Source organism: Sturnus vulgaris, chromosome 3 (assembly GCF_052056855.1).
Source record: "Sturnus vulgaris isolate bStuVul1 chromosome 3, bStuVul1.hap1, whole genome shotgun sequence".
Taxonomy (NCBI): domain Eukaryota; kingdom Metazoa; phylum Chordata; class Aves; order Passeriformes; family Sturnidae; genus Sturnus; species Sturnus vulgaris.
In genome coordinates this window covers 40,211,356-40,355,534 of record NC_142245.1, presented here as the reverse complement: position 1 = coordinate 40,355,534, position 144,179 = coordinate 40,211,356, and the positions used below count along the sequence as shown (strand labels likewise).

General features: G+C 37.8%; 1 long non-coding RNA gene across 1 annotated transcript; it reads left to right on the top strand.

Annotated features, from left to right (window-relative positions):
- The first annotated feature begins 78,344 nt into the window (after positions 1-78,344).
- Positions 78,345-116,420, top strand: LOC148224297 (uncharacterized). The gene is made up of 3 exons (XR_015802305.1): positions 78,345-78,521; positions 82,215-82,291; positions 116,298-116,420. It is a non-coding gene; the product is annotated as an uncharacterized LOC148224297 (long non-coding RNA).
- The last annotated feature ends 27,759 nt before the right edge of the window (positions 116,421-144,179 follow it).

Below are 144,179 nucleotides of genomic sequence, written 5' to 3'. Positions count from 1 at the left end.
ACACATTGGTTCAATGTTTTCCTACTATTAGCATATTTTAAAAAGCCTTTCTTATTATCTGATACAATACTCTCCAGCTTCAATTCTAGCTAAGCTTCAGCCTTTTGCACCTTGTCCCTGCATAAGTAAACTACAGGTCTGTACTCTTTCTGTGAAGCCTGACCTTGTTTCTGGAGATGATTGTTTCTTTTCCTCCAGCGATGTGAGGAGCACCCTGTTCAGCCAATCTGGCATTGTCTCCTACTTGCTTGACTTTTAAAGGGGAATTGCCTGCTCCTGATGTCTTGAAATTTGAAATAATCTCTAGGAACAAGAGCGACAGATCAGAAATTTCTCTTAATTGCCTCTAGAATGACTCATTCTCCAAGATGTAGCCTTCTTCATGACTATTCACTAGACTTGTTCAGTATGTACAGATGTCTCTTGTACTGGGGACCCCAGAATCAGACTCAATGCTCCAAACTTGCCTCAGCAGTGCCAAGTAGAGAGGAAGAGCTACTTTGACCTGGTAATGTTCCCCTAATGCAGCTCAGGGTACTGTTAGCCTTCTTTTCTGCAGGGACACATTGTTGTTATGCGTTCTACTTGTCCTTCCTTACACCTAGGTCCTGCCTGTAAAGCTGGGTTTTGGCCAGTCAGAATCCAGCATGTGCTTGTGAATGGGTTTGCTCCTCCATAGGTTTGGGATTTTGGATTTTCATTTGTCGAACTGCATGAGGTTCCTGCCACCTCCCTTCTCCAGTCTGTTCACATCCTTCTGCATAACAGCAAAACAGCCTGATGTATCAACCACTCCTCCTAATTGAATGTAATTTGAAAACTTGCTAAAGTTGCACTCTTTCCCATTATTAATGGGACTTGTCATGAGGAAGTTCAATTGTATTGATCTCAGAACACATCTCTTGGGAACACCAAGCACTCTGTCCAACTGGACTTCGGTGCCACTGATGATGATCTTGTGAGTCCAGCAGTTCAGTCCGCTTTCAGTCTACTTCTATGTCTGTTTACCTACCCCATAATTCATCACCTGTCTATGATGTCATGGGAGGTAGTGTTAAAGCCTTACTAAATTTGTTACAAGCAGCACCCATTGCATCCCATTCTTCCTGCTTCCTTAATCCACCAAGCCAGTCCCATGACCTTGAAAAGCTAATCGGAGTTCATCTTACAGTGATGTTGGCCTACTCCTTCAGCACCCTTGAGTACTTCCCATCAAGCCAATATGTGTTCAGCTTGTGTAGGCATTCCCAAACTTGATCCTTGCACATCAAAAAGATGTCTTCTCTATCCTCATAAATTTGTCAGTAATACTGGAATTTCAGAGAAATTGCTGTGCTTTGCTTTTTCTCTGATATCCAGTTCTAATGTTCATTAAGGTGATGAGATTCCTGCCATTTGGATCAAGCAGTGTTCATCAGAATGCTCTGAAATTTCAGAAATCTATTTCAATGAGGGAAATAATGGATGCATTTATATTTATTCCTCACCCTCCTCTGCAGAAAACTCTCCAGAGAAATCATTTTTAGGTCTGCTTCGTTCAATTTGAGTTAGGTTTTTTGGGCAAGTGTGACAGTGGTGAGTTGATGCTTGAATTGAAGGCTGAAGAAGTTTAAATAAAGCTAAACTAAGGCACTAGAGGAGCAGAATTTGGAGGAAAAAACTTAAATGGGGGGATATGTGAAATCTGCCAGTTACAAAGGTAGCGAAAATGCTCAAACGATATGATGGAAAAGAAATTCCCTGCTAATTACCTCAGGCTGGACTGGAAGGGCATCTATGTCTTACAAGATTCTTTTGCTTATTTTTTTCTTTGCCATTACTGTTCAATTGGTGAGCAAAGAGTTAAATGTATGCACTGGGAAGTCCAATAAAGCTCTGTCTGCAGAATTAGCAGTGTAATTCTGTTAAATCCACAGTTTACTGTGAAAGGTGGCACTTCTGCATGCTAAACTCTAAATCCAGATTAGAAGGTGTTCATGAATAGTGAATAAATCCTGCTAGAATCATCCTACCCCGTTTTACTTTTATGGAATTGAGTGGGTAAATTCATCTCAAAATCTTACATCAAAATCTTACATAACTTTGCTTCTGTGAATGATAGGCAGCTTGAACAATGGTAAAATGTTGCAATTGATTTTTTAGTGTGTTATATTGCTACTGGTTGTACCTTTATTCATCTACTATGATCTTGAGTTTGTTGCTGTCAGTACTTGTTTGGTTCTGAGGGTAGCAGTGCACTTCTATTGGGTTTGAGTGCTTTTGTGTTTTATCCATCAGGGTATTATCATGGTCTTTTGGGGCTTTGGTTTAGGGTTTTGGTCACAGTAATAATAATAATATTAATATACTTCCTACTAATGATGTTATTAGCAAATTTCATTTACCAACTGGTCTATTTGATGATAAATATTTATCTACATTTGTTAACTCTGCTATGTTTTTTCTGGGTATGGCAAACCTGTTTGAGCTGCTATTAAATTATTGAAAAACCTGAAAGTAATGCAGTAGCAATAACAAGCTCTATGGTGAACTAGCAAGTGACAGGCTATCTGTCCTGTATATAGTTAGTTTCTTCCCTCCTTTTTATTTTATTCTTTGGTCTATTTGTCTGTGTCAGAAATAGTTTAGACTGCTGGCTGTAGCATGGAGATGGAAGAACTGTATATGGAATTCTGACATTATGATCTTGCTGGTGTGGCCTTGAGGCTGTTTGTCTTAATTTTTAATTTTTTTTTCTTTCAAAAAATAATTCCTTTTTAATTTTAAATGTTTATTTAGCATATGATGACTAGTGTATCTCTTGTTCAATTTTTTCTCTTAGCTTAGAGTAAAATAGTCTCAGAGGCAACCTTATTGATCGCTATAACTATGTGAAAGGAGGTTGGAGTCCTGTGGGGATTCAGTCTCATCTACCAGGTAACAGGTGACAAGACCACAAGAAATGGCCTCACGTTGCAGCTGGGGAACTTTAGATAGGATATTAAGAAAAAATTGTTCACTGGAAGTATTTTCAGGTAGTGGGACAGAATGCTTAGGAAAGTGATGGAATCGCCACCTCTGGAATTGTTTGAAAGGCATCTGCAATGTGACACTTGGGGAGAGATTTAATGATGAACACCATGATCCTGGGTTTAATGGTTGGACCTGATGATCTTAGAGACATTTTTCAGCCTTAATGATTCTATGATTCTTCTACGGGCGTTATTCTTAAAAACACGGCCCACATTCAAATCTTGCTAGGACAAAATTCATTTAAAAAGAGGGATGGTTAGTGGTCTGTTCTTCAGGCAGACTTATGTAGAGTAGAGATACGCTTCTCCTTGTCTCCTTCAGGAGGCCAGTGAGGTGAGAGTGACTGTGTGTCATTCAGCTAAAGGCTGCTGTGCTGGAATCTGTCAGTCACAGCTTCACATGAGGAACTGAGTGTCCACTGGTACCTCCAGACAAAGACAATAATTTTTTTCTTCCCTACTAGGTGCTAAACTTATCTTCATCTCTCACCTGAGCTAGCTGATACTGTTTTTCTTCTCCCCTGCTGCTTTTCAAAGTTCTTCCCAGACTCTTATTTTTAACCAGTTCAAGAGTGTTGTTCAGGCTTCACAAACAGCTTTTTACCTAAAATGATCATTTTTGAGACAACCAAGGGTAAGAGCACTTTGATTTATAATTTACAGGAAGTGTGTATTTGTAGGTGTGCTGATGAATAGCTCTTTGGAGAGAATAGAAAAGTATTAACTTTCAAACAGAGTGCTGCCTTTGCTAATATAAGTACAAATACACGGCTTCAGAAAGTATGCCTTTGTATTGTTTCCTTAATTAAAAGTGGAAAAAAATTCCCTTGGGGAGAGAGAAACATTGGTAGATTCAACTAAGAGTGTTTCTTTACTTAGAGAACATCTAAATTATTCCTAGGTACCAAGGTGATGTCTGAATTTTGCTTCACCTCATATATATGACTTTATAATAATTACAGTAGCTGTGAGTATGGAAAATGCACCATGTATTGTAAAGCAGCAGATGTAAAAACAATAAAATCTTCTTAAAATTAAAATATGCCATTCTCATGGGCCACACAAAATACTGTATTCAGCTGTGGTATTCCTCCATCTCAAAGTCTGCGGGAGGAAACAGATGAATAATAATTATTCAAAAATTCTTGGTGCTTAAGTTGAGATAAACTGAATGCAGGTATATAGAGATATGGGGCAAAGCATGCAGCTATGATAGGAGAAGAATGAAATCTCTTCCTCAGCCATTTGACTCAAATGAGGGCCACCTCACTTTGCTGGTGTCTGTCTGGGATGCTGCCACCCCCCTATTTAGGTCTGTTCTATTCCTTTTTTCCTGGTAACCTGCAATGATGTTGGGCTGGGGGAAAAGGGCAGTCTCAAATTTCTGTCTCATTGTTTTGTGTCTCAATGAGACAATCCTTTTTCCATGGCTGACAATGAAAATAAGCAGCAGTTTAAGTGGTGTGGCTTTGCTGTGCGACTGTCTTAGTTTTTCTGCAAAGTAGTTGTTATTTGTAACAGAATTGCAGTAAATGTAAAGTGCTCTGAATAGTGAACAATTAAAAGCACATTATATCTGAGCCACAATCTCTGACCATGAAATTGTCCATGACAGGTTGCAATGGGCATGCCTCTTGTGCTATAGTAACTGTGCCTACTTTTTTTTCTTTCCATGGTAAATGGAATGGGATTATCTGAAAGTCAGATGCTGCTGTGCAGTGCTCCACTTTACTCTCATAATCCACATCATCCTCTAATAAGATAGCTTCAAAACTAATGAGAACCCTTGACTTCAAGTCTCATTAACCCACTCTCTGCCTCAGGTGCTTATTAAGCATTTCCTCTTGATGGTTTGACTCTTGAGATACAGAAGTGAGGAGGGAAAGATGGTGTAAAAATGCTGTAATGAACTTTTTTTTAAACGTCCTGACTGGGGGAAAAATAACAGATGTCTTATTTCATTGCATCTTTCAAAACCGACGAGCTGTCAGTGCCCTGATTTATTTTAAAAAGGAGGAAATTACCTGAGCTACAAAAATGTGCTGCTGACACAAGCTACACTCAGACTAGACTGCCATGGGATGAATTAATGAAAATAATGCTGTTGGGCAATTTACAGTACCGCCCTTGATCTGAAAAACAAAATTAGACAAGGAAGAACTAGTGCAGGATGGAACAGGAATACAAGCAAATTTGTAGCTGGAGAAAAGAACAACTCCAAATATCAATGTCCCCTACTAAGACAGGGAGGTGTGGGAGTGGTGGGACAGAGTAGTACAAAAACTCATGATCCCTGGGAAAGCAGGATATCAGTATTCTCCATGCTTGATGTGTTTCCAGTATCTGCCATGCTTGTATTCTTACTTTTTTCAGCTTTACTCAAGACACTGTGCAGTGATGATGGATCATTCACAGCCTCACACATTGTGTCTGGCTCTACTAAACAATTAGTTGGGATATTAAGTGATAGTACAAACATTTGAGCCCTGGAATTTCATATGCTACAGAGTATTTAATCAGTTTTCTTTGGCTACCAAAGGCATTATCCATTATCTGCTGTATATGTCTCTTTCATAATTCTCCACGTATTTTTTGCATTAGCCACACCTTATTTACATATTATGAGAGAAAATAAAATTTTAATTCTGTCAAATCTGTGCGGGACGGATATTTGAACTCTGAGGATAAAAGGCAAAATCCCTCTAGGAACAGAGTTAAAAAGTAAAGTGTCCCCTGATTTTATAATGCGATCCTTTCTGTTGAATATTGATTTTTTTTTTTTCCCACATGTCTCATTGAAACCTATGGTTTCCTGTATTATTGATATGGCTGTTGGAACCTATGTTATATTAGGGTCTGTGTCTTCTCTGGCTTGTGAGGAGAAAGACTGGTCCTGTGTCAAGAGTTTTTGTTTCCAGATGTGGTGCAGATAGATCACTCACACAGAAGTCTTAAATATGTGTTTTCTCGCCTGTGAAAATGGGTGCAACACTTAGCAAGAACACTTTGGAAGTAAATGACTACCACATAGTACACTAATAAGAGGAGTGAAACACTGAGCCCTGAGTGTTATGGCAGTTCTTTCAAAAATATTTTTTTTTAGTTTTGTAGCTGTCCTTAACTGTTCCACAAGTTTTCTTTGATCAGCCTCGATCTTTTTTGGATTTTGTCCTTTTTCATTTATTTATAAGCATTTCTTTATGCTCATCACCATTAATTAGCCAAGAATCAATTTATCTAGCAGCAATTTATCCTGACTAAAGCAGAAAAAAAATTAGAAGTGGAAGTTGTATTTTTAAGCACCAGATGATTTAGTTTCAGAGGTCTTGATCAAATTAAATGGAGGATCAAATTAAGTGCCAACTGGTGACTAAATTATACTGTAGACACTGTACTTCGCAACAACTAGTTTTCCCATGCAAATGCTTATGAGGTGAAAAGGGGTAGTTATTTAGAGCTGTAGCAGCTGTGTCCCATATTTCTGACTCTCTTTCATTCATCTGTCTCTCAGTCACTTCAGAGGAAACATTGCTTCTCCAGGAAACACATTCAAACTGCCCCAATGCAGCAGTTTGATCTCTTTCCAAGAAATGCCATGCAAGTAATGCAGTCACTGATCTCTAGCTGAGGCAGTAACTAAGGAAAGCAAGCACATCAGAACTGCTGGTACAGGAGCTATACAACTGGCAGGAATACAAAACACAGACAGCTCAGCAGAAGCATCGTATAGCTTTTCCTATCAAATACAGCAAGAATCTCTTTTCACAGTCTTAATGTACATCCTTTTAAAGCAATGCAAATTTTGTCAACTAGCTCAACATTCTTCATTCCAAAGTGTGATTGATTTAAGTGCAGTATGGAGTTCTGTGCCTTTGCTGGGAGAGGGAACAAGCAGAAGAAAATGAAGTATGGTCTTGTAATGTGAGATATTAAAACCAAAACTGCAAATGAAGAATAGAATGTTTCATTGAGCAATACATTAATGTTCGCAGGGCTCTTTTTCTGCTCTAGTTGCACATGAGGTACCTCAGGCCAAATGCCATCCATGGTATGCCTGCCTCTCCTTTATGCAGTCATATGGGGTCAGGCAGAGTCAGTAATTAGCAGTTGGTACAATGAAGTCTAATCAGTAGGTCCTGACAGCCATTTTGCACCAATCACTTTAGACAACTCTATGCTCTATAAAACCCTACTGAAGAGAACAACTGAGTGCTTGTCTCTGCGTCCAGTGGCAGATTTGTGTCCATAGATACAAGGAGTGTGCAAGCTTCCTTCTAGTCTCCCATGCCTTCTCATTTTTTTGTGCAAGAGGCAAATCCTGTGAATCAGCTGAGTCAGTGTTTTCAATCTCCAAATATGTCTTTTGTGTTCTACTCTGCTGATTACTTAGGAGGAGTATCTATTTTGTCAATTGGCTAAGAAGGAAATTCCAATGTCATGTTGGTGTGACTCTTGCTTTTAGCTGTCTGTTAGAAAATCAAAGATAACATATTTTTAGAGAAGAGAACATGACATACCTTAAAAGAAACTTAGAATAAATCAATCTTGGCATGAGGACTAAACATAACATACTAGATCGAGATTGACCCAGAAGTTTGCCTACAAGATGGGAGTCCAATGGCCATTGACTCTTTCTCCTAATCCTGTGCAATCTGAGATTTGGGTTGAGCATTATTTGGGGCTCATTATCTACACAGATGGTCCATCCAGTGATCATTAAGTTCTCTTCCCCTTCTCCCACTCTTTCTTGATGTCCTGGACTGCAGACTGTGGTGTTAGAACAAGCAGGCAGCACACATGAGGTTGTCTGTGTCTGATCAAGGAGGTTTCAGACAGGAGCCACTGTTCCTTTCTGACATAATGCATGCGTAGTTTGGACCCTATACATGGTGTTTAAAAAGCACTCGGGAGAGAATGGCAATTAGGATAAATAGAGAGCAAGGCTGAATCACTGTGGATTTGCAGCTGATGCTGTACTGATTTAGGGAAAAGAATGTTGAATTTATTGCAAGAGGTGACAGTATGAAATCAGGGTTGCAAATTTAGTGAAACTAATGGTATGTGTAATGGCTTAGGAAAGAAAATGGTGGGAAGAGAGAGGTGTGATGATCTTTCAGGTACAGAGTAACTTGGTAATATTCCTCTCAGTTTACTGAGATAGTTTATCATAGTTTAGAATGTTCTTGGCTTATTTGTGATGAACCTTACAGTAATCAGTCATGAAATTGTAAAATATAAAAGGGGTAACATGTAAAAAAAATATGGCAACTTACCTGTTGTTACACCCTTCTGATTTTGGATTCTAGCATTTGTCCTAGTTATTAGGAGGACATGTATGGTAATCTAGTAGACTTATCTAATGGACACATTTTTATTTACTAAGTTGTTTGCTTTTCTTAGCTCTGTAATGGAAGTTATTGCATACAGTGCTGATACCTACAGTGTGTTGCAGAAATTTACTTTATCTAGTGATAGAAAAAAGGGGACAACATCTTTCACATGTGGAGAGCTGCTGTTTTGCAGTAGCTTTCACTGATCTGTGTAGTACAGCTGTGAAAACGTTTTGGTAGTTTTCCTAGGAAGAGAGATCAAGTACTTGTGGGTTTTCAGTCCGTCACCAAAATCTCTCTGCAGCCATGAAAGGGCAGTCAAATTTCACTCTTGTGCTATGTCACTGTGTTACTGACTTAATGAACACTGTCACTCTCTCCAGACACCTGGGATAGCCAGAGGGTTAAATCCTAGCAAAGACATTTATCCCCTAATTTCTTAGATTTTTGGCATCGCTTCTGAAATGTTGGCAATAGACAGCCTATGGTTTTTCAAATTGCCCACTCTCAGCAGACATCCTGATTTAAGGTGGCCAGCTGTGCATCATTACTCAGGGCCCTCATTAAAGCCCAAATCTGCTGGACTCATCATTACACTCAAGTTGTGGAGTAATGTTATTAGTAATGCAAATTGGAGTTGAATCCAAATACTTAAACTTTTGTTCAGGGTCTTAAATTTTAATCGGGTTTCTCCTCAGCTGAAATATCATTTTCATAGTGTTAAGGTTTATGCAAAGTAACCTATTATTTATTGGGATTTTTCTGAAGATTGACATCAAATTAACTCTTAGTTAACAGTAAGTTGTTTTAACATAGTTATTCAATTGCAGTGACTTGAGAGATAATAGTGAAATGACGGCGTATGGTGCTGCTTATATTACTGATTATAGATATTTTTATAGTAAGAAATCAGCAAAATCATAGCCTATAGATCAATACCACTATATTAGCACAGTTATTATGGAAGCTCTGCTGGTATGTCTGTGATGTTACTGTTGAAGCTAAGAGCTGCGATTATTTGTCATGCAATTAGTAAAAGTACAAACTGTCTAGCTAAGATTGCAGTAGTGGGACAAGGCAGTCAGCAACTTCTTGGTGCTCTGGGAACATCAGGGTATTTTGATAAATGCCGGACTGCACAGAGAACAGTGGCTATGAATTAATCTCAATTCACTGTTTTATTGCAGCAATATCAGGATGGTACTAATGTATAAGGATGGTGTTAGTTTGGCCCGAATCTGCTACTTTTTCTCGATTTTGTGAGGTGCATCAAAAACTTATACTAGAAAAGTATTTCAGTGACATGTTGCATTAAAACAAAAAAGCCCAAACAAACAAAAAAACTAGAAAATGGGGGTTTTTTGTGTTCCAAACCCACACACTAGAAGTATAACACATGCCCAGAAGCGGAAGGGCCTCAGCAGGATCAAAGGTACAATTTGGCTAGGTTTGTTTGATGTGGTGGTTTTGGTTTGCTTTTTCAATGTTCATGCTGCATAAACGGTCAGAAGGAAAGAAATGGCATTAGAAGCAGTATAAAATTGGATCTTTTGGTTTCCATGCTGTTTAAACTAACTCTTCACTTATCTTCATTGTTCCCTAAATACATTTCTAATTCAAGTCTGAACATAGCCAGACAAACTTTTAAGGTGCTGTGAATTTCATTTTTTGTCTACTAAATTGAAATGCCTTCTGTCAAATTTCTCTTCCGTGTGTATGTTGATATAAAGTTGAAACAAACTTTAATATTCTCTCTGACAGCTAAATACCCTGAGCTTTTTTGACTGTTCATCATACAGCACGTTTTCCAAGTCTTCAGTTATTCTTGAGGCTATTTTTTTTTTATACAATATATTGCCACATTCTTTTTTGGTGAACGCACACCATATTGGAGTTCTTATATAATTTTTATTACATGGGCACATAGGGTTTGGGTCTTTCCCCTGTATCTCAGAATTGACCCTGTAAAGCATTTTCTTTCACAGCACGTTTCATGAAAACATTTCCTGGATACTTAGATGTCTACAACTCTACAGCAAAGGACTTTGGATGATAAACCTGGAAATAGAGGTTGTGTGGTTGTGTCTAATATCTGACCCAGAGTCTGTATTTTTTGAAGATTAATGATTTTATGCTTGAGGAGAGAGGAATGTTTAAAAACTGTTTAGGATGATCCAAATGTGTTGCTGTCCACCCTCTGTTTATCTGTAAATTTATTGCCTGGAATCTGGGATGCTTCTCCCCTCCCTTGAGCAGTGGATTTAATATCAAGGAAGTATGTTAAGTCTCAGAACACATGTCTAGAAATTCTGCTGTTCAACCATGGCTCCACATTTAAAACAACATTTTAAGGTCTATTAGTCTGGGAGGTTTGAATTTGTGCAATGCATGCCATGCCAATCTTGCATAATTATAATTCATTAATTAAGGTCAAATCTAATCCTTTACAGAAATCTATTACGTTAACAAGTTTACCCACCTATCAGCAAAAGCTCATTTGAAAACAAGATTTAGAACTCATAAGCCCATGTTCATTGTCTTTGATTACATTGCATTCCTTTTAATACCTAACAGTGCCATAAATTAGTCATTTCATTATTTTATTGGGATTTGTGCCAGGTCTACTGATTGCTGATGTTAAACTAGTCAGCCCATTTGCCTTTGTGAAGTATAGTTCCATCACTGCTTTATTTTCTTGTACTGTTAAACATTTTAGGCCTTCAGAAGCTACCAAAAATCTGCTTCTGTGGTTCAGGTTACTTCTCAGCCAGCTCTTTTTTTATGACTGTATACATTTTGTGGCTTCTTTTGTTTTGCTTTCCTGACAGCTTTATATTTGAAATGTTAAACTGGCATTTACATTTCAACAATAACTGAAGATGATGCAGGAGTATTTTGTAATCTTTAAGGGATTACTTTTCACTATTCCTTCACAATATTCAGGAGAAAAATATTTAATATTTATGCCCTTTTTAATATTTTCATTCATAACTTGTAATCCATAGGCACTATTACTGAGATCATTTGTGTTCTTGTTGTGCTTAAAAAATCTGAGTGCTAGTCAGAGAGGTACTTTTATGTCTATTATTTGCTGCATAAAATTTCTGCTCTTTCTAATTTTTGATTCATGTTCAAAGTTATAATACTGTCATCTTTGTGTGTGTGTATTGACAGCTTTTTCTTGTCTCCCAAAAAGAGACTTCTCAGTCCAAGTAATTTTCATTCAGAACAGATGGATTGTGACTTTAAGGAACATCTAGTTGTTTTAGATTGTCTTCAGCTATCTTAACTATAATTTGCATTTTTTTGCTTCTCTAGTAGACTAATGTTTTTAGACTTGACAAAAGGACATATTTACAAAAATTAAGCTTAGGTTACTAAGTTTCACTTTTACAGATGTATGCAGCAGTATAGTGACATCTGACTCTAGGAAATGGTTAATTCTCTTGTTTTGAGAGTTTTTCATCTGCCCAGGTGATGGCTGATGTAGAATGACCATGTGTTGGATGTGGAATATTTACGAGTCAGACTTTTTTTTTCATGTAAAACAGGTAAAAATTGCAGAAAGTTTTAGTTCTAATATTCTAAGGCCTCTAATATTGGAGGTTTAGTTTATTTTTCTCTGCAACAGACAACTTACAAGAGAAGTTTATGCTGTACTCCAGCATGCAGTGGTGGTCTGTAGAGGTGCTGCTTACTATCTTAGATGCTGACCATTTGTCTGTAAATGTTTGGGAGCTCTTGTTTCAGATGTGAAATGGACTTGGAGAGGAGCGGTATTCCCCACTTTCCTTTAGCAGCTGATTCCTATTGGTTGCCTTTAAATAATTGTATTTTTAAAACATTCCACTTTTAATTCACAGATTTTTAATGCTAACTAGTCTGGGTTGATGTATGCGAGGATCTCTTATTCCTGTAAATGGGTCCTCACTGGTAGTGTAGTCATAATTTCCTCATTTTCAGGCTGCATCATTGGTAAAGTTTCCTACTGTGGGCAATTTCTGAAACATCTTATGGCACTTATTTTTCTTCCAAGAAGTTCCCTTAAGAGCATATCAGTATTTCTTGAGTACACATGGGCTCAGAGAGGAAAGAAAGTTAATCCAGAGGGCAAAAAGCCCCACTGATGTACTGGAGAGAGTGGATTTATAAGTTATCAGTATGCTCTTGTCCTTGCAAGTTTTCTGTGTGTAAATAAGAAGAGGAAATTCAGGAGATTATATTTGTTCAAGTAGATGCTGATTCAGACGAGAACTTAAGTGTATGTCTCATCCTCAGAATGCAAGAAGGCTCATCTCTATTCAACAAAGCTTTTATGTCACCACTTAGAGATAGGCACATGCTCAAGTGCTTCCCCAAAATAGAAACGTAATTATTTTCTGTACATTGACTTAAAACACTTTGCTTAGGCTGGCACTTGTCATGTCTTCAGTAATCTATTCTCAATTACTAAGCAAACTCCTCTGTCCTTTCCAGTGAAGGGTTTAAGGCTGAGTTTGACAATACACATCCTTGTCTGTGCCTCTGTGTTTGCAGTAGTGAACTTCAATGACAGATGGATAGCTCAGGTAGGGAATTGCAAGCTGTGGTTAGCAAAAACCCCTGCTTGCTTTTCTTTTACCTGTTTAATCAAATAAAATATCAGACCTGATGTATTTTTTTTTAATATCAGTGGTAAAAAATGGCTTTTTTCGGAATTAAAAGTGCTGCATTTGGATTTTTTTTGGATCTGTTGTTTAGTTGTTTTTTTCTTTTGTTCGTTCAATTTTTTATAGTGTTTGGGTTTTATTGTTTTGTTTGGGATTTTTGTTTGTTTGCTTGGTTTTTATTCTAGTTGGGTTTGATATAATGTTTATGTTGTTGTCCTCAGCTGGATTATTCTGGAAGAAAGGAACTGTACCAACACAGTAGGGAGCCTTTGCTGAGGCTTGTATGGACCAAGGCAGTGTTTCTGTTCATTCCCACAGCAGATTAAAAAAAAAAAAAAAAAAAAAAAGTGGTATTTTTCAAAGCCATCTAAGATGATCTGCATAGCTTTTCCCTCAAAAGTGTACAAAATAATTGGTTTCTAGAAACAGTCCTTGTAGGGTTTTTTGTATTTTTTTTTCTTGTTGTTGTTGTTCTGTTGTTTTTGTTTTTTTTATTTGAGGTACCAATCTGTCAAAAGTCATGTCAACATCAAAAATTTTCTGGGCTGCAAGAGGGGTAGAGTCTGCCTGGACAAGGTTCTGCTCTTGGGGAAAAAAAATCTATACACAGCAACTTATTTTAATGTAGACATAGAGAAATAATGTGAAAGAGAGTTTTTGCTCCTACAAGACTTTTTTTAAAAAAAATAATGTCTTATGAGATGTTGTCCCCTAAGACAATGGCATTGCTGCAGTTCATACGTTATACTACAGAGTTGTAGTATATGAATGTTATTTGGGAAATTAGAGATTCATTGAGTTTTGTTGTTTTTCAGCATCTGATGCTTATTGAGTGTATAGCTCCCATTATTTTTAGGATGAGTTCATGTGCCTAATTCCTTGTGCTCTGCATGTTTTTCTGCTCCTTACAATTTTAAACAGATAGGTTGACTGGTTCTTTATATGCTGCTCTGTGCCCCTGTGAATCCTGTGTACTTCTGTGGCTCCTCACAGACCAGACATAGTACTCCTAGTACTCTCATGATTGGGTGGTAACACACTTGTAACCTTTAACTTGTAAGGCTCACCTAAAGGCAAGTCCATCAACTGTTTGATGTGAGCTGGTGTATGTCTGTATTATCTCAGGCAGCTCCACAAAAATATCAGTGTTTTGTTGAATTCCTGCTAATATTTGCACATGTTCTGGCAATAGATGAGTTTGTCTGTACTAACACTAGCACTTTGTGCAGGCAGCATAAGCATCCAAATTTGAGGAACTAAGCCACGGGGCTGGCCTGGAAGAAAGGAGATGACAGCAGTAAAGCCATGAAATAGTGTTGGGGATCTGAGATGAATTGTCTCTTACCTTTGCCTTCCCCTGTGTTGATCTTTATTTAAATAATCTATTTAGGAAAGGTGAGTGGAACTATGATGCTTGCTGTGCAATGACACTATTGAAGATATCCTAACCCAATTTTCCATGGATAGGTCACTGTCAGAGCTTGGAGGCCCCAAAAAATACTGGGGGGTGCATGTCAGGCTGATCCACCTGACAGCAAACACCTTAGTTTGGATTATCTCATTATTCCTGGACTATATAATTTCCAGCCTGCTTGTCAGTGTGTGACAATGCTTTAGAAGGCATTTTGGGTGGGTAAAAGTGGGGTGAAGGAGACAGAGAGCAAATAAGATCTCCAGTTCTTTTACTGGGAAGGAGCTAGATTGCCGAGAATATTTTTTTCTTTTAATTCTGGTTACCATGCTGCTTAGAGACTGCAGGTGCTCCTTAGCCTTTATGGTCTCATCTCAGCATCCCACCAACAGTGCAGAATGAAGAAAAATTCCCTTATTTCTCCTGGCCACATTTCCTCTGAAAGGACTTGAGTTTTAGGTTATTGTTTTGGTGATGTGTTGCTGTTTGTTTGATTTTTGGTTTCTTTTTGCTCTTTGTTTTGTTTACCTGTTTTGGGGGTTGTGATACTAAGCTCTAAGAAAATCCAACTTTTATTTAGGCTTCTATGCCTAGGGCCCAAAACACGTTCTTGTTTATACCTGCAGAAGTGCACACACAAGGAGTGGAGTACTTAGCTCATTAGTCAGGTATTCTGTTCCTATCACAGCAGGTGAGACTTGGACCAAGACTTTTGTTTTTGTTTAAAGCATTACTTTTGCCAGGCAAACCTTCCTCCTGCTTCAGTCAGCAAGAAAAAGGGTTTGAATTTGCTTAGGAAATTCTTAGCATATCTTCTGATCAAATAATGGGAAACCCACCAATTTTCACTGAATTTGGTTATAGAAAAATTATAATTTGACCATGGACATTAAAAATAATTTCTCAAGCATTAAAGGCTTGGAAACAGAATATGTTACACAGTGCTCTCTCTTTAGCTCCATATAATAAAGTTGTAGCTCTTTTTTCCTGTGCAGAACTTCTCTCCTGAGATCTCTGATATACGGGAAGATTGAAAAGAAGATATTCAACTATTTCCTTGTGAAATGTCATTATTGCAGCAGGTTCCAACTCAGATTATTAGACTGGAGAGATGATCAGTATGTGGATCCTTATTTCATAGTCATCTCAGACTTAAAATACTGTGTAGATTATGAATTAGTTGGAAGGGTGAATGGAATGTCTACCCATGCCAAATCCAGACTTCTGTGATCATGCTAACACAGCACTTCACAAATTACACAGTGCAGGACACAAGGCTGGATGGGCCATAAACTTCAAAGACCCTCAGTGGGATATGCTTGTTTTAGACTCTTAATTATGGCAAATGTTTTCCTGATGATAGAATGAGTTTAGAAATACAGACAGTTATGTGTGCTTGGTGTCCTGGATGGGATCACACTCTGTAGCTAGCTAAAATGAGAGATAGTTTGATGTTGGAATTGGAAAATAACAGATATTGCAGGCATCAGAGATGTTCCAAATGAGAATCGATGATTCTCAACTAAGCACTGGCTCACAGGCATGGTTAGGACAATAAACATCTACAAAAATCTGGAAGGTGTCCACATCAAGCAGAACCAAAGTGTTGTCTGGGGTGGTCCACGAAATATAATGAAATAAAATTTGGCAAAGTAAACAAGGCAAACTGAAAATTGCAGAAGATAGGGGGATAAAAATCCCCAAAACAGCAATATTCTCTTAAAGAAACTAGCATCAGTTTTCACTTATTTTAAGGTATTTGTCTACTGGGCTTTCTAGTTTGTCAGAAAGAATCTAACACTTCTGAACAGGTGTATGTTTAGCATCCCTTCCTCTCAGACACAGAACTTCTAAGTGTGGAATATATTCTTTCCTTTAATGTGAGACAGCTTGGGTGAGTTGGGGAACCTTTTGATTGTGGAGGTTTTGCACCCAGGTTCTGAAAGCTTTCACGGTTTCTCTGTTTTTGGTAGGCTTGTAGTTAGCAGATAACTACATAGTCGCAGAAAATAAACCCTGCTAATGAGAGAATGAGAGGATGCTGACAGCTCTTTATTGTTCCTTAAGCACTCTGCAAGGTCCAGTGTGGTCTGAAGAGCATTTTTTAAATTTAAAATGTCAAGCCCTGCTCCTTTTCTTTCTGGTTCTCAGCCCGTTGCCCAGGTCTCCTGCCACACATCTGAAGGCTGAGAACAGGTGCTATGCTCAGACAAAATGCTGCTGCTTCCCACTCTGCCTCTTGTAGCCCTCAGTTCTCAGAGGGAGTTTGCATGCAAGTGATGCATAAATAAAACCATTGAAGCTTGGGCTGCAGGTTACCTGCTTGTTTTTCATGTCCTGCTGAAATTCTGGAGCTCCTCCTTTTCATCTGTGTTCTCTTGGGATGAGAATATTAAGTCTTGAAGACATGAGGCTGCTGTTGCTAGTTGTTGCTAGAACAAAAAGTGAGAAAATTGTTTCTGCCTTCCATACTTATCAGGCACCAGACCCTTAATTGGTAGACCCAAACACATAGACTTTGTCTGCTTGGATTCAAAGGATTCTCTGTGAAAGTTGCAACAGATTTGAATTTTTTTCTGTGCATGGAGTAAAACCAAGGTGTACACAATAAGTTGTACTTTATATCTCAGCTTGTCAGAAAAAGATAAGGTGGTTCTGGCTGATGTTAAAGGTCAAGCAATGTAATGTGGGTAAGTATAAAATGTTTAGTGTGACTTCAGTCAGGGACAAAGAAATGCAACAACAGGTTCTCTTTGGTGAAGAATTAAACACTGGAATACATATTCTGTAAACTGATGTTTACAGAGTTGGCAACACATATAGAGGGGAAATTTCTTTTTTCTAAGAGACCTAAAGAGAATGCATGAGAGCTGGACTTGCCAGGCAACAGCAGACTTACAAAAACAAATTTATGAAATTTGACAGCTATTGCTAAGAGTGGGGAATAGTGGGAGATAAGTTGAGTGACTTGGTACCAGGTGGCAAATTATATAGGGCCTTAGAAGTGCAGTTATATGTGACTTGTGAACTGGTAAACTGACAGATACCAAAATCCCCAGCAAGGGGGACCATTACTGAGCAGATGTTTTTTGAATGAAGCTGTGAAAATGCCAGTACTCAGTCCAGAGCTGCCTGTTCAGCACTTTTATTGGCGGTCTAGAAAGTAAACACAAAACTGCTACTGAACTGAAGAGCAGTCAGAAATGCACAATGGGAGAGAGAGATGAAAGACTTTGGTTTATCAGAAAACTGTCTAGGGAGCACATGCAGTGTAGTATATAAACACAGAGGGGGAAATGGATTCTGAAATGTATTTAGTGCAGTGAGGGAAAAGGTAAAGATAGAGCTAGTGGGTGAGAGATAAAGGCCAACAAATTTAAAAAGGGAAAATCAGTGTGGACACAAAAATTCTAGCAAGGGATTGACCACTGGAACAAATTACCATGAGTAAAAAGAGCTTTCTGTCTATTCACATCAAAACTGTCTGGAAGATATCTTCTTAACCAAACAGAATTCATTGGTCCTAGGGGTATGTGGGCAGACTGTATTGTTATTAGATAGAAAGGTGGACAGGGTACATAATTCTAAAACCTCTTTGAAACTATAACTCTGAAACAATAAACCATTGCCTGCAGTGGTTTAAATTCAGTATAAGTCTTTGCTATTTGCTTTGTGCCTTCCCACAGGAGGCTGAAGTGGTTATGCATTGCAGTAGAATCCTATCAATTTAAACAGCACAGCAGTACTGTGTAAGAAGGAGGAGTAACACATAATAAGGAGCTTTCTTACCTTTGCTCTTGTCTGCATTAATATCTGCCATTATGGAGTTTGGTTTCAAGTCAACAGTTAGTTCACAGTTTCTGGGGTCAGATTTTCTAGCTCTAAGGACTCTGATGTGTCTTTGGGAGTCTGAAGCAGACTCTTGCAGAGTGTTAGTTTTTCTATGGGAAGAACTGGAGCTGCAGTGATGTAGCATTAGTGTAAGACACTCTGTTATTCTTTTTCCTTTCTGTTGTCATTACAGAAAAATCAGTGTGCTAAAAGGCAACGAAGCTTTAATCACTCTGTAATTACAATGATGCATCAGAAACTTGTTGAATACCATCACATAATGTTTCATTAGAATGAGGATTAGCTGTTCCTCAAACAACAAGGATCTACAATATCCTTTTCTACAGGAACCTTTGGCTTAAGGAGGGATGTTGTAATAAGTAGAATATATTTTGTCTGAAATAATGTTTTTCCAATTAATAATAAATGTCTCCTTTTCTTAATCTTTTTTAGGGCATGGTTGTATTTGACAAATAATTCCGTTTACAGTGTGTTGTTGCTTTTAAAATATAGTAGTCTCTCTCTCAATGTCTAGAAAACAGACAAACCAGTCAAGTCTCTGGAAACTTGTCTTTTGCAAATCAGAGAGCTTATCTGGTGAGCTCAAAATGGGCTGCTTTAAGAGATTCAAAAAACACAGAGGTCCAGGGATGATGGGAAGGAGAGTCCTGTTTTTGCCAATTAAAGCCTTCTCACAGCCTTGGGAAACAGAGAAAAAAGTGCATAGGAACATACGCACTTGCATGTCTGTCTCTCTGCCGCCATAAAGGCTTTGACAGAATCAAGTGAACCATAGTGAATGTATACCATGGAAGCATCTGGTCTGTGGTTTCAGCTGAATGCCCTTCATTTCATTGTCTGTTTGCTTGTGTGTTATGAATTTCATGGACTGGCTCAGGTTGTTCACACTGCCTTGCAGGCAAAGGATGTTTCCCTCAGCACAGCACTCCACGTCCTTCACAACAGATTGACTTCCCTGGAGAAACACAAGTGTCATTCAAGCACAGATGATACAATGGAAATCTCATTCTCATGGTTTCCTGAATGGAAACAAATTGCCCCATTTCTAGTACAAGTGAGCATTCCAAATAAAAATATGACGTGGAGAGACCCAGTCAAGAATAGATTATGTTCTTGAATTATGGAACTTGTAAGCAAATGAAAGGAAGCTGGCTAGAAATGTTGCTATATAATCCTTGCAAGAATGAAAGTGAAACTTTGTTCTCTAAGTAGTGTACTAGCTTTAATATCTGAATGTCAAGAAGAGGGAATAAAAACACCATGAAACTTAATGGAAAGGAAGAATGAAAAAAATAGAAAAAATTAAGATAAAATCCTGACTTTTCAAAAAATCTCAAGTGTGAGTAACACTAAATTTTCAGTGTTTCTCTCTGTGTGGTCAGTCCTCAAATTATATTCAATTAAAACCCTCTGTGAAGCTCTTGTTATTTTAAAAATGTTTTTGCTAACATCTTCTGTGAAAAAGAAGGATCACGCGCAGAACAAACATGAACCTAGAGGAAATAGAGCTATACCATTATGGCTCTGTTAAGAAATGGGTTTGTTGACAGCTCTCCTAAGTTTCTCTGGTCATTTCTCTTTCTATCAACTAAGGAGAAAATGCATTAGTCTTGGCAAGGGAAACATTTTGCTCCTTCTATATTGTGAAAGTAATATGGATAGTAAAAACTTTTGAGGGAAATGGAGCAGCAGTTGGAAAGCTGTCATTAGACCCTGGCAAAGCTATTTGTACCTTGGTGGGCCACTTCTCAAGGTCCCCCAGTCTACTGTAGGAAAGACAGTGTGGGAGTTGCAAACAAAGGGCGGTGAATTTGTTCATGCAAGGGAATTCAGTCAAAGCAATTAGACAGAATGACTCTGTGACTGGGACAGGAAAGTAAAAACATTCAAACATTTGAAGATAAAGAAACTGTGAGCTTTTGTGTCTGTTGTTTTGTGTAATTTAGCAAACAGACTTTATCTGTTGACTCTATGTGTGTAAAGCATATTCAGTGAAGGGTTTTTATTCTTCATATTTGTCTGTTCTTTATAGGCTAAAGCAATTTCCAGTTTCCCTTCCTTAAAAGAAAAAACAAAATATTAATAAGCTCTGGTACAATGTGTGGATCAAAGAAACACAAGTGCTTTTAACCTCAAGAGAACTAACAAGTTTTAAAAGAGTTTCCATGTTGTGGTTCATTTTAACTCACCACAACTCTTGAGACATTGTTATTGACCATATTGTTGAGGACACATCTCAAGACAGCCATACAGATTTTGGGTGTAGAGTACTTGAAATATCAAGGAGAAGACAGCAGCTTAAAGGAAGTGATGGTGGTGAATTTAAAAAAAAAAAAAAAAAAAAAAAGTCAAGGAAACACAATATATGTTAAGGTAATCCCAGATTCACTTTTTTCCCTGGTGAAGACCAAGTAAAAAAATGCAGAACAACAAAACTCACAAAAACAAACAAAAACGCCATGAGAAACAAAACAAAACCCATAAAGAAGAAGAAAAAAAACCCAAATAAGAATGAAATCCAGCAAACAAACTCCAAAAAAATCCTTTGTATTGCATAGTCATTTTGGCCCCTTGACAACTAGAGTATTTGTAGGATGAAGAGCATAACCATTTAGCAACCAATATTCTTGGTATGCTCTGGTAGCAGGATGTTCAGTCTGGCGTTTGTTGCATTGGTATTTTTAATAGTTGTGATATCCAGTAAATCTTAGACTTCACTGAATCAACATTTTATGGTAGAAACTTGTCATTAGAGAGTCTGAGCTAGGGATAATTGTTTGTTCCTATGACCCAGACAGATCCATTGTAGAATATAAGTAGATATCCATCCATGCCTGAATATGCTGCAAATGCTATTGCTGAATAATTATCCTTGTGGCTTCTATACACACTAAATATAGAAGAATGGAGTGTAATACAAATTATTTAAAAAGCTACTCCATTTCTGTTCAGGAGATTCTTTCCTGCTAATTAGTAGAAGCAAGGGGAAAGGTAATTCTTGTTGAATCGAAGACAAAATGTAAGACCAGTCAATTCGGTGCTTTGGGTTTGAAGTGGTTGGAATATGATTATTTATAGGGAATTCCATCGGTGAAATCTTGAACACCTGTTCAGTGTGTGCAGGTATGTGTGTTCATGAACACAAGTATGATAATGCCCAGTTTAGATTATATTTCCCTAATTTTTAGGGTTTTAAGAATCCATCCAGATCCTTTCTTCACCTTCAAAAAATCAATTTGATTTTGATGGTGACAAGACACATCTTCTTCTCCATGGAGATTTTCCATTTTGAAATCTGGGATGTGTCCTTTCTTGATATGTGAAATCTTACTTTAAGGTTTAGACTAAATCTTTGTTGAAAGATTCCCAATACTCAAGTAATCAGTTATCTTTCCCCTACTCGCCTCATAATTTTTTCTTTTTTTATAATTTTCAGGCAGGAGATATACAACTTGCTACTATTCCAAACTGTATTTCCTTTACCTGGAAATATGGAGGATTCTGTAAAGAAAATTTCATTTGAGAGAATTGCTTGCACTTGAATTTACAAAGATATAGTAAATAAACTTTTAAAATAAGTCTACATATACCAAAATTATTAATGAACTTTCATTTGCAGAGGTTTATGGTAAAACAATTGCATATAAACACAAAAAGGTCTTATTTTGTTGAATAAGCATACACATAAGCAGATGAGGTTTCTTGTAGAGTAGTGGTAGTGAATGAGAGATGAATTATCTTTACTCGATGTACTTTAAAACTACACAAGGGAACCTGCTTTATAAACTAGTTCACTGTAATCGTGAAAGTTCATAAACAGTAAAGACATTTACTTTTCTTGGAATGAAATGCCCATTTTCAAAGACTTTATTTTTTCCTGATTTGAAATCCCAATGAACTCATGAGAATGTTGTTTCTGAAATTCTAATTCTGCAAGAAGAGAAACGAGAGTACACATTCAGGTAAGATTTATGTGATCTAAAAACACATACACTTTTTTTTCTTCACACTTTGAAATGGAAGTTATTTTTAATCTACAGATAATAAGAATGTTAGAAACAACCTCCAGAAAATGGAGACAGAACAATATCTTAGTTTCTTCTGTAAAAAATGGTTTAGAAACAACTTGTTCACAGTTAAGTCTGTACACTGAAAACAACTTTTTTTTTCCCTCTGAATGGAAAGATGCCATCAGTGTATGGCTTAGAATGGGACCTTTTCTGTAGTCTTTATAATGGAATTGTTATCAAGGACCTCTATTATGAAGTTGGATATTTTCACAGCTAAAATGTCTGCTTTCATGATTCTATTTCAGGCCTTAATGTGAGGTACTTAACAATATTTTGAGCATGTCGGTATTTCAATACAAGAAGACTTTCAACTTACACTTTGAATTCAATGCTTACAAAGAGTTAGGCTACTTTTTTCTTCTTGAGTCCTTGTGTCAAATAAAGACTTGTCCTTAACAGAAGAGGGGCAGATTAGAGAGATATTCTCTCGTTGGCATTTTTGGGCTTGTATTGCTGTTCTCTGTTCTGTCCCCCTCCTCCCCTGCACTCTTCAGGAGACTCCATGGTACCTTTCCTTGTGGCTGGCTAAGTGTGGATAGGCTCTGGTCAGTGTTCTGTGCTGGACTTGCAAGGCTTAAATATCTTGTGAGAAGAAATTATGAGTGGCAAGTGTATTTTACTATCATAATCTCTAATCTTTAGGCACTTAAGCAATCATTACCCCTTATAATTGAGGCTTTAAGAATTACAGTGTTTAACAAAGAAACAGAACACTCAGTTCAGAATGTATGCTCTTCTGAACAACTCACATGACAGACTTGATTAGAAACACTCAGGAGCACTGCATATCCAACCTATGGCTATAGAATTTGCTGCTTCTTAATAAGAATAATGGGTTCTCTAATTTAAAATATGGCTATAAATGCAATTACTATAATTTATTTTAAAATATTTTTATTGCAAATTCTCGTCTTTCAAAATTTTATTGTGTTTTTTACAAATGTTTTCATTTCAGACTAAAATATATGCACAACCTGTAATGATGCCAATGCGTTAAAACTATGAGTAGCCTCAGTAATAATTATCATAGTATCATACAAAGGTTTGGGCTGGAAGGGACCTCTTAATATCTTATGAACACACCTTCCTCCCCTCCTCTCCACCATGGACAGGGATATCTTTCATTAGGTAAGGTTGCTCAAAGGCCCAGTCCTTCCTGTTTTGGTAATTTCTCTGGGTAATGCAATCCACTGTCTCAGCACACTCAAATTAAAAACAAAACAAAACAAAACAAAAAACCCCAACAACAACAGCAAAAAAACTAAAAAAAGAACCTAAACAAAACAAACAAAAAAACAACACCAAAAAAAAAGCAAAACAAGCACTAAAAAACTCTCCTTTGTTTTATCCAAATCTAGCACCTTACAGTTTGAAACCATTTCCCCTTGTCCTGTCACTACCAGATTTGGTAAAAAGCCTATGACTTAAAAGCCCTCTTTTTATAGGTTCAATGTGAAACAATTTTTCTAAAGTTAGGAAAAAATGAAAAGCAACAAATTCAAGCTGCCGAATTTGCAGAAGATAAGAAATATTTAGCAAGTCTGATTTGTAAAATGTAAAGTCTATCTACACTAATACTTTTGACGTTTTTTCTGAGAAACATGGAATTTTTTGGCTGCTGGAGATGATATGCCAACAGATTTTTGCTATCACCAAATATCTTAAGTTCTTGACCAGGGTTTTCAGTAGTCCATACATTCATTTATTTAATTATGTCTAGTGTTTCCAATTGTCTTTAGTTATGTATACCTAAATAAAGAGGGGAAAAAAATCAAGAAAACTTCTAAAAAGTATGCTGCTTCTAGCAATGTCACCTGGATGCTCTTTTTACTTAATCTTATTCTGTTTCTGTCTAATAATATTGTCAGGGTTCTAAAAAAATGTCCTACTGTGACATTACCAGTGGTTTGCATTTCTAGCTGTGTTCCTATTTTCATCATTCCTTCACCTTCATCTTTCTGAGGACTTCAAGGAATAAAAGAAAATCTAAAATTGGTGCTGTATCCATTAGCATAATTATACAGACCAAACTGTGTAGTTGTCTTAATATGCTGTCCATACTGCCACAACTGCATTTCAACTATAAAATGACTACTCTGGTCTTTTAAACCTCTGATAAGAGGGAGCACAATTACTGAAGTATACCTCTGTGATCTTTTCTCTCAGCTGTCTCTGTTCTGTTCTCCAGGAGACAAGGTTAGGTTTTTTGTATTAGAAGATGGCCATAGTTCTTTTCTAGTAGCCCCTCAAATGAAGACTCACGTTTTTAGTAGTTTTTCAGTTGTTCTTCCCTAAATATTTCACTTTTTTCCCCCCAAATGTATTCTATCCAGCATTTTGACCTCAGGTATTGTATTAGACCAAATTCTTACTTGCTGCCAATTGTGTGGAGAATAGTCCAACTGTCTCATTTTCTATTCATTGCATTGAGAGAGTCAAGATTGCAGATTTCAAAGTAAAAGGAGGAACTAAAGTGTTGTGACAAGCAGCTGATGTGTCCTTCGCTGTGGATATGGCAGCTCATGTCCTGCTTGCTGGATAGGCAGGACCCAGGCTGGGTAGAAAAGAAACAAGCTGTGCTCAGGGGGATTCAGCTTCTCAACTGGCCTGCAGTTTGGTGGGATATTACTTGATTCCTTCAGAAAATTTTGCCTAGATATGTTGATATTGCTTTGTCTTTTGTTTGTCAGGTTTCATTGGGTTTTGCTGTGCTCCCCTGGCCCTCCTGTGCACTCCAGTTTGCCTCTACAAATTGTAGGTCTTTAAAATGACAGTGAAGCAGTGAGGGCTTTGGCTGCTGCAGTCTGCTCTGTATTTTTATATAAATGCACATCACCATTCCTTGTTAAATTTTTTTTTTCATTTAGAACTGCAGTAAATGACACCACCATATACATTATCATAACCTCGTAACTCTTGCAAAATGTAATTGTGGAGTACTTTCACTGCACTGCCAGAACTCCCTGCGAAGTTGGCTCAATTATGTTTTTGTCATATTTCCTATAAACTCCATACCTAGTGCATTTCAAAAATTCCAAAATGAACTATAAGAAAATGGTACTTGGTGCAGCTAAATTAATGATTTCCTCCATTACTGTGTCAAGTTTCTAGTTCACCATATCTAAACACAGATTGAAACTAATATGTGAAAAACATTTTTTTCAGAACTGGGTTGCTTGGGAAGCAAGACAAAGGAAATAAACTGCTAATTTGAGATCAGTTAGCTGATCAAAAGTCCTTTTACCAGCTGAAATTGTCTCCACTTCTTATCTTAGGTGGGGAGAGTTTCAACTGCACTGTAAAACCAGCTATAAAGAATGGCTTCATCCGAGCACCAGTCATCTGTGGTACTTTGGTGATAACGGCAGTGTCTGCATGATATATGATCTTTATGAACTTTGTGCCTTTTCTAACATTAAGCTATGTTCTGAATAGTTGTTCCATGCCATTAATATCATCACTATCACCAGCAGATCTTTATTTTTGAATGAACTGAAATTGAAGCAAATGCTTTTATAATTCCATATTTTTCCTATTTGCAGGTCATTTAGGGTTTGGGTTTTTTTCAATCAGTAGATATTATGCCTTATTTGGGTCAAATTTCATATTATTCCAAATCTCTTGTTGACTGCTTCCTTTCAGGCAATGAATCTCATTCTGCAGGGGTGGGATCTGGTCTTGTATGAAGCTATTTGAGCTTTGCAGGTTGCAGTAGTTCCTAGGTGAAGCAAAAAATATGTGCCTTTTCTGTGTTGGCTTTTAGGATTCTGGTAAACTGGAGCTCTAGGACTGATTCCCTACATGACTTCTGTCTTGTAGGAAACTCTTGCTTTCTACATAGATTTGATGGATCCCTTTATTTTGATAACTCTTGTTTCAGTAGCTGGAACACTGAATTAATTAAGTATATTGGTGTTAATTCTCAAAAATATCTCATTACTGGCTGAGAAAAGATGTTTTAATTCAGACTCAGTACAGGTAAATAAATGAGAAAGATAGGCAGCTCTTATTCAATGGTGTTGCAGTGTTGACTCAATTATTCTATTTTTCTCTTAAATCTGTTATTCATCACTACTGACATGCTGAAAAATGAGAGAATTATGGCATAAATAATGCTGCCTCAATGAGTACTCCCTTACCTATACAGTTAATAAACAATATTTTTAAAATATTAAGCTTATACATTAAATGCTTTATATTATCTTCTACATAAAGTATCAAAGAAGGAAGGAGATAAAATTATTTTTTCATTATAGAATAAAACAAGGACAAAATTAACAATCGGAAAATATAGTGAGTGATGGAGTATTATTTAGTATTGGAGGATCAGAATAGCTTTCAAAAAAACTAATTTGCTGATTTTTTGTGTAAAAGAGTTGTTTTGAAAAGTAGCTCTTTGCAAAAATGGAGTAATTTCTTCCTAACGTTACTGATAATTGGAAAAAGATGAGCAATTGAGTTGACTGTCTGTTTACTGGATTACTTGTTATATACTGGCTAGAAATGCAAACTGTATACCCAAACTCAATTCTTCATCTATAAGTGGGGGTTTTTTATGTGTTTCAGAATAGGCATTACCTGTATTAACATTTTCATGGGAGTTTTCACTGGGATGCAAAATTACTTTTACTACATGTTTCATGAAGCTTTTAATTTTTGTGCATGTTAATGATGCATTTTGTTAGAGTTCTTTGGTTATTTTCTATATTGTACAGAGAGAAGGAACGTTTTTGTTCCATGATGATGTTCCCAGCTAAAACGTGAAGACTCCTAACATGCTACTGTTTATCATGTCGCTTAGTGTCACTTTCAATGTGACAGAAGAGTACAGTCCCTGAAGGACCTTCCCACACTTCATTAACATCCACTAAAAACCATTAAAAATATTAATGAGAATTGATTTCTTCAATAAAAAGAGTGATAAAGATTAAATGTGGACCATCAGATAAATGCCATGAACAACCAGCAGTATCAGGGATGGATCTGTGCAAACTATCACCTTTGAACATTAGCGTTAAGTAGGAAGGCTTTGAGCTAGCCATAAATTTCAATCCAGATGAAAGCTTACACTTACAAACTGACTCAAACAAATGTGTAGTTTAGGAAAGATTCAGACATTATATTTCCAGTTGCAAAATTCCAGCTTTAACTTTTTTCTGCTTTTTCTTGGATTTATTGGTTTGGTTTGGTTTGGTTTGTTTGTTCAAAGTATGATCATTTTATGACTTTTTGTGTTAAAAATCCTGACTTTTCTGTAATGAAAGGAGTCGTCTTACCCCTCGTTCTTGCAGAGCCACCAGGACACAGTCCTGGGCTCCTTACCGAGTATTTTCTGTCTCTCTTGTGTCTATGACAAAAGATGGTTGTGACACGAACTGGACTTGATGCTCCTGAATGAAAATAGAAGTTGGGTAGCACCAGATGGCTGTTTTGTTCACTTGTTTTTGCTGTTGCTGTTCTTTAACCATCTGACTCAACACATTGCTCCATTGGACATACTGGATCTTGACTCTCAGAAATCTTCAACAGTGTTATTTTGTAAATTGTTAAGAGGTTTGTTCATGTGCTAAACTTGTGTTCTCTTTCACTCTCTGTGGAGTACCTGGAAAAGCACATTCTCTCTTCTGTCATCAAGGTGTCACTTTCATGCAAAGTAGTCAGAGATAGAAAGACGTGGTGGGATTGGCTGTACCATTCTTTTAGTTTGCTGAACACTGGCCAGAAACCACTGGCTAATAGCCACAGATCCTAATGTCTTCCCTTTGTGTTCAGTAACTGGGACAGAGTCAACTACTTCTGTTGCCTTGAGTACCGCAGTCCCACATGAAACAGAAAAGCATACTGACCTGAGAGGGGCAGATCCCATGATTCAGAAGGTATGCTGATTCCTTAATTTTCCCGAAAAGTAGGAAATTCAGTAGTGTACAGCCCTCTCCTGAAACAAAACAAACAGCCCAGATACGCTTTCTATCTTGAGGCTGTGAACATTGTTTCTGAAACACTCGTGTCCTCTGCTGTCCTGAATAACTCTTTGCTTCAGATTGCTTCTAAACTCGTATATGCTGCTAAATGAAAAACAAGAAACACCTAGTAAATTGTTGGCACTCCATGATCAATTAATAATCGTTACTTCTTTTCAAAGTGGCTGCAGACTGTACACCAGGGATCTGCATCAATAGCAAAGAAATCCGTCAGTGCTACTTACAGTTTGAAGGCTTTATCCTGTTCATTTGTTGAGCTCCCAGAGTGCTTGTTCCTTTGCATTCCTCAGGTTTGTAAGATTCTTTTAGAAAAACAGAACAGTCTGGCTTAGTTCTGTGTGGTGCTTGTAATGATGTGTCCTATGCCTGATTTATACATATAGCATTCCTGGAGGGGTTTATTATCTTATGACTATTAATGATCTTACTATTTTTTGGCTATTAATGATATTATTATCTTATGTACAAGCTTCTCCAAGATTAGAAAATGCAGACCTAGGTGACTCCCAGTGCAAATAATTTTTAACATCTGTCGGCCCTGAACCTTCAACAGCCATGGTTGAGGTAGGACATGAGCTAGCCCAAGGGAACTGGGACCAGTGGCAGGAGTTTTAACAATGCAGTCTTGCCTGGGTTTTGAACAGCTTGCTGCAAACTATGGATGGTGTTGATGTGGTACCAGCCTTAGCAAATTAATTGCTGCATTACAGCTGTTTATACTCATTATATGTCCATGTGTTTTGTATTTAGAAGGTGGCAACCTTAAAAAGACCTTGAAAAATTTCCTAGTCCATGTTTCTGTCCCTGAGGCAGATCAGCTATGCCTCAATCTCCTCTAATGATGTTTGTATGTCAGGCCTATTGTCAAAACCCCCTCCAGTGGTGGCTCTGCCAATGAACCCAGGCAACCTTTTCAGTGTTTTTCTCTCCCTAATGCTGGAAAGATTGTCCTGAATATGACAGCAAGAGAGATTCATGTTGAGCATAACTATTGCTGTTTATTGGCATCAGACATTGGAAAATAATTTATTTTCTTGTTATTTGCAGCAATATGTAATCTACCTGGAAGATGCTACCTTTCAGCTTTCCCTTCCTTATACTGGGCAGCACCGAGTCCTGTAGGCTTTCTTTGGAGGGCAGGTTTTACAGCTGGCTGGGTATTTTTTGCCTTTCATACAAACTGTCTCCACCCTCTTTGAAAGATGGTAGCCAAACACAGAAGATGCCTTCTTCATCCTGTGCAGAAGGATAGTTTTCTGGTTTTCAGGGTCTGCTTCTGTTTTCAAGTCTAGCTGAAAGCATTCTTTTTTCAGGAACAGAATGAATTTTATACTCATGGCATGCTGTAATCAGATCCCTTTCCAGATAATGGCTGCACTGAGACATTTTCCATCCTATATAATCCTTGGAGTTACAGTTGTTTTGGCTGAATGGCAGTCTCCGTTTCCCGATCAATTTATGCACCTTGCTCTCTAATGCTGGCTTTTAAGGCTTCTCCACCCTTGGTGCTATTTCCTAAACTAAATTCTGCAACAGATTTTAAAGTAGATAACATGAGATTCAAAGCACATGCAACAAAGTAGCAAAATGATCTCATTGCAAATAATTCCAAATATTTCCAGTAGAGTCTGGTACAATCTAGAAGCCCAAATGTAGCAAACCAAAAATCTTAACTTAATGTATTTTAGTTCTGTGATACAACAGGACCCAAGAGAACTCATTTCAACACTTTGCTAAGCTCTTGATGATAAGTTGTGGGAAGCAAAGATGTTCTTTTTTCCGGCATGAGAATTCCCCCATGTACACTCTGTGACAGTAATGGGCTCCCCATGTGTGATGTATAAACTTTCTCCTTTTAGGTGGATGGTTTATAAATATATATCCATACAGGGATTGATTTTCTTTAGTTTCCTGGTTAAACTCCTTGCTACACTTAGCTGTGCTTCTCACTACCTCTTCCAAGAGGATAAGCTGTAAATACAGGATTTACTTGAAAAAGAAAGGGTGCAAAGTGAAAAAAAAACTTATGTCTGATACATGGAGAAAGATATGCTTCCTTTTGAAACTAGGATGTGTGAAAGACACACATCTAGTAGAATATCTGAAGACTAAGGTTGACCAACTCTTTGATTTTAATCGAATTGCAATTTTCAGTCATCACAGGAAGAACTTTCATACTGATCTTGATTCTTGCTGCAATAAAAAAATCATGGCTCAGAGCTGAGCTCTAGACATTTACTATTGTCTTGCTGCACTAAAGAGTCTTTTAAGCTTGCAATGGGATATCATTCTTTAGTTGAACAATGATAGATATCTCAAAAGAATGATGGATTTAAACTGCTAGAGAGTGGCTGGCTTCCATGAGTTTCACATTCAGTGACAGTCATTTAGATGACCAAAGAATTACAATTTAGCTGGATGGTCTCTACTCTAAACAAGGAGTAAGGAAGTAGAGTAATCCACTCGATAGAGTAATCCATATAATTAAGATTGGGTATTTCTACTGGGGGGATAACTGTCTTGATATCTGAAGGTACCTGGGGTTTTCCTTTGGCAAAAAATGTCCCTGTGTAACTCACATGGAGTTACAACATCCTAATGGCTTAGTGTCTGAAGAGCTAAAAGAACAGAAAATCAAAAATCATCAGAAGAGTTAGAGTACCTCTTCAACATACAGCAAGTTGCAAAGTACTTTTTTTTAACTCTTCAAGTTTAACAGTCTCTTAGTGTAATATGCACTACACCTTTTTTATCTGGACACTGACAGACAAACACAATCATTCGTTTATTTGCTTCTTGGAGATTTATGATGGCATGAGAATGGCTAGTTGACAGAATATAACAACAGAGTTCTGTGTGTCCAAGCCTTTGAATCTCTTTATTTCTGCTCAGTATTAAAATTATAACCCATGGTAACTACCTTCTGCCTCTTTATGTGGGCAATAGGTAGGCTGAGGTAGTATGGAATAAATCTCTGAAAATGGTGGTAGGCAAGAGACAAAAGAGCTCGCTTGGAGTAGGCATGTACTATGACTCATTGTAGCTGTCACTGGTGGGAAGAAAAATAAGAGTGTATTCCCTCTGCAGAATTCACTAAGTTGAAAAAATACACAGAAGACTAGAAAGAAAGTTTTAAAACTGCTTCTCTCCTCCCCCTTTTCTTGCTTCACTGAAGCAGTCTGATACAGGTGCCTTCCATTTCTTGGTATTCAAGCTTACCTTAGAGAATTGAAAGAAATAAGCAAACCTTGTGTTTAATAGAACTCTCCTGAATTCTACCACATAATGTAGACTAATAGTACTTTAAAATAGTCATTTGGAATGTTAATTATCTTAATAACCCATTAAAGGAAAAAGTGCTAAACTACCTCCTGAGAAAGCTGAGTTTTACTATAGGTACACAAAAATATCAGTCTTCTGAAGAATTTTACTTTTAAATTAAGGTCCTAGATAGGTGGGTGCAATTTCAGATATCTAGCTATACTGATTAAAAAAAACCCAAAAACCAACCAAGCAAAACCTTTCTAGTGTAAACAATGTAGTCAGTATCTCAGGAAGGAATATACCCTCTAGTGTTCAAAATTTTTAAATGGACAAGAGTTTTTACACTGTCTACTTCCTTTCAGTACCGGCGCTGTGAAGTCATTTATTACTGCTAGAAGCTATCACTGGGCAGGGTTCTCTGCCTGTGATCAAAGACACAGCTGGGCCCAGGATTAGTAGGGTTTGACTTAGCAGATGAGATTAATACCCAATATCCTCACTATGGTAGATGCCACTCTTCAAGCCCATAAGGACTTGGGGGTCCCTAAGTGTTAATAGTTTTTTCTTGGTTTTGGTGCTTTTTCTTCCAGTCTCAGTTTTCTATTTTGGATCCCATAAGGAGGTCACCAGGAGCTTTGACTTAGCAAGACTTGTGTCTTCCCTTGACAAGTCTGCATTGTAGATGGGAGCAGTGACTTGCATCTGCAGTGTTCAATGGGCTGATAACTCAGAGGTGCTTCGTGGCTTAGGAGTTTAACAGCTGCTGCAGATCAACTGCTGGACTATTTGTTTTAGTAAATTGCCCTTCTGTCTTCCATGTCATCCAGTATCACAGAGAAATGCCATGTTATTATAAACTGGCAGAAGAGTGTAAAGCAAAGAGTGAAAATGTATGTGTATGTGGTTTCTTTGGTTTTGCACAATAATTTTAAATGAGTGTGAAGAGAGCACAGAGAGGTTAGAGGTTGAAAGCCTATAGTGGAGAAAATATACAGGATGTGCTTGTGACTCTGGACATAGCTTTGTTCTGCTGGCTCAATTCTTGGAGAAAACAACCACTCTTTATTGCTGTATTAACAGCATTAGCTGTTACCCTGAGTAAATCTTTATTCCTGACACACTTGGCCAGTGGTCTAAGCAATATTTTTATACTTAGTCACAAAGAATTATGTGTTTATCCGCCCCCCCCCCCCAAAAAAAAAATCCCTCCTGTGGTGATTTAGTGTTTGTTGTTTTGGTTTTGCTGTCATTTTTTTCTTTTCTTGTACTCTTGGGTAAATAGTAAGGTTCTAAAAAAACCACAAACCACCACAACCAATAAAATATTTTCTTTTATTCAGGGAAAATGTTAGATTTTAAATTCTTATGTATCTGACCCTTTATTTTAGGGGTAAAATACAGAGGAGTAAAGTGAAAAAAAGTCTCTCTAAACCTTGAACACATGAATGCATTTTGCAAATGAGAAACAAAACATAGTGAAATCCACAAACCTTTGAAAAACACATTATTTAAAACTTAGACAACATAGATATTTCACCGAATTATACCAGCAAACAGAACAAAGATTGATTTTTTTCTTTTATAGGAAAGGAGGCGTGTCCAGCAGGTTGAGTGAGATGATTTTCTCCCTCTACTCTGCTCTCATAAACCCAGGCTGGGGTGTACTGGATGTAATTCTGGGGCTACCAGCATAAGAAAGATGTGGACCTGTTGGAGGGAGTCCAGAGGAGGACTAGGAGGATGATCAAGAGCTGGAGATCCTCTATTATGAAGAAGACAGCCTAAGAGTGATGAGGTGGTTCAGTCTGGAGAAGAGTAGGCCCTGGGAAAACCTTGTAGCAGCTTTCCAGTATCTGAAGGAGCCTAGAGGAAGGCTGGAGAGGGACTTGTCACAAGGGTGTGTAGTGGTAGACTATTCTGGTTACACCTGGAGGAGGGCTGAGTCAGAGAGGTTTTTCTCTATGAGAACTTCCTCTGTGAGTTGACGGTACCAATTGGAGGCTGGTTTGGTTAACAGCCTGAGAAACCAATCGGAGAAAGTTAGTTAGCTCCATGAAAATATGTTTTGAAGGAGGTAACCCAGAAAAAAAGCTCTTTTTTTCTTTTCTAGCAGCAGTGCAGGTAACAGGGCCCACCTGGCCCCGCTGCAGGCCTGCGGGCCTGGCAGGGGGACAGGGCCGGGCCCTCTGTCTGGGGAGCTGGCACGGCCCGGCAGGGACAGGAGTGGCCATGGACAGGGCCGGGCCCTCTGTCTGGGGAGCTGGCACGGCCCGGCAGGGACAGGAGTGGCCATGGACAGGGCCGGGCCCTCTGTCTGGGGAGCTGGCACGGCCCGGCAGGGACAGGAGTGGCCATGGACAGGGCCGGGCCCTCTGTCTGGGGAGCTGGCATGGCCCGGCAGGGAGGAGGGGTAGCCACCAACAGTGGGTGCTGTAGCCCAGGGAGGCTGAGTGAGATCCCAGATGTTCCCCCTCCTCTCCCTTTCCACCACGGCCGCTGCCGTTTCTAGCTTGGGCCAGCCCCTTCCAGCGTGGCCTGAGTTTCTGAGAGCCTGGCACAGCTCCCACATTACAGCCTTACATTCCCCGTGTGAAATCTTAACTCTTTCAATGCTCAAATAAGACTTAGACTTTCAATTCTCCCTTGAGTGAGAAGGGAAAAATAGAAGAGCTAATTTTCTTTAGATGGAAGTAGAATGAAAAGGTGCTATGAAGGTTGGCTTAAAATCCTTTTGCAAGCTGTAGGGATAAACTGGAAATTTCTATAAACCATGAAGAAACACATGGTGGGGGGGAGTGTTCGATTTGATAGATTGTTGACCGAAAGCACCTGTGTTAAAGATCCTTCGCCCTGAGGAGAAAAAGGGATCTCTATTTCTGGAGATGATATATGAACAGAGAGAAAGAGAGATTAAGAGAATTTTTGTTTTGGAGCAGTTCATTCTAAAAAGTAAATACCACCTGAGTTTAACATGGCCCATAAGCACAGCTTTGGGAAAGCTGTGAAGATGGGAGGAGCTTCACGACTTGCAGTTTTTCCTGGGTGGATGCGAATCATGAAAGTGAAGCCATGAGAAAACTGTTTTTTTCCCTCCTTGTGGAGAAGTCCCTATGGCCTGACAAGAGGAAACTTCTCTTTCTGAAGTGAACTGAAAAGGACTATTTAAGTCGGGAACTGACTGAAGTAGTTTTTTGTGTGTTTGTCTTGTTGTTATGAAGGTTGGGAGAGGGGAGGAGGGAGTGGTCTGAAAATCTTATTCTAAGTTTTTTTGGTTTTTAGATTTTTTTTCTCCTCTTTCTTTGTATAGTTAATAAAGTTTTTTTTATACTCTTTTTAAGTTTTAGACCTGCCTTGCTCTTGCTCCTGGTTCTGTCTCACAACAGAAAATTAGTATATTTAATTTAGCAAATCAAAACTATCACATAGACAAAGAGAAATGGCTTTAAACTGAGAGTTCAATTAGATTTTAGGAAGAGATTTCTTACTGTGAGGGTGGTGAGGCACTGGATCAGGTTGCCCAGAGATGCTGTGAATGCCAAGTGTTCAAGACCAGACTGGAAGCAGCTTTGAGCCATCTGATTTAGTAAAAGCTGTCCCTGTCCATGGCAAGGGTGTTGGAATGAGATGAACTTCAAGGTCTCTTCCAACTCAAACCATTCTGCCATTTTAATTTACTGCCTCTGGCTATGCTACTGACTAAAGGTGTTCTCATTGTCTATTTCTGCCCCTATCTCATTCCATACTGATCCATTGGTTCTGTCATCTGTCACAAAGCCACTATTTTGTGCCTTTCTTTTATTGAAAAATTTGTGAATTTACCACTGCCTCTGATGCTGTTGTCTGATGAGATTTCTGGCCCAAAGTATTTCAACATAAAGGATCATTGCCCAGAAGTAACTGCCTCCTTGTCTTCAGCTCTGCTCTTCAGTGATGGTGTGGTAGAAAGCCATTAGACCTTTCATGATGTTGTATTACAGAATCGCATATTTGCCTTTCAATATTTTTGTGTCTTTTTTGCCTTTGACTTTGTGAGTTCTTGCACAGAGTGACAGGAGCACTTTCTGCTAAGATAAGGGCCTTTTCCAATACAAGCTTGTGTTATTGTAAGAGATTGAAGAGTGCAACCGCACAAGGACTTTGAAGGTGCTAGAAGAAGAAAGGGATGTGAATTCTGTTTTGTTAAATGCTTGAGACTGATGATGTTGCCTGATTATGGACTGCCTCCTGAATCAGTATATAAAATTTTGTGATAAGGGTCCATTTGAAAGTTGAAGCCTTACAAGGAAAACTGACACTGGAGATGTGGGCTGTTTTTTGCTCTTCCTATGCAAGAAGGTAAAGATAGTGGGTATCAAGGTAATTTTACATGGCAATCAAGGAAAAGCAAAATAAAAAAAAAGGTGCTCATCAGTTTTGTTTTCAAAGGAACCTATTTCAAGTTGAATTGTCTTTGAGTTATGCAATGCAAAGAGGGTGAGCTGGGGACATGCATGAAAGGAAGAATCAACTGCTGTATGATACAGTTGGCTGTTTCTTAATGTTTCTTAATGAACAAGAGAATGAGACTGGGCCTTAAAATAGATTTTGGGGGAGGGAGGAGAGAATAAAGTTCCCTAAAGCATAATTAACTAGAGAGACACTTTTCTATACTCATTTATATTAATCTTCAAAAGTGAGAATAAAAGTAGGAGAAAAATACAAAGGAACTAGGGTGAAGTAATTTTCTCTACTTTCTTAACACTTACAAATTAAGTCTTGCTTAAAAAATAAGAAAAGAAAAGGTTGACTTCAAGGAAGGACCTTCAGGGCAACAATATAAAATTATATGGATATTTAACTGCTCTGTATCATGGTGCCATAATTAAGACAAAGTACCTTACAATTATTCTTTCAACCAGGTTAATGCATACAGTGAGTTGGAATTCAAAATTAATATATATTAATTTTAAAGAAGATTAAAAAGAACCCCAAACCACAAAAAAACCCTGAAAGGCATATATTATAAATAGATTAACAATATCAGTTTAAAGATGAAGAGCCTTGTTAAACACTGTCTCTACACTATAGACAGTGTGATGGTTTGTTTGCATGTTTCTTTCTGTGAAGACAGTTAGCTCTATTTGTCATCATAGACCTTTAATCAAAGAATTTAAATGCTTGCAAAACAGTGAGTTCTCTTTATGTTTTTGCACAAATTTTTGAAATGAGGATGCCGAGTGGGGTAACATAGAGCTTGCCATGAAATGAGAATTTGGTTATAGTTGTCTAACTCCAGTATACATGAAACATTAAGAATCCAAAGCATTAGGTTTTGTGATGAACCATGCACCTCTGCTCGTGTGTCCTCACTATGTGATCCTGTGTTTCAGAGTGGTTACACCACTGGATGTGAGCACACTGTTCAGTCAGGTGTCTCTGCCCTGGGTTGTCTCTGATTTCTGTGTGATCCCAGAGCTCTTACACAGGTGAGCTCTCCTCCTCAGTCTGCCAGTCTTACTTGAAGGACTTTGGGACTAAAACTTCAGTCTGCCTGATGCTCTTATCTACTGCTAGCAGGGTACAACACCATCAAATCAGTTCTGGCAAAGCTAAAAGGGATCATGTAGGCTGTTGCCCTGCTATCAGTTCATGTCTGTTATTGGACATCCTACACAGGAAGAATGTGTGTGCCTGTTTTGAAAGATTTAGTGCTAAGTATCTTCACTTAAATCCTCCTCCACTGGCAATAACTTCCTTCACTTGGGAGCTGGCTGGCATCACTGTGCCAGTTCTTTGTAATTTTTTCACTAACTCATGCCTATGAATTGGGGGCTGCTGGAACTAGACAAACTGGGGTGTTAGACAGCTGGTAAATGATGATTTCTGAGTGTGTTGGAAGAACCTAAACGGTGGAATTATATCTTTAAAAAATATAGAAGTGTGAAAACTTTGGAGAATTTGGGCCAAGTTTCTACTAAATCAAAACCTTGGCATTGATTTAAAATTGTGTCCCCTAAGTTTTTAGTCAAGGATTATGCCCTCCTTCCCCAGCTTGATATCTTTCTAAACTTAAAAATTGTTTTTAATGATCTGATGTATGCTTAACTGGGCAAAATTAAAGTTCAGGTTGTAACTGGAGTGTCTACTCTCATATATCTCAGTTCAGTCTGTTGTACTTAAATTTAAAACATTTAGAATAAGGCCCCCGAAAGTATTTCTGTGCTAAAAGTTTGTCACTTCTAGACATCCTGGTGACACTATCTTATAGTGAATATCACCCAGATAATACTATGAAGATAGATGAAATGTAGAAAGGAATAAAAGAATGCAGAATTCTTCCACTTGTTGTGCTGGAAAGATAAGTGCTTGCCTCTGTGTGGGTGAGCAGAGAACTTCATGGAAGTTTCTGTCACTTCTGTCTTCAGTGATGAATGACAATCACTGAAAGTGTGCTCTCTGAACTAACCGAAGAGAATCAGCCCTACCATGAAAAGGCTTCTTAACAAGGAGCTACAATTATAGTGAATATAGGATAAATTTTTACTTGGGTGTAGCTAGTTGAGGTCAATGCTGTCACCTTCACCTCTGAGGCATTTGATGCAGCAAGGGAAGTTAAACTCTGGGGTGAGAGACATGGGGTGTAACATTTTGGTCTTGTTAATGGCACAAAAATGGGAAATTGGGGTATGCCTTAAGTGCATCTTGATTTAGAGACTCCAGCTTAAAGAAGTCAAATGCTAAAAATAGTATGACTCTGGATTTGGTTCGTATATCCATTTCTTTAAAATACAGCTTGCCTCAGTTGGTGGGGAAGAAGAGCTGCCTCTTCTCTCCCTGCTCAGTAGGTTGCTCTAGAAGCTGTGAAACTGTTCAGTGCTGCCCTGGGGGAGTGCTATCTTGCTATGGAAATGAATTCATAAATTTGACATTTTGCTGGCAGCGACAGGTGGTGTCTGTGAGAGCCTGACTGGCTGCCATCAGTTTGCCTGATGGATTGACTCCCATCACTGCTCAGCCAAAATTCATTGATTTTGCTCTTGCCCTTCCTTGGGATGACCTTCTCAAGAGGGAGACTGTACTGATTTTATACTCCCCCGATACCTTTCAACTCACCCGTGATCCCTTTTGTTTATTTCCTTTTGCAATAAGTGAGCTTCCTTAATCTCTTCTAATTATAGATTGAAGATAAGAAAGGTAAGTCAATGGGCTGAATAGAAGAGCAAAGTGTACAAGCAGCAGCTCTTAGATAGAAGAATCAGAGGTTGTTTCAGCTTCCCATAGTTGGGAACTGATGCATTGTCAGAACAATTGTACCATTGTCCCCCTAAAAATCCTTGCCATGAAGGGGAGAAGGTGGGGTGGGCAGGAACAGGGCAGACTGTAGGGCAGAGGGTAGAAGCAAAAACCTTTAGAGTGAATTCAAGATTGAGTCAACTCAAAGGTTGGTGTGTGGTGCTAGGGGGCTGTTACTTCTGTTAAAAACAAGAGGAAAAAGAATCAGCTTAGAAAAAGGGTCATGCCAGAAAGACAGCTCACAGTGTTTCATCAAGGCTTTTGCCTTTCAGGATCACCTTATGGGGATGGTGCAAGAGGACTTTGCTACCCTCTATAGTAGAGAACCTATTACCTTGAACAATTTTAGTCTAGTAAGCTGACTTTAACCTAAAGCAAGGTAAGGAGAGGGTCTGAAAGCAAGGAGCATCTTGGTCTCTGGGTGCTGATTTGGCAGGAGTACATACAGTGGGAACTGCAACTCTTTCTTAGGTTTTTCTGGTAGTACAATGTCTGCTGCTATGACAGAATCCACATCTTACCTAGAGACAAATGGGCGCTTATAAGAAGGGAAGGTAAAACACATATTAATTCAAAAAAGAAACCTGTTTTGTCCCTTTTTTTTCCCCTGTTTCTTTAAAAACCACTCGAATTCAGGCAAGTTGTAGCTTAAGTTTTGCCATCTGTTAAGTGAAAGTAGTGGTGCTTGCCAAATCAAGGCTTTACATCCCATCTCTGCCGGGGATCTGAGAGCTGACAACGTGTAACTACTATAGTTGTTGTAACTACACTACAAATAATTTTTAACATATTCTTAAGCACTGTATAAAATGTGTTGAGTTTAAGCCTGCCCCAGCCTGGCAAAGTCACTGGTTCATCACATGTCAGAAATTTTTGAGCAACCTTCTTCACAGAACAAGAGGGGTAAAGGGGGAGGCCTTGTATGGAGGTTGTGGATGGGGAGAAACCTGGGCAGACAGGGGAAAGACAGCACAAGAAAGAAGGGATTGGGTGATATAAAACAGAGCGAAAATTAATCTCTTTCACCCTAGATGGAGTGTTTCTAGTCATTACTTCGGTTAAAAGGAGTTTGTGGATGCCCTGTAATGGTACAAAGACAAATATTCACAATTCTGAATATGAAGAACGCTGAAGGACAATGTGTGGGCAAGGAACTTTGGAGTGCTGCAACCAGGGAGGAGAGTGAGACTCTACCTCCCACTGTTGAGTTGTAATGGAGGATACAGGGGAAGGTGCATGTGAGTCCAGAAGAGTCAACAGGGCAGTATGGAGCATCCCTTCTGCACAGTGTCACGAAGAATATTTGTAAGCAGACTGTGGGAGAATGGATGGATGAGAGGAGTCTTGAGGCTGAAGTACCAGAGGGGATGTGACTCCCAAGGCTCCTCTGCCTGTGCTGCTTATTATTCTTATCCCTGCCAGATGCAGAGGTGCCAGAATGCCCTGACCAAGAATGTTCTCATGGGACTGCCAGTTCAGTGTCACATGGTGAAGAGGTGTGAGATGAGCCATCTGCAGCTAGGAATGCTTTTCCTCACCGAACACCCACTGACTGGTCATTTCTGTCACATATTTACATCCACTGCTTCTTGGTTTGAATCCAGAGTAAAAGGCTGTAACTCATTTATTAATAGCTATTGAGTACCTATCTTGATGACACAATAATGGTATAGAGCTGGGAGATAGCTTTCTGTAATCAGCTACTTCATTTCAGCATACAGTGGTAAGATTTTTCATGAAACAGTAATTTCAGGATCCAAACCCAGATTATATCATGCTTTTTCTACTTCTTTTTCTTATTTTTAAAATTTTTTAAAATTTTTTTCTTTTTAAAATAAGGGGCTGAAGCCTTTAATTCCATGGTGATAGGATGCTTAGTGTGGTACAAAACCAATTTCTTCATGACCAAAGTGTAGTTAGCCAGCTCTTTCAAATCCCCAGCATAGTTCAAGGAGAGCCTAATATTTTACTCAGTAAAATGCACTGGTTGTTTCAGCTTTACCTTCACTAGAACACTGTAAACAACATATTGCAGATGTTACATTCAATTCAACACAATCTGAAATGATTGACAGCATCTGCTTCACAGAGGCCCAGGACAGAGCTAGCATGAACACTGTGTTACCTTGTGCTCAAAAAACCTCCACCATGTCACTGGGAACATTATTTGAGGGAGCCCATACTGTGTGGTGACTTTGATTGCATTGCAGCTGCCTTCAGAATTTACTTTCTGTGGCATTTTCTGTCTTGGGGTTTCATCAGATTTCTTGAGCAGCCTGTCTCCTCCCAACCCAAATATAAGAAGTCCTACTGACAGCAAAGTTGAAAAAACTGGAGAAAGTATTTCGGTTTGTGCATTAGACACAATGAATGACTAGTCAGTTATTTATAATTTATGGTACTTTCGAAAGGAAAAGAGAGAAACCTAACTTTTAATTAGAAACTTTCCAAGGTGAGAAATAGTTGTCTGTTTGCTGAAAGAAAAAAAAATCCAGCATGTCTGCATGGGCAACTGCTAGCAAACTTTTTTCTGTTTTGTGAGAAAAAGCAATGTAAAATCCCAACTAACAAGCTGATATGGCATTTCAGTATAATGAAACCTAATGGTTGATGTGCTTGGGTCATCCATAACTGATATTGTTTTTCTACTCCATACAAAAACACGGTTAAAAAGTAAAATTATTTTTGTTTGTGTGTGGGGCAGTGGGAAAGTTGAAAGGAAGTTGCCTACTTGTCTTCTTGTTTTGATGGGGAGAAGAAAGGTAGCAAGGAGGGACATAGGAGCTTCTACCACCTTCTTCATGGAACAATAGAGAAGCCTGGATGTCATGCTCCTCATCAACTAGAATAGTGGGGATATGGGATTGAATGGGTGAGTGACTAGCTACATATTTAGCAACAGAAGGGGATGTTTGAAAGAAATTTTTGTCATATAGAGAAACAAAAAACTCCTTGACTTATAGGAGTGTTTGCCTCCCTGGACATGGGAATAAAGGAAGACAGAGTGCTGCTGGTGGAGCTCTTCTGCAGAGTATTTGTTTTGAAAGAAGAGTCTAGCAGATCCAGTGGATTTTTTAGTGACTCTGAGCTTTAAAAGAGAGCATCTACCTTGTGTTTATCTTGAACACACGGTTCAGCTGAGAATGAATGACCACAGCAAGCTGTAAATTAGCATGAGCAAGCTGACTGAATGCTATTTGCTGATTTTCCTAAACAAGTAGAATAGAAATTGTTAGAGCTATGTGAGAGCTGACCTGGAAATACATTAAATGTTGTAGGTGGAGATGAAGTTGGGAAATGAGAAAGAAATTTAAAACTTAACTGGGGGAAAATAAAGCTTTCTAATTACCCAAATTGTTTAGGCAGAAAACATATTTCTAGATAAAACAAAAGACATAGGTTTCCATGGCTTCATGATTGAAACTGCTGTAAAAAAACCCTGCAGCTTCAAGTAAGGGAGTTGAAGGACCCTAGGGCCAGGCACTGGGATGCTCTGGGTGAAAGAGAAGGAGGAATGCTCCAGGTCTGATCTGGTGACTGCTGTATATGTTGAAATCTTTGGTGCTGACTGCCGTGTGCTTTGATGCAGTTTCAAAGCCCAGCTCATGCAGCTCACATGTGCTTCTGGTCATAACGTGGTCTTGTTCCCTGGGGTGCTGAGAGCTGGTTCAGAGAGCTGTGGAGTGACCATCCCACCTGGCTACTGTGAAAGGACAGCTAAAATGTGTCTCCCAGGGCATGGAGGGGAAGGAGTCCCCTTGCAGTGTCAGCAGTGCTCCTCATGGGCATGCCTAGATAAGGAAAATACATGGCTATGCACACACAGGGTTGCCCTGGGGGAAACAAAAATATGGTGGGAGCCTCTGTATAGTTGCGGAAAGAAATGCTTTTTAGCACCTTGTGAAGACATAATACCTTCTCTGGGGCTCAGAAAATTGTCACCAGCCATCACTGCTTTGGTGATGCATCTTCTCCTCCCTCTCTCCATCACAGAGCATTTTGGCCTTTTAGAGCAGAGATTGCACTTTGTGTCAGACTGATGGAAAGGTGAGCTGTTTATCTGAGGAGCTAATTCTCGAGATTTCATTCTGTCCTGCATGAGACAGTAAACTTGAGAGTGTAGAAATCAGCTAGCCTATTGCTAGAGGAAGAATCTCTAGCTCCAGCTCAGTGTGTTGTCTTTTGTTTGTTTTGCCCAGTGATTTTTGTTATCTTTATTGCATTGCCTCTATGGAATACATCTATGGTCTCTGTGTATGCAGCAGTATCTGTATAAGCTTGCTACAATATTCATGACAGGTGTTCTAATAATTTTTGGGTGCTCTGGTCGGTTAGATCCATTTCAGGTATTCAAGAATACGTTATTTGTCATTTGGAAAAATTCTCCTCTGTGAGAAGTTATGTTGCCGGCAGGTGAGGTTGCCAGAGTCAACATACATCCTAACTTGCTCACCCTTTTTCCTCTGAAAAGCCAACACTCTCTGAGTGGCACATAAAAGGTATTTGAAACTTCAGAGACCTCACCTGCATAGTTACATTCACCTTTGTTTTGCTTTATGATGCTAAAGCAGGGAAGGCAGAAGAGTTTTATGTTAAGAATCTGTCCTGCAAAGTTTTAAATTAGTCTGGACTTCTCAGAGTCAGGATCAACAATCAATTCTTTTCTATACAATAGATACACTCAATAGGATGCAATAGCAGCATTTTGGGGGGGGGGGGGGGGGATAAAATCTTCAAAACTATCAAAGTCACCTATGACATTAAGTTGATCATTGGAAGATTATGTAATACTTGGGTTTTTGCTTGGTTTTTCTAACAGCAACTTTCTGTCTAGAAAAAGGACAAAAATAACCATGAGAATAACTCTGAATTTGCACGTGTAAATTGAGACTTTCCTCACCTACGGTCTCAGTTCCCCAAATATATGTACACCTACTTTCTCTCTCCTTGCCCCCAGCTGTACTTGTCTGGAGATACCAGTTGCAAAGAAGCTATGGGAATCCATTTCTAATTCTGCCAGGCAGCAGGTGGAGAATTAGCATAGTGACTTTCATTATGGGAAGCAGGAGGCACTGAGGATCTGGATCCAGAATCAGACATTTCAGTGAACCTGTGTAACAAATGGAGGGCCTCAGAGATTTACTGCTGTCTAGTGATAAATTGCTCTCCCAGTTTTTCTCAGCAGTTTTTTGACTGTAGTTTCAATCTAACACAACAAAATAAGTTAGCTGGAATCAAGCAGGTGCTTTTAAGTTAGGCATGTGGAGAAGTGGGAAGGACTACAGGAGCTAATATCTGGGCATTGTGTTCCCTGGACCAGCGGCAGCCCTGGATACCTGTCCTGGGTGGGTGCTGAGCACAGCAGCTGTGGCTGAGTTAAGGTGCAGTCTATGAGTCCTTCTGCCAGCAAGAAAATGAGGTCTCTCAGAATGAAGTCTTGCTTTGCAAATCTGGGGACCTGCAGTTCTAAGCTTTGCTTCCCACTTCTCTCTCTGGTCACAGGTATTTCCCAAGGTCTTTGTTCCCCTTTCACAGGCTGCAAAGTGAGGATTGTCTCGAAGGCCTGGAAGATAAACTCATTAATATTTGTGAAACATCAGATACCATAGTGATAAGTGCCACACAAAAGCCCATGAGGAAATTAATAATTAGGTATTCAGAGCAGGGAATGAATGTTACAAAGTAAATAAGGTGAGACTACACGTTGAATGAAGAGGATGAAAAGAAATATTCAACAGCTAATTTAGTCCCAGAGAAACATTCAGCTTGTGCACTGTTTGAAGGAAGAGTTATGTGGAAAATTCCTAAGCAATTGCATTATAAAGTTTGTATTGTACATATGTATAGCAGAGGTCTAAAGTAAGGTCACGTGTAGAGCATAAAATGTGACATTTTCCTAATATTTGATAGTTTACTTTATATCAAAACTTTATTTTAATGTATCTCTTCAGTTTTTAACATAGTTAATTTTAGAGAAGTTATAATGTTCCCTGAACAAAATATATAAGTAACTCATATTTCATTCCTTATATATTTTGGGATGGAAAACATGGAGAAAAGATGTTTCCTATAACAGTACTGAAAATTGATTTGAATATGTACTGAGGTGAAAATTACCTCATCACATGCCCTTTCAATAACAGGGGAAAGGATAATTTAACAAAGCACCAGTGTATTTAAACAGACTAGAAGTAAATTTCCCGCTGGTAACTGCAAATTTGAATTAAGCACCAAAGGCGTTTAATTGCTATAATCTGGGTGTCAAAAGTTGACACTTACTAGGCAAAGGACTATTCTTACTACACAAGAGGAAAATCGCCTATGCCTGCATATTATAAAGAAAAACCTGGTTATGTTCTGTTTGCTGGTACAAGTTAATTGTAGTGCTGCCAGTTTCCTTCTCTTATTGCTATGGATAGGACCTATATGCACATCACCTACAAAGGCCTAACCTCTCTTTGTCATAACACTCATTCCAGTTAACAAATTTAACAAAGCAGCTTACTTTTGGAACAGGTGTTATAACTACATAAATAACAGCTGGATAAACTATTTAATTACTTAATTTTTTTTAACAGTGTGTTTGCTGGAGAGTACTTGACCAGTTATGGGAGCAAATAGTATTTATTGAATATATTTGATATTTAGTGGTGAAATGTGCCTAATATTTGAAGAATGTAGCTTGGCAGGTCGCTCATCCTCAGTTGATTTTTAAAGCCTTTTAATTCACTTGGAGCAATACCATTTTCTTTATTCTTTTTCTGGTAAGTGCATTTATAGGTGTTGCAATCCTAACTTTATTCGTTCTCTTCACCATAATTGTCTTCTGAATCTGTTTCTTCTTCCCCACCTGTGCTTTCCTCTCTCAACTCCATGTCATATTTGCTCTCTCCTCTTGTTTTTTTAACATTCTTCATTTCTTCCCTTTCCTCAAATTTTCCTTCCCTCTGTGAAACCAGTGAATTTTAACTCTGATGTACATGTTTTGGAAGCATGCCATGTGTTTCATAGTTGTTAACCTATAATAATGGTGTTGGCAGTAGTCAGAAGTTGAGTTTAGATGAGAAGTCACTCCTTTCACTGCAGCCTTCTGGGAAAGAAGGACATTGAGGTCTTCATGATGGTCATAAGCTACTTGGATATTTTACACTGTTTCCTTGACTGAGTGAAGTCACCATCAAATCCCCTGTTTTGGTTTATACACACGAGGTATTTTCCAGTCTCCACACCCATCTGCTTCCAAGCCACCTGCTGCTGAGTGGGTAGCTACAAGTAGTTGTCGGTTTGTGCCCTAATGTGACAGGGGACAGCTCCAGTTTTACCTCTTCCCCATATTTAAATGTGCTTTGCTGTCCTTTTAAACGCTCAGTGTTCCTTACTCCTGCTCAGCAAGGAGCTTCCTCAAACTACAGTGCTAACCCTGTTTGAACACCTCTGGATTCCTTGCTCTTTGGTGTTCTGGAAAACTGGCTACAAGCGGTAAAACCCCAAGTGATCTCCTCTTGGTGGCTTGAGAAACATCTCAACAACAAGACAAGTCCTGGAGCACCCCTGCCAGAAATGCTGGGAAAAAAGAGTGCTTTGTTTTCGTTCCAGGATGGTTTTCCTGCCAGTGATAAAAAGTTAGAAATGTTTCTTTTTGTTGGTTCATTTTTAATTGGCAAACCTAGTCTCTGCAGAAATCAGAAGCAATTGTCCAGGTAAGATGTGTGTCTAATTTGCTACATGGGTCTTCGAGCTGTGTTGCCCTTTACTTTAATTCCTGTGTTTAAAAGGTAGTTTTCAGCTCTTTTGTTTCACTCTGTCTTTTGCAGGTAATTAGCGATTGCTTTTATTCCCACTGAGGTGATGAAAGAGGGCAAAACTGGTGCCAGTGAGCTGAGTAAATTCTCTCGTTGAGATTAGGGCAGAGCTGGGATCAGGCTACTCTAAAACCCCAGCTCCCAGGTCAGTGTTTTGCTCACAGCTTTGTTTTCTTCCCAGAGGTGAGATACTTCATGGGTCAGGTGCATCTCTAGGATTTGTCTTTAGTGCTGACAGCTACTCATGTCCTTCTGCTGCTGCCAGTGCAGAGTGAGTATAAAAAACTAATGCTTCAGTACAGCCTCCTTCCAGAAAAACAGCATCTATAAAGATTTGGCAAAGTCCAAGCCTTGTCAGTGCCTCACCTTAAAAGCTTTGTGAGAGAACAAGCATGGTGTTCTTCTGAAGTGAAAGTTTCTGGATGGGGAATTAGATTTTTTGTTTGTTTGTTTGTTTGGGGTTTTTGGGGGGTTTTTTGGGGGGTTTTTTTGTTTCTTTTTTTGTTTGTTTGTTTGTTTGTTTGTTTGTTTGTTTACTTCCTTAGTTGAGTATAAGCTCAGTACAGTGCTGGGCAGTTGACAGGCACCCAGCTGGTCATATCCATGATTGCCCTGTGCAGAGGATAGTGATTTTTTTCAGTTGGTTTTCTTTCATTCATTACTTAGTAGCTGTAGTGATTCCTCCAAGCTGATGCATCCTTTCAACTTATGAAAAAGTGAATAAGAAAAAAAGCACTTTCTATTGTCTGAAGATATATTGATCAGCTTGATGTCCACTGACTTGCTCAAGTGTTGGCTGCAATCAAAACCAAAGCTTATTATTTTGATTTCTTTTTAAAACTAAGGTTGTTTGCGAGGTTTAGACACAGCTCCTATTGTTCTTGCATTGCAGAAATTTGGCAAAGGCTTTCTTATGTTTTTTTTCTTCTCCCTCTGTTATACTGATAATTTTCTGTAGAATAGAGAAATATTTAGTCTGGTTATTTTAATATTTTTTTTGTGTCTAGACTGATTGGGTGTTGATTTTGCATAGTTAGTCATTACAATGCATGAAATTTATATCTAATATTGTTAATACAAGTTTGCATGGAGTAAAATAGAAAATACAATTTTGCATGGATTTAAAACTTGCTATCTAAAAGGAGCTACTTGTATCTGACATTTAAGAATGATGTGAGAAAATTACAGTCTGAAATCAAGACAAACATATTAAGATAAATACTTTTTCCCCTCTAATCTCTGTGGCCTCTAAGAAACAGGAGAGCATGATTTTGTTTGTGGGTGAGATTGAAAACTTTCTAGTAAGCTGAACATGAAAAGAGCACACACAGTGGATGGTGTGAAACCTGCAGTTATCTGCCTATAGTTATTATAAATGTGTTGTGTATGTGTGATAAAGGTCCGTAACATTTTGCAGAAGTGCCTATTATCCACCTGTTATGATTTTGCTGTTTATAGTGCCAATTCTTCACATGGTGCTTAGGTCTTTAAAGATAATATGGATTAAGTCAGTGCTCTGTGTTGAAACACTCCCACCATCACCTCAGGTGAGCTGCTAGGCATGGTCTCTACACACAAATTGTTTCAGAAATTTTTTTGTTTGTTTTTTTAAAAATATTAACATTTTCTTTTAGATACAAAATCAATCTCCTGATTAATCTTACTTAATAATTATGTAGTCTAGAATTTTTCTTGGTAGTGTTTTATTTCTGAAACTTTCATTACAATAGAGCACAGAGCACACAACACACAGACTTAAATGATGCACAGAACAAGAAATCTGCTATAGCCCTCTGTGCTGCAACACCAATGTTTTAGGTGTTTGACTGCTGCAGGGGAATCTGCAACCTTCTCAAAAGCCTGTATGCTCTAGAGACTATCCACCAGCAACAATTTTGTTTTATACACTCTAGGAGGTGGGACAAAAATTCAATGTGTCATCCTTTGCTTATAAATAATTTCTTTTCCATTTTTTGGAATTCAGTCTGCAGAATTGGTTCTGATAGTAAGTGCCTTTTGAAAGAGGAATGGAAATTCAATAGTGTGAAACTCACACCTTTAAAAAAAAATAAAAAAAAAAAAACAAAACCACACACACACAAAAGAAAAACAAACAAAAAAAAAGAAAAAAGAAAAGAAAAAAAAAAGAAGCACCCCAAACCAAACCAAAACAATGATAACTTCCCCACAAGCAGAGGCAGAAAAGGAATTCGAGGTCCTTTGCTTTGTACTTGAAGAAAAGACCACTCAGCAGTATGGGTGAGGAAGGTGAAAGTTCAGAGTCATGACATGCCTTGGGGTCACAAACCCATTCTCTTAAGAGAGACCTAATACCTTGACTGTAAATTATTCTGGGCCATTATAATTTGCTAACAATATCTTCAGTTTCTGTGTTCCACAGAAGAGCTATTCTCTCTGAGTGCTTATTTCAATCCCTATCTTGTTCCATGAATATTTGTTGCATGTCACAAAGGTAAAGTGCTTTGAAGAGAAGTCCCATAGGCAGTTTCTAGGCCCTTTGTGACTCAAAAAGCCTCTCTAATGATCTATCAAATGGACTTTTCATATATTTTGTTATTTCATCATTTATGTCAGAGCTAGGTTTTAAAAAACTTTGATTATGCACATTGTCCAGCCTATTGAGTGGAAGTGGATGAACAACATTGGAATTAACCACCTTGGTGGTTGAGTGCTTTTTGTAATTGAAAGAATGAAACTGCAAATGAATCTCTGTTACTATGATTTTTGGAGTGCTTTGACTATTGATTGAAGTAGAAAGAAAGAAAATGCTGAAGTGCTATACTTTCTTTTCTTTCCTCTGTCCTTTTAATTTTGAAAGAAGGTGGCAGCCAGCACTGTAGGTTTGCAAGAATTGGTCTGTTGGTGTTGCAAAGGCCATGTGCTCTAGACTGAATCTCTCCATCCTCCATCTGCCTTTCCTCTTGACTGACTCCTGGATGGTGAAAAAATGAACCAGATTACTGAGTCACTCAGTCTTGCCAAAAGTGGCATCCTCTGTACAAGCAAATACAACTCTTAGGTCTGGGGAACTTTGATGTGGAAAAGAGTTGTACCTCTAAAGTTGGTGACAGCAAGGTGGGTAATCTGGGGACTTCAGTTCTGGACTTCTAAATCCCACTTTAATCCTATTTGTAAATATAGAATATTTTTGTGGATTTGGGCTTAATTAATTTCTAGTAGGAAGGACAGTTCAATGCTGAAATTGATTTTATTTAACAAGGTTGTGTAATTTCAATTACCAGATGTTTTTTAACTTGTATTAGAGGTCTGTCATGATGGACTTATATAAAGTAGACTGTCTTGGAGCAGGGGTTGAACAGGACAGGAACTTAACATCACTTCTAGCCCTACTTTCTCTAATGTACACTTAAAATAAAGGATTAGCTGTTCTCTTCTGGAATGAATGGTTTGTTTCTGTGGAATGTAGGCTGAAAATCAAGGAAATCTTCTGAGCATTATTGTTGGTCTCTCAGGCTTTGAAGTCATAAAGTAAGCATGCAAGGCTGTCATAAAATTGATCTGAAGACTCTATTTCACCGCTTACTGCAGGACACATGTTCCATCCTGATTTATATGCTATGAAGTTATGCTTAGGTTTGTTCCATGCTCTGGAGCAAAGCCACTGAGACCAATTAAGTTCTCTGGATTAATGAAGATACAACTGAGAGTGGAATTTGGCTCATTGACTTCTCTGGGTCTGCATAAATATGAATCAGGAATAGTTTTGTTCATACAAGTGTGGTTGAATCCAATACTTAAATGCATATGTAGCTGAATACAAAACTACTGTGTGAGATCACTAGGCTAGGAGTGACTACTGTAGAATGAATAAAAATACTGTAACTGTGCCCATTGTCTGGAGAAAAATCTTATCAGGTTTGCTTGCTTTTCTTCCTGCAATATATAGTTTTAACTAATTGCTATGGAGTTAATTCCAAATGTGTCTCCCTCAACATGCTTCCTTGAAAATCTATGAAAGAAAACCTTATTTAATAACTGGCTGTGGTCCACAAGTTCTTTAGAGTGAGAAGGAAAGTACAAAAAATTTTGACTACCTGTCCAAGGGGAGAGTTGAAAAGCAAACTGTTGGTAGTGGTACAGGCAGGATTAATTAGATTGGAATACTGGCTACAGTCCTTAAACTGTAGCACTGCTCCCTTGTGTTTGCCAGGTATTAGAAAATGAAAAGTATTTAGCCTGGTCAAAAATTGATTTGATAGATAAAGGCGCCTTTGCAACTTAGTAGGCAGTACTCTAAGTTTGAAAATATGATTTGGGTCATTTGAGTTCTGCTGGTAGTCTCTAATAAGGAAAAAGCTTGTCTGTGACCATTTTAGTTGCTAGAAATTTATGCCAGTCTTTATAAAGTTTCTTTGTTGTCTTGAAAATGCTGTATTTAGAGAACTGATTAAAAATTAGTTCATACACCAAGACACACATTTTAAAACTGGGACCTAGGTGTCCCTTTTTTATGCCAGTTAGGTAACCTAAGTGTTAGAGTTGCTGTGAGATATGTTCTGCTATCGTTTCCTATCTTGTACAGTGCAAGATCAAGCCTATTAAGAACTTTAACATTTCAGGATGTGTTTCTTGAAGATGAATTCTTGAGATAGGCTGACTATTACTGCCTTCTATTTTAATTGACTATAAAAAGTAACGGAATTATTTAAAAGTGGAACCATTTTTATCCTACAGTGGAATTGAAATAGCTAAATATTCTTCCCATCTCTCTGTGGCAGATTAACCCTGACTGTGGGACAAATGTCCACCAAATCTATTCTATCATGTAGCTGGATAGAGTGATGCCTCTAAAATAAATACCTATTTTATTCTACTTAACTCTGTGTGTAGCCTCTGTTCCAGCTCCTCAAGGCATCAAGAGGAGGGAAGGTTCATGGGGACAGGCAGAAATCACTTACCCATTATGGACCAGAGAAAAACAGACTTGACTTGGTGAAGTTAGTTTAATTCATTACCAATCAAGTCAGAGTGAGATAATGAGAAATAAAATCAAAATTTAAAAACACCTTTCCCCCCACCCTTCCTGTCTTCATGGATTTAACTATCCCCTCCCTACCATCTGGTAAAGGGGAATGGGCATTGTGGTAAGTCATCACATGTTGCTGCAACTCCTCCTTTTTCAGGGGGAGAATTCCTCACATTCTTCCCTTAATCCAGTGCGATGTCCCTCCTATAGGAGACAGTTCTCCATTAACTTCTTCAGTGTGAGTCCTTCCATGGGCTGCAGATCTTCAAAAACTGCTCCAGTGTGGGGCCCTTCCACAGGGTGCAGTCCTTGAGGCACAGCCTACGCCGGTGTGGGACCCCCATGAGGTCACAAGTTCTGCCAGCAGATCTGACACAGTGTAGGTTCCTGTCTCCACAGATCCACGTGTCCCCCATGTCTTTGTTGTTAGTCTGTCCTGATGCTACTTGCAAATGCTGGAGTGCTTCCCTCAGGACACGTATTGTTCTACCTTGTACTTGCTGTACATTTGTAATTAAAGGTGTGAGTATTATTCCTTCCTTCTTAAGCAAACTGTATCCACTTCCCAACACTATGCAATCTCTTTTACTGCATTACAGAGATAATGCTGGAAATTATGTGTGTTCTTGCATAGAAAAGTGAACAGGAGCCTCAGAGGCTGAAGTAGGGAAATAGATATCCAGAGAGTCTCCTTGCCCATGCAAGGTAACCCTCTACTCATTTTCTTATACTTCGTTTCATCTAAATTTAGCCACACCCAAAATAGGGGATTTCTGCCATTACAGCTGGAAGACTATAACAGGTTAATACATCTCACATAGAAGAAGTTTTCATTGATGTTCAGTGTAAATTATTTCACAGATGAAATATACCTCGCTGTCAGGGAGCAGCCTAAATTTTCACTTTCTTAATTTCATCCCATTATTCCTCGTTATATTCCTTGTACCAATCTAAATAATTCATCACCCTTCTTAATGTTTATACCCTTCAAATATTTATAGGCAGTTATCACATCTCCCTTTAGTCAGAGCTTAGCTGAGCTGTTCGTATTTAGACCTTTTAATCTTTCTTCATAAGGAAATCCTTCTACGTGAGATTTGAGGGCGTGATCCTCAAAGGTATGGAGGTGCCTGTCATTGACTTGTGGAACTATGGCCTAGATATTAGTACCATTAGGCAGCACGTTTTTTCTCCTCTCTGAATTACTACTAATTTGTCAGTATTAGATTTTAAGGGGTAAAGAACTGAATGTGATATTCTGGGAGCATCATGGCCAGTCTTCCCTGGCTTGCTGGGTAGTGTATCACCTCAGTATGTGCATCCTCCAGGGTGTGTTGTGCCTCTTGCTCTCACACAGAATCGGAAATTTGTATCTATGGTAGTGTTCAGTACTGCCCTTACCTGCCTTCTGGACCTCTATAGTACAAATTTCTTGCTAGTGAATTTGCTTTCTATGTGTGTGAGTACATATTTTTATTATAGACGCGTACATATATAAAAAAAATCGTACTTACTGCCCATCGTCTGAACATAGATTAAAATTAAGGGGTTCTGCTGAACATTAATCTCTGTATCACTACACTATATCGTTTTCCAGCTTCATATGGTGGCATTAATCACTACTCTTTGTTTACAGATTTTTTCAAACAATTTATTGTCCATGTAACTCTGCTCATATCCAAGCCAATTTGAATTAAGATTGTAAGGTAAAATCCCTATATCAAATGCTTTACTAAAATCCAGCTGGAGGAAATCTAGTGCAGGACATATTTGACTGTTCTCAGTGGTCTCTTAGGTCCCGCGAGTATGAACTTTTGTTTGAATCTTCCATTTTGGTTTTGTGCACTATGAATTATTACTGGCAGTTATGGTTTCTGGGCTGCCACGACTGGAAAAACTCTCCCATTCCTGTTAGAAATGGAAATAGTCATCCCATGTTTGGGCTCAGGATAGACTGAAATTTTGTTAAAGTACCAATTTCTGCTATCACAAAAGAGTTTGGACACACAGGTGTAGTGAGAGCTGGACAGATCAGCACACTAATGGTAATGAGTGCATTTTTGTGGGCTTATCATGAAATATTTTTAAATTTTATCCTTTTAGTCTTTTTTACTAAATTAAGGAAATAGTTAAAGCAAATATTTTGAAATTAAGATTGAGTACTATGCAAATGTGTAAAAACAACTTTATTTTGGAGTGGATAAAACTAATAACCATATTTGAATGAACTTTGAGGGATTTCTTGGCCAAATCAAAGTTTTGTCCAAGTAAATAGCTTTTGCACAGCTCTACTTCCATTTTGTGTCTGGCAAACGTGAAATCAAACCTTGGAACTTGATACTGCTATTTTAGATGCCATAGTCCTGGTGCAGAGTGATGCTACGTCAAAGCCTGTATATCACCCACAAGCCTGCCAGACTGAACTGTCTCGCCTTTGCTTGTTTTTCTGACAGTGTTTGGGTGGTGGATTTGGAGTTTTTGCCTGAAAGGGCTTGATGCTTGTCAAGTCTGTAAAAAAACAAGACTTCAAAAATATTACATGGTAGTAGCACCGAATTTGAGTGACTTTCCTAAGGCTGACTTAGCTCATCTATGCTATTTTTCTGCATGACCTTGTTTCATTGCAGGGAATGCGTTTCTCTTTTTAGCATTCAATACAATGCATTTATCATCTTTCATCTCTCACTATTTCACATTTGCTTATTCTGAATCTCATGATACAGATTTTCATCTCCAGCAAAAGTATTTTACTGGAGACCCATTTCAATCTTCTACAGAGCTGCTGTGCATTATTTTGAGTCTTATACAGCATTGCCTTCCAGAGGTATAGAATTTCAGCTTCAGTCTTGCAAAGGTGGCTTGTTGTTAGTTTCATGAGTTTTTTGGCATTACATGAACTCACATAAATTCATTACATGAATTCTGTTGTTTAAACCCAAAAATCTGTATGCCTATGTGATGCAACTAAGCATATATATGCCCTACCAGAGACACTCGTACCCTGCCTCTTTCTTTGCGAAGAGTGCCATGTGAGAGATTATTTTAGGTTACATTATCAAAAGGAAGATTTTGACAGTGTAAACCCAGGTCCTCCCTAGAAATGTTGGCCCATATAGTTCTCCTGAGAAATCTTTTTATGTGTAGGCAAGCCACCTTTAGCTGAAGCAAAATGAACAATACAGAAAACAAAACTCAATCTTCTATGAGAGAGTGAGCACTTAGATGGGCTACATGCTGGCTTGGGTCAAGCTGTATCAGTCAGACTTGGGGAATGAGGAAATTTATTTTTTGGGTTTTTAAACAGTAAGCAAAGCAAACGGGGAAGGAATAGCACCTCCTAAGACTGATTTTCTACTACTCAATATCCACCTTTTTTCTATTGTAATTTTTATACCTCTGCAAATGTGTACTGCTGAAGAATCAAGTCCATAGTGTTCCCCTGACTGCCTGTAATGATTAAAAACAATACCAGCAGAAATGTTCAGGAATTAAGTGAATAAAAAGTATCTCATACATTTATAACTTTAAAAATCACTAAGATGAACTTATTACAAAAACCAGTTTATTTCAATGATATATTCTAAACTCTGAGAAAAAGTACTATATCTTTCTAAAATGTGATTAATCAAATGATCATTTCTTTTCTATATAGGAACAGAATATTTGGGGTTTAGTTTCATTTGGCTATTTTCTTTTACTGATTTGAATTCAAATTTTTCAATTCTAATAAAATAGGAATGACATCAAGTTGATATACTTTCTACTCTCTTATTAGCATAATAGTGTTAGTTTCTTTAGCTCTAGGAAATGGATAATGACATCAATTATTGATCTTGTGGCAGGTTAAGAAGAATATTATCTCAATACATAGTAGTCAGCTTGACCTTTTATTGACTTGACCTTGTGCTTCTCTGAGGAGCAAAATTAGGACACCTACATAACTTTGTGCTGTGATTTTGAAATTCTGACATGGTTTGGACTATAATTTTTAAATTGGTAAAACAGTAATCCATCAAATCATTAATCTGTACCAGTAACACAGGCAGACAGAGTTGAGGCAGGCTTTGGTCAATAGCCAATGATAACATAGCTGTTAGGAATTTGGGATAGGGGTTTTTTTTATGATTTTTGTAATATTTTTGTTAAAATTCACGTTTCTTTATTTGCCTTTTTTTTTCTTTTTTTTTTTTTTTTTTTTTTTTTTAATAAAAAGATCCTTTACAAAGAGGACCTGAACACAGCAATAAGCAAGCCTTCCAGTCCAACAGTGTGGGTTGGTTAATATTGTACAGGTTTCAATCCCCACTTCCACTATGCCCCAAAATACTTTTTCTTCCTTTTTTTTTTTGTGGAAAAAACTATGCTAGTTTGTGTTTTGCTGCAGAAAAATCAACTAAAAAGCCAGTTTAATAAAAATAAGTTCTATGTGATGAAGATGAGAGTCTGCAAATAGTGGAGTGTAAACTACTACAATCTAAAATATGTTGTCATAAAAAAGGTACCTTGATTCCCTGTAGGCCTTATGGTAACACCAAAGTCATCCATCTATCTATCTATCTATCTGTCTATCCTGTATATCTCCATTTTTCTGCTATCAGAGAAGGAGATAGACATACAGGGGAGACATGGTGGAACAACTAACATCTACTTGCATGAGCAAACAGAGGATTATGAAGATGAGTGTATGTGCCCTTCTGGGAAGGGCTATGTCTCCTTGAGAACACCTGAAAGTGATTTCTAGTAAGAGAATTCCTACAAAAATTAAGCATGAAATTGCTCCAAATTGAACCTTGCCAAGATTTGAAGAAAAACATATTGATCAAGACTATTTTTCATGAAATATGTAGGCTTTCCTCTACAATATTCATAACAGTCAAAAACCAGTGCTAATCTTGTTGACCTCTAAGCCTGATCTGTGTTAACAATGAAAGGTTATTCCTGCTATCAGTCTTTCATCTGAAACAGCAGAGGTTCCTGTGACTGATGCGAAGGTTACAACCCTACTGACGAATAGTCTGATGCCTTGGGATAAATTCTCTTTCGTAGTTCGCCCTCTTAAAAACCATGGCAACCTCACACATGCACAACTCCAAGCAAATAAACAAAAATATCCATGTGAAAAGACAGTGAAGTTGCAAAGAAACCTTGAGATGTGCAAAAACTAGAAAATGTCAGAATTAATCTGTTAGTACAACTTTTGTGGGCTCCAGTGCACACATGCTTAATATAGTGGCCTACTTGTGTGTTCAAATACCACCCTTTTCTTAGGATTTCTGACTTGTATTTAGAATGAACCTATCTAAAAGAGAAGTAACAAAATGTAACAAAGGACTTTATTCCCCAGAAGTGCTTTGCTTGTTGTCTATATTCTTTTAAGTGTGCTTAGTGAATCAGATAAGCAGTTGCAAGGAGAAAAATTGAAGTTTCTTGGGTTCTGTCCTTGAGTATCAGGCTGTAGAAATGCACTTTCTTCCTCCTTCTGCCGTGGAAAGCCTGTATGATGTTAGGTGAGAGGATTTCTGATCATTCTTGTCACAGCTAGCAAGGAATTTTCCGCCATTGTTTCTTGCATGCCGTTAACAGTGTACGATGGGAACATCTTCAACTGAATTTCTTGGAGTTTTGCTACGGACATAAGTGATGGTGTGCATTATTAGGCACACTAGAAAAAGGTACTCAACTGTGGAGTCTAAAGTCAGGTAACTTTTGCTCTTAATAAGTTTGTGCCATTGTTGCCCATCTTCAGATTGTAGGGAATGCTTCTGCCTCCCTTGCAGGCTGTGAATGCTAACTCCTTTTCATGGAGTGTCATAGGGAAATGCTTTAGAAAAGGCAAGGAAAAATTAATAACTCTGTTTTAGGAACAAAGACCACATACTGTGACACAGTAATGAATTAATGACTGTTCAAACTGTCCCCACATTGACCAAAACATGGATCCTACAGAAATATTAAAGCACTGTCACTGAGAAGTGTAGCAGAAAAGCTAAGGAACAGGAAACTGAATAGAGTCACATATAATCATATTTCTGCCACATAACTATATTTTGTACCATTTTCATGGTTTTCCCTGAAACCTTTTTCCTTACAATTCTTTCCTGGTGATAGGCAATGCAGCAAGAGTTCTTCTAAAGGCTTGACTTCCCCTAGGCTTCTTGTAAGCTGTAACTGAGACTGGAATAACTCCAAGTTTTCAATTTCTGGACATTCAAATGGGATCCGGGACAGAGTTAGAAAAATGAAAGATTATAGATTAGCAGAGCCCAGACTTGGGTATTCCATAGGAATCAGAAGGATTCTGTGTTATTTCAGCTAAAGTTAGAAAATATTTTCTTGGGAAAGTTCATTTTGGTACTGAGAGATGTTTTTTCAGGCTTACTGCAAACAGTGGAAGGAAACTTAAGAATATTTTTTCGCTTTTTTCTCTCACATGCATAACCAAATTCCACCTCTAAAAATATGTGATTAGAAGAACTTTCCGAGCTGTATGTGTAGCAGGGTTAAAAACCTCATATAACCTACTCAGACAAGTACATCTCTGAATGGTTTTTAATCCTACAATTTGCTTGGTAAAAAAAAAAAAAAAAAAAAAAAAAACATGATATACCACAGTCAAGAGCATGCTGGACTTGATTACTTCTATTTCATGGTAAGAAATTTCAAAGAGGCAAATTGCAGCCAGAAAAAATGGCAATCCTTTTTCTATGTAATGCACTTGCTTCCATACCTGTTCACTCTTTTCTGGGATCTTCCAACTGTGACAGTTTATCAGCAGGAGTACCCACCAACCCAGGCTACTGAAACACTATGGATTATGTCAGCTATGCGTAGCCTGTCGTGTCCTTAATCTTTCAGGGCAGTATTTTACTCTGCCAGTGGTTCTATGGAGTTTTGTTGGCATTCTCAGCCTCTGTGCAGTATTCCTTTGGGTCAACAGAGTCTGCTCACCAATTCTCTCCATTATTTATCCCCCATATTTTTTTTAGCCTTGGGCATCATTTAATCAAAACCAACACAACAAGAAAAGGTAATAGTGCATCTCTGCAATACATTGTGCTTTTTTAAACTGTTCTGAGTTTGGCAATTGTGTTTTATTCATGGCATATTACCATAAGAAGGCAGAAAGTTTCAGAGATATAACAAAAAAAAAATCAGTAATATCTTTTTACATAACTTTGTATACAGTGGTGATTCAGTGTTTTGGAAAGGTGAGTTTTGGAAGTTTTGCAGTTAGACAAAACTGATCTTTTAATAACTGTGTATCTTGGATGATTTAAATTTCTACTTATTAATTGGGAGAAGAACAGTGTTGATAAGTCAGCGTTTACTTTGATGAAGTATAAGACCTGCCTGTAGCAAAAGCTCTCATTCTATTGCTATGAACAGAACAGGCAGGAGCAAGAGAAACGTTATTTTTGGTATCCTGGCAGACAGACTGCTGTACCTAGAGTTATGGCAAAGAATTTTCCTGAGGTATTCTTGGCGTTTGGTGTCAGAAGTAAAACAATCTAAAAGGATGGCTATCAAGTAATATCAAATAAGATTCCTGTGGAAATATACACAAAATCTTTCATGTGGGGAATAAGCAGATCATATGTGCATGGTGTGGAGGGTGGTTCTAATGGTTAGATTTTTGTTAAGGCAGCTTGCTTTTAACAGGGTTTGTGCAAAGATCTTTGTTAGTATAGATCTGCAGATTGTTGTAATCCTCGCCTTGGCTTTTCAGTGGGACAATAAGAATGTTGGAAGTGCCAAGTGATGAATGCAGAAACAATCTCAGCATTTAGGAATATCCCTATGTTTGGACCCCTTTGTGTGGAAATTAGGTACCAAAAGTAAAGGTTTGATACTTACTCTGTCACTTATTGGCTTATCTTCCTAAGTAATGGAATTCCCAGCTAAGCCTTTTTAGCACTCCTGTTCCATGATGCATGCTCGTGTTGCTGCTTTGATCCATGACATTTTGGGTTTTGATCTCTTTTCCTTGCTGCCTTTTTCTCTATGCCCATCATCAGTAAAAAGCTGCTTTGCAGAACTTAGAAACACACTGAACTTTTGAACTGGCATCTATGGTTGGTTATCCAAATTTCTAGGAGAGTAATTGCTATTTAAAATACTCCTATTGTTCCTTTTGGAGTCTTAGCCAGATAAAGTAATCATTAGCAGTGGTGTGAATCTCTTTGGTACTTTCCTATGAATGTATTGGGAAATACATATTAAATACATTACATCCACATGTGCGATATGAATTTAATCTCCAAGTCACTAACTCCCAGGTCTATCTCCTGCTTCCCTTGGGGTGGGAAGCCTTTTAAGCTAATTAGTGATAGCACATAAGCTTCATCCCTGAAGAACATTATTCATTTTATCACTTGTGCTGTGTTAAAAAATGGAGGATGCTGCTGCATGGTAAAATGCATGGAAGTAGAAGAAACACTTGGCAATGGAAGAAAGCTTCAGTAATGCTCAGACATCCTACTGCAAGACCATCCTACAATCACAAATTATGTGTGTCTGGTCAACTCATGGCTGAATGAATTTGGGAAACAATCACAAGACAAATTTATATATATATATATATATATATATATATAATATATGTAGGAAGAGATGTGTAAGACCTCTAACTGCCTTCATGGGCTCTATGGAGGGTTCTCAAGCGACTGTGCTACAGATGCCTTCTGGCCCCGAGGAAGTACATTGAAAAATTATATCTGCCTGGTCTCACCAATCTAGATAATAAGTTGTTAGTTGTCCCTTTTCTTGTAAATGCACTCCTGAAAATGTTTGGTCTAGTTACAAAGAGATTCTTCATTTGTATTCCTTTCTCCAAACGTAGGGGGTTGCCCTGTTGCATACCTTAGCATTCTGCTGAGGCTTTAGCATTTTTGGAAGCTGGCTGCTGAAGGATTTTCCTTAGAATAGAGTTGAGTAACAAAATATATTTTGTGAATGGGGGAGGGGAAAGTGGGTCCACAGCAGAGAGAGATGTTCTAAATTGCAGAATTTAGAAAGAAATCATTCAAATGCAGTAGTATTTTTATGGCACTCGAACCTCTTCTCCTTGCTGAGACTTCTTAGAAAAGCTTAGAAATAACAAAATGTGTGGGATGCAAAATGACAATGGTCAGACAAAATGTTCACTACTGAGATAAAAAGCTAGGCTTGGAGATTAACTTGCTCTTTGAAACCTCTTCTTTGAACAAACAGTAGCACAGGCTCAGTGGCCCTTACCCTTACTGAAACTGAGTGAGTTAGAGCACATCAGGGACCCTCAGTAACTTTCCAAGCACACCCGTGCTCAATACAAATTAGCCACTAATTACTCCAAAACACTGACTTTCTAGTGTGTGGGAGTTCAGTTAATTCATGCCCCTTGTGATTGTAGTAATGATGCCTCAATTACATGTGTATGTGTGTCTGAGAGATGCATGAACCCATGTTACTGTGGCTACGCGCTTTACTTGTGTCCATGTACAAACAGCATACATCTTTTCCTGCACTTGTCAATGGTTCATTTGTCAGCTGGTTATTGTACCTTCTCCTGAGTCAGTATTCAACTGATATTCCAGCAGGGGCCTGTGGGGTGTTTTTTTGGCTCAGTTACAAATGGGAAGACAAGAGCTTGGATACGTGAAATGCACTTTTGATATGTTCTGCTATTTGCAGTAGAAAGTCTCCAAATTCCAGTGATGTGGGCAACTCCAAGTGAAATGATTTCATTCTCTCTTGGGACAGAATTTTTGGATTGCTCTTCAACAAGCCAGTACAGATAGTAACAGAGTAGGTGCTCATCCTATCCCTCCTGTGTAACAGATTGTACATAGAAAGGTATACATATGCTTGAAGAGGAAAAATAAGTGGATGTGAAGGTGCTTGGTTGTCTTTCCCAAACTTTCAACCTTGATCTTTGCATAAACCTATGATCAAGCACAGCCACCCTGGTCTAGTCCCCAATCCCTTGTAGCTGATCTACATGTAATAGGATCTGTAGTGTTTGCCCAGACTCTGTGTTGCACTATGATGCTGCATAGAACTAAACACCCTCACATCTAAAGACTCCAGAGGGAGCGCTTTCTGAAGAGGATTTCTTAATACAAAGTTATATAAAGGGCCAAGCAGCCCAACCAGAGGTGGTGAGACTCTGAAGATGTTGGGTGTGACCCAATATGCTGTCCTGGGACCATCTCAGTACTGTAGTGCATTATTGCATTCTTCTTTGAGAACTAAAGACAATTTCTTCTTGCATGTTGGAAGAGAAAAGAATGATGTTGTTGTTGTGAAGTGGATGTAAATTAATCTTGTTCTGCAATAGAAGCAACAGTTTGCAGGATGTAGGGTAAGCTTGATGTCAGTTCTTGAGTAACACAAAGCTCTGCTAAAATTACTGTACTTCTATGGTTTTAAAATCTGCTTGAGTTTGGTTGCAAAATCTGTAAAAGTTGGATTGCTGAACAGCAATAAATTTTGAAATTAAAAGAATTAAATGGAAAATAGTAGATATATATACAGACATTTTCATTTTCCTTAACTGCCATAAGGTTATAAAACTCAGTCCTTTTGTTGTAGTGCATATGGCAGCAAAAAATTCTAGATATAAAATACAACTGTAATGAATTTCTCAAGTACAGTGACTGTGTGAGAGAAATTAGGGAGTTTTACATTATTGTGAATTGTTTGAATTTAGTGGTAAAATTTAACTTGAGCTAAGACCATAGTAGAAGGATTGAAATGTCTTTCCCCAATCATACTCCTTAACAAATTGTTCTTTTCTACATTTTCCTTTATGACTCAGAGTCTCTAAGATGCGGTTTCAGGTGGTGCCTCTAATTGCTTTGCTGATGCTTTCCTTAAAATGAGGAAATTAAAAATAAAATTCATCTCTATCTGTAGGTATCTTAACATTTTTTTAATATATTTTAATTAAAAGTCCATTCCCAATGTTAATTATAGATGAATGATTGTATAGTGACAGACAGCTGAGAGGTCCTGCACTTGGCTGTATTCCATTAAGACTCTATGACTTGTAATTAGAAATGAGCTAATGCCAAAGTTGATCTTTTCTGAAGTCTGAGTGTGTTCAGAGAGGAAGACTGTGTTTTAATTAAGAATAGAGTGGCCAGTAGCAAAGTTCAGGTCCTCTATGTAGTGAAGCAGCATACCACTCAGCAAAACCATAAAATAGAATTAAGTTTTGCCATCCTGACCATAGCAATTTATGTGATCATAAGCAGATTTTGAATTTAGTGGGCTCTAAAAATCTACTTAGAGTTTAGAAATAAAAATATTTTTGCTGACTTTGGATATTAGATTTTACAACTTTGGTTGTACTCTTTATTAAGCATAATTTTAAATGAGGTGATACTGAAACTTTTTTCCTTAGGATTTAATAATACCCAACATTTTCATTAGGTTTTGACAAAGTCTTTAGAATTCTTCATCCATTTTCTTAAAATCTAAATCACCTGATACTTTTCCAGCATTTTGTGGACTCTGAGCAGTAAATAGGGCATGAGTTGTCTATTGTAAGATTGAATTAGAACTCTTGTGATTTTGAGTGCCTATGCATAATGGAAGTGGAAGATGCCGAAATCATTGTTATATCAAGGATTACAATGAGAGTAGAAGCTGGTAATGCTGATAAACTCCTTATGGTCTTCTGAATACATACTTATTCTTTTTTCTCTTCAGATGAATGCCATTATAATAAACCCTTTTGTTTACAACCTCTCTTCTAATCCAGAAAACTTGTGAATGCATTCAGCACACTGTAGAGAGAGACATATTCATCTATTGTCTGTCCCTGAAGTGCAATCACCTCTGAGGTGAAACATGGCACTGGTTCTTACATTAAAGTACTGCTGATAGTCTGATCACTTCCTTTATTTTTTTATCTCTCAAGATTAAGCCTTACCATAAATCAAGAAGTACTTTTTCCCTTTTTCTTTCTTCCTGTAACTTCTTATACTGGAACCAAAGTAGTTCTCTGTCCTTTGTCAATGCTTATTTTTGAAAAGAGACTTTGAGTTAATAGTGATCATGTCATTTTGAACTCAGTTTGCCATTAAATTTGCTGCCCCACTGACACAAAGGGGCAGCAAAAATGCCAGACAGTCCAGACCTTAATATGTTTTTCATGGCTGAAGATGGTGTGACGTGACCGTTCTCTAGTCACTTAACCATGACTTTAAAAATATTTGCCTGGAGCCAAAAGCCACCACCATATAGATTTCTCACTATGCTGCAAGATTTAGGCCACCAGGCTATTATTTTATTAGGGTGTCTTAGAGAGATGCATTCCTTTGTAAACAGCCCTTGTCTTTTGAAAAGACCTTTCTCAACTTCTATAATTTTTTTGTGCTTTGATGACAGAGCAGCCATTAAATCTGGGCAGAGATAATGCCAGGTGATAAATTCTTTTTCTCCTGACCTCGTAAATCAATTGGCAGAACTATACACTGCTTGGTGTAACAGTGTGCCATTTTTAATTTGCTACTACTGCTGCACAAACTAATTTTAGCACTTTAATGCTTGCTCTCTGATCCAGTTTGCAAAACAACTCCTGGTTAAAAGCAATGCAATAAGTGGCTATATTTATTGGCCTTATACCAACAACTGACAACAAGAAAATCACAACTGATGCCAGTATTAGTGTTATTACATCTAGATAGTAGTGAAAAAGGCATTTGTGTTTATAGTAAGATTTGTATGCATTCTCACTATACTATTAATATTTAGTTTGACTGTCAAAAGTCCTCTGCTCATACAGGGGAAGAGAGGCAGAGATATCTCAAGTTTTAGTAGTCTCAGTTTGCCCAGGGCAAAAAAATCCGATTTTCAACTGGCATAGTTTTAGGTCAGGTTTCCAGAAGTCTACATGATCTCGTTCTCTTGAGGAGTTTGTGGAAGAACTCTTCAGTCATCTATTTATAGAGTTCCTCCCTCATTTTTCTGTTAGAATTTGGAAAGGGCCAATGAAGATTTCCAAGAGAAGGAATATTTGTTTTTCTGTATATAAGGAGTTCACAAAGTGACATTTTTCTGAGTTTTCAACCTTATTTCTGCCTTCTGGGAACAACTTATAATGTCATTGTGTTTTCGTAGTAGCTCCACTATGAAAAGCTCCACTTGACCTGTTTGTGTGGTGGTTGCAGGGTCAATAAGATTAGGTGTAAGAATGAATCATGGACATATTTTGAAGTCTGGTGTGGAAGGATGACCAAAGCAGTCTTAATAGAACAGCCAGATTTCCACCACAAGAGGATGAGGCTTTAACCAGATGAGAAACCAAAAAAAAGAAAATTAAAAAGAGGAGTCATTAATATTTCATCCCTGTCATATTTATTCCTTCAATTTTTAAAATAAAAAGTTTGCTGTAGTTTTTGTCTTTCAAATGAACTGTTTGTAAAAACACCATGGGAAACTTCAGCTTAGTGCAAGAAAATCAGAGCAGGAGGGAGAAATGAAGGAGTCTGGGCAATGCAGGAATGATAAGCTTTGGGATGCAGTGGAGAGTCAGTCAATCTGAAGATACAAAAGAGAGCAGTAGAGCAGTGTGTAGGTCCTTAAGAAGGAGTTGTATTCATGCAGAGGCAGGCAAGCTTATATAACTAAATAGATAAATAATTCCCTTCACATAAGCAGTGAAGGCACAGGGTGTGATAGCCTTGAACTGAATTGAAGAGAATATGCTTTGGGGAGGTCAGTTTGAGGCAAATCCCCAAAGGAACCATGACTGTAAGAAAAGAATCTTAAGCTCTTAGTGCCAAAACAAAAAAGTTACTACATCCACAAACTTGAGTAAGCAGTTCACATTTTGTCATCTTTGAAACTGAAAGTAACTCTCACAAATGTTTACAAGTTGTATTTTCCTATGGATTAACATTAAATTTAATTAACCATGAAGCACAACCTGTTAACAAAATGCTGGGGTGGTGCCCCACTTCTGGCTTTGGAGATATCTTCGAAGTTACAAAAACATCAGGGTTGTGATATCACCCGTATGTGCACAACTTATACAATTTTAGTTGTATGAGAGAGAAAAAACAAACACTTCACTATGGCTGACGGTTTTTCATTTGTAGGTGCCATATGATAAATTCTAGATGTAGAATTATTTGGTTAAACAGAGTCTGTGGCTCATTGTTACCTCTGAAAGTGCATTTAAGGGTTTTTAACAGAGAGACCAGAGTCTTCCTTCAGTGTCTACAGGAGTAAGTCCATGCAGCTCTCTAAGACTCTTTAGTTGTCCTGTTTCCTGTACTTTATTGTATATGTCTCTATGTGATATCTCTCTTTATGTTCACACATATAATTTTATTCTTATTATATATAATGTCTATATTGTGTATAGGTATATAATGTATAATCGGTATTCATGTATATAAAATCTCTATGCAGGTTACCTCAAAATATGGATTGTGAATAAATTACTCATGTTTTTCTATACATCATATAGTATGTATAGTATCTATATAGATACATGCATATATAGTATCTGAATATAGTCCTGGACAAGTCCTGGATATAGAAGACCCTGACTGAGCAGGGAAATTGGACCAGATGACCCAGATAAAATTAATCTCTTCTGCCTTGACCTGTCATTCTGTGGCTAAAGGAAACCATTGTTTTTCAGTTAGTAGTGGGTTAATGTCCTAAAGGAGGGAGCTGAATGTCAACTAAAATTTAAAAAATCTTCACATTTTGAAGATGTTTTAAAGAAAGAGGTAGTTTTCTTATTATTTTGGCCCAAATCTCTATTCATTTTTACAGTTTTGGATTCCTATTTCCTTTTGTTATCAGGCATATCTTTTCCTATCAGCAATCCTCTCCTTTTCTAACTTCCTCGTGGTGGGTGGGAGAAGCAGAAAACAGAACAGTTTGCTGTAGCATCAAGGTTAGTGAATCCCTTTTCTCTCCACAGACTGTTTTTGTAGGCCCATCAAGAAGTGCTTTGCTGTGCAAACACTTAGGAGAGCAGACAAACTGTAGATAAGACATTCTTTAGCAGAAAATCAGGGAAAAGTATAACTGAGACATGATCATTTCCATGCCAGTGACATAGTTGCTCCATCATCTTCTTTTCCCATCTATCTATGTACTTCAGGAACAATGAAGAATAAACATTGAACAGCATATGTATTCTTCTACTGATTCACCAAAAACTTCCTCTTTACTCACACTGCTTTTAATATGAAGGGAAGTGCCTGTCATTTACTACATTTAATTTCTTTTAGAATAAATTTTTGTTGTTGACTTAAATACAAAGAGTGTCTGGCTTTTAGATAGATGTTTGAATTTGAAAAGTCACAGTCTGGTCTGGATCCACTAGATGAACTCACAACACTCTGGTTATAGAAATGGCCCTCTAAGAAAGAAAATGCAAACAAATGGAGATGGAGGGTAGCAGTACTGTTGTTAGATTAAGTATGTGTTTGGGTTTTTAAAGTGTTCCATAGGGGAAAAATCTGGACGGTAAAAAAGCAACCGAGCTAGTGGGAGAATAGGTAGCCATGAAGCCATTACAAACTCCAAAACCGTACTAGTAAGGTTTAGGAGCAGGTACGGGCGAAGTTAAAGATAAAGACATACTTGTCATTATGGTTCAGCCTAGAGGTGGGTCTCATAAACCTTGTACTTTACCCTGCTGTGTGTCTAATCAATCATATTGGTCAAAGAAATTATCTGTCTTTAGCATCTCTGGCAAGAGAAAAAAAGAGAGACAGGAACTCCGTGTACTTAAAGTGCTAATATTTAATTCCAATATGAGCTGGTTTTCACAAGAAATATATAGTATCTGCTGGGATGCTTGAGAGTATCAACATGCATACTGTTTTGTCAATTTAATTGTGTATTCTCTGTTATTTTTGTCTTCAACTTGAACTGTAATTCCAAAAGTTGTTGATGCAAGGGAGCAAACACTGATGAGCAATTAAGGGTCATTAACAAAGAGTGACTTTGCCTTTGTGACACCAGTTGTATCTTTAGTTATTGCTAAAGTTCAGGAAATACTTGCTTTGCATCCTGGTTTTCAGACAGGTGGCAGACTGATTTGTTTCCTTGGGAATTTAACTCAGAGAATGGCTTAGGACAGGGCAGAGGATATTCAGAAGGACAAGGTCTGCTTCAGGTTACTTACTCTGCAGCAAGAACAGAAAAGGACTGAGGAAAACAATGAACATGCTGAGGGAAACAATTGGCAAATGAGACCCCTGAAAGCACCAACATGCCAAGTGCAGAAGGGAGAAAACTGTTCATTCATTGTATTTTGTGCATTGCCTTTCAAGTGCAGTAGCTCTGGAACAAATTTAGGGGATGCTTCCTAAAAATGCTATCAAGAGTAGTGCTTATGTCCTGAGGGTGTAGATAGAGTGTATTCTACACAAAAGAGTCTAAAAGCATATGGATCTGTTGTATTAGTCCCATGCAGTCTTCTGTACAGTTCCCAAATGAAAGATCATAGCCTATACCAGGACTAAATCACAGGCTGGTTATTTATAGAAATCTGTTTAATAGCAGCAATTTACTGTCAATGGCAAGTAGGAGCAAATTTGAAGATAATCTCCTGAAATAAGTTCTTACAGATGACACAGTTTCATATACAAGAGCCATTGCAATTTGTAAGAACGTCCTTAAAATGTTCTGTAAAGTATCTTAAAATATCAGCATACATTGTAAGGTCTATTGCACACTTCAAGCATTTATCTACTCTAATCTTCTTAGTCCTTCACACAAATTATTCTTACTGTCAGAAGACTAATACCTAGGGCTTTATCTCATTATCTTTTATATCCGGGTTAAAAAAAAAAAAACAAACAGCAACAACACCCCCCCCCCTTTTTTTTTGGGGTGGCCATAGCCATGTTCCTCATCCTTGTGTTACATCAACATTCTTAATTATCAGCCTGTGCTTTCCAAAGATAAGCCAGAAAGAGGCTAATGTGAGCTGATTCTACTGCTCATTACAATTATTTTGTTCCATGTTGCTTTACTGTTGATTCTTCAGCACAGAAGTAGCTGCATATGATTTAAAGTAAAATCATAAACATGTGATTTCAAGCTAGGGCCTGTGAATCTTTCCAGGTCAGATCATGGTTTGCAATTTCACTGTTTTCAAGGGGAAAATAGTTTGAACTCTTGTGTTCCTTCAGGTTCTGAGTCTCTAAAGTTCAGCTAACACACACATTCACAATGTGCTTCTTGGCTAAGGATGTTGCAGATGTTTTGATCAAGGGAATAACTCATACCTGCATCAATTAAGAGTGAAGTTCTATGAAAACACCTTGTTCAGAAGACTAGGGAACTGGTAAGTTGTAGATACAGTAAAAGAGAGACAAATACTGTATTTGATCTTAATTTTCATCTGGGGTAACACTAGAAAAAATATGCCTGGTCAATGCAAGATTGAAATCCAAGGGCAGTGCATAAATAAGCACTGATTGGACTGACAGTGAATTAATTTTAAAATAGGAAGGGGAAATTTAAAATTAGAACAGAGCTGAAAATAGTAAGTAGCAAAAAATGCATTTCATTTGAGGGCCTAGATCCTGCATATCATTAAAAGAAATGTACCAGGAAGGAAGTTTAGAACATGTTCCTTTAAAGCAAGAGTAGAAAAGTTTACTAATGGCAGAAATAGAAGCTGCAGCTGTGAACATATTCTAAAGAGTGTTAGATAAGCACTTGAGGGGAAAAGCACTACAGGTTACAAATGCTAGACTTAATTGGCTATATGCCTTCTTCCATCCTGAAATGTCACTATGCAACCAATGTCAGCTTCTCCACTCATCTTCTCTCCAGGGGATAATAAACATAGCCTTTGTACATGTCAAAATTGTGCTCCTTACATTGCTGTTCAGAATAAATCTGCACGTTGAGTTCCATTTTTCTTTCCCATTTGCTTTTGTTAAACCCCCATGCTACCCTTCTGTTCCAGGAATATCAAATGCCTGGTGGGTTTTTTAGACAGATCTTACATGTAAAATAAGGATATGTTTTTGGGTAGCATGAATATGCCTCCTGGAGTCTGCCACCTATCTCTTCTTCCTCAAAACCACAAGGTCAAGGGCATGTGGTTATCTCAGATCCACAGCATACACTTCATTCATGGTATATCATTGCTGTAATTACAATCCTTGAAGTGTCACAAGAGAATCAAACTAAAAAGGAGTGTAGCCTAACTCCTCAGCTCTGTGAGATGAAGCCATCAACCTACATGTAAGCAATATTTTTATTTTAAAAACACTATTAGTGGCATTGGGGATAATAATGTTGAAGGGAACCCCATCTTAATGTGATTTTTTTTAGACACTGGAAGTGGAATCTATGTGTATTATTTCATGAACGATGCTAAATTAGAGCATCAGAACACAAAAGAACATATACTCATCCATATAATGAAAAGTTTCCAAGGGGAATCCGCTTAGATATGTGTAAGAAATCTTGAAGAGAAAGTTAATTACGTAGGAAGAGTATGGCCAACTAGCCAAGAAGTTTGGATTGTTTTCCCACCCACTGACCCTGCTTTTGGCAGCAGGGAATAACTTTCTCAGGATCACTGTATGTGTCCAACTGTTTAGAGGAGCAGCCACACTCCTGATGTCTGTGAAATTATTCTTCACATGGGCAGGGTTCATTGTCAGACAATAATTCCTTTTGAATTAGACCTTCTCTTGCGGTCTGGTTGGCACTTTGACTTTCCTACTGCTGAATACTTGAAATATTTGTGCTGTTAGTTTAAAAAGCATCAAACTCTCATTGCCGTTTAAAGGTTGCCAGCAGTTGGATTTCAGACCTCATCTTTAATCCATAATTGCTGTGGTGATAGCTCTAGATAGACTCTTTTTTTCTCCTTGCACAAAGCCCAGAGTATTTGTGAAGGATCCTCTGTACCTGGATTTTCTCAGATAGAGATTTCAGAGAGGATGAGGTGGGTTACAGTTACAACAGGGGTAGCAACACCTTTACAAAATCAATTTTGCCTAATGTTCCAAAATACTAGTAATGTCCATTTGAAAATGCATTGGGCACCATCTATTATTATAAAGTCTACGCATTATATTTCATTGTAATGATCAGAGGCTGCCTTTCATCTTTAAAGAGCTGAATAAATACTGAGATTTGCAATCAAACACTTCAAGCACTTTGGGGACTGCGTCTTCTGAGCCCCCCAGCTCTGCCACTCCCCTGACTTTCTTAAACTTGTGATAAACCTTGCTGTGGGAGTGGAGAGGGTACCAGGGCATCCCAGAAGGAGTTTAGAGGGGAGATTTGTGAGATACAGCTCTTCACTCTCCCTCTCTCATTCTTACACTTGTGACTTGACATGAACCTTTGGAGGCAATCGAAAACCAATGTTCTTTCCTAGTCTAAGGATGATTGTTGCCCTTTTTCTTCGGGAATAAAGGTTCTCTTTAAGAGCCTGAGAAATTCTGGCAATTTAGGTCGAACTGAGTCTTCCCATACCATAACAGCTCAGAGCCAGGCTGAGGCTGTATGGCTATGGTCCTCATAGCAGTAAAACTGCAGTGATTGCTGTGGCATTGACAAAATGAGAATTTCAATTCAAGGTTGTGTTTTTAATCCTCATGGACCCTTGCCTACCTAGCAGTTATTTAAACATAATTCTCATAACTTATTTGTGTCCTTAATATATTATTACATTAATTATACAACTTTTATGGTTTATTAAAAAAAATGTCCTCAGTTAGGACATCTTAGTACATACTATTTCATTTACATGCATATTTCTGCATTCAAAGCCTTCTGTGATTCTAACTGATCAAAAACAATAAAAAATTTATAAAGTAAAAATACTCCCTTGGCCTTAACTTATACTACTTTTAATTCAATTTTAATTATTAATACTATAGTTGCTCTTTTCATTTTTGCATTTTAGACTTTGTGGAAGCTAGACTTGGCCTTGGTTTTCTGTCCCGGATCTAAAAGTTTAGCATTTTCAGCTGTTCCTTTACCCTTATTTCACTGCTTTCCCTTGTGCTGGATTAGAAAGCATAACTTGAGACAGACAAAATAACAATGCCTGAGGGGAAGGTATTTCCTGTTATGGATTATCAAAATACTATCCTTATTTTTGAGTTGTGATTTTGTGCAAGGCATGGGACAGAAATGAACCACTGTTTTGGATTACTATTTTTTTGAATCAGTCATCCCTTTTTCTTTCTCTGGTTGGAGGAGAGATGTAGGTACATACACATATGTACACATTGCATTTGCAGAGCTTCTGGACATTCCTTTTGTCTAATTATGAATAGATGCAGCAAGCTGCCTGAGGGAGAGAAACAGAATAAAAAGGAGGGAGCTTAGAAGGGGACAAAAATTATATAAATAGGCTATTCTATTTTAAGACAGAGTTGCCACTAGACCACCTAGTTTAGGCTTTGAAGGGTAGGCCAAATAATTGTGTTCAGCTTCTTTTTTCTTGGGGCCAAATGCTTGAGTGACCAGAAACCCTGATGTTCACATGACTTATGGATTTTTCTGGGGAAACTAGTGTGACTATAGCTCTTTAAGATCTTTCACAGAGTACTAAGTCCTCTTCAGAGAGTTTGGATCTGCTTGAAGTGGCTCCTGTAACATCTATGGACTCTTCTGCTTTTCTGCCTTACTTGTTAGTTTTGTTTTTTTTTCTTGTGTGGAACGTTTATCACTTCTTTGATTAGAAGCTGTTTATTAAAAAAAATAAAAACAACAACAAAAAAGATATTTTACTAAAAGCACTGTGGAGAAAATATCAGTCTGACTATTCTTCTTAGTCACTGTTTGTAGTGGTACTTTTCATGAAAAGCAGTATTGTGCAGCAAATATTCTGACAGCCACTGACTTTTACTGTGCCACTTTGGCAAGGCAAGGGAATTCTGTCTCATTCATAGTATAAAATAATATCCCACACAAATGCATAAAGAGAAGAAAAAATGCAGTAAAAATTATTAATGTACCACAAAGGAAGAAAAATATTTAGTAATAGGCAATCTGTGTGTGTTTTCTGCAGAATATTTTTGCTGAAATTTCTGACATCAAGGGTTTTCCTTGGAGCTCAATACCCTGGGCCTCAAATTCTTCACTGCCTGTGTATTATAAACCATATATAATAATATATGGGGAGAGAATAGTGCAGTAAAACTCCCGGTATAGATAATTTTAAATGATATCCCGTGTTACTTTAAAGAATTGTAAGTAAACAGCAATAAGTAATAGACAATAACAATAAAAAATGATAGATTTTGGTCATCTAATCTCTCCTTGTTTACTTACGGCCACCATACTGAGTCCAGAAAAGGATTAAATATAAAATATGCAGATATTATGGCTTCTTTCTGTGCTGTATTCTAGTGATGTCAATAGCCTATTCCTATCTGGGTTGCTATTTAAATAGGGGAGGCAAAGGAAACAGAAAAATCACCCTCTGTCTACTTACTATATGTGAAATTTCTGTGTTGCAACGACCTAGAGAAAATTGAAATGCCACTAGCACTAAGGAAAATTCACTTGTTTTTTGCATTTTTTGCATTAGTAACCATGATCATATATATATACGCTATAATGAAGGTGCATTTTGCAATTTTGCCTCTTTCTTCTCTATGTCATTTCTATATCAAACTCTGTATGCTCCCTATGTATCAAAAAATCCCCCCAACTATCTGATGACTGTGTATCACCTTCTGTTTAGAAACATTAAGATACACAGCTGAGTCCTCTTAGGATTTTGTAGTTCTCTGAGGAAATTTGGTATATGAAACAGCATTTTTTTCTAGAAGAAAAATGTTAGAAAAATATCCAACTTTTTTCTACCCACTTTTGAGGAATGAATTAATGAAAACAAATAGAACCTCTCCGTTATTACACTACTTACTATTTTCTCTCTGGTCTGAAAGGGAGCCTTTCTGTTTATTTCAGGTGTGTGCTGATGGCTACAGGCCCCCAAGCTTTCACTTATCTCTGACATCAGCACTACTGATGACAACTCGTCATGAATGTCCTTATTAGTGAGTAAATTTTCAGTTCTTTATTAACAGTGTGACAATTGTAGGTTGTATGTGCATGGTAAATGGTTCAATATGCAATTACTAGGTCAACAAACTGGTTGTTATGAAGTTCCTAATTTTTATAGGCTTAAGATTGAGACATAGATGCAGTTAAGAAAAAAAATAAAAGCGGGACAGAGAGAAATAAAAGCTTTCTGCAATGTCAACAGCCACTAGTAGCATTTTATATATCACAGCCATCTTGCCCAAGGCACCGCAGGAGGCATTGACCCATTACCAATGAGATCATGTGTACAGCATTCAAGAATTCATGATGGAAAATGTCTTTTCTTCCCTCATGCCACTTTATTTCCTAGTTCTCTCAAAAATAACAGGAAAAACAAAAAGGGGGAAAAAAGCCTCCTGATTTTATATCTTTGTTTTTCATTTTCATTTTTGTTTGTGCCTCAGTCCTCTGTGGGAAATAGCTAATTTTATTTACTTTATTAGCAACATTTGTGGTAATCCATGGCTCAGCAGTGCAAATATCCCAAAGGGTAAGCAAGCTGGAACTCCTTTTCTGAGGACAGATCAGGAGAGGTTTCTTGCAGATGGCAGAACATCACCTGGAGGTTGCAGGCACCATTTGTTTCCCTCCTAGAAGTAAAACCGAGCTGCTGGTTTTGACTCAGTGATAAACCCAACTCCTCCCATCCTTGTTCACCATTATGTGCACTGCCAGGACAATTAGCACTTAGTTAATGGGGGCATTCTTGATTCTTCACTCTGTGGCTTAATCCTGCTGCCATTAAAATGTTTTCTGAGGACAGAGCTAGATCCCTTAGTTGCTTCACTGTCACTCAGCTCCCCACAGAGGAGACCATCCACATCTTTGAAGGAGTTATTTGATCTTTGTTCTTACTAGACCTCAAAACCTTAAAATTATATCTCTTCTGTACATTTGGGCAGATCACGAAATTAGGCAATGAGAGCCTTACATCAAGGCTTCTACAACAATTTGAACACCAAATCCTCTGTCCTTTCCTTCTATCAGCTTAAGGATTTCACAGGTTGTGAATAAACATTGAAAAATTAAACAGAAAAAAAAAAAAAAGAAAAGAAGGAACTTGCTTTTCTGTAATGTATTTGAAGTAATAATTCAACGTTTATCCATTTGTTACATATACGCGTTGAAGAAAATGTAGCAATTAAGAATCAGTTTTGCTGTGTGCTACCAAGCACTGCACTATTTAGCCTTTCTTTTAGGCAGGGAGAGTTCAAAATAACATCCACTGTTTATAGTGGTTCATTTTTTTCCTAAATTCTTCCATCCTCTTTCATGCTGTGCATGAAGTCCTGTTCTGTGAACCACAGCCCTAATTCATTTGAATATGTCAGTTCATCAAAGAAAGTGCCTTGTGCTGAGCAAAAAGGGTCAGAAACTGGCCATGTGAGTAATGCCTTGATACTATTATCTGACCCTGATTTTCTGTTGGTGAAGTCATCTAACAGGCAAAATATTTGCCGTGAAAAAAAGTGTATATAGATATATATATGTGTGTATATATATAAACAGAATAATCATATTTTCCAAGGTTTTTATCCACATGTCTTGTGATACTCATAGACCTGATGATCCTGATGAGTCCCTTCTGACTTAGCGTATTTATGATTAATGTCCCATATCCCTTAGGATTTCAGCTTTAGCCCATCCTGCAAAGAACCATCCATTGTCACCAGTCTGAGCCATGCACTCGGACTGCCCAGGTTACCACGTGCAGAAACAGAGCCGCTGTGTCTCTTCTGGTGTTTTAGCTGGGGGACAGATCACTGTGAGGCAGGAAGGTCAGAAAAGCTGGTGAATGTGATTTCCTCCCCTGTTCTTCTCCACAAGCCACCCAGCAGCCTGTGCTGCTCCTCTCAGCCCCAGGCACAGGGGTGTCTCTGCAGTTCACACTACAGGAACAAAGGCTGCTGCCCCCATTATGGTTGCTGTCCAAAGGGTTGGGCTGTAAGCTCTGGATCCTGCTAGGAGCTGGAGGTAGACTCTTCCCACTACTCTGCTTGTTCACCTTCTGCAGGGACCTCCACAGCCCTTGGTTTGAGTTGGATTTCAGGCCCACTCAAAAAAGTAGTGTTTTTTCTTGAGAAGGATAAATCCGTTAATAACTTGAAAAATCCAATAAAAATCAGAAGCAATCTGCAAAGGGATATAAGAAGCACCACAAATTGGCCAGCCTTTAGCTATTTTTTGTTGGTTTCATGAGAGCCTCTTGAAAATTCAGTCTCATCCATTTTGGGGGCTTTTGTAAATAAAATTGTCCATCCCTTTGGAATTCCGAGGCATACATTTTTAATTTTACAACTGATTTTGAGCTACATATTTTTTAATATAAAGTTCCTACCATCATAGGATTTTGTGATCACGTTAGTGGTGCTGGCTGCATCATCCGCTGTCAGTTTTACAAAATGCTCACCCTTGTGTGCAGTTAAAATATTTTCCTGTAGAAACAAGCCTGTGTGTGTTCAGTGGCACTTGTTAAAGCAGGCTGCTGTGCTGATTGATCTGTGAGGCACTCAAGGTGTTTTTTAGTCAGTGCTGACTCAGGGACTCTTGGGCAGTGGCACGTCTGCCTCCCTCTGCCCACTGAGAGCCAGGGAAGGCTGCTCTGTGCTCCCCTGTCTCCTGAGCTGCTGTCTGACTGCAGGCACCTGAGGACTCTGAGTCAGTGTGAGAGCACAGGATGTTTCTGGTGCCTGAGACTGAGCAGTGGGATGCTTCATATGTTCCTTGGGCTGACTGACAGTGTGTGCAGATCGTCTCCTCCTCCTCCTCCTCCTTGTACTTGCATGGGCTGGGAGATGGGACTGCCAGGGTTTGCCTCATGGGGCTGACTGAGCCATAAGACAGATTGTGCTGTAAGAAATAAGAAATAGGCTTAAAGAAATGAATTGAGGTTTTACCAGAGCACTTGTTAAGTGGGTCATGAATCAAGCACAACAGGGTCTACTGGCCATCCTTTTTTTTCTTGTGGTCAGAGGCTGCCATTCAGTTCTTCAGGTAAGTTACATATCAGAGGCTGAACGGGGTGGGGGGGAGAGTGAGGTGACAGAAATGACCTTGTCCAAATTCTTTATTTAACACGTGAAGCTTGAACTACCAGCTACCAAAGAGTCATGGCTGTGGTCAGAGGCTGAATCTATAGAAAACAAGTCCTGAAAGCCATGTATACTAAAAAAATCTAAATTTCAGCATGGACTGAACTGAAAATGAAGCAGTTAAGCAAAGCTTTGGAACTACTTGCAAGAATGAAAATGGTTACTGGCAATGTAGCGTTGTAGCCTCACAAGAGCAGACCTGACATCCACTCATTGGCAGTTTGTTATCCATTTGGTTAGCACTTTGTAGGTCTAACTTTCTATCTCCATCAAAGTAAACTATTTAGTAACTTGAGGTCAGAGTGGTTAAGCTCTGTAATGAGCTTAGACCATCAATCAAAAATTTAGAGCATTGTGGTTTGGTTTTCCATGATTTTTTATTTTTTCCCTTGTTAAGCACATTACCTGTTAGGCTATTGGGTTCAGCTGGAATCAAGGAAGACCTCCATAATTTAAGGTTGAAAGATGAGGCTGAACCTTCTTTGCAACTTTCTTTCCACTTTCTCAGGAAACATTCTTTTAAGTGTGCAATTTCTCAGTCTCTCTGCTTAAACCCATAGTAGTCTTTTTTGAAAAATGTATGTGCTTTTTCACAAAGAAAAGTGTTCAGAATTATGTATTGTTTCAAGGAGGAAGTATTAAGGGCTTAATTTTATAATCTAAAAGTGAGCTCAGCCTTTCATAAAGAAAGCTGTGTTTGAAGTAGGTACGGATTTAAAGCAAAAGAAATGTTCATTCTTCTATTTTTCTCTTTCTTTGAAGCTGAAAGGAAAAGCCACTTCTTGAAATGTGGTCACATAATATCAACCAGCAAAAAGTATTTGCTGGATGAAACTAAATATGTAAATTAATCTTGTGTCTCAGGCTTTTCTGTTCTTATCTGATACCAAAAACTTTTTCTCAGAATCAGTTTAAAAGGGGATTCTGAATTTTATCTGACTTGCCTTTTTTCATTCTACATAAAGAAAAGTTTTGGTCTTTTTTTTAATTTTGGCCAAATAGCAAAGTTAATACTTCCAAGGTTCTCTTTCGAGTGTGACAAATTTAACTGCTGTGCTACAGAACAGAGTGGATGCAAGACATTTCAGAAGCCAGTGCTTAATGAGGTAACCAGAGCAAACCTTAGATAAAAGCCAGTGACACTGAACAGAGACTGCATTTTTGTGGCAAGTGAAAAAGTCTATGGGCTGTCTTTTTAGAACTAATTCCTCATTGCTATTTGTAGATGAAGCAAATGTGGTAATGTTTCTACCTTGTTTAAAACCTAGGACTCTGTGTTTATGGGTTAAACCCTCTGGTAGAGATGTGTATTTGACCATTACTGAGCTGCCACATGCCATTTCTTTCTTGGTTAGATTTGATCTTGCTGGTCTGTCTTTTCATCTCTGTAAGAAACTATTGATGTCTTGCTTCTCAGTTCCCTGCTTCCCTAAATCTTCGGTTTTCTTTGTGTTCCCATAGTTACAGATATTAAGTGGGAAATGATGAGAAGAAAACAGCTGTAGAACTGTCTGAAGTGTCTTTTTTCAATGCAGGTATTTGACATGAGTGTCCTTCCCCTCTTCCTAGCCCAGACAGTGCTGTGGTAGGACTCATTATTCACCTGCATCTACTGTCATTGCTGTGACTTTTCTTTTGACTTCTGTTTTCATCCCTAAGTGGCAAGTGGCTGTAGTTCATTGCATGCAGTTTCCGGAGTTTGGAAGGAGCGAGGTTTCCTAGAAGCAAGGTCTGCTGTTGATTTTTGCACTGATCTCTGCATTATCCTTTGTTTTTCTCATTTGCAAGTTGTTGATTTCATCATGATGTGCCTTTGTGTTTACCTGAACGTGTCTTGGGCTGGGAAAGAAAGTAAGATAGAAATTACTTTTCTGACTCATGGGAGCTATTTCTGACTTATGTTTTTACAGCTTTCTGGAGCTGATTTGGGGGAGGGGTCTGGGGAGAGTGTGTGTTGACATTACTGCTTTGATGGGTATTGCTTAACCTTTTTGTTTGGTTCATGAGAAACAGTGGTATTTTCTTGAATTTGTTTCAATTATTTGCTATGCCACTCCCTTGTGGCCAGCTATATATCATATCACTTAAAAAAAATCAATGAAGTTGCAAGTGTTGGAATTGTTTCTGTATAACTGTAACTCTCACTGGAATGAAGGACAAGATCCAGAAGATCCTTTTCTTTCCTACTGTTGCTAAATCCATGCAGTTTTGAAGATGCTAGTGGTAAAGACACTGTACTTTTTAGACACGATAGCTGAAGACCTCCTCTGCACTCCTTGAGAAGTAATCCAATTACAGAAAACTGGACAGTAAATAAAAGCAGAGAGAGGAGGATTTGGCCAGCTATAAAACACTGAGGTAGTTTGTTGAGTAATCTGTGCAGTGTTCTTTGGAGAGCATTTAACACAGAGTTTAATCCCATTCCAGGATAGTTTGAGTGTATATTTATATGCAAAATTTGGGGAAAAATGGTTCATATATCTCACAAAACAGGGATATCTTTGACTGCAATAAGAAAAATAATAATAGAATAGTATGTTTGCTGATTGTGTTGTATTATTTGGCGTATTACAGCTACAGTTATCTTAAAACAGTTTAATTCATCAAAGTCATTAAGTCTACGCTGGTTTGTTTAGTGTGATTCACTTCCAAATACCTGCCATATAAGAGTTCCAGCACCATTATTCAAGCGTGTGCATGAGTGACATCTGTGTGACTGGAGGAGAAATTGCTTACCTTTTTCTAATCCTTGTATCAATTCACAGATTTATCCAAGGGGTAGGAGAGGGAAGAGCCATCAAAAAGTCTTTTTATATGGATGGCAACTGCAGTCTTAAGGACTCTGCAATCTGGCTGTGATCATGCAGTTCCCATCAGATGCTGCAAGGCGCAATGACCTTGATGATTTGGCATGGCTGTCCTCATCTGATGAACACAGTGAGCTGACTGCTTGTTGCATCCAGCTTTCAGAGAGGAAACAGAGCTTGAAACTAATAGTTTGTGATGAAACGGCGTGGACTAATATTGCCCTCTGGATTAGAGTCACTGTGGTGGGTTAGAATTTTCCAAGATGATGACAGCTGGAAGTCAATGCCTTTCTCACTTTCTCTCCTGATGCTGGTGTAATAGTACAATGGCCAGAAAAAGGTATTGGCTCCTCCCCCATCTGTGCTTCCTGCAGCATTACAGGGCAGACTAAGGATGCCCTGGGCAGTTCCAAGGGAGAGTGTGCAAGGTCCCCACAGAAATGTTTTTGAGTTGTTATAAGAGCCTGTTATGTCCTTTAAGAAGCACTAAAAAACATGTCTTATATTACAACAGTGTAGCAGTTGTTTTGGCAGCTAACTGAGTGGTTTGGAAGGGGCTTGCTGATGTCCACTGAAACAGCAGCTAGGAAAGGAGGCCGTGTTCCTAGGTGTCAGGCTCAGAGCATGCTCTGACTCTGCCTTAGAATGTATGCAGCCCAAGACTCAGCAACTAAGGGAGAAAAGACTATGAAAATAAACAGGAAATACCTCTGAGCTACTGCGTCATAAATCAGTAAAGAGTTTTCAGCCTTGTCATGTGGTTTATTCATTGTGTAGCCATTACTACACACATGGGGAGAATTCATATACTTCCCCAAGATATTAATTAGCCTGTGCTGTAAGGTCAACACAAAAATTCATCTGTGGTAGGTTGCTAGCAGCTGAAAGGTACATTTTTATGCTGGACACTCAGATTTCAGGTTTTAAGGGTGATGGAGAAGAGGATGCCAACAAATAGTTTTATCTAATGTCTATGGCTGCGTGAAGATGCAAAGTAGGGAAGTAGGGAACCTGAAATTACCTTACTGTTTAATGAAAAAATTATAGTTTTGGTTAAATATCCTTTTAGAGACATGAACTTTTGCCTGTCCACTTTTTCCTTAACTTTCCTCCTCTAAAATAGAATGTCCTTATGCTCTTTTGCTATTAGCTTGTGAACAGTATAATTATATATTATAATAATTACGTATGTTTAAGCCTGTAGTTTCCTTATAATAGTATCTTGTTTTAACAGCCTGAAGAATCTACACTGTAGAGTTATCAATGGAAATCCAAAATTATGATAAGCCTGCTGAAGAAGCCTATTTGAGTTTATGGAACAAAAATGATGTGCAAGTTTAAAACAGGAATTTTTCACCAGAAGTTCTGTTCTCCTACCTGAATTTGAAGAATCAATCTAATCTAGACAGATGTATCATATTATTTATATCCTTTTGATAAACCACCAAAATAACCTTTTAAATTCAGATGGTTTGTGCCTTTAAAAGTCTTCTGAGACTTTTCCTAAAAATAGTTTACAAAGCAACAGAGTCAAATTGTTGGGGAATTGCACTCAAATGCATTAGAGAGTCTATTCCTGTGGCACTTAAACCAGTCAAAGTAATAAATATAAAATGGTAATTTTTCTCCATGAGCTGTGCTTGCTGCTCCCACATGATTTCATTCCCACCCCAGAGTAATATAACATTGCCTGCTCAAACAATCTCCTGGATTCATGGAATAAGGCAGCATGGGGTTGCTACTTTAAATGTGCTCAGAAAAATCGACAATTACAATTAATCCCTGTTTGCCTCAGAGCATTCCATTATTATTTCTATACCCCAAGTGTCAGTGATTTTTTTTAAATTTTAAGGAAATTTAGACTAAGCAATGGATTAGAAGGATATATTGGTGTATTAAACAAGAAGTGGAAACATAGAAAATTAGGATATAGCTCTATTTTGGTCCTTAACTATATTTTTAACTGGTCGCTAAATACATGGCAACAATAAGCAAAGTACTGTAGATAGCCATTCGATAAAGTGTTGTAGTTAATTTATATTTTTTTTTGTCTGATGAATTAATCACCCACTTCTTCCCAATAAATGTCAATCATACAAATTTCTATTAATTTTTGATTTGTTCCGTACTATGAAAATTCTGTTAGCTTGTTCAGCTTATAGGTTAGTCTGCCCTACTTAAGTTTTTCTTCATCAAGGAAATTTTTGGCTTTGTCCTGAGAGTGGCCACAGGTACACATAGTCCTCCTGTGTTGGCCAAATCATCTGTGCAGGCAGTTGGCACATTGTCAGAGCTGGTACATTGTTTTGAGTACTAAATTTAGTTTTAAGACATAATTCCCAAACTCTTGAGAACAGTTTTCAGCATTCATCTCACTGATTAATTATTGACCTATTTCAAGGTATTTGGTTATATTTGCCAGTATATATGAAGTGCATATGTTTGCAGGTTAATTTTTCTTCCAGGGATAATCATGAACTAGTCCTTTGAAGTCAGGGATGACTGAAAATTACTATCCTAATTTTGTTAAAGTACTTAAGAGAGGTCTTGGCATAGTCTTTCCTATTATTTTTTCTACATTCAACCAGATTATATCTGTTTTGAAATTCTTTCAGATGGAATGTATCATAGGAGACCCACATCCGGCACCTCATGTGAAATGCAATCCAGCTGGGAAGACAGTATGAGCCCAGTGAGTAAATTATTTATTCCAAAGGGAATAATAATAATAATAACAATAATAATAATATTAATAATAATTCCACAGGAGTAGTTTAAGCATACATAGTTCAGGGTTGCAAACGAAACATTCTGACCATAGATGAAACCAAAGGGGAAATACAGGAAAGAGACTGGGGATAGCAACTCTGGGTTTTGTTCACCTGTAATGTTGAGTTGAACATCTTGTCTTAGTCTGGTGTCTTTTCAATAAGTGGATTTCTTCTGTTTGTTTTCATGTTCTGCATATGCTATGTCTGAAAATTTACTTTGAAGGCATTCTGACTTTTTTCTGTTTCTCAAATCTAGTAAAAAATTTCAAACTATGGAGAGGCTGTCAAGTGTAACCAAGCATTCTTCCTTGCTTGTTGTCTCTATTGTGGTTAAGGGCATGTCTGCCTCGCACAGAGGAGCATCTTCCAAAATCCTGTCAATCAGCTAGACGAGCCCATGAAGTATAATGCCTTTCTTGGATTGCACTGTGGAAAAATTAACTGAATGGCTGAAGAATAAGATATCTGATGTATGCCATCTACCCAAGGAGACCTATTCTTTATTTCCCTGCTTGGAACTGAACATAGTTTCAAGATTCATATGACTATTTAATTTGAGTTCTGGTTCATGTTAGTGGTAGATTTAATTATAACTCACAGTGTGATTACTATCAACAGCTTCCTACACTATATCTCTAAAAAGCTACCAGGAACAGGAAGGGCTAAACATTGGAAATATTAGCTCATGTGCCATTCTGTTTCTCAGCTGAGCACATTACTACAGGATGATTGGTGATGGTTCATATCCATTTAGCAGGATTAAAATTTCAGTAGGGCATGAGTTGGTTTTGTGTCCTATCTGGCCATTTTGGATCAAGGATATTAACCTTGGATTTTAGTAGGCAAAGTCTTGCAAAGTATAAGCACTTCACCCAACCCATCCACTGAATATTTGTCATCATCCTTTATTTTGCTATGTGGGCCAAGGATATGCCACCTTCTTTCAAAAACATCTTACATAAATTCAAAAGTTAGTGTGGTGGTTTCGGTGCGTAGGTTATTCCAGCTAGAGTAGTTGGAAGAGGTGAATTTAGAAAGTAGCATATTGCATTAGGGTTCTTCGTGGAGTATCTCACAACTAAACCACTTGTTAGTGTCTGTGCTGCTTTCTAGAAAGAAGGGTTTCCAAAGTGCTTGTGGAAGAAGTCCTCTGCTACTTAGAAGAGGAGCAAATGGATGTTTTTTCTTTGGGTACTTAGTATCCCTTGGGAAATTCCTGTCAAGTCTTTGGGCATTATCTCATTGCTAAAAACCATTTACCTCTTTACTCTGCAGAAAACTTTTTCTTGGCCAGCCCAAAACAAGGGCTGCCCCAAACAGCTGAATTTTATTGATTTTTTTTTTTTTTCATACAGATGTCATCTCAAAGGCTTTCTGCATCACCTCAGGGGAACACCTTGAGCCACCTGGCTTGCAGGTCTCTTTAAAGACCTCCTCCTCTTCCTTAGGATGATGTTCCAGATTGTTTTCTGTTTCTGTCACATCTTATTTTCCTATCCAAATCAGTATAGTCAAAGTGCCTGCAGATTTTATGTGCCACAACTTGTAAATTTATTTTTTTATTGTTTTTGCCCTGGGCATCAAGAGCTGTTTTTTCCCTTTTGCCTATCGATTATGTGTGCCTGAGGGTTGCTGAGGTGGTAATAGGACATTCTGAAGAGCTCTGCAAGATTTTCACTTGCTTTGTCACTTGGAGCTGCTATTTTTCTTTGCAAATAGGGAATAGCCTAAAAAGTCTCTCCTCAGCTTACTTGGTTGTGATTTTCCATGGTGCTTTGAACTACTCTTTGCTGTGCACTTTTGCATCTGTATGATTTTAGTGAATGCTTCATGCTTATTGCATCCTATTGCATCTTTAAAATGTATATAGAAAAGCCATTTGTTTGCAAGCTTTATTACTGCTTTTTCTTCATGAAACCACAAGAAAGTTGATTAGAAAGGAGAAACAAATGCCCTTTAAACCCAAAGGCATGGTTGTCATCCAAGAAATGTGGTGGCCTTAATTCACCAATGGTTAATTTTTAATTGTGGGTGTTAACCTCATATCCCTGTGGAATTTGCCTTGAGTGACTAAGTTCTTTGCATGCCATACTCTTTGCTGACTTTCTCAGTTTCCTCCTGTTGTCTACTGGCAAAGCTATGCCCCTAAAATACTGCCTGGAACAAAGGTTAAAATATAATATCGTTTCCCCCAAGTAAGGAAGAATCTATGATGAGGCTGCTCAAAAAGCAGATATGGGGGCTTTTTTTCACTTCTTAGACAGGAAAGAAACCTTGTTTCTGGTCCTTCCATAGATGCGTGTGTGCTGCTTGCATATTTCTGAGAAGAGCAGCTTTGGCAGGACTGCCTCTTATCACCTGCCAAACCCCAGGGAGAGTCAGTGCAGCTTCCTACACGGGAGGAGAGAACTTGGCATCTGCATGGTTACCTGTGTGCATGATGACCATTAGGGAATGTGCCAATTCACCCGTGCATTAACAGAAACAACTCATTTGTCAGGCATTACAAAGCTGGTTTACCTTTAGAGGCTGCTTGGAAAGCCCCTAGGCAACCTTTCAGAAAAGAGATGGGTGATCAAAGAAAAACTTTTGGGATCCATAAAGTTCTTAATTTTCAAGGAGGAGTCAATCTGGCAATCACCTTGTATATTCTATACAAGAAGAATTCTGTAAAACTGAATGGAAATATTTTCTTTTGCTAGAAAAGTTCCAAGGAAAGGTGAAAATTGTTTGATTTGGAGATGTATTTTGTAAGTGATCCTTTTCCCAGGTCTCCTTACAACAGAAAGGAAGCTCTTTCAAAATATGATGGCAATTCTCAGCCATACAAACAACAATCTTCCAACAGCTAATATGCTCTAATATTTCTGCTGAATGCTTCAGGACCTGGATGTGCTTCTACTTGCCTGGTTTTCTGTCATCAGAGTGCAAAGTGGGAGGTGGGTGATACCAGTTTTATTCTGCAGAGGGGAAATATACCCAGTCATGTTGGCTCTAGACTCACAAAGCCTCAGTAAAACTTAAGCTGTTCTTAAGACTCCATGTTATTTGACTTATTAAGTTAAAGACTTGGTTTTATTAGTAACCTGTCCGTTTTGAGAAAGCCGCATGCTTCCTGTGGCGTGTGGCAGTGTTTCATAAAAAATGCTGTGTTGCTGGAAGAGCATTGCCTCTGGGATATAGCTGAAGTGCAAAGAAGTTGCTGGGTCTGATCTGACACTTGTAGATTGTTTCACTGACTTTTTTAATGAGGCTTGGAATTTCAAGTGATCAGAGCAAAACATAGGAAATATCAAGTAATTAAAAAACAAACAAACAAACGACAACTCCGAAATGTCTCCATGCATCAACATTTTTATTGGCTTGCTTTGCAGTGTTTGATTTCAAATTCTGCTATTTGCTCCCAGAGACAGCTGATACCATCTGTAGAGATGGAAGAGATGTCAGCAGTCTTGCCCTCAGGATGCACTCTATGCATCCTAACAAGTTCATAAAGAGTGTAATAAAAAACTTTGAGGTATTCATTGTGTTTTACCTGATGAAAAGTTACATAGAAATGTCTGCTGTAAAACCTTTTTCTTTCATCAAAGAATGGATTTATGATGGTCCCATAAGCATAAGCATTCCAGGTTGAAAGTATGATGCTCATGCACCATACATAGGTTTCAAATGTTCTTGAACTCATTAATATCAGTGAATAATAACATGCATTACATCACTTCTACTCCAAGAGAGCAATGTTAAAGTTAACTTACTATACTATTCTGTGAACTGCTTTCCAGTTGAGCTGGAACTGAGCTTGGTGCCAAGTCCTTTCTCCACTGAATGTATTTGGCTTGTTTCACAGTAATTTACTGCAATGGCTTTGCTTTTTTGTAACCTTTGTTCTCTGCAAATAGTGTCCATAGGGAAATGAAACCTGCAAACCTGCTCTCTGGTACTGAATTTGTCTTCTGTTATCTTTCTGCTTTCTTTTTTCTGGAGCTTAAATCCAGCCTTGGTTAAGGGTTACAAGTTTTATCTTATACTCCTGCACTTGGATATGAATAAGTTGTTGAGCTGCCTTTTTAGCAATTTACATCGTGACAGGTTGCACTTCAAGCTAGACTTTCAAGTATGTGTGAAGGAGCTACTTAATAAAGTAGTTCCTTGATAATGGGCTTTTACATAGAATCTACCAACACAATTTTTTTTCAGAAAAGCCTGAAAGGAATCTTATGTAAATTCCAGTATATTCATTCAGCTTAAAATTTCTGTTATTTTGCCCTAACCTCTGCAACCTGTGTGCATTGGCCATGTCTTTCATCTTCATTTTCTGTGCTGTATGTGGTCAAATAGAGAAAACAGTACAGACTGTAGATCTTCATGATCACCTTGGGTCAGACCTTGCCCCCTGCCCTTTAGTTTTATGTGGTCCCTGGGTTTCTCTGTGTTATGAGAATGCTAGTACAAATATCAGTCCCTGGGAGAAGGATCTTCTGAACTTCAAACTAGCTACACAGACACAAACATTCTCTGCTAAAAATGAGAGGGATAGAAAATGCTTCTTCATTCCCTCTTCATATAGCTTTCTGCCATATTGTGTCCTCAAGAAAAGTGTCTACATATTGGCTCCTATCAGCACTGACTCTACTCAGTCTTACACTATTTTAATCACTTTTACCTGTTGAAAGTACCATTTGTTAGTAGCTTACTCAGTTCCATTTTTAACAGAACTTTCACTCTCATGAAGAAAGGAAAGATTACGGAGAATATTAGGAGGATATTAAGATGATTTTTTCAATGTTGTTTGGAATTACTCTGTTGATCTGCTCTTATGCAGTGGGACAGAAGAAGCCTCTGCACAGGTTAGTGCAAGGTTGTCACTTGTGGGTTTTTTTCCCTCTTCCTTGGTGGCTCTGATATTTGTCTGAGTGAATTGTCAGCTGATACCCAGTGCCCTATAAAAACTCTGTAAAGCTCTTACCATTACATACTGTTCTAAGTACAGGCTGCTTTTTTTACAGAGGGCAGCTATTTAAGGTGGGCCATAAAATTGTCAAGAGTTATAAATCTCTGGAGTTAGTACTGTAGAACATTTAATCTCCAGAGAGCCAGCAATATCTGTAATGGGCATAGCCATATTCCATAAGCAACTGCATACAACGTTATACATGGGACAAGCTGCCACTTGTAGCATGGTTCAGACAACAATTTACTTTGTAAAGCCCACCCAGCTTCACCCATGTTCTTATACAAACAGAATCAATAACCTCATTGGAATTTAGATTAGAACATAACCAGATGTGAGCCTGCAGGTACCTAAATTCGTCAACTCCAGCCAGATAAACATAGACTGCATCTTTTAGAGTCAAATATGACTGTCTCAATCTCTGTCAATTCCAATAATGTTGTTTTAGTGACTCACTTGTCATTTTCTCTGTCATCATGCTCTATGGCGTGAGCAGCCAGAGGGGAAAAGAAATTGTTGCATTTCATTGAAGCTTACTGTTCATCTGTCCCTTGTTTGGTCTAAAACGGGTCATTTACAGTGTAAAAAACAGGATGCCTCACTTTTAATATTTCACAGTACCTTTTTATTCAGACTGAGTTGTGGGACATCTGTAATGGTGGGTGTTTTTTAACTGTGAATCCACAAAAATCCTGGGGAAATAAACTGACAGCAATAATTGTGTGCAAAAATATGATATAGATTATGAAATAAGTCAGCTTTAGAAAAGATCTTTCAGATTTCTGCTGCATCCTTAGTTTTCAGTGCTTTTGTCTCCACTTCTTTTCCTATTGTCAATATGTCTGAAATCAAGCCCCTGTGTCTTGGCAGGATCACAGCTCTACCTTTTTTTTCCTCTGGATTGTTCTCACCTTTCTCTTTAAATATAATATCATCACATTGGGAATGAGCTGACACCATAAAGCAACCTTGATGTTTCTTTTACTGATAACCCCATTAGAAGTGTCTGTAGTTCCGACTGCCCTGCTGCTTGAGAAATGAGATATTTGACTTTTTCTTCATAGCCCCTGAGAGAGCATCATAGACCAGACTCTAAAGTTTAACAGAACAAAAACCTAGACCATGTCAACATAGAAAAAACACCCCAAACACAGTGGAGCTATTTAGTGAATTCTTCAAAAAGCCAAGGAGGAAATAATGTTAGAGGGGAAGGTGCCTGGGTGGTGACTCCATAGATCATCTTGTGTTCCTGGACATTTGTGTTGCATACCTCTGCCCTGATACACCATGTGTTAGCTGGCTGCTAACAGAGACTGAGGCTTGTTCTAGTGTGGCAAATTCTGTGCTATAGCTCACAGGAAAGCACAGAACATCCCTGCTAAGGATTGATTTCCATTGGGCTGAGAACAAGATTCATGATGTACACCTGCCTTCTGCTGAATGCTACAAGATGCAATTTTCAGGCAATTTCTTCTCTACCCATCAGTCCTCATTGTAATCAACTGAAAAAGAAAGAATCTTAAAATGTTGTTGAGATGGGAAAAGAGATATGGTTTTACTATTTCAGACAGAGTCACTAAAGAAAAATATATTTGAAAATCCCCCAGTTTTCAGAAACTAGGAATACCATGAGAGACTGGGACTGACTTTGCCAGGTGCAGGAATCTACTTTATAGTTGCTGCAGTTAAAAATGCAAGTGAGAAAAATATACAGCCTAAGTATGAATGTTCTGTTAAAATGAAAAAAAAAAATAAACTTAACCCATATCTTCATTAGGACACTTTTAATTACAAGGTCTTTCGGTGTTTGAAAGAACTTGCTGCAGATGTTGCATTATATAATAGAAAGGAAGAAAAATCACAACCAAAAACCTTTTAATCCAGAAAGCAGGGAAACATCCACAACAGGTCAGGTATTTCTACCAAACATATCTTTTTTGGTAATCACATAAATAGCAGAGAGCAGTTGGCCAATGGACGATACTTGACCATTGCCTATAAATATTATCATTCCTTCAGCACTGTGATGACCCATGAGGAATTTGCAATGTCTCCTAACTCTAATTAACATTTCTCTAACTAAGGTGTCTCTGCTTGTAGGAAAACTTGTCTTTTTTTTTTTTTTTAATGTCATTTTTATAGTCTTTAAGATTAAAAACTATATTTTTAAGAAGTTTCAAGGTGTATTCTTGCCAGCAAGGAATGAATTCAAGCTCTGAACACTGCAATGTGAAAATACCATTATAACATTGTGATAAGGAAAACTTTAATTATGTTTTTAAGAGGTCTAAGTTGAGTCTAGGATGAATAGCACTAGGTAAATTCCAATTTTTTTTTTAATGATGCCTTTTGCAATAAATGCCTATATACTTTAACATAATTTCCTTCTGTACGAAGGGAAAAACAAGCTGAACTTCACTTTTGTACTATATTGCCTGTTTTTGGTGAATGGACTGTCTCTATGTTCTTTGTTTCATGTTTTCAGGTGTATATAGTAGATAGATGAGGTTGTGATTACAATACATTTTCCATTGGATTGGGTGTTTCTTTCAAGGTTGTGTTTCATGACTCATTTGTCCCAACCCCATAACCAATAGAAGGTAACAATCCCACTCCTTGGTCTGTGTGATAAGCTGATATGAAAAATTCACTTACATTTCCTGTATTTTCATATGCAAGTGTGCTCTAATTCATCTTTCCAAGCTTATATATGGAGTGATATTGACTTTAGTTTTATGTCAGATAATATCCCTATGCCTAGATGATCTTGCTGTCTTCAGAGTGACTACACAGTTTTAAAACTAGAAGGGAATTTAGAATGTGTTTTTAAGAAGTGGCAAAGATCAAAAGAAATTAGAATGTCAATTTTCAGCAACATCTTCTATTTTAAGAGGATTTTGCTTTTCCTTCATATTTTGTAGCTTTACATTCTTGTTTGTGAAGTTATTTTGATGAAAGGCAATTTTTCATCTTGTGTAAGAACTAGCTCTCAAAAAGAGGAAATGGATACTATACCATTTTTTCATTAGGACAATGAAAAAAGGATTGTGGGGGGTTGTGGTTTTTGTTGTTTATTCTTTGTTTTTTTTATTTGTTTTTGTTTTCTTTAAAGCAAGATATTTCCTATGCTTATATAGGCACTAAAAGTCTGAAATGAGAAAAGAAAATTAAAAACATTAATTTTTTGAATCTGTGGCTAAGAAGGAATGAAAACCAACCCATAATGCTTTTTGAACAAATAAGGTCATCTTTGCCTGCCTATTTGGCTTTCTTCTCTACTGTGTGGCTATTTTCCCCCTGTATTCAGCTTTGCTCTTTCATCCATTACTACTCCTAGTTCAAAACCATTTCTTTAAAATATAAACATAATACCAGTAAAGATGAGAAGTCTGCTATATTAACTCTATTTGCCTGGAGGTGATTACAGCCAGCAATAAGGAAGAAAAGGGAAAGCAGATGAAAAGGCAAACTTGCAGCAATTGGTCACCATGATGTAGCAAATGATTGTGAGAGATATAAATTAGTATGTTCCCCTAAATAAGATTCTATATTAATATGATCCTTGGAATATCCTTACAGGCTTTTTCTTCATCCTTTTGGTGAACATTTGAGACAATGTTGCGCTCCCTTTGGCAGAAAATGGGAGGCTCAGGGAAAATTCGAACATACAGCGCGATGGTAAATAGATACCACTGGTTACTAACAGAGAAAATTTATCCAAACCACTACCCTAATAGTTCTTCTTCTGTTCAGAGTCTATTAATATACATGAATCTCATCTGTCTGGAGAATGCAATTTAAGTTTCCTACATCCCATTACAGTTTTCCTTGAGTTTTTTCTTCATTTGTTTTCCCTTACTGCCAGACTTTTTATCTTCTCTCTTTGTGAGTGTCATCATTCTGTTTCCTGACTTTTCTAGTCTTTTTCTGCACAAATCTGGAATCTAGAACTGACTTCCAAAACCCTTCCAAATCTTACAAGTAGCAACCTTTACATTTTAACTTTGTTGAGCTTTCCATGAGTCAAAATCAAGAATCCACTTTAGCTTTTCTGGCTCTTCATTTCTTCTTTGGCGTGTCTAGAATATTGCATTATGTAATGAATCGATTGATGTTCTGTGGCCCCACCAGACAGGGGAATGGCAGCATTTTTGATCATGAAAAGTTCCATTGCAGGAGGTCTGCATATACATTTCCTCAGAGAACAGACAAAATCTAAATAGTGGTATTATATGTGTACTATATATTATGCATACATGCATTAAGAAGACACTGTTTTTTTATCCCCTTCTGAAATATTCTTCTTGGCTTTGCTTTTAATTACCACCCGAAATGCAATTACTGAATTCATAAATCTCAAAATATATTTAGTTTTCCAGTTAGCAGCATTCACCTCTATTAAGACATATGAAAATAATAACCTTGAAAACTGCTACTTTATACAGACAAATGTATCACAGGGATTTTTCTTGTACTTCGTATGGTATCTAAATTATTAACTTTCCTAATGAGGCTCACAGAAATACTTTTAATAAGTTGCTATGATATTAACCTTTTGTGTAATACAAAAAAATTGTATTTAATGATATAATTAGGTTTAAATGGAACTATTTTTAATTTCTTGGGTTTTGATTTGGTGTTGCTGTATTCCAGCTTTGAAATGTAGAAATGGTGAAATGTGTTTGTGAGCTCAGTCCTGACTCTACAAACAAAACAAACAAACCCACCTTTTAAGATGTGAACTTATTTTCCTCCTGTGCACAAGAGTTCCCAGTCCTCTCTGCCCTTTTGCTTTGTCTTTTGTAATGGCACATATAAACATTTACTTTAGAACAGTGGGTATGATAACTGTCATTTGGGTGTAGAGGAATTTCATATCCAGCTGCCTCCTACATTAGGTCTCTCTATGCATGTGGTCAAAGAATATTTTACTTTCATTTCTACATGAAGAAAGGATAATTACCACAGTTGTCTGCACATCACATTGTCCCTGTTTTCTCGAATTTGTGCTAACTTGAAAAAGAGCTGCACAAACTCCAGGGAGAAAAGATTATGGGGAATTATGTAAGGCAAAGATGCTACACTGGCTTGAAAGTCCTGACCCTCAGAACATTGGTGGTTGAGAGTTTATTCTGGACCTGAAATACTTATGTGCCTCTTAAGTTTTCCTGGTCTTATGCTGCTGACCACTACCTGAAAGAGGCTAGTGGCCAGACTGACCCTTTGCTATGACCCAGTGTCTCATTCTGTCCAAAAAAGTGTCTGCTACACAAACCACATCCTTCAAACACCAGCTAAGGTATTTATGTGTGGCATTTAGCCAAGTAAAGAGACATTAAATGAATCACTCAGCTTGTAAAATCAGGTCACAGGAGGTTGCATCATGTGAGGTGTAATAATGGGAAGAAACCTCTCTTGCTTGTGGGTCCACCTTGTCCTTCAGTGAGATGCAAGTGAAAGGCAATCTTTTTATGAAACTTAATCCTAAAACAAAGAATTCTCGGTCTTTGTCCCATGCTGTCTGGCATCTAGCACAATTCTGCTTGAGGCTCAGGTTTAGAAAGTAAAACAAATATTTGAAGTTTTCTGTCATGTTTTTTTATGAGTTTGGGTGTATTTTAGTTTCGTTTATTTTCTTAGGCAATTGCCAATTATATCCATACTCTTTAGAGATGTGTGTGAACCGGCATATTAAAAGCTGTGTAACATTTAGTATCTCTGCTGTGTGAGAGACTAAAAACAAGGAAGGGTGGATGATTTCCAGGTTGCCTGGGGCATTCAAACTCCTTAGAGGCCAGTATACTATCCTAGTTCTTTATATGCAGTTACTATTGACTTCTGCCTCGGAAAGTAGGGAATATATAGTCCAGGAATTGAAACAGAATGGATAGAAGGAATCTTAGTAAAATATTTTATTGACCTCTATATCAATTTGTACTGAAATAATTTGATTTTATTTACTAACGTTAAGAAAATTACTGCTTCTTAGTACAAGTTATCATGGCAGCAATTATTTCCCAGGTCTCTCAAACTCACAATTCATTTAACAGGTTTTTTTTGACAAAACCGATAGAGAGAACATGTCAAAGCATACACACTTATTGGTTATGGAACCTGCAGTAGGGATTTTTATTCTGGAAGCCCTTAGTGATGGGGCTGCCCTTAGTGATAACCTGCCCTTAAGTGTAATTTTTCACCAAAACCACTACATTTGCAAAGATTTTACTAGTAGGCCTGGAATTTTCATTTCATCCACTATATTTTTGAAATACATAAAAAAAAGTTTAAAAATTAAAAATAGGCATTGGGGGTAAGGTTCAACAAGTGAAAAATGAACCTTGTCTGTTTTTTGAGTATGAACTTTAAGTTAAAATCGTTCAATTATGAAGTGATAGAAAACACTTCTGTAATTGGGAAACTGAACTACCTCTCCACTTAATGTCAGAAATAATTTCTTGTTTGAGTCAGATATTATTCTTATGGAAATCTAACCACATCTAACAAACCAAAAGAGAGAATAACCCTTATTTCCTTGGAGGAAGACTCTGAATGGCAAAATCTCCAGACCCACTGGACTTCTGCCTTGACCATCCTTTTTTTTCCATGCATCTGCTCCTTCTGCTTGGCAGAAGAGTCCAAGATCCTGGTATTGATTTCAGGAGAGTGGTTCTCCAATAATCTTCCCATTGTCTGGGTATCTTGGGAGCAAGGAAGTAATTTCTGATAAGGAGAGAGGAATTGCAGGATTCCTTTGGCCAGAAATTTTCTGTCCAAAACAGAGCGAGGTCAGATACACGAGGTAAGATCAGCTTTCCTGAGGGCAGCAGCAGCAGGTCATAATCCAGGAGAAACCTTTGGCTTAAGACCATCACTTTCAATTTAAAATAAATTGTGCTGAAATTCTTTATTAATTATTAAAACTATTTTACATCTAAGCGAGGGATGAGAGAAGAATTCATAGACTTTAACTCAGTATTGATTCCTCAATGTTTTCCCTAAGTTAGGTATTCTGTGGGAGTGTTATATTAAAGACTATTCTTAAAGTGAACTATAGGTTAGGAACATGCTAAGTGAATGATTATTTCTCAAAATTTGCCTCTGCTTTGATGCTTCTAGCCTCTTCCTTGAAAAGATGTAGACAAACAAAAAAAAAATCCCTCTCTCTCTTAAGAAACAGGTGCTATGTATGCAGACTTAGAATGCCACAGGTACAGCTAACTTGCTGGTACACACAGCTGCTTATAAATACTTGGGGGAAAAAAACCCCAAACCTGGTAGGTAAGTTCAAATTGCTTACAGAATAAACATCAAACCACTTGCACTGAAGTCTAACAGTGTTAAGTGTGTATAACACTAAGTAGCAGGATAAGGGGCTGATTATTCTCCACAGGTAGAGATAATAGTAGTGTAAGACACAGGAGTTAATAAAAGCATAAGGAATTTTCAAAACACTGCTCTCCACTGAAGAAGCCAATGCACTCTTTTTTGACCTAATGTAGCTATTAACACCTGGGGGTTTTTTGTGTGGTTTTTTTTTCAGTGAGAATAAACTCAAAGCAACTGCAAGAATGTTTTTACAGGCCCTTTAGTTGGAAATTAGACAGAAAAGTGAGTACCTTCTGAGGACCAAGGACTCAAATGTCTGAAAAAAATCTGTTTGAAAAGCTAAACAGAGAAATTGTGTGGGGTCATTTGTCCATTAATCTATGGCTGTCATGAGAACCCAGATAAATAATGGTTTTAGTTTTAGCCGTTTCCTTAGGTTTGTTGTCTAGTTTTCCTCCTTTTTTCAGGGCATGTGGTAAAATGTGAAGGTCATGGAAGCCATGATTATGTGCAATGCAGTGGAAAACCAGTGGTCTTTTTGGGGGCTTCCTATGTTCCTGACTGTTGGCAGGATACCTGCTAATTTTAGTTGGGATATAATGAATTATAGAGAAGAAACTAGCAGAACTGTCAAAGGGGACTGAAGATGTTGCAACAACTTCTGCAGCCCAAATGAGATGAGGTGAAAAATATTATCACAACTTGTGTTAAGTTATTGTTATTATTAGATGTACAGAAATGAAGAGGCACTATATAAAAAAAGTTACTTCATATGTAAAAGAAGAATAAACTGCTTTAAAAGATTTTATGATGCAAAGTTTTTGCAATCGTCTGAGTTAGGAAAGGCATGCTCTTGATATACTATTTAATTTTGCAGAGTTGCCAGCATGGGGCAAGGCTAAATCATTGTTCCAGTAGCATAAAACAGCTGACAGTAGCCAGATGTATAATTCCGTGCCTGTTAAAGGAAAATTAATATCTTCACTACATAATTGTTGATACTTAAGAGATAACAGAGATCTCAATTTTTCTGCTTAGAAAAGAACAATATGTATTCTTCTGTTTGAGTCTTGGAGTTGATTATACACTATGATTTCCAATCCAATTGTTCAGTGCTCCTATTGATTGCAAAACGGAGGCTATTTTGTGTAGAAGTAAATTTCTTAGGCCGAAAAAAGAAGAAAAACAAAAGGCTGCCTGTTACTGGCTACTGTTACTGGCCACTGACTTAAACAAGAAATCATCACTATGCACACAATATAACTAAAAATCCATATTAATATTTACTAGAACATTGAAAAATATGTCAGGTTTGGCAATGTTGCTGGCTAGCTGGATTTTCAGCTTTATGAGCTTCATTTTTCTGTTTCTCAGAAATTACTGTCTGCTGTATTTTTATAGGGCTTCAAAACTCTAGAAAATTACCAGTAGAGGTGGAAGTTGAGTTGCTACATAAAATTGGAGACCAAGGTAATTGCCTATGGTTCTCTGAACGGGTAGGTTTCAAGAAGACACAGAGGTGTCTCATGGATAATCACTGATTCCTGAAATACTGTGGGGCTTGTATCTTCTAGATGATTGTCTTGCACTTCCGGGAAGTCAATATTTGTCTAGCAAGAAAAGATAACTAGTTGAGAATTTTGTCTGAAAAAACTACCACTGCCTTGGTAGAATGGAACTGTTACATCTGGAGTGGTGCTCTTATGTAATCCTCTGCAGCTAGCAAGTAGCTGGCAGAAATATAGAAATTCTGTAATGCCATTAAGTTCCATATCTTACTGTTAGTATTTATTGTTCTTGACTAATTTGTAACCAAATGTTTTATCAACTTTTTTTAATCTATCAAATGTATCAAAAATGTTTAAACAAAGTTTGTGTAAGTGCCCCAAATTGAATACAGGGAGGACTAGCAGCGTTTCAAAATGTCATCTGAGGAGGCTCAAGATTAATGTTTTCTTATGGTCTAGTAAGGGTGAAAGACATACATAGACCTTATGTTTTATGAAGCTGCACAATGTCAACAATTATTTCTCTAAAAATTCAAAAAAAAGGCAAATCTTTATGAGATAAAGACAATAAACTATTGGAATTTCTTCCTGTCTTGGCATCCAGCTCAAGATTTCCTAATTCTTTTAAATGGAGTGCTAATTTTGAAGCCAGTTGTTTTGAATACACACAATTTTGTTCCAGAATTGGGTCGTGTGGAGTAACAAAGAGCTCTGACTTCTATTGTTTCAGCCTTGGTGTAGTAGGATTTTGGCAGTGGGTGAAAAATGTGCAAGCTTCTTCAGGAACAGGTTATGGTGATACTATTCAGAGCCCTGAGACAGAAATAAGGTAATAATTATAAGGTAGTGGTCTCTCACATGACAGTGGGTCATGCAAGGAAGGATATCTGACTGAATTGTTGCAAATGGCTCTTCAGTGAGTGTAGAGCCATAAACACGGTTCTCAAAGAGCAATGAGGAATGCTGTGTGGAGAAATGGCATGAGGTTTGCTTGCCTGTGCTGCAAATTGACAACTTGTCCCCACCACTGATCTCATCACATGCTACCCATGAGGTACAAACTAGATATAATATGACCTTGTATAAGAGCGTGTGTTTAGTAGCTTCTGGAATTCTATTTCAATATGGATCATTGAGTTTTGCACTGCTTTAGATTTTTAATCTGGAAGAATTTTTATCATGCTTTAGTATATTCAGAGTCTTTAATCTCCTAGACTTGGCTATGTTCTTCCAATGGTAATCATTATCTGTGGTTGTCTTTATCTTGTATTCCAATCCTTTCATGCTTTATTTTCCCTTTCTTTCTGTGACCTTATTTTCTTTGCTGAATATATTGCATGCTTTCCCTTGGCAGCCTCTGTAAATATGTGCATTACTATTAGTTTCATCTCAATGTGTATGGGATTTATGCCTATACAGCTTGCCCTCCACTTAATTTAATCACAGGTCAATTAGATCCTCCACTTAATTTGATCAAAACCTTCCTCGAGCCAAATCACTTACATTAAGAAGACTAGTGGTACTTTCTACCCTTTAGTTTGATCAATATCGATCTTTTAAAGCAGGTACTTTGGGGTAATTCAATCACTGGCTGTGGATATTTTCCATTTAATTAATAGAGAATGAGAGGAGAAAATAAACATAGAAAATATCTGCAGACATGTGAAAGACAGTAATTTTTTTGCATTATTGAAGGAGAACAATTTTTATTCTGTTTTTGCTTCTATCCTGAAGCAGTTCCTTTGGTAACAACCTGGTCAACTCTCCTGTGTACAAGGGGGTGGGCAGGGTTGTACTGGTGGCAGTGTTAATGAATAGACAGAAATAACAGTAAGGAATTTTAGTATGTTATTGGTAAATGCCAGTGTAGCAAAAGTTTGCTGGAGTCCTGGTATATTGTATTTGTGTGATTACTAATAAAATATTAATTCTGAATGCCAGGGAGCAGGATGTTAATGAAATAATTTATATACCTGTTATGTCTGTATAAGCATATTAGTGTTGAATGAAGTTACAGATAGCACAATTCTTTTCTGAAGCATGGTGCTTGCTGTATTTAAAAAAAATTCTATGCTTAATTTAATTTCTCTAGAGAGGTCATTTACAGACCCTAAAATAACCATGGAAATGAAAAGAAAACTAGATGCTCAACCTTGCCTTTTTCACGAGCTCTGATTGAGGGGTGGCAACCTTCATGTAGCACACTGTAGGTGACTTATTTTAGTGAGCATTTGTTCAGATTGCTACTGCTGCTGTTTTCAGGAAGAGTATTTGCATTATTTCTTATAAGTTTGTGCTGTTCAATGTGTCTCAGAAAAACGTGCTCAGATATGTATTATGAGATAGTTGTGAAATATGTCGACTTGAGCTAGACTTTCAGAGGCATGTGGATTGCATGTCAGCATGTTAACACCACCACTGATAGAGAACTTTCAGTTCTCCAGAGAACGTATTTTTCTCTCCTTGTCATTATCAGCCACTAAACCAATCCCTGAGTCTATTCCAGCAGTTTCTTAAAGGTTATAATTCCTAAACCCATACGGCTACCTACCATACTGGTGAAAGGAATTGCTAACATTTGAAATCTAATTGGGGAGAATGACAGAAAAGAGTTCATTTCGCCTAATTTTATCCATCTAAAAGTCAAGGGTCTAGTCATTCTCATCTCTCTCGAGTCAGTCTATTCTCATCTAAAGCTTGTGTGCCCCAAGTGCACTTGTTTTTTGGGTTTTTTTTTATTTATATGGGATTCTTTGTGTTGATGTTACAGTAATCTTACATTTCTAGCTTTAATAAGCAATGAAACTATGAGATAGCTGAAATAGGATGACAAGAATTTCATTCTTCTTATCAGCTGTTAATATCAAGAACCATTATGGGCTGTACTAAAAAAGATTTTAAAATATCTGCTCAAGATCTCTTCAATGGTGGTAGTACTGCTTGCTTCTGTGTTGCTCTTTCTTACAAATAGCCCAAAACATGCAAGTCTTATGTGTCTTGTATTAGTGATCAGAAATCAGAGCAGAGACAAATAACAGATTTTAATACTTGAAGTCAAGATTTCATGAATGGTTTTTAATATTTAGGACTAAATTGGATTAAACTGAAGCTGCCATCTGTATTTACTTACCTTAATGTTTATAAATTGATTCTTTAGGCTGCAAGAAATGTAGCTTGCCCACAAGTGTCACTTGGCACTCTGGTTAGTTCAAGTATTTCTCAATATGAGATCTGAGGTTCCATAGGTAAAAAAAATTATTTACAAATTCAGAGACTACTCAGAGTTACAGCCATGGGTTACTGAAACTTCTTATGAATATATATGATTTTTTTTTTATTATTTTTGTCAAGCTTGTTCCAGGTCTGAAAATTCTTGTTAGCAACAAATGGTGATTTTTGTGGAGAATTTACCTCTGTTTCCCCTGTTTCGAGTGAGTGTCTCAATTAGGGTTGTGGTTGTTCCATACTCCCTTTACAGTCAGTAGATGTATATGATGTATATGATCGTGATGGAAGGCTGATTCTTTCCACCTAACTGGTGACCAGTGGAGACACCCAGGTGTCTCTCTCTGTGGATTTAGGGTATAACTAAATATAAACATATATAAAATAATAAATATATAAAAATATATAAATATAAATAACTTCTGCACTGAGCACAGTCTAACTGAGATGCCAAAAGTACATGGGACTCAGGTTGGTTGTACAGGTGCAACTTTACATATGCATTGGCTTCTTGATTGTGATGGGAATTTTTGTATGTATAAATTTAAACTACTTTTGCCATGTCAAATGAATGAAATAGCTTCTTCGTAAAAACTACTTCTGTAGAAAATGCCCTCACTTTCTCTGCTGACCTCCGGTGACTGTACTTAAAAAGAGGAAAGGAGGGAGAAACAGCAAACTAAATGGGTTTGTGTTTTTGTTTGCGATGAAGTTGAAGTAATTTGTAATAACTACTTAATAACATTGAAGCGTGTGTGTTGTGATGGCTTCTTACATAGCAAATATAAGAAACATGAGACTGAGTAAAAGTAAAGATTTAGAATATGAGGAATTTTGGCAGATGTTGTGACTCTTTCATGTTGCTGCTGGTCCACAGCTAAGCAATGGTCCTAGATTTCAAAACACTTTGCCGTCACTTCCATTTCCTTTGAAGTCAAAGCAGATTTTGTTCTGCTGGAAATATGCTTTTGCATATATATGGAGAAAACATATGTGATTCCTATGTTAACAGCTCTGACACAAGGAGTTTGTGATTTTCTAGTTTCTATAGAAACATTAAAAGCATTTGTAAATCTTTCATTTTTAGGGAAACGTATTCCATTTTATAACAAACCAGATGCTCAGACTGTTACCCTTTTTATTTTTAACATTTTCAAAGTTATGAAAAATGGTACCAGTAAACTATACTGAAACAAGAAGTAAATTATCATATTTCAGGCAGTACCTTTCAAACTGTTCTTCTTTTGTAATTATAAAGTTAAACTGCAAAAGCCTTATGCTATCAAAAACTCCTGTAGGTCTTGTATATAGAAAAATACACCAGGAAGAAAGAACTCCTATGCTGTTCTTATCCTTTGTGGATAAGAAACAGGTTTGGTATTAAGGAGACCTGATTTATATACCCAGTTCTACTGATATCCTGGTTTTGTCAGAGCAGCTCTCTCATCTTTCAAGTGCCATTTCAAAGAACGATCAAACATGACACCATTTTACTGAAGGGCTTCCTCATGTGTTGATGAAAGCAATATGAGCATCTACGTGTGTGATCACCATCACCATCTTGCTGCCTAAGTGACCTTGCACTGTGTTACCCAAAACACCCTCATTAAGAATACAGACCTCTGCTCCGGTCAGTGGAACAGTTTGTACTCACCAGAGGGAATGATTAGGTTGGTGTGGGGTGCATGGTCTTTTACCTGGCTTCTGGCAGGAATAATATTGAAGACTCTGAAGAGGCAGGAGGGCTGGGTGAAGAAGTTGTTGGCAGGGATGGGGTCTCTCAGCAGTTTTTTCCACACAGACAATGAGTGTGGATAAGAGTAATTCAGATGAAGTGTAATTCAGTTTTTTCAGAGCAGCTGAAATTATATATGTTTTTTTTAAATTTCTCTTCTTACTATCTTTTACCATGACTGAATAATTTCCCCCTCTCTCCTTAGTTCGGAGAGGATAGCAACAAGAGGTAAGGTGTCCCAAAAAACTGATATGGGAGGGAAGAATGGACAATCAGTGGCTTTCTGTTAGCTGTTGTATAAGACTGATACACGTTTCTGCAGCTGAGCCTATGTAAGGGTAGCAAGGTCTCTTGGTTCAGTAAGCTCCCCCAATGAAGCCACTCAAATCTAAATGCGTTTACCTTTCTTTTGGCTTCATAGGCCAATTTTCATGTCAATCACAGCTCTTTGTTTTTAATGAGGACTGTCTCCCTTCCAGCCCATCTTCTCCAACTCTTACCATTCTTCATGCAGAGCAGATATAGTGGCATAGCAATCTTTTTTATTGTACAAGTCATTAAGGATGTAGACAGCAATTGGAAATTTGTAAATATCCTGACAAGTTGATTGCCCCCTGCCCATTTTATGCCCATAATCTGCCAAGGTAGACCTGCCAGTGCAGACAACATTATCACTAACCCAGCATGGGCCATCATAGAGTGCTATCTGGCAGTATGTTAATAAAAGACCAGAAGAACAACCACAAAAACACATCTCAATATTACAACTATAAACAACCTGCCAGTCGCAATAAAAAATGTTGCCTCTAGAAAATTAAAAATTGTACACTACAGTGATCACAGCCTATGCACCACTACTTCCAGTGCATGGCATAGACATAAGATTAGGACTTCTCTAGAGATGAGGCAGAGTCTGAGGTGTAGCAGAGATATTTTTTTTCTCAGAAATGTAAAACACATGTAAATGTGCAATATTCTTGATAGATTTCTTGTTTTCTCCTCTTGTTTTGTTTTATATTTTCAAGTTTGCTTTGGAAGAATTTCACTCTAATAAATGTGCAGAAAGACAAATTTCAAAATACTGTGATATTATTATTAGGTACATTCTTGGTGCTTTGAGTAAAGAGAAGGCAGAACAGATGTTGTTTGATGCTCAAAACAAATTACAGTCTTAAAAGATCATAAATATACACTGTGTTTTGGTATTATTCCATTATCTTATTGTTGGAAAAATTTAAGTGAAATCTTGAATAATTAACTTTTAAAGTACTATCAATAATACAATCTTTACCCTGGAACTCATTCTGGATGTTTACATGTTTAGGTAATGATTTTAAACTCATTTTTAACTTCCCTTAAAACTGAGGCAAACTGAGATCTTCTATCCTGTTTTGTACAGTGGGGGAATTAAGTTCCCACTTTTCCTTGAGTTAGAGAACATGCCCTTGCCTGTCCTCAGAGTGCTCTCTCTGCTTGCTGGGTCCCGTGGCTTCCCAAATGCCTGTTGTCATTGCTGACAAGTAGTCAATGTGCTTCTTTGATTGGAGCCATGGGCTGGAACAGTGATCAGCTGTTTGATTATTTAATCTCGACCCTGTGAGAACTTCATAGGGGAACACTGAGACTGTGTGCCTTGTGGTTCGGGGTTTTTTCTTCCTGCTTAAATCTCACGTTCTGACTAAAACAGAGGCAATGAGAAATAACTCCTTCTTGCATGCTAGAACAGTAGTGACATCACTTTTTCCTTCTGACAGACGGATTAATGTCCTGACAGGTTATTCATGGGCAAGAGATTGATTTTCTGACCTCTCCACTGCCCTGTACCTTGGATGGTTCACAGTGGGGATTGCTCTTTCTCCACATGGATGCTGAAGTGAGTTTTTTGGTGGTTCTAAATGGTATTTACCAGGAGGCGCTCTGTCCCTTTTCTGTAGTATTTAGGGATGGGCAGGGCTCTTGGAGCAAGGGTGAGGCTAAAATCAGCCACTGATTTGGATGGTGAACTATAGGCTGTCCCAGGCCCTGGCAGCACAAGACTAAATGCAAAGGTTCCAGGCCTTGGGTACAGCTGCTGAAGAGGACAGGAGGGAACAATGCTGAGTGATGAAGTGGTGCTCATGTTCTGAAAGTGCCAATGTTTCTGAGCCCTGGTGTTTGAGTAATATTCCTGTCTCTTCAGATTTTGGACAGTGCATGATATAGCCAACATATACAATGTGAATTTGCAGTGAAATTTAGCCCAGATGCAGTTTCACAATAAGTTTTTATCACTATATATGTTGGAATATGAACTCTTACTTCACTCTGGTGGGCAGACACTTCTAAATGTAGACCCACTGGATTGGATGTTGTTAAAGACAGTGTTTTGAGGGATTTTCTGCTATAACATCAACTCTGTGTTCTGTGGGTTTCGCTATTCATATTTGGGTGGTTACAACAGAGTATAGGCATTTCTTTTCAAAGGGATATGACATTCATTCTCCTAGCAGTGCAAGATATTGAAGCAGTTGGAAACTGCCTGGACTTGGTTAGCATCTGAATCAGTGTGTCCTTAGCTTTACTCTGGAGTTATGTTTCAATATATGACATCACTCCTACACATCTCTTAAAAAATAGTGTTTTCCTATGGATAGGGCACAGAGCATAACTTAGCTATGCTGGACAGTTACTGCCAGTTCAGGTTGTAATATGAATCAAGCAACCTTTAATTAGTATGTGGGCATTGTTCTACGTATGTAGGAGTCTCTCTTTTTCGTTTAACTTATCACTTTATATTTCCTTCAAGTTATTTAAAGAAAAGTATTCTCTTTCTGGGTTAAGTATTCATTTATGAAACTACACCGGTACTATTTTACAGTACTAGAAAACTGCATATAAAGACAGACTTTCTGACTGAGGAGATCTAATCCGAATTTTCACTTCAGCTTTGGGGACTGACTTACCAAAAAACAAAAAAATTCTCTGTGGCTTGGCATCAAAGGTAGAAGCATCAAATTGTATCAGCCACAATGAACAACAAGCAGGGAAGAACACAGGGAGGGCTTCATCTGCTCTCACTTTCATAATTCATGTAGAAAAAGTGCAGGTTCCTAGATTCCTGATTTAGAAAGATTAGTTACATGCTTCCATTTAGGAGTGAAGAATCAGTATCTTAATCCTTGTGCTTTAATTCTTCTTTATTTCATCTATCTGCTGTTACATATATACACACTGTTGGTATGCCCTCACTCTAAGTATAGAGCCTAGCAGAGGGAAGCTATATTTTTCATTTGTCAAGAAATCCTGGTAATTATGAATGAGAAATCAATGCCATTTAGTAGTCAGATATTGTTATTATCTACACCTATATTATTTTATTCCCTGCTTTTGTTTGTGCATCTAGAGGATTGTCACACTCCTTGCTTTTCCAAGCTCAAGGTGATGTGAGCTTTTTATCAGCAGGCTCCCAAATGGTAGCTCTTGGGTTCTGTGGCCATCAATCGAGTGCCAAAAACTGTCTTAAAATGAAGAGCTTAAAATTTAAAATCTCATTGTTTCATCATCCTTTTTGGGAACAGGTAGCAAGATGTACCCTCTTTTCAAAGGGATTTTTGAAGCTTTTGTCAATGTAAATATGGAGTTTTTCTTACCAGAATTCATCCATATGAATAGAAATGGCAATTTTATTCATTATTATTTTAATCACTTTTTGAGTAGTGTTTTATGATTATCACACTGCCACGTGTAATGTCTAACCTCTCTCTTCTGCTATCAATGCAGAAGAAATTTCAAGCAGGGAGTGTCTTACTTCATAGCTGGTGAATAATAACCTCAGTCATTTGCCTAAGGACACTGGAACCCAAGATACTGGTACAATTGATGCCTTTGATGCTTTTGCCAAAGGAAAGCAGTGGCTGCTGTGACTGCTGAAGCTGCTAACCTGCCTCCTCTTCCTCAGGACAGGTGTGTTGGAGGTGGCCAGAGCACCAAACAGAGCCAAGATTGGTGTTTGTGTCTCTTCTTCCCATTCCCATTTACCTCCTGAGTAGCCTTAGACAGGATGATTCGTGTACAGGCTCTGTGCCTTGGCTGACCAGTGTGTACAATGACATGGTGGAATTCACTGATCATGTTATGTTCTTTCAAATAATTTGTTTAAACTGCTCGGACCTTTGTATGGGAGATATTCTGTATGTGACATATTCCATAATCTTTCAAAATTCTAATGTTCTCCACTTATGGGATTTATGATATTGTTTAATTATATATTTAAAGAATTTTTTTTAAAAGTTATACAGTCTTGAGGGTAACACCGCCAGAAATTAATTGGATCTCTCTTGCTATGTACAAGACCAAAAAACACCTTAGATTCTACTTTTTTCCAGCCAAGGATGCTGGAAAAGTTAAATCTTTCTGGAGAGTGATGGCTGCTGTAACTAGGCCATCCAAAAATAGGATGGGCTTAGGAAGACAGGAAAAAAAACCAAACTGCCTCTAGTATCTAGATTAATAATATCAAGTAAATAATGTAGGTAAAAATCACTGCTAGGAAGAACAAAAATGAATTTATGTGACTTTAAGGTTGGCTGAAGTTTGGTTTTTCCAAAAGAGGGTCAAGAAACATCACAAAATGAATACAATGAATATAAGTTCTGATGGTGATTGTAGTTTGTGATTTATTCTGCCAAAACAATGAGTGCAGCTATGGAGAGCAGTTGTAGTGGGTTTTAAGTTAAGTTTAAGGATAATCAATTATATATGAGCAAAACCCAGACCAGCCTGTGTCCAGACAGGAATGATATATTCATCTCTCCAACTACAGGCATAGTAGTTTGTCATGATCCATCTCTTGTCCGTGCTGGTCAGCTTTCTCTGAAACTGTCTTTCATTTTGGCATAGATATTTGAATTTCTTATTCTGATATGTAAAATAGGAAGATTTGCCTTTTTGTCTCTTTATGACCAAGTATAAGTTCAGTTGAGTCTGCTGATCATCTGATGAAATTTATTTGGTGTTTGTTTGTTGGTCTATTTCTTTTCATTTCCCCTTTTTAGTAAGGGATGCTTTCTCATTCAGCATTTTACTTATTGTGGTCTTCACCAGGATAGCCAGGAAATCCTGGATATCTGTAATTTTGGAATTACTTAGAGAGTCTCCATATGCACTGGTGCAGTCACAGGTCCATTAGCCCAGCTCAGCATGGGGAGTGTTTTTATTTTATCAAAACATAAATGAACCCACTTACAGGTATCATTTCTGGCAGAAAATGTCCTAAGGGAATGATGAGGCTAAAAGAATCAGAAGTCTCATGCCTCACTTACGTTTTCAGACCTTAGAGTCCTATGAACCTTGATTGAAAGACAGGCAACAAGGTGAAGCTCTCAGAGGAGATTTGGGAGATTTCTCTTTTTTAGGGGAATTGTACAAGCTAGCTTGAAGCTTACAAGATCTCAAATGGCATTGTCATTGAGTTTTCATAGAAACTTCTAAAAACTGAGTGCAGACGGTTTGCAGAAAGAAGTCTTCTTTGTCCTGACTGCTGAGTGATCTGAATTGCCATAAGAAATACAGCTCTGATACCAAGTTTTGGGTCTCTTGGTCATCAGGCTGTGCATTTTTGTCTAATGAAATTCCACAGGGTAGGATGACAGCATGTGTGTGAGAGGCAAGGAAAGTGATGCAAAACTCCTCATTTTCACAGCTGGAGCCTTGGACTGACGTTAGAACAAGTGCCTTGTCATGTAAGTAACAATTCTGCACTCTTAAATAGCAGAACATAACCTCCATAAATTGCACGGTCACACTTTTTCTACAGAATGGCCTGCAACAAAATATTTCCTGATTCTACTAGATTAATGGCTGTTGAGCTTGGAATTGATCTCTGGAAGCCATTGTAAAAGAATTCCTACAGTGGCACCCAATTTCACCTTGGTCTGCAACACCTAAATGGCGTGCCAAAATTTAAACAGATGCAATATTTACGTTGTGAGGTTTTCAGCCTAGCTCAATAGGTGAAGAAGCTGGCTGAGCCATAAGTAAGTCTCTAACACACTTGGGTCTTTCTGAAATTATTCTGATTTGCATAAAGTGATACGAAGATATTTACAGCACACTGAGTTGTAGCTGCACTAGTGAAGCTACCTGGAGACAGAGGGCAAAAAACCCTAAAATCCTGAACCTGTTTACAACAGGTTTCAGCATGCTCTGAGAGTGTCTGGCTCCAGCAGAACTCTGTACTTTGGCTCTGTCCTTTCTGTCCTCTTCCATTAATTAAGTCAGAAGATGACCTAGGCCTGACTTGTTCCCTTTTGGCAGTTTTTCTGCTCTGAGCACAATGGGAAGTGTTTTTTTACTGTGCATTTCACCTGTGATGAAGAAAATAACATTCATTGTTATCTAACTGTTTCTGAAGTCAGGTGATAGGAAAGCAAAAAATATTGTGGAAGCTGTTAATCCCAGCTATTGCTCTAAGTTATTGAATGAAGAGCTTTAAAGCATGGTTGTTATTGTTCTTGCTTTCAATTTTAAGACTGAAAAAGAGGAGAAATTCAGATTATGGATAAAAGCAGATGTTCCTAACTCATCTGCAGGAGGCATCCTAGGCTGATAAAAATTCTGCTTTAGAGGTGCCAAAGTGAAAGAAAGGCTGTGCCAATAGCAGCATAATGTTCTTGCTTAAACCAAGCTGAAATAAATCCATTACTTAATGTAGCAGAATTGGAATAAAGTGTTACTGGAGTTCTTATTGTATAAAAAATTGCCTCAAATTAAAGAACAGTGGGTACAGATACACTTGGATCTGCTCCATCAAATAATTTCTTTTTCCTGTACCAACTAAAATGAGGAGGATGCTAATTCTGTTGAGTAAAATTGAAATACGCTGTGTGTCTGTGATGACTAAATGATTCTTTCTTGGATGAGTTATGTTTAATCTGGCAGAGCTAAGACTTGTTCTGCTTTGTTTATAATGTCTGGTACCCCAATAGTTGATTCGTCCAGTCTCTTTACCTATAGAGATCAACGAGGATGTTTATTGGTAGAAGAATTGCAATTCTCAGGTGGTTGAGCAAAGAAGAAAATATGAGTGTATGCATGCAGAGATAGTTTGATTCCATAAGCATATTATGAATATAAAATCAAGTGAAGATACATGATATGGGAGGGAATACATCAGTGGGAGATATGTAAAAATTTACATATCAGGCAAATATTTTCATCAGAGAGCTATTTTGATGGGATTTGAAATATCTAGGTGAGATTTTTTGGGTGGATTCAGGGAGACCCTTCTAAGCTTAAGTGCTCAAGGTACGGCATGGCAAGCCCTGAGGAAGTCCATAATGAATTAAAACCAAAGCTGCTCTAGTGGTAAAATTGATTGAAACATGGGGAAACTGTCTTTGCCTAAATGTAGTGTGATACAGTGCTCTTCCCTGCTTTTTATTACATGATAACGTCTGTGTTTGTATACTTTTTCTCCCATTTTCTTGAAGTGTGATGAACATAATGAAAACAGAACAATCTCCTTAGATACATGGGTGAAAAAAACCAGACAGATAATAAAATCAAAGGGTCATAATAGAACTAATAAAATAACTTTTTTTGACTAATGAATAGTCACTGCATCATGAAAATCAGAAGCTTAGGAGGTCAGCCAGACAAATCTTGTAGATGCATTAGATGATGTTAGCATCATAAATAATTTTTGCAGTTATGCAAGCTAAGATGGCAACTCAAGCTTGAAGCTCTTCATTGAGTGAAAGAAATGCTCACTGAGGGAGCAGGGATTTTCCCATGCATATGCATATACATGCATATAATATTCCTGATTAGTAGTCAGTCTATTAAGGGCTACTAACTTTTGAAAAGTCTGCTAATCCTCTGCTAGCTCTGTGAAATTCAAAGGCTAAATGAATATCCTGATCACATGTGGTGGCCCTGGTACAGCTATCATATCTGCTTTTCTGAATGACATCTTGTAAGAATCTGCTAAATGAAAGGACTCTCCATTCCATGACTTTGAAACCTCTTGAATTTGACACAGTTTGGCAACAACAGAAGCATCCAGATCAAAGATTGTTCTTTCATTTTCCCCCCATATCCCTTCCTGTTTCCACTATTCATGTTTGTAGTAATGCTAATATGTCCATGAGAAGTGTCAGAACACAGAGCTGTTCACAAGGAGGAATTCAAACTTAAAACTCCATCCCCACCCCAATACACACATTCTACTGAAAACCACTATATTTTACATTATAACTACATTAATCCTATAACTGTTGGTGCAAAGGATTTTGCTCCTCTTCCATCCTCCTGACTTGCAGTAGCTGTGGCTCAAATAGGGGTGTGACATGTGACTGAGTGGTATGATAGTTCTGGTAGCTAAACTGGCAGAGAATGCCATTAGGATAATTTAGCTATACCATGAAACTGCACTCTGCAGGGCTATTTTGTGTTTCTTCCTCACATCCCTCATCTAATTGTCAAATTAAGGTGTATAAAGTGATGTAAGGTACACATCAGTAGTTTAGGGCCTTTATATTTGCTAAGAGATGCCTGATAGTTCTGGGAAGTGTGTGTGAGGGGGAGAAAGGTAGTAAAAAAGAATAGGGGGAATGAAGAAGGAATAATTTAAAATCATTTTAACCCACTCATCTAGTCTAACTGTCTGTGCCTTACACCAGCTTAGAAAACTTTGTCTCCAATTCCCAATATACAACATCACTGTCTTACTTAAATACCTTCAATTTAGTTCTGCATGTGCCTTATCAGTTTTGAGAAATGATGAAATGAGATATTATAACTCCCCTTATAACAGGCTATTTTTCCTCTTCTTATGTACCAGAAAAGCTATTTCAACCCGTTTAGCTACATCTTATTGTGAATTCATTATGAAAGGTATTCCTGGTATTCTTCATAATTTTTGTTATATTTTCCTTCATTTTAGCTCAACTTCTCCTGTTATTAGCCATAATTTTTCTTAGCACCATCCCCTTGGTGCTTTGTCCTTTCTATGATATGCATTGCCTCATCATTACTGAATTTAAATCTGAGCAATTTTTACTTTTCCTCAAGTTGCTTCTCAGTTAAACTCCAAAAGGTCAGAACATCTTCTAGAGTTTAGATTCTTAATCACATTCAAGCAACTTAAAAGAAAAAGTTACTGATTTAAAAGCTTCCCATGATAGTATTTGTAGTCACTAGTAAAATATTTCAGTCACTAATGAGATGCACTTAATAAAGAGGCTTTATTATACAGATAATGGAAATTTAATTTATTGTAATTATTTGGTTTTTTCAATGGGGCATTTGTAATCGACATTATTGTAAATGTCATTAAGATTGGATGGCCTATGTGCACCATTGGTATGTGTAGATTACTTCCTCCCTTCAGAATGATGGAAAAGCATCGTTGCCTTAGGAAGCACCACAAACATTTGAGATATAATTTGGAATGAGGAGGAGTGTACTGATAACAGCATTAAGTTGCACCTTAAAGCTACTTATTTCTCATTACCTGTAAGACTTGGTTAGTACACTCTCCCAGAGCCATAGCTTCATGTCTATGAGGAGGGAAGCTTAACAAAGTTTATGGGAAAAAAATATCTAATCTTGTATATGTTTGCCAGAGTTAGAACCTGTGTTGCCATCTGCACTGTTTGTAAACCAGCAAACACAGGGGTTTTACAACAATGTGTGCTGATTGTGATGCTGCAAATTCTTCCTCTTGCAGCCCGGATTGCTGCTCTTTACTCATCCTAATGCTGCATGGCTCATCTGACATTTCTTATAGGTAGGTGGAACTTGGAAGATGTTACATAGCACTAATAAATTCTGAATCTGTCTGAAGGTTGTGAAAATCAGTGCTTTGAGCTAAGGACCGGGCATATAAATACAGAGCAGCACAACCTCTATAGTAGTTATCTGGTAGTGTTGCATAAAGAAGACAAATTACAGGGATCCACTTCAAAAGTCCTGGAAATTGGGAAAATATCAAGAAGAAATGCTTAGAATATTTAGTTTTAACTGAAGGGAGCCATTCTCTGCGCAGAAGAAATGACTCTATCTGCAACAGTTAATACTTTCCTGTTACCCAATGTGCCAGCCACTAATTCCCAGCAGTCCAGAATCAATGCACTGCATCTGTGCGATAATATCACACCAGAAGCTCCAAAGGGTGGAAGGGATGATGTATTACCTAAGAAATTGTGTGGGAAGAAAAAAACAGATGAATACAAAAAACCTGAAAGTCTTGTAATGGCAACTACCTCACTTTAGTAAAGAAAACAACTCAAAACCTTTCATAGCAGTAGATGAAAATAGGTAGTAAAAGATTTGGTCTGGCCAAGCATGTTAATGGATGCTATCTGCATTATCTTTCTTTGCCTTGAACTTTTCATAGTTCTGAACCGAGAACTTTTTTTTTGTAATTTGGTGTTTTCATAGCAGTAATGGAGCTGCTGTAGCTGTGATAAAAGGGCTACTGTGTCTAAAGCTCTGTGCTTTTTCTTTTCCAGTTAAGTTGGCCTTGCAAAAGATAAATAGGCTAGACTAGAATAGAGTACTTCAGTTGGAAGGGACCTACAGAGATCACGTAGTCATGTGCCTGAACAATTTTCAGCAGACACTGAAGCATGTTGTTGTTAAGGGCTTCAGTGGTGCCTCCTATGTTCCTAAAGGAGAAGGTAGTGTTAAGGGATCTGTATTCTGGAAAACTCTTTACTTCTGTTGCTGTTGTGAAAAGTGCAAATTAGAACCATTCCTACAAAATGGGGGTGGGGATATGTATTTGGGGACAATTTGCCTATGATTGTGTTCAGCAGAAGCAAACTTAATTTGGGGATTTTCTGTAATATTGAGCATTTTCATCTAAATTTTATCATTCTCCTAACTTTGTGGTGCACTTAGCTTCTAGAAATTATGACAAAATATCGGTGCATAAACATCATCTACTCACTATTGACCCAACTTATCACTGGAGGTAACACTGGCTAAAATCCCTGCTGACTGGCACATTTCTGTGGGTGAGCCGTGCAAGGACAATGGCTGGTTGCAGAAGGAGAGGGGAAGCGTGACTTCACCATCTCCCTTCTATGCATTGAAGTGTGCTTTAATGGACAAAGATCCTCCTTCAGCCAGTGTGACTCCTCTATACTCAGTCTCATCTGCCTTGCCTTCCAGTTTTGTTACCTTTCCTGGCAGGTTCTGGAACTCTACCTGTATCCATCCTTTTGGTCAGAAAATTTACCGACCCTTCTTCTTGGGTTGTCTACATCCACTCCTGTGTTCCCCCTCTGCCTTTTCCCAGGTTCTTTTCTTTAGCATGACCTATATAATTTGCTTTTAATTCCTGTAGACCCTGCTCTTCATCCAGATAATCGGCTCATTCAGGCCTGGTCTTGCACACTGGGGTGTTATTTAGTACATGCCCCCTGCAGCACTGACTCCCATTTGCCATTTATCTTGTAATAAGTGGTCTCAGTTACCTCTCAAGACACACTTGGCCTGAAATGGACAAAAGCTCTGTCCTTTCCTCTAAATCTTTCAGCCTTATTCAGCCAGAACCAGGTCTCTTTGGCATAGCACAAGTCACAATTCCTCTGGTCCACATCTCCTCCTCACAATTATTTGTAGCATTTGATGCTCTCCTGTCCAGTTCTTGGGAAGCTTCTGGGCTCTGACAGTGGTGGAAAGAGAAATGCTCTTTGTTCAGGTGCTTGCAAATTCAGGAAAACTCCACTTGACCTAACATAGAACATCCCATGTAAGGAGTAAAAAAATTTTTTTTGTTTTTTTTCCTTCTATGAAGAAGAAAGAATGTTATTTCTAAATATGGTGACCTTCCACTATATCAACTGTAACTTTTAAAATCCATATACAGCTAAACTTTGACTGACTTCTTGCAAGAAAAAGGCTTAGCATTCAACACAGGGAACCCAACATCTACTAACTTGTAATTGCAAAAGTGGAGTCAGCAGGAGTAATGCAGTCTCTTTAAGTACATTATTGTGTGGTTGTTTTGTTTAAACAGCTCATTTTTAAGCCAGTAGAGGTAAACTTTAGCAAACCAGTGAAGAGTGAAAAGCAAGATCCATAAAAGGAGATGTTAAGAAATTTCAGTTGCTGTATTTTTCACACAGGCAGTATTTTGTAGCTAGGGAATTACTCAGTTGTAATTTTCCTGCCCTTTGCTTCTTTATTGTTCCATTCCAGACAGAAAGTCCTAGGAGAAGTTGAACATTGGTCTGTGTAGTACAGTCCAGAGGAAAGAGTTTGTAAGTGGCATGAGAGTATCTAGTAGTGGTTATTGCACATAGCCCTCAGAGTCTGTAATACTCAGGAGGTGACTGTATCCTGGGCCAGGTAAATTTCATGTGAGTGGGGTGCACACAGAGCTTGTGCGGGTTTAGTTACTTTACCTTTGACAGAGTGGACTTAGGGAGCTGCCTTTCCCTGAGGATTCTTTGTTTATTTCAGGGGTGGAGGAACAAAAAGGCAGTCATGCTGAGCATAGGTTGTTCACAAGTGAGTGCACAAATTACACCGGTTCAATACTTTTTGTTCCTGTGTTTTGTTTTATTTTTAACATTCGAGGTTCATCATGACCTGTGCTGTGTAACCCTCTGCACTGTGCCCTCCCACATCATAGCATAACCTTGGCTTGCAGAAGGAGTTTCTTTTAGTGACAGACAGCAAGCTTCATAAACTTAGGTGTGTATACAAAGCCACAGAGCACAGATGATGAGGGGCATGAACCAGCTATTTGCAACTCAGATGCACATATGCTGATATTTTTTCTTTTTTCTCCTAAGGTTTTGTCCATAGTCTTTTTTACTTTGCTAAGGCTCATACAATAATTTGTATGTTCTGTTGAGGAGATCAGAATCTTCTGTTTCTCAACAAAATTTGATTTCCCATCTGCTTCTGACAGATTTCTCTATTCAGCAGACTCTGAGAAAGTCTTGTCATTCTTGACACATGGGAAGATATGAGCATAACTCATGCCCTTTTAATGTTCATGGGTGTTGTCTGAATACATCACTGACATTAAAGTCTTAACCCTTTTTAGTCTAAAAATTGACATTTTCAGAGCTTAATCTCCTCTGTCTGGCTAATGTCTCCCCTGTTCCACCAGATGTATGCAATGTCACTCATTTCAAAACTGTTTGCACTGTGCCTTGGAAGCTGTAACATCTTTAAATGGAAGTAATTACAGACTTATTCAGGGGCTGTCATGCTCCCTTTGCATCTTTCATCACTGTTACCAGTGGCACAAGGAAGTCAAGAAGAGAGTGTTCTTTTGTTAGGTTTTGCTTGTTTCTTTCCAGATCAGAGAGACCCACTCTTAATACTGTCCTGGAGGCCAAGGTGGTAAAGTACAGGTGATCCAGCCAATACATTATTGCTGAATATCACTCTGTGTCATGTTTCCTTCTCTCAACCCTCATGAGTTATCACTGTTAAGATTAACTCTTTCTAATCTGTTGCTCTGACTGTACTTGCTGCTTCAGTTCCCCATCACTCTTGATTATTTTAAACTGAAGAAGGGCCATTGGATGACTGGATAAAGCTTATTCGTTTTATTTTGCTTTGTTCAATTGCTTTTTTACCATTTTTATTATTCTAAATTTATATGGTAAATGTTTGTATCCCCTTACCTCTTTCCCCATAAATATAGATTGTACTTGCTATAAGAATTATTCCGCTAAATCAATTATGTTCATTCAAAATAATTAATTTAAATGAGTTAAGAGTCAGACAAGTTAAATGAACAACCTGCTTTGCTATTGATTCTCGTCAGAGTTGTCTATGAATATGATGCAGCATGATAAGAATTAACTAGCAAATTATTTTGATGGGTGAGAAAGGCTATGTGTGTGAGGAGCATTTAGATCTCTATATATTGTTAGCAGAGCTTACTTAAGGTGTGCTCGCTCTCTTACTCTGTTTTTTTCATCACCAGCAGCATCATCATCACTTTAAGGTTGAAGTTGTCTGTGACTACTAAGTTCAGCTTAAAAAAAAGCCTGTTTCTGTGGAGCAGCACAAGTGGGAGAGTTTAACTAGTAGTAGAGCTTTTGTTTTTCACTTCTTTCTTAAGAACATAGCCTGGTTGCCCACTTTTCTGTCTGCTGGCTTAATGCCATCTTGTAATAGAAGAAAAGATAATTCAGAAGTTAAGGTACCAGTCTGGGGTTAGGGTAATCTGTATTTGGTTCCCTGTCATGACAACTGTCCAAAATTATTTTAAAAGTTTGTGATGCAGGTAGGATATTTGGTCTCTTTCCAGTCAGTGAGACCTGTGCTCCTGCAGTTTCCTTAAACAGAAACAGGCAATAAAAGAACTCATTAGTCTTTAAAAACAACACTGAATAATCTGTTAAACATGAATAGCATCATTTCCAGAGGCATGTGGAAATTAAGACATTAAAGAATTTAAAGCACTTAGGTGTTAACGTAGCTGGTGCAGTTCTAAAAGAGAGGACTTATTTTCTTAGGATGAAAAGGCAAGAGTTTATTTTTCCAATAAAAGACTTGCCTGCATACTAATGTTGGCTTGTTCGTTGAAGAGCATAATAAGTAATATAATAAGCAGTGCACATAATTTAACTGTACCATCTTCTACTTATACACTTTAGTATTTAAGTCAATATAATATTTTTCTCTTTTTACCACTCTATCTTTGCTGTTCTGCAGATACAATATGAAATGCTTTCTTGAAATCCATATAAAATTCTGAACACTCATATATTTTTATTATACAGTCATTCTGGGTTATATATTCCATGCAACCTAAACTCTTTTATTGGCAACATTTGATGCTTGGATGATGTAAGGAGCTGCACACTGGCAGTCAGATTTGTTGGCTATAGCACTGCTGAATTTATGTTTCTCTAAACTGTTCTGTCACTTTAGCTCTCAATTAATGGTTCTAAGTTCTGTTTTAGTATACTTTGTGTCAAAATCTTGCATAAATTCCAAACCTAAATAAAAAGAAACCTCAACAATGTTTAGAGTTTTACAATTCTTCTTGTTCCATTGCCTTCTGAGCATTGATTTATTTGTTTAAATTTTATTTTAGAGAACCTTTTACTGAAACTGCTTTTTTCTTTCTTTCCACTTGTACTGAATAGGTAATGTTTTATAGATGTCATGTCTATGTTCTTTTCTCATTCAGAATACTCTTATGCTTTATTTTACTTCAGGAAGAAACATCCCTGCACAGCAAAAGTGGAGGAGAGAATGTAGCAAGCACACCACATGTAGTCACAGCTCTGAGGAATTCATTATGTCCATGTAGGATTGGTGTTATGTTAGCACAGGATGAGGTGAGTGCTAGCACCTTTTCACAGGTTTTGATGCCTGCACAGTCCTAGGTACCTTGTCATTTGCTTCTGTGCTGGCTTTTTTTTTTTTTTTCACACTTGGTTGTAAGCTTCTGACAGAGCTTAAAACTGTTCTGAAAAATGTTGCTGCTTAGAGCAAGAATTGCACACCTTTTTGAAAGAAGGGCTTTGCATCATTTTAATAGCTGCAAGAAAGAAAAAGAAACACATGGGTTACAGTTTAAGAGTTATTTGAAATACTGGGGTGGCAGTGAAAGTACCTGGTAAATTACGAATTTTATAACAGAGGGTTTGATCTGTAGTGGTTAAAATGAGGAAAAAAAGAAATGGCATCAGATTGGTAATCCATTTTTGGGATACATGTGAAATTCTGTATTCGGAGAGGAACCTTGTTAATGCAAATGTTTCCAAATGTCATCCTCAGATGGACTGATGGTCTCATTTTGGGCTTTGTCTCCTGTGGTATCTCATGTTGGTCTTGGTGTTGTCCTGAATAGGCTCCAGCTGGCTCATCTTCAGTACCCTTCCTAACCAGAATCATCTGTACTTCATCTCCAGCAGGGCATTTAGATACCTCTAGAGCTTTGTTGCACTGCACAAAGCAGTGCAATCATACCTTGATTGCTTCCAAAAAGTTGTCCTTACCTAGGGCTGTCAGAGAGTTCAGAAGTGTGAAAGGGGACGTGGAAGAAATCAAGACAAGGACTCATGGGTTTCCTGCTTCCACACTGGAGGCCTGCAGGGTGGGTGGAAACAATGCCGGGAGTAGGGTTATTTGGAAGACAAGAGTCTCCAGACTGACCTCAACCTGTGGAACTTCTGTGCTGAGATGAATTGTCGTTTAGGATCGAGGTGAGGGCCTTGGAGGACACTACAGCCTAGGTGGAAAACAGATATTTCCTTAGGGCTGACTCTAAACTAAACACTTTCCAGGACTTGTAAGCACAATGCTGTATCCACATATATCTCTCAGGACTTCTTAGGCAGCATTTAACAAGACATTGCATGTGGTGTTATATTGTTACAATTTATAGAAAACTGTCATACCACTTACTGGAGAATGCTCATAAATCATACTCAGTAATTTGATCAATAGAACATTGCAACACAGCTACAGTACTTTATTGAATAACACAGCTTCATTAAAATTCTATAAGAGCCATCCCATTCATTTTCAGAAGCCTCTTGAATTCCAAAGGAGCTTTTTTCTTTCCTCCCTATTATTCCTTATAGTTTTTTTTAAAAGAACAGTTTCTGTTTAGCTAGGTGTTGGTGGTGCTCTCGTCTCTGGCTCTTTATGAGGCCAGGAATATCAGCAACATTCTCCAAGTTCTGTGGACCAGATCCAAAGTACACTCCGCAGTCAGTGAAAGTCTTTTCATTTATTTAAATAAATGTTGGCTCAGGCTCTGTAGTAGTGGCCAACTTTTTCTCTGTCATAATGGTCATGACAGTGCTTTTAAAAAGTCTGTCTTTTTCCTTCTTGGTAAATGGACCATATGCCAGCATCATAATTGGTTCAGAAAACACTGTGTATATGTTCAAAGGGCACTGAATTGCTGTGGTTATGGAGAGCTATCAGACGTAGGAGGATGTTTCTGCTGAGCCACTTAGGCACATGTTTACTGTTGGTATTGCTGTCTCTTCCTGCTGTGGTGATAAGTGCACTAATATTTTTCTTTTTTTTCTCCAGTGTTGCTGCTTTTTAAGTTATTTCTGCTTTGGGCTCCAAAATAGCTTATCTAAGATTATATATATAGGATGTTGTGTCTGTGAATAATATAAAGAATTTGCTGCCACCTTCATTATTTTTCCAGTATTTCTACTGAACACAGTTGTTTAGTCACTTCCAATATCATATTTAATTTATCAAAAGGAAAGTGCAGTAAAATTGTAATGTAAAATCTCTGATTAGGAGTGTGAAACTGAAGGCTTGGAGTTTTTCTTTGTTCTCATGATTTTTACCCCGAAAATGAACTCATCTCTTATTCTCTGAGCTTGCTTCTAGAATCTGTGCAAAACATTCTAATGTCAGTCCACATGGTGGGTGCAGCCCTACTCTCTATGCAACTGTGTGGTTTAAGCACAGCATTTCTTCTGTAGTGTCCATAGTGTTCAATGCTAGAGCCATGGAAGTAATAATGTAACAGTACATCAACCAGCTTCAGTATTTGGACCTCACAAGTCTCACTCAGCTTTCTTTCTCATGTATGCAAAGTTTGATGAATCCCTCTTACCCACAGGAAAGGGAGGATTGAAATAGCCAGGTGTATTTAAATAAATTAATAAGACCACCTAATGCATGATACAGAAGGCAGTCTGACTTGGTAAGGGTGGAAAGCTCCCCAGCTATTTCTTGTGTCCAAACTTTGGACAGCTTGACAGGGTTTTTGCCCTTAAATAGAATTGGGTTAAAAATATGGATTTGAGCCAGTGTGATGATAAAATATGATGGGTAAGGAAGTGTGAAACTTCTATGTATCTGGATTTACCTTTCCATATTGTGACACACATGCTCATGGTTAATTAAATTACTGTGTGCCATGTTAGTGATGTGCTCTGTCTCAACTAATTCACTTTAACCAACTAATTCACTTTAACAAACCTTTGATGGGTAGTTCACTCCAAACACTAGAGACAATCTGTGGGAAAGATGAAGGGTATTTTTTTGAATGTTTAGTAAACAGGCACTGGAGATGAATACTAGGTATACATCAGAAGCAGGTATTTTAGTGGACATATAAAAAAAAGTAGGCAGAATATAGGAGACAGTGCTCTTCTAAAACCAAGTAGCCCTTTAGCATGTTGTCCCCCATTCAGCTGGTGACAAGGAAGAGCTCTTGCAACATTTTTTTCCTCCAGCAGGAGTTTTCCAGGCAGTGTTGCTGGTCTCTGGGAAAATGCCTGTTCATGTACATGAGACTTATATGGAGGCTTATCATCTTTTGAGTATGACAAGGAAGAACAGAGGCAGACAGTAAAAACAACTAAATTAATTAAAACTTAGAAAACAAATAAGCAAGTCCACAATAAAAGAAAAATAGGAATGCAAAATAAGAAGAACATTAGATGTTGTTTGTTGGGGTTTTTTTACAGAACTGAGCAATCCCTAGACATAAACTCTTCTCATTATGGGTAAAGGTCCACTGTGATGCTAAAGGACATCTGACTCTGTGTGGATTTTAGGTCACTTTACTGGGAAATACTAAGGACAAGCTCAGTTTTTGGGTTGTTTACTGATCCTGGGAGTACGAAACATGCTTGTTCACAGGTAGTGACATGCAGGGCATCCTGTCTTCCTGAACACTAGAAGTAGACTGACCTAATGGTAAATGAAATTCATTCCCTAGTAGCTTTCATATACCACTGAGATCATTGCAAATTTGTCACATGTTGGTTAAAATGTCTGTCACTGAAATACCTTGTAGTACAGCATGCCTTATCCTGGTTCAATTGTAAGCAAAAACTAATAGAAGAATAGAGAAATAAATTTAAAAAAAACCAAAACAAAACGTGATTCAAAGCTCCCCCACCCTTTTTATGAGTAGATGGAAACAAGAATTGATATTAATTCAAAATTATCTTCTGATTACAGTCTCAAGAAAGGTATTATGCTAGTCTTTTCCTTACATTTGGCCCTCTAATTTAGCCTCATAATAAAAGTTGATATCTGAGTGAAAAGTTCTGTGTGTAGCACTCTTATCCAGTATATTTAGACTAGGATTGGGTGAAAATCATAATATTTGCTACTGTTACCAAAAGTTTGTAGAAAAAGGCTAGATGAGAATGTATAAGTATTTACAGTGCTCATCGACAGGGTTTCACATTAGAGTTTATTGCTCAGAAGTGTCATCCTTGTTTTGCACCAAGCGTTACTCATAAATGCTCAGCTTCTGTGTATTACTATAAAAGAAGGAAAAATAGGCATCTGAAAGGGAACAGGTTCTATCTCAGCACATGTTGACAGAGGAAATGTGATATCCACTTTAATCTTTTGAAGATACTCTTCCTCCATCCCTTCATTTCTCTTCACTTATAGCTTTTCCTCAAACGTTAATACATGACCATGGCATGCCTGTTGCCTCTACCTGCTCAGAGGTGTAGACATCACATGTAATTACAATTACAGTTATCGTATGAGGAACTGTGTGAGGGGTCTGCAATAACCCTGCAAAGTGCCATGTGCTGCAGGAGCAGTAAGAGAATTTCTCGCTTTGGGGTAAGTTGATTACTACAGAAGGGATTCAGCTCCTCACTTTGCCTACTGCCACCTCCATACCTACCATGTATGCTTTGTTTTCAGGTTTTGGGGCTCTGAATTTCTTTTAGAAACCTCCAGGAGTTGCCTAAGAAAGCTCTGAGCTCACTGTTTTCACTGATCTGATACAAAAATACTGTGTACTTGCATCCTACAGATGATGAACAGAGAGAACCAAAACTGCTTGGAAGATGCTCTAAATTAAGTTGCTGTCTTATGTTCACACGGAAATAGTGCCACGCTTATATGCCTTTTGTCAACTCACAGCATGGGTCAATGCTGGCTATCAGCCTCTGTGTTCTCTAAATTTGGCCCATTAAACATGAAATACATGACCACTCTAGAGCATGAGTGAATGTTTGGATGAGAGTTTTTCACTGACAGCTTTTACAAAAATAGATTTTTTTGCCCCTTAAATTGAACTAGAATAGGAATGGTGGTTGACACATTTTTCTCTCAGCTGAGAGAGATTTTTAATGCATTCTGGATCAGTGGGGTGCAAAAGTTTGATAGTTTCTTTCCACTGAGTGCACAGAGGAGCAAGAAAAGTGCTTTTTATCTGCTGTGTTTGTTTGTTCAAACTTTGGAGCTGAGCATTTCACTTCAACCTTTTCTCATACAATACCTTATGCTTTCTCCAATTTCCACTTTGTTAAGTGCTGGGATTTCCTTGATGTGGTAAAGACAGTTTTGCAAACCCAACACCGAGAAAGTTGATAATTAATGATAATGAACTGGTCCTGGCCAAAGAAAAAAAACCCAATCTGTAATATCTTCTGGAAAAGTGACATATTACAGGATTCTTAGTGCATGACAGAGTTATTGTGAAAACTGAGAATATTCAAGTAGTGAGTCCACTATGTTTTCATCTGGCTTATATTTTTTTTCCTATCAAGAAGTACCACACTACTTCAAGGTTTATCAAAGAAATCATGGCATGACAAAAGCTTTTCTGCAGAATGTCAAGGAAGGTCTTGTAAACTCTTCCCGAACTAAACTTTCTACTCTCTTTATTAATAGTCTCTCAAACTTTATCCATGCATTCTCTGCATTTGTGCATGCTCTTACCCTTATTTTTGATAATTACTTTCTGATGTAACATTCTTACAATTTCTTTTTATTTGAAGTACTCCAGGTGAAGGCTGGTTTCAGAAGTTTTTATTTATGTATCTTGTGTTTGGCCATTTTTATTTTTTTTTTTAATTAGAGATTTCTTCTTTTTCCGGAACCACTATCTATACTCAGACAAGTGGTTTTTTTTTAAATGGTGGCAGTTTTTGCATAAGCTGTTACTCTGTCTTAAGACAAAATTTCTTCTAAGTGTTTAAAAGTTGGATCAAAGTCCCTGATGGCTTCAAAGAGAGCAAATCTGGACCTTGATATTCAAAGGATTACAGGATTATATGGTTTTGTCATATTTGTTATTTATTGACTAAGTTACAGTGATAATGACATTTCCGTTCCAGAAGACACTCAATCTATAATCGTGTATCTTAAAAAATGTGATCATCAATTTCCTATCTCAAGATCAAACTGCCTTATCTATGGGCTGCTGACGTCTCATTACCAAGTCCTGTTCTTGTATTAGACCCATCAGCCCACAAAAATCACAGGTTTAAAATGTGAGTGTTGGCAGAAATGGCACAGAAAACTGTGAGGCAGAGTTATTCAGCTTCAGTAGGTATCTAGGTGATTCCTAAATAAAGGTTATACAGAAAAGCTCTTGCTAAGGCTCTAGGACTCATTGTGATAAGACAGTGCTGAGGCCAAAACCAGAAACATAATACACAAAAAAAAACCCCCAAATTTTGTTTCAGAATCCCCCATTTCAATTTACACGGAGTAGTGTGACTTAATGATTTTAATACATTTAAAATGTATTTAGATTCAACTATTTTTGAACCATAGTGGTATTTTAGTAAAACTGTTAGCAATTTGAATATGGAAAAAGGAGAAAAAAATTCAAAATACAAATAAAAATTAAAATATTTAGAAAGTCATTAGAGAAAAAAAATTGAGTCTTAGCAATGCAGATTGTGTTCTACAGATTCTTAGTTGTCATCCTAAATTAATGCTAGCATTTTTAGAGTTCCAAATTAAATAATGTATTTCTTCAAAACTCAGACAAATCTTAGCAGGAAAAGAAAAAAATCTGAATTAATTTTTTCATTTTGTAAAAATACCAATTGACCCTATTCAAACTAGTTTTTTATATGAAAATTGGTTTTTTTATATGATAAAAAATATGTCCAATGCTGCTCTGCCTAGACATTTTTGTAGCTTTTTTCCAAAATGAAAGATTTTCTACTCAAATCTGTGGAGTACCAGTACAGAATATTTGGCTACACTTCAACCCATTCTTAGAAATCTGTGGGTTACATTTTGTATGTTTGCATTAACACAACTACCACCACATATCTACAGGCAAGAAATTATTAACCTGCTGCCGTCAGACCAGCAGCATGGAAACAGGAAGGTCGTGTGACTGAATGCAGAGCTTGTCCCCATCTGGGTCCTGCAAGTGGAAGCTTGAAGCTGAAGTGATAATTCTGGTCTTTAATAATGATACAAAAGGAAGAGATAATATAAAGAGGGAACCAAGGAAGGTATCCTTTTACGTGACTTCTTGCACATTCAGCTTCATCACTAGAAATGAAATTTCTTGGTTTGCTTTAGGTTGATTTTAAATATCAGGTCACACATTCCTCTAATAGACTTTTAGCACAAGTGTGTAATTGTAATTGATCTGTTTTTGGGGTGGATTGCCATAGGGGAGTATTAACTAAGAGTAAAATTGGCTGACTTGTGTTCCAGATGTCACGGCATCACTATGAAAATACAACAGCAAGGCTGCTTTTTTCTAAATTTCAATTCGGTAGCCCTCAAAGACAAAATATGATGCCATCAGTTGTGGGCATCTGCTTCGATATCAGCCAGTAAATAAATTTGGAATACTGAGATGTCCTTGATCTGCCACAATATGACACTGGTGTTACTCATTTCAGGTGGATCTTTTTAGAAACCTCTGTGACGTCTGTGTGACAAAAGGGAAAGAGAAATATAGGTACTTCCTCTTTTTTTCTAATCAAGATACTGAATTTTTAATCTCAGGGGAAGTAACAGCAAATTTTCTAAATGGCAGAAGACAAGCAGTGTTTCTATGTGCATATTTTTTATAATTTATCTCATACAGAAAATTTGAACTGCATGGGTTACTACTCTTAGATTATTGTATGATTTTCCTAAGTTCTATTTGCTATCTATTAGTTGTCTAAGTTCTATTTCCTATCCCATGTACATGAGCAGGGATGTAAATGGAGAATCAGTCTGCATTTGATGTTGGATGACTCATATGCTACTTAAGTCATATTTTAAGCCTTTTCATACCATTGGGCTGAGGAAGCAGTAAGATGCTGGGGGTGGTGGCAGAGGCAAAGGATGAAGGGGTGACAGAACCAATGAAAAACCATGAGCAAGCTCCCTGGTACATGGAAAACTCGTTCTGGAAGAGAGAAACTGTTTGGCCAAGGCTGAGGGGTTAGTGTGAAAAGATGGAGAGTTCTTTATATGACTGTGTGTCACAGAACGTACCTCAGGCTTTAAAATCGAATAGTTTACGTAAGTTTTATGCACTGGTTTGGAATTTTTTTCATCAGTATAGGCCGACTGGGTGAACTTGCCCTGCTTCTTAAAGCTCTTAAATGTCTTTTGATAGATGTAAGTAATATCTTTTATTGTTCGTGAGCAAGAGGGAAAGACAGGGGACATACAGGAACAAGAATGAAATAAGACTTTTATGGAAGCATCAGCTCAAACTATTTAGAGAGATTTGTGTTGTTGCATTTAATTTCCTCCAGATGTTCTTGCAAAGGTTTAACCTGGATTAGCCTGGGAAGGTCAATGGAAAAGCATATTTTCCTGATTTTCAGAATAGGGGAGAAAGGACCCTTATAGTGCTCATCTGACAGCTTTACAATTACCAGAACAGTCATTTGTTTTGCTTACAGTGCAGGGAGGAGAATTTTTGGAAGAAGCACCACCACAACAGCTATTAAAATTCTAGGGGCTTTCCTGCTGTTCAGAGTCCCTGAAAAGCCAATGGGGAAAAGGGCCTCTGTGTTAGCATTGGATTAAGATTGTATTTAATCTGGGTTTCATGTGACTAAATGTTGACGCTGACTGAAAGAGAGAAAGAACAAAGAAAATAAGAAAATGCTATCACCAGATATAGCTTAAATTAGCAGCATGTTTGACAACATCAGCAAAGTCTGAAGTTTCTTGTCAGTCTTAATCGACTGTTTTGCAAAAGATTTATCTTAAGTGGAAAAGTAAGTAATATTTGAAGATTGAGAAGTAATTGCTCTGTATTTAATATGATAAATGTGGTGGGAAACTTAGATGGTTTATAGAAGTCATATGAACTAATATGTGTAAGATATGGTTTTCTAGCCTGGGGAACTAGGCTGTGTAAATTGCTTATCTGAGTAGTGAAGATTGAATATATGGGGGTTTTCCCTATCTTGTCTTACTCATCACATCTTCATTTAATCTTTACCAATGGTTCTCCTGTTCTTGGCAAGATTAGTGGGACAGGTGTCTGTTTGTGTAGCTGCTTTTCTGCTCAACCTTCACTAAGACAAACTGAATTGTGAAAACCTATTAGCCCAGAAGGGCTAGTAGATAAAAAAATTACATTGAATGTCTTCTCTAGAATCTTCCTATGCCTCCAAAGACCAACATTCAGCTGCCTTTATAAAGCAAATTAAAAATAAATGCCATATCATAATACAGAGTTGAGCTGCTGGAAAAAAAGAAGTTATTGTCAAATCCATGGTAGTGAGTGGCTTTCCTGTAAAAAGAAGTTGGTTGTGAATGTTTAGATAATCTTTCACTATCTTCTCCAGTGCAGGAAAAGTGCCAAGGTAGAGATGTGGATGTTACTGGTGTGCTAGACAAGCATTTCCCCATGTTCCTTTGCTTCAAAGAAATAAGATTGAAGACCAAAAATTCTTTTGGTTTATAGTGAAACTAGAATTTCCCAGATCTCAGTTTGCATGTGTGCTATTTTGCTGCCTTGGCCAATTTCAGTAAAGTTTAGTTGAAGAAATATACTGATTAAAATAGAAACTTACTTCCCTCTCTTCCATCCATTGGTCCCTATCTTCCACAGTGGAAGTAAGAAATATTAGTCACTATTAAAAAAAATGAAAAGGCAAGAATTTTTCCCATGGTAGTTGGGTGAATTTTTTATTTCCCATTTATTTGTTTGTGCTCTTGCTTCACATAATTCTGTATAGAAAATAAGTACACTCTAAGATTTACTCATTTACTTTCCACTGCCTGTGGCTCTTCTTTCACATATAATATCATGTTTTCTTGGCAATGTACTGCTCTTTGCAACTGTTTCCAGACGGGATGGGGACCATCTTTTTGAGTTTTATTTAGAAGTAAACAGTGATGGATTTTCGTGCTGTTTGATGAGAATCACACTATGTATTTGTGAAAAATTTCAGGCTTATAAGTGTTTTGAAAAATTACTATGCAAATACATAAGAAACCATTGTAGTCTAACTGATGACCATTCATGAATGAAAAAAAAATAAATAAGACAAAAATGAGACAAAAATGTATCTGCTTCAATTGATTGGAATAGAAACTTCTCTAATCTCTTTAGACTTCAGGGTCGCTAGATTGGAGGAGCCCAGGGGAGAGAAGTCAGAGAGTGTCAGTGGGACTTGGCAGGGTTTCTGGAAGGCAAGATGCAGAGCCATCAGTCATCATCATATTTATCTGTACAAGCCTGACTGCAGTCACTACAACACAAGGGAGTCAGATTTGTGTTCCAGTATGATCTGCTCCAAATATAATTTCAACACTTTTAATTTGTTTTAATTTGCTTCTGTGTACGAAGGTGAATTTAAATGTTCTTTTTCTAAATATTTTTACAGAATTCTTAGGGTTGGAAGGGACCTCTGGAGATCACATAGTCCAAACCCCCTTCCAAGGCAAGATCACTAGAGCTGGTTACTCAGTACCATATACAGGTGGCTTTTGAATATCTCCAGAGAGGGAAAGTCCACGATATCCCTGGGCAGCCTGTTCCAGTGTTCTGCTACCCTCAATGTAAAGAAGTTCTTCCTCATGCTGAGCTGGAACTTCTTTGCTTTAGCTTATGTACATTACTCCTGGTCCTGCCACTGAGCACCAAAAGAGTCTGGCACCATCGTCTTTACTCCCACCTATGAGATACTTGAATGTATTGATGAGACCCCCTCTCAATCTTCTTTTCTCCAGACTGAACAGGCCCAGCTCCTGCAGTCTCTCCTCATAAGAGAGATGCTCCAGACCCCTCATCACCTTTGTGACCCCCCTGCTGTACCTTCAATTGTTGTCTTTCTTAAACTGTGGAGACCAGAATTGAACACAATAACCCAGATGTGGCCTCACTAGGGCTGAGTAGAGGGGGAGGATCACCTCCCTCAACCTACTGACCACACTGTTCCCTATGCATCCCAGGATCTCATGGGCCCTCCTGGCCATAAGGGCACTTCTGGTTCATGGTCAGCTTGCCATCCAACAATGACTTGTCATCCACCTGTCATCCCAGATCCTCCTCAGCAGAGCTGCTCCCTAGGAGGTCAGTCCTCAGCCTGTGCTGGTACTTGGGGTCATTCCTCCTCAGGTGCAGGACCCTGCACTTGTCCTTGTTGAACCTCATTTTGTTTTCCTCTGTCCAACTCTCCAGCTTATCAAAGTCCCACTGAATGGCAGCACGTGGATGAGCCATTCCCCCCAGTTTTGGGTCATCAGAAAACTTGCTTAGGGTGCTTCCTATCCCTTCATCCAGGTTGCTGATAAATAAACTGAGTAAGACTGGACCCAGTATTGACCCCTGGGGAATGCCACTGACTACAGGCCTCCAGCTGAAGTTTTCTCCACTCATCACAACCCTCTGAGCTGTGCCATTCAGCCAGTTCTTGATCCACCTCACTGTTCGTTCATCCAACCCATATTTTCTGAGCTTACTTATGAGGTTGCTATGGGAGACAGCATCCAAAACCTTGCTGAGTCAGACAGCAACCACTGCTCTTCCCCCATCCTGCCATGCCATCATAGAAGGCTATCAGATTGGTCAAGCATGACTTCTCCTTGGTGAATTCATGCTGACTACTCCTGATGACCTTTTCTTCTATGTGCTTGGTGATGATGCTTGACATAATAATCTGTTCCATCACCTTTCCAGGACTGAAGGTGAGGCTGACTGGCTGGTTTCTCAAGTTGTCCTCCTATTTCCAGGTCCAGAATTGATAAAATCATCAAAATGGGCAAAAATAAGAGTCTCTCTATCATGTGCATCCAGTTATGGTGGGAATAGATGGCTGAGATTATCTAACTGTCATCTGTGCAATGCAACAAATGTTTGCTAGCACACCAGAGAATGTTTTATTCCCTCTGAAACATAAGTCCTGTGTAATCCATATCCTAACTGAGAGGGAAAAGAAATAACACCAACCAACTGTAGATATTTGTTCCCCTCCTGACTCATTTTTTGTGCCAGTGCCCAGTGACTCTTCCTCTCCATCACGTCTTCTCCTCCAAGGGTCTGCATTACCCTGAGAGAAAAGCTATCTTTGCCAGAAATGTATTTAAAGCTCTTGAACACAATTATCAGTTCTCTGCAGCCTTGCAAACTCAGTCTTTGTGTGGTAACAATTCACTACCAAATCATACTGATAAAAACATTCCCGTGTGGAACCTATGTATGTGCTGTGTGTGCCAATGGCCACTGTGTGATGACTTCAGTTGGTGTCACTGTGGCAGACTGATTAGGGAAGAGGTAGAAAGGGACAAGGAAACTGAAGAGAATTAAGAAAAAAGAAAGTAAAAAATAAACTCAAAACACAAAGCCTTCTGTGCTGTGCAGAAACCACATTCAGGCACATGTGAAATGGAGAGAACTGAGGGTGGTAGAAAGCCTTGGGCTCAATGCTACTCTTCAACTCTCAAACTGCAGTTTTCCAGCAGGTGCCTTCCTGTTGTTTGTGATGATTTGTGACATGTGGTTAAGTGTAGCATTTGATTTTCCTCAGAGGTGCTATGCATTTCTGTGTGGTTTTAAGCTCCACAGTTGGTCATCAAGAGAAAAATAATGACTTTTTGTTTTCTGCTTATGTCTTCAGCATAGGAGAACACTGTGATAACCCAACAGCTTTGTCTTTAAGTGATGTTTCCGCCCATTAATTTACTTCTATTTTTTTTCCTAGTAGCACCTTGGGTAGCAGTAAGAGGACAATAATCTCCCTTTTTCTTACCACAAGTGTTCGCTGGACCACTTTCTATTAAGAGAATGTATATTGGCAAACATAATGTAATCAGACCGGGGACTCAAGCTGAAATTGAGTGCATTTCTTCTGCATTTATTTCAATTCATGACTGTTCACATGCAGATGGGTAGTGAAAATGTTTAATTTCAGTTTATGTTGTTAGCACAATCCTTATAATTTAAGCATTAACTGAACATGCTCTGTGTTGATGTGGAGCAGTCTTGCATGTCCAGTTTTCATAAGTGGGGTTTGGAGGTGAGTTTTCTTAGCAGGTTCCAAGCATGCTAGTTACAGAAACATATTTGCATTTGATCAGCTACAGTATAAAAGATTATGTTCCCAGAAATCTAGCACTAAAAAAATTAAATGAAATTAAATAAAGTAAAAAGTATTTTGGAATAGCAACTTTTGTGTAAAAGTAGATGACATTTTTATGGAGATGTTATGGAGATGTAGATGTGACATGATTTCTTGCTACCTTTCCCAGCAATCTTTTTTTTGGGTTAAGTTGTCACGCACATCTTGTAAACTTAAGGTTTTGATTCTAGTATTCGTTTGTCATGAGAATCTAAATGCACCAAGTTGTTTTGACCTGAAAGCCCCATGGTAATAATGGGTTACACTGCTTTTTCAATGTATGTGGCATGCAGCATTCTGCATCTACTGAGTATTATTCTCTACATCTTCAGCCAAGCAGTATAGAGGGTTCTAAAATATCTGATTTGTTCGTTAAAGTGTTTTATCCTTTTAATGATCTTTATTGCTTTCCATCCTATGAACAAATGGATTTGTTTACTTGCACACTGAATCATGGGTATATGACACATTTTCTATCCCTTTTTTCCCTCATGTTCACATCATGATTTGCAACCATTTAGAGCTTGAATAGAAACATGCAAGTAACTTTGCATTTTGTCCACAAGAGTAGTGTGATTTATTTATTTATTCATTTGCTTACAGGAGAAACAGACCATTAAGATACACATCTCATTTCCAATTTAGATACCTCATAAATTCTGCTTGGCTGATAAATTAATGGAAACGTCTAGGGATTTCAATCTGGGAATTTCTGTCATATAAAACATTCCTCCTTCCCCTGGGATTTTATTGACTTAGAAAGAAAAATACAATGCCCCATTTCTGTAAATCTACTTCGGGAGGTAAGGGCCATAACTCAAAAGGTATTCAGAATGAGGCAGCAATGTAGTGTACTGTACGATATACAGAACAATAATTGATTTCTTAGTTCACCTGCCAAATATAAATATAATGCCACCAAATGCAATTGGTTGTGATTAAATCAAAAAGAAAGATTTTCCTTTTTTTTATAAGGGAATAAGGTTTCAAAGTTTCCTTTATTGTCAAAGTCCCTGATTTCCCCTGTATTGTTTATTATATTTTTGTTTTCATCTAAGGCTGGCAGCAAATAACTTGAAACAGCTAGTTGTTATTGTCCTTTTACACTAAGAAATTGCTCACAATTAGTGCAAGGCTCTTCGATTCATTCTTCACTTTTTCCTGCAGGCTGTGAGTTCGTGTTTGCTCAGAGAGGTCATGGACATGCAAGGGAGATGGCCTCCCTCTCGTTCTTCATTGCTCAGGCACATTTTCTTTCCCCACTTAGAAGGAGAAACACTCTAAACTCACTTATTTTAGCTATGCAATGAGCATACTAATCAAGATAAGTGAGCAGGTCGCACTTCCTCACATGGACACATACATATCACATGAAACAATGACATATGCCATAGCTTATCAGGCAAGATTTGCTCATGGAAAGTGGAACGTGATGGTTCAAACAATAGGCTATGAAAGCTGAATCCAGAGTTTTTACTGAGCCATTACCATGGCCAGTAAGTATTTATTTGTGACCTTTCAGTGATTCATTTTTTTATACGACAGAAAATATTTTGTCTAATTTCTAATTTTTATGCTCTTAAATGTGAGAAGAATCATACAGGGGGATTTTTTTAAAAGTTTGACTCTCTAATTCCTATTGAGTCAGAAGACATTGAAGACTTCAGACTTTTTAAAGACTTTTTAAAGTTCTCATAAATGCTTTCAGCATCTGCTTAAATATACATACATGTACATTTTAAAATATCACCCAGAAGTGTTTTCTTTAAAAGGAATTTTTGTGAACGAGTAAAATGTAACCTACATGTAAAATCATGATGATTTCTCTCTGCTAATTAAGACAGAGGCATGGTAAGGTTTAAACAGGCTCCAAATCAAATTCACATTCAGCGTATTTTTCAGTGTTGATCATAAATGTCGATATCTCTTGATGATATGCCTCACTCCCACCCGTACTCTTCCTGCCTTATGTGAATACATCATATGACAGATAGAAGAAGGCCCACTCCTCCTTACACATGGCCAGCATGAGATCAGACCAATCTCCCCGTGACTGTAGAGATGGAAATTAGAAAGTCTTGAGTAAGTGGAGGAATAAAAGTGAGAGAGCAACGAGCTCTTTCCATTTCCATCTACTGCTAAGGTGGATGAATCTTGTTCAGCCCTGGGAATATGATGCATCTCCTCTGCACAGTGGAAAGTTCTTACTCTTCAAATGCAAATTATCTTGAACACAGATTAAATGTAACTGGCAATTACTAATACTCAGTGTATATGTCCATTTTTAGGGAAGGGGTCATGCAAAGGATTAGGGAGCATGCTTGATTCTTCCTGCACACAAAATTCCTTGGTCCAAAATTAATTTCTAGTGTTAGATTATTTGAAATACAAGCAAAAAATTACCTTAGCATTTTAAAGGACATATATTAGAATAGACATGGTGTGATAACATGCTTCTGTCGTAAGTATTTGTGACTGACTGCAGTGGAGGATGACAAGATGCTTTTGGGAAAAGTGGTCCTCAGTGCATGCAGTTAATACTTGTGTTTGGTGCTCATTGACTAGTGACTGCCCACCTTGCAGACTGCCTTTTATTTGATGATGCTTTCAAACACTGAGTCAGACCAGCTGCTCATACTTTCTGAAGAAGGTATCTCTTTATGGTTCCAACAATATGTACTAAAATACTGTATACTATCCATCCAGGGATATCTAGCTTTATTCAAAGGAGGTCAGATCAGCCTCTGGATATACTGCTGAATAAATATTCTTAGGAGAAAATTATTTTCCTTGTTATTTGTAAGTTAGCATATTGTGGTTATGTCTAGAGTAGTGGTAAACTCACCAGACTGATTATATCGTCTATTTTTTAAACTGTGTCATACATTTTCCAATTTGTTTTCACTCTGAAATAAAAACCTTACCCTAAATCATTCTTCACGGAACAGTACAAATCAATATCTCACCATAAAATCCTCCAAGGCAATTGGTCTCTGCAGGCTCAGCACAATTGCATCATCTAGGAAACCAACTCACACCTCATCTTTCTACACTCTGAGAGCTAACACAGCTTCCCTATAGCTAGCTCTGGGGAAGGATTTCAGTTCTCATTTAGCTTTAAAACTTTAAACATATCTAAAGCTGTTGCACTGGAAAGGACCAACATGTCTAGGACACTATAAGACTTCTGTTTCTGTTCCTATTGAGGTGGACATCATGGTGGGGCTTGTCTCATGGAATTTCTTTAGAGAGGATTCAGGTTTGCATCCGCATCTTCCCATCCTAACATAGAGGAGGGTGGTGGGAAGAAGTGCCCTGGTAATTTGCTGTCATATGCCAAACCCCCAAGATTTATTGTAAAGCTTCTGGACTACTCAAATGGGTACTTCTATGAAACAACAGATGCTTGATTTCTCCGTGGACTTATCTATATCCACTTTCACAGTGAATACTAGAAAAATCAATGCAATCAATATTAAACATAAACAGACAATTATGTGACTCAGAAGTGAAAGAATGCTTTTACTAAATAGCAATGACAGTGCCATTAAACAGCTCTACTTATTCAAAACTCATTTTGTGGATTGGCAAGACCACTGGATTGTCTAAGATAGAATTTAAATCCAGTTTCTCAGACAGAAAATTTATACCAAATTTTATCATGTTACTGCTGTTTGTACTCAAAAAAGGTATCTATATAGTTCCTAATTATTTCTAGGAAAAATTCAGTGCTGACTTAAGAGTTTAAAACCAGGCATCTTGACTGCTTTTACTAATTTCCTAAATTGCCTTTTGACTTTTTGTGATAGGAGTGGTTTTCAGTGTTTTGGTGGACTGAGTATCTTTAAAAGCTGGTTTAAATAATTTTCTAATTAAAATACTTGAATAAGAGCAGAAGGCAGATGAGACAGTGCAGTTTATCTTAGAAGCAGTAGTCCAAACAGGAAGCACTACCAAAGACAAGGAATATGTACCACAGACAACCAGCCTGCTGCTCCTGGGAGACAGGCAGATAGATCAGCACTGAATTCATGCCAGAAAAAACAATTCACTTTGGCTGAAAAACCAGAAAAGTTTCAATTTTTGAAATATCACCAATTTAGTTGCAATTTTTCTTGTGAAAACTGAAGAAGGATGTTTTGTTCTGTTTGGTTTACCCTAAATCCTAGGGACTGGAATTTTCAAAGTGCTATGATTTCTGTTTGTGTGTATTTGGGGTGGAGATTCATGAGAGAAAAACGAGTCTGCTTACAGGTTTTTGTTTTTTTGTAAGATGTTAAACAAATGCAATATGTTTTGTTAAAGAAGTTGTCTGTGATGGGAACTGTAGTAAGTCAGATGAGCAGCAAGGATGAAGGCTGCTCTTCCAGAGTAGGATGGGAAAAGGGAGAAATACCACCTGTTTGTTTAGAAACTGACTTATTAAAGAGTAAAGAGTAAAGTTCAGCTAGTCCTCATGTCTTTAAAAAAAAAAAAACCTGACAGAAAAGAGAAACAAAAATGTTGTAATCTGGAATAAATGGAGAAGTTCTGCCAGGTGTCTGGGCGGGTTTTTGTTTTGCTCATTAAACAGCAATAGTAAGCAGAAATAGCAAAAGGACACCAGGGTCTCACAAACTATATTTTCTCATTTTCTTGCCATAAACAAACATGAAAGCCCTTTGCTACTTTGGGTTCTGGCGGTTTCTAAAACACGGAGATAAAACCAGGGAGTGGAGGAAAAATTTCTTTGGAATATAAGTTCTTAAATGAAACCCCTAATACTGAAGCATGCTTTCTGTAGGAATATGTATGAAGCAACACTGAAAAATCCAACTTTCAGAATACAGACTCCTGGGAATCTAGAGCAGGCTGATAAGAGAATTTTCTAGGTTTGGACTGTATTTGCTGATTTGGAATAAGGACAGCTGGCACCTGAGCCAGCCCTACAAAGCTGGAGGGGAGGGCTACTTAACTTGAGCAGAAATTTAGACACACTTTTTTCTCCAAATGGCTTATCAGCTTAAAGAGTTAGTAGAACTGAAAATTCCATCTTTGCTGCTTAATATTGATCTCTTTCACAAGGGTTTGCTAGAAACACTTCAAAGACTTTTAGAGACATGTATACAAATACAATTTCTCTTTATAAAGCATAGCCTATTTCGTTTTGATGTAAATATTGAAAAGCTCAAGCAATACTATTTTCTTGCTCTTGAAGTCAAGAATCATTGTACAGCACCATATATGACATATCTTGGAGGGGTAGAGGTGGGGCAATCTTTGTGCATATACCCCCACTCCAAATATACATAGACCAAATGTTTATCATTTACCTGCATCCTGAACTAAGGCTCAGCACTGCTTTTGTTACAGTCAGTTAAGAAATTTATGTTGACAGGAAAGAATTGAGACACAGCTCCACAGGCAAACAACATGGACCGTCCCTCTATAGAACTTGTTGGAGGAAGGGGAAGACAGCACCAACAAAGAATATTTTTTACACTCTTCACGTGCTTAATTAATGTGAAGGAATATCTAATGTCTGTGAGAAATTGAAAAAAATCTTGTCTTTTGAATAGCCTATCATAAAATGCTGGCAGTTTTCTAAGCAGAAGAGAAAATTCTAGTTTTGGGAAGATGAACTGTGACAGTTTTATCAATTTTTAAATTTGTATTTTAAAGAGGTCTTAGTCCTTCCTGTCTGAAGCTTAAAAAACCCTGTTCATATGATTTAGCACATCTAAGCTAATGTATCTGAACTTGTCTACAATTATTTGGATTAGAAACTGAGATGAAAATTTAATGAGAATGTAATGGGAGTAGTTTTCAGTAGCTCATTAGACCCAGCACTGGTGAGGTCACCCCTTGAGTTCTGTTTCTAGTTCTGGATCACTCAGCTCAGGAAGGACATTTGTGGTGCAGGAGCCTGTCCAGAGAATGGCAGCAAAGCTGGTGAAGGGACTGGAGCACAAGTCTGATGAGGAGCAGCTGAGGGAGCTGAAGGAAGCTCAGAGAGACCTCATTGCTCTCCTACAGCCGCCTGAAAAGAGGCTGTGGCCAGGTGAGGATCTTTCTCTTCTCCTGAGCAACCAACGACAGGATGAGAGGACACAGTCTTCAGTTGTGCCAGGGAGGTTTAAGGTGGACATTTGTGAGAATTCCTTCACAGAAGGGATGATTAGACATCGGAATGGGCTGTCTGGGGAGGTCGTGGAGTCCTTGGAGGTGCTAAAGGAAAGACTGAATGTGGCACTCAGTGCCGTGGTCTAGTTGACATGATGGTGTTTGGTCATGGGTCATTGGTTCTCAATGATCTCAGAGGCCTGTTCCAGCCTAGTTTGTTCTGTGATTCTGGAGCCAGTTGCTTGTGTTGAAAATAATGTAGAGAAGAGTCTTCTTTTCTCTCTGGAAAAATTGAGATCTTCAAGGACAGGAAAATTCAAAGAGAATAATTTGAAATCATAAATTCTGTGAGATGATTAACTAAAGATTATTTTTTATTTCATTGACACCAATTGATTTCCCTCTTGTTATTGATGTAATGTTATAACTGCAGAGCTTGCCCGCCCTTTTGTCATTCTCTTAATCTGTCCATCTGAGAGATAAGGGCTTTGCTCTTAGTGGGCAAGTTGTTGTATAAAACCAAGATAAAATATGTAGATTACAACTTTAATGACAGATTACAGTGGTATGATGAGTGTATGCTAATTTAGAATAGAAATCTCATCTCACTGTGGGATCTTCAGTTTTGGGAAGCCGAACTGCAAATATAATTTGTGGAGTTTTGTGTTTTAGTGATACCTGCTTGTCTGTTGTGATACATCAAAGATAACCAGAAGTTGAGCAAAATATAGTCCTTAGATTAGATTTAGCACTTCAAGGAAAGTGATCATGTGCTCTTTATCAACAGAATTGTTCAAGACTGGTGAGGCATTCTCACCAGACAAGAGAGATTTTGTGCACAGTATTTCTGTAAACGCTGTATTTGCCCTAAAACATACACAGAAACGGTAAAATCAAATAAAAGTTCAGGCATACCCATTACAAATGTTATTCTATGTTTTGCTTCTCTGCTCTTGGCAGGAATTTTTGCTGAGGTAAAATGCTACTATGAGTGTCTGGGATTCCTTTGTATTAACACACTAGTGGACCATATTACCATGATAGAAGATGAAAGTACCAGACAAAACATATTACATTTAATAGTTCAGTACTGAGGTCATGATTGATGTTATTTTGAAAGGAGACATTTAAACATGATAAAGAGTTCTAGACCTGGTCTTTATGACTCCTTTTAAAAATCTACATACTGTTTTTAAGACGCAAAGTTTGATACAAAGAATGAAGATTGTTCTTCCATTACACAATAAATACTAACAAGTTAACAAACTCAGTCCTTTGAGGATGCTTGCAAAATATAATTTTCACTATTATTTTGTGTTCTGAGAGGAAATAAAAGGGTAAAAAAGTCAGTGAGTTTTACAACTAAGATAATAAACTTTTTTCCAGTTTGATTTTCTCATTACACCTATAGACCATTCTTTCAGCAGGAAATCTAAACCTTTAAAACCATTGGCTACGAGCAGCAGAATTTTGTGAAAAGAGTCTTCTTGTACTTTTTGTGATGAACCTCAAGGAGGTCACAAAGCAAATGAATTGTGCAAGTCATGTCTTAACCTGACAGTTTCTGGTTACTAACTTTTTTCTCCCAGAAGATCAAGCTGTCAGTTAAATTTCAAAGATTTTTTTTAAAGCCTGAAATTCTCAAAATTCATCACCTTTGCATAGTCTCCCTATTTAACAACCTCATTAATCATAGCACAAGCACCAAAATGGCCAGCGAGTCAAAATGCACAAGGTCAGAAGCTCAAGGCATCAGGATGTTTAATGCCTATTGCTGTTCCATGCCAAATCAATGCTGCCTATGACCTTAATTGTTATCACTTATAAAAATCACAAGCCTAATGATTTTGGTAAGGTTTTTAGATTTGATAGGGATCCTTGTAAATGATATTCAAATCTGTGTAATGTGAGTAACGTGATTAAATCTAATAATTTAATCTTAATTGTGCTGATGAAAAAGATGGCATTAGGACAAGGCAGTTTCTCACAAGAAGTTATTAAGAAAATTAAAGATTAGAGAGTGAGAAACTGATTATAACAATTTAGCAGGGAGGCAGAAAATATATATCAGGAGTAAATGATTACTCTTTTAAAATGGTACAAGTCAGAAGAGTAATCTCTGATCTCTCATAGGACTGGTCCCAAATCCTGGGGTGTGCATTGGACATAGTACTTAAGAATTAGGCTTTTCTTCATCGCAATTTTATTATAAAAGTCTGGTGCCTTAGTATTCTCTTGGTCAAACAGCTGGTCCAAGGTAAACAGGTCGTTTGTCTTCCTAGGTAGATGGCTCTAAAACAGCAGAGAAAAGGGGTACATGTGTAACAGCAAATATGTGAAAAGTTAAAATTGGGATTCTTTCCATGCCAGACAGCCAAGAATAAGATTCAGTGGTTTTTTGGATCTCTGCCAAGAAAAATAATGTTTTACAGTGTCTTGTTCAAAATATTGGGTACAATGTAGCTACCCCAAAACTTACTACTTTTCAGACAGTCCATCTTTTTAAAAAGGTGAACAGATACAGAAAATAAGATTATATTTACAGAGATTAATGCAGTGAGACTAATACAAAATTATATCCCAGATGTCCTTCCTTTCCTTGCTTGCAGTATTGTATTCAGCTTAATTATTGTCACAAAAAGGTAAGAAGTCCAGATACATTAGGTAAAGACAAATCATGTTGGTTTGTATCACAATCTTCAGGTTTCATTGAAATAACCTAATTGATACATTTTCTGTCGTGTAGTAATGCCTTGCAATGCTCATTTACACGCAAACTTCCCACTGCTGTGCAAGAACAAAATTAAATCTTTGTACATTCATGTCATTGTGCACTGATGATCAGTAAATAAACTGCTAGATATAAGATAAAATTGACTCTTTCTAAAGTATTTAGTCTTCTAGTTTCTCTTATACTACATCTTTCTGCCCATAAAACTTTAAAGAACAGACAATCTACGGGCAAGTAGATTTTTTTTTTTGTATTAGGAGGGTGAACATTACAGCAGTGGGAAGCTATAGTTGCTTAAATTACTTTAATAGAATTACATTGCACCTCTGCTACTCTAATGAGAAGAAGCCCGTTGCAGGTGTCCATGCAAGTAAATAAACAAACTACATCTCATACAAAAACACTGAAGATGCACCATTACTGAACATGAAGTGAAAATTATTGTTTCTAAGGCAGGGAAAGGTGGAGGAGTTTGGTTTGGATTTGGGTATTTTTTTCTTTTTAAAATACATTTGTCTGTAGCAGTGCCCATCATTAGTTTGAATGAAGTACTGAAATATTTGTGACCTTTGGAGCTCACAGCAACTTAATTCCTAAATAGCTGCTACTTCATATGAAATCCAGGAAAATCTGCTCTTAAAGAGTGAGCACAATGGAGCTTTTTCCAAAAAAACCTGATTTTTATCTAAATGCAAACAGAAAGGTTTCTCAAGAATGTATCAGAGAGATGAAGTCATTGCTGTTCTGATGTCTGTTTTTTTCCACTCAATAGCAAATAATGATATGTTGGCAAAAGTAATTTGCCATATTTATTTTTCAGTCTTGTGAAGGGATTTCAGCTTTCCAAATTTATGATTTAATATTGCTCTTCATGTAATATCAGGCCACTCAATAGTGTATTTTTTCTGATTCAGGAGTAGCTCATTAGAACAGTTTCTCTGTCCCAGCTTTTCCCTTTTTGTGCTGTATTCTGCAGCATGTGACAGTTTGACAGTTTTCCCATTGGTTGCCACGATACTATATAAAATATACTATGATGTATATATATATCATAATATAAGAAATATTACATATTATCTTGTAATACCTACATGTTGTCTTTAAGGGTTAAATATGTGATGCATATTCACAATTAATAGTCAGTATTAACTGTGGTGTGATATGAAAAAGTCTGAAGAACAGAAGCAGCACACACACACATCCCCCAAACTTAGCAAGAGGAGCTATCATGCACAAAATAACTATTGCAGGCCTGGAGACAGTACAGAAGAAAAGAGTGGGGTCAGAACATTTCTACATTTTCCTATCATGAAATCACTCTTTCAACTCAACAAATGCAATTAAACTTCCAGGACTTTTTTACCTCTCAAAGTCTTGAATCTAGTATGCACGTAGGATAAGGAGCCTTTTTTATTTGGTTTAGTAATCATAGTGCACTTAAATATGAAATTTGTTGTCTCAGTACGGATTTCTCTTCTTTTTAATTGTCTCCACTTTTGGAGTCTTAGTGCAATGTTGCAAAACTGTACTACACCGCCAGCTTTCAATAATGCTTTAGTATAAAAACAGATCTGTGAGTTATGTACCATTGCATGATTTCAAAAGAAAGAAAATCAGTGGAGGTCTTCTGAGAGTTAAAGTCTTTTTTATCTTTTAATGAAAACCTGTGCATTGTGTTTCCCACATAACTGACACCTTTGCACACAGTTGCATCTAAACTGATGTTACATGTGCTGTATTTGAAGTAGATCACAGGACTTTAGGTGCCGGAGACCTTGTGTTCTACTGTATTTCATACAGAATTTTTTGTGCTTACAGTATTCCTTAAATAATAAATTTAAAAGGTAAAGAGCTTTGCAAAACCTTCAAACAAACATGAGTGAGATTTCAGTCTTATCAATGACAGGACCTCCTGCTGAGGTGTGAAATTGCAATAAATTATTATTGTGAATTAATAGGATTTTTTAATGTCAAAACAGGTCTTAAAAAAAATTTACAGGCTGCTTTGTCTCTGGTTGCCAACACTGCAGAATCTGAACACTGTAACACTAATGAACTTACAAAAGATGTGTCAAGCAATGCAGCCTACAATGTCTGTTTTTTTTAAAGAGAGGTGGGCCATGAGAAGAAAGATAAACTACTGTTCCTGCTCTGTTTTTCAAGAATTACCGAGTACATAAAGATGCTGAGATGCCCATCTCCTGCTACCTTTGGCCAAACTTTTGGTGAGCTGCCCCTAGCTCTGTAGATGGGCCGTGGCAGGGTGGGGACTGTTTAACCTACCTGGAGCTCTGTCTTAGCATCTTTCCTGCAAGGGAAGGAGAATATTGTTACAGCAGGGAAGAAAATGCAGCTATTTATTACCTGTGAACAGCAGAACCTTGAGGACTCAACTGAGCTCAAGGGTCTCATGCTCCACATTACACAGCAACAGGAGGCCACTCAGAACATGTGAACCTGGCCTAGCAAAGATCCTTTGCTAGGAAGGAAAACCAGGGGCACAGAGGAGGGAAGAAATAGCCACAGATCTCGCTGCAAGCCATTGATAGATGCGTATGCACACTTCACACGAACAGAAACCATTTTTCTGCTTGCTGTTCCTGTGAATAATTGACCAGCTGAACAAGATGTGTTTAAAAAATTGCCAGCTTGCTCCGATCTTTGGCACACGACTGGTCAAGTGAACTCCAGCTGTGGGAACTGAACATCACATCCCATGTTGTGTAGATTTCCTGTATCAGCAGTGTATATTTGATAGTTGCCTGTTTTTCTCTTTAGATTAACAAGATGAGAGAAGATAACTGTAGCAACTGATTGCACAAGAACAATCAATAACCAAACCTATTTTTGTTTGAATTTCTACTAGGAAGTAGACCAGTAGTGTATTTCTTTATTATTAAGCAGTGAAAAAAGTAATATGTGTTTTTAATTAGGTAGCTTTGCCATAGAGAAATCATAACTACTTCTGCTTGCTTTTCTGGAAGAAAAAAGAGAGAGCTGGATTTTCCCTTCAAACAGATCTTATTCCCAGACTGCATATGCCACTTGCCTAGAGCTCTCCTGGACGCTGGCAGGGGATCAACACAATGTGACTCACAACAGCAGAAGGCTTGGAGTCAGCAGTATCCTTCAAAAAGATTGGTGGGAGAAAAAATGAAAGTAAACAGGAGTGATATGTGCAAAAAGATTTCCATGTGGTTCTTACTCCTACTTTCTCACATCTACTGCTGCTCTGCTGATGACAAAACTCACAAGTTATTAAAATTTAATGTTATTCAGTACCATCTTTCCCTACACAATCCAAGCACTTTTCATTTCTCACACCTGTCCTCAGAAGCACTTTATTCCTCAAGAATATCAGGAAGATAAAATATAACTACAATGTATATTATGTTTAATATATGGTGGCTGATTTTAGTTGTGTACATAAATGTCACAGAAGATCAATTGCTGAGTATTTTTTGTCTCTCTGAGGTACTTAGAGATTTTTATTCCATTTCCAGAAAACTGTTTATGCTTATGAACACAGAAGATAAGGGATTCTACTATTTGGAAAAGGTACTGTGCATTAAGGATATGAAAAATACTCAAAGACACACACTGTGCCATCAGGATTGCAGCAGCTGCTCTGCTGCCCTTTGCTCTCTCCAGGGAAGAGGCTGGAAGCAGGGATGCTCATGTGGGTGTTTTGTGTCACACTTTGGATCTTGGTCATGCCTTTGGGTGAGAAATACCTTGCTGTGCTGGAGCCCTGAGATCATGAATGACTAAGGCAAGGTAAAAGGAAAATGCTGTGACTGCACACATCCAAGGTAAGCAGAACAGTTTTAAAAGACAGAAAAAGAGGATCTGTTTGTCATTTGCTTTCCCAGCGACTCAATTAGGACGGTCTGTCCCTCAGCTCCACTAACCTGCTGCAGCTTTTTCTCACGTAGGAATCCTGGACTTGTGTCTATTTAACACCTGGGGTTGTATGCTGTGGAGAAAACCCCTTGCGAATGCTGGTTATTATAGTCCAGCTGAAGTCCTCCAGGAGGTACACACAGATTTAATCTCCCTCTCCGTGATTTCTCTCTTAACTGAACTAAATATAATTTCCTGAGAGGTGTCAGTTCTCTCACTTAGTCCAGGTGCCAGTACTTGCCCAGTTAATTAACAGCTCTTTGCTTTGAAAAGATAAAGGTCTCCCTTGCACAACACACACAGTTTCGTGAGACAGAGACCTGCTCAGCAGCCACTTAGGCTGATCTATTTGAGGCTGTCATTGCTCCTCGTGCTCCCTGGCTGTGTGGTCCTGCTGACTTCCTTGTGAATGTGCAGTTGCTGTTCAGGCAATGGAACAGATTGAAAAATGATCTTCTCTTTGTTTTGCTGGATTGCTTTTGACTGGGGTGGCCTCTTTGTGCTACAGCAGAAGGGATAGTGCCATCCTGCAAAGTGTCAGAGCAGGGATCAGGACTGTGACCACTTATCTGGCTGTGGAGCTATTTGAATTGTCATTTTTCTCTGGGATATGTATTCTTTGATTTCATGTCAGTGCGGACAAGAGCAAATATTTTACATATGAACTGCCAGATGGGATAGATGATCTAGCTTGTGATTAGCTTTTAACTTCTGTTATGTACAACATAACCAAGCTCTTTCAGGCGACAGTAGGATTGGGATATTGACATCCCCCCCCCCCAATATTTTTCTTCATATACCTTTGTGGGAGTTACCAAATTTGAAGTTCCCCCTTTTCCACGACACAGTAGGCAATAGGATTCCAGAAATTATTGTGACAATCTCCCATTGCACTCTGCTATCCCAGTTCTTATTAGCAGCTTGTATCTATGTGTTTTGTTGGGGTTTTTTTCTGAGGGAAGTATAGTCTCTACAAACTACAGGGAATAAAATCATGCTTCCAGATATTAAATTTTCTTCTATGAGGAAAGTTAAAATTATGTAGCTTTGGTAACTTTCATGATGAATTTAAAATATTTTAGTTTCTTGAACAAAAAAAAAAATATTTACTCTTGACTCACAGAAGACTTTTTCAAGCTCTTAAATTTACAGTGTAGGTACTCAATCACTTTTGTCTTTCTCCTATTGTTTAGCTGTGCCATATGTTAACAAGATACATGATACAAAAATAAAGGATGAATTGGTAAAGGAAGTTAAAAACAGCAATACTTTACCCCAAGATAATAAGATGTAAAGGGGTTATAATACCAAAAAGATTTGAAAACAAATTTTTCAGTTAGATTCAACAAACCAGACTGCTTCTGTACAAGAATACTGACATGATTATTTAAATTGTAGATCTTGCAGTGGAATACTTTGCTCTATTGACTTAAAAACTTGCTGAGACTTTGAAATCATGGAGCAGGTGAAGCTGGGAGAGACCCTTAGAGGTCTCTGTCAGAAACAAGGTCCAGGCTAGAACAGGTTGCTCAAGGTAACATTCAGTTGGGTGTTGAACATATCTAAGGCTGGAAACTCCATAATTTTTCTGGGAAACCCGTGCCAGTCAGCTAGTGCTTGACCACTCTCACAGTAAACTCTTTTTGTTGTATTTCTTGTGGATAAGTTTGTGCCAGTTACCTCTTGTCCTCTTGCACCACTGTTTCCCTCTTTTTGACTTGTTCCTGTACCCCTATTAGGTATTTATACACAAATCAGGTATCAAAATACTAGAGTTTCCTATCAGAAGAGTATTACAGTTTTCTTTTAGACTGAAGATATGAAGGTAGAAGAGACAGAGGAAAAAGCAGAATTTTCTGGGGATGAATTAGTTTGCATAATAGCTCCTATTCTGAATTTTTTCTTAGATATGGTAAGATACATGCAGGACATTCAGTAACATTTGTGTTTCTTGTACACCAAGACAGGTTATTGCAAAAGCCATTACTGTTTTTATTAGACCCATCTGAATAGCATTGCAGAGAAAACTTGGGGCTGCCTTTTAATTTATGACTCAGACTGGGCTA